The sequence below is a fragment of the Odocoileus virginianus genome, unplaced genomic scaffold (genome assembly GCF_023699985.2).
Source record: "Odocoileus virginianus isolate 20LAN1187 ecotype Illinois unplaced genomic scaffold, Ovbor_1.2 Unplaced_Contig_34, whole genome shotgun sequence".
Classification (NCBI taxonomy): domain Eukaryota; kingdom Metazoa; phylum Chordata; class Mammalia; order Artiodactyla; family Cervidae; genus Odocoileus; species Odocoileus virginianus.
In genome coordinates, this window is record NW_027224351.1 from 3,607 (window position 1) to 147,785 (window position 144,179).

A 144,179-nucleotide genomic window follows, 5' to 3' on the forward strand; every position below is an offset into this window, starting at 1 on the left:
GCTGCCTTGTCACACAAATCGAGATCTACTGTGTGCATAAAGATCAATATTCCCTATCAACAAAAATGACAGAACTATATGAATAGCAGCAAATTGTAGGAAGGACATTTAATATATTTATCTCAGTGTAATAAATAAAGCATTGGTAAATACATATAAAACCTCCTTTGAAATTAGCATGATAATATAAAATAATGCCAAGCAGATTTGAGACAATTACCACTTTTCCTGCTAATCATACATGTTTAGGCAGATAATCAGAAAATCATTAAACAATGTTATTTATGTCATTTTTCTCTTTCTAATCCCTCTTTCAGAGGATTCCTGGACATGGAAAATCAGTGGCATTCCCACATAAAAACTTTCATGGCTGCTTTGAAAATCTATTATAATGGAGTGGATATCATTGATTTGTCCAAGAAACACAAGCCACAGGTCCTCATCATGGTAAGAAAGTCTATACGCAAGTTCAAGAGAAAAGGGAACTGCAGTTTGATTGATTCAGCTTTAAAATATACCTCTTCTGAAGGCAGGGAAGGTACAAATCATGTGTATAGTTATCCCTAGATATCCTTGGGGAATTGGTTCCAGGACCCCTGAGTTGGAGCAATCCAAGGATGCTCAACTCCCTTGTATAAAATGGCACAGTATTTGCATATAACCTAGTCGTATCCTCCCATATACTTTAAATCAACTCTAGATTATATATAGTACCTAACACGATGTAAATGATATGTAAATAGTTGTAAACACAATGCAATTGTCATGTGAGTAGTTGCTGGTGCCGGTCAAGTTCAAGTTTTGCTTTTTGGAAATTTCTGAAATTTTTCTTTCTCAATATTTTCCTGGTTGGTTTGTTGTATATGAGGATGCAGAACCTGGGCATACAGAAAGCCTACTGTACTTTTTTAGTTTATGTGTGGTTTCATTTTTCTATGTTTGTGGAAATAGATGAATAGTTTCACAAAAATGTTAAAGTACAATCGTATTAAGGCATTTTAATGCAGTGGTTTTCTTTTCAATAGGTTTCTTCCTTCTTTCTCCATATTCTCCACATGGCTACAGTCCCTCTGTCAAGCTGGGATGTTACTAAGCTAACATTTGTCCTTCCTTGTTTGGTCCATAGTAATGGAATCTTCTATAGATAGATAAACTCATACTCACACATGTATTTATGAATCCGTATGCTTCCACATTTGACATTGTTTACAAAAAAATCATGTTATAAAAGTTTTTCTCCATCTAGATTTTTTGATTCAACAATACCTTGTAGGAATTCTTTTCTGTTATCAGAAATAGTTCTACATTAGAATGTTTACATCACTATCCATTAGGAAAACGTACCATCGTTTATCTAGTCATTTCCTACTCAGGGCATTTGCTTTATCTAGATTTTTTTTTACCACTATAAGCTGACAGTTGCACATGTATGCTCAGTACAGGGCCTTCCCTTTTCATGAGATAAAATTCCAGAAGTAGAATTTCTTGGTCACAAGTTTTATATAGTTTTACATTTTAACAAATGTTGTTGGATTGCTTTCCAAAAAGCTATAGCATGACATTTTCCACCAGCCATGTATGTTAGAACCTTCCATCACATCTCAGCCAGCCCTCATGTACCCCTGCCAGCTCAAGGAACATGAACTAATATCTCTTTGTTACTTTGTGTTTATGGGACTACTGGTGAATTAAATAATCTTCTCACCTTTTTTTGGTCCATTTGGACTTGTTTTTCTGATCATTGTTCACTCTTATTCTTTTGCCTAATTTTTATTTTATTTATTTAAGTTTTGGTCAATTTACAAGACAGTTTTATATTTGATAGATAACCCTTTGTTATTAATATTATATCATTTATATTATATATTATAATATATATTTTGTATATATTACATGTATTATGTGAATATTATATATTCACATATAACATGTACTCTCAGATCTTTTTGTGAGTCCCTTGTTCCGTCCCACTGCTATGTCTATTCCTACACCAATAACACACTGATTTGCTTACATAACTTCACAGTATGCTTTGCTATCTGGTAAGTTCTGTCTCACTGGTTTTTTATTTGCATTATTATTTTTTGGAGAGGAAGAGTAATGTTTGGGTATGTATTCTGCTATCTGAAATCTATAGAAAAGTTTTTATCTTCAGACAAAATTCTTATAGAGGGTTTAATTGGAATTATATTGAGCCCGTCCTGTCCAAGCACTATGATTAAAAATAGTTTGTTCCTGGAGCAGTATACATATTGTAAGGATTAAAAATATCTTTAAAATCAGAATTATATACAAATAAAAACAGCCTGCTAGACAGATCAGATCTCAGGCTGGGTGATAGCCTTGGGTGATTTGGTTTGTAAGAAGTTCAGAGAAGAGACCAGCCTACCTGTGGCAGGACCAACCTGGCCACATTCTTATCTTCAGACATGCAAAGCACATGCCCTGCCTATAGTCAGATGTAGCTATCGCCTGAGGGACACACTTCCAATCACGTTTACATGGTCAAGACAAGCACAAGAAAGCTCCTGGAGTCAGTGACCCTTGGTGCTAGCCTGCACCTGTCCCTTATGCTGTGTCCCACGCCTGGCATGCCGCCACTGTTCAGTCACTCAGCTGAGCCTCTTCACGACCCCGCGGACTGCAGCACGCCAGGCCTCCCTGTCCTTCACTGTCTCCACAGTCTGCTCAGATTCATGTCCATTGAGTCTATAGTGCCATCCAGCCATCTCCCACCCTCTGTCGCCCACTTCTCCCCCTGCCCTCAGCATCAGGGTCTTTTCCAGTGAGTCGGCTCTTCACATCAGGGGGCCAAAGTATAGGCGTTTCATCATCAGCCCTTTCAATGAATATTCAGGGTTGATTTCCTTTAGGATTGACTGGTGTGATCTCCTTGCTGTCCAAGGGACTTTTTAGTCTTCTCCAGCCCTATTCAAAAGCATCAGTTCTTTGGTGCTCAGCCTTCCTTATGGTCCAGCTCTCACATTGGTACGTGACTACTGGAAAGACCGTAATTTGCACACCCAGCATTAAGTCTGGGAAAATGTGGCTCAGGATTCCTTGGCAAATGCTTGGTAATGGAGATGGACAGTTCCTCAGAAACTCAGAAATAGGTTTGCTCAACTGAACAGCACTTTGTCTTTTCATTTTTATATTTAGTTATTTTTGGCTGCACTGGGTCTTCATTGCCCTTTCATTGCTGTGCATGCACGGGCTTTCTCTAGTTGCAGTGAGTAGGGGCAACTCTCTAATTGCATTGCATGGGCTTCTCATTTTGGTGATGTCTCTTGTTGCAGAGCATGGGCCCTAGGGCCCACAGATTGCAATTGGCTTAGTTGCCCCACGGGATGCGGGATCTTAGTTCCTGGGCCAAGAGTCGAACCCATGTCCCCTGCGTTGACAGGCAGACTCTTAACTACTGGGCTACCAGGGAAGTCCTTTAACAGTGCTTCAAAGGACTTACAACGTAAATCTGGATTTAAGTTTGATGGGGAAGCCTCATATTTAAAAATCCTAGATTGCTGAATTGTTGATAGGAAATTCAGTAAGTCTTGGAAAATCTGTTGTCTGTGAAATGGAAGCATTCCGACTGTGCTTTCCTAAATCCTGTTTCACTGTGTTAACAGGGAAACGTGTCCTTCTCTTGCTCACACACGCAGACTGTCCCCGTGACTTTTCTGAGCTCCAAGAGTCACTTGGTGCTGCCGGGTGCTTCCGGAGAGGACAAAGTGTCTGTGATCTTCCAATTTCGAACATGGAACAGAGCAGGACTGCTGCTGGCCAGTCAGCTTCAGCGTAGGTCAGGAGCTCTCATCCTTTATTCCTAGCTTTTCAGTCCCAAACTGATAACCATAGATCAGACAAGGCAGGCCTTCCACATTAAGCCTTCAAGGAATGACATGCCATGAGTTCTTACTGATGGAAGACTCAAGCTGAGTCTCTCCCAGCTGGGACATCCAGCCAGGGACATCACAGCAGGTAATAAACATCCCCCCTGAGATAATGCATAGGTCTTTGTTGTGTCTGTATCTTCTTGCATGTAAACCTAAGATGGGTAATCTTTAAAATAAACGAATAGCTGGATATGTAAGATATTCGTAACCCTACTAGAGAGAACTAGATTGCTTTTTCTTTTGAAATAGGTAACTCCAGGCTGTTGGTGTGTCAGTCAATGTGACATAGCATAATTATTAAAAAGTTTAAAAATAAATGATCATAAACTTGTGATTACCAAAGGGGAAAGAGGGAGAGGGATACATTAGGAGTTTGGGATTAACAGATATTCACTACTATTAATAAAAATGGATGACCATCAAGGAGCTACTGTTACAGCACAGGGAACTTTACTCAGCATTTTGTAATAACCTATAAGGGAAAAGAATATGAAAATGAATATGTATATTTATACATATATAGATACAGACACGTGTGTGTATATGAATCACTTTGCTGCACACTTGAAGCTAACACATTGTAAACCAACTATACTTTAATAAAAAATTAATAAAAGAAAAAAAAATTTAAGTTTGAGTTAGAACCTAGAAGTAAACTTAGTTACTCGAAGGCATTAGACTATTCTAAGGAGTCTTAACAAAATAGATTTCTTTGAACTGTTTTTTAAACCTATGTACACATTGATTTTCAAAATATTATAAGTTACTTTTCTTTCTTATGTCTGAGCCTTCGCTTCCTTTGTTCCTACTTGTTTTTGGTGAGGCTGCTTCTAAGTGGGTGAATGTTCTATAGTTTTCTGAGAAGAACCTATTTATTTCTAGACTCACTTCTGAGTCTGTTATTTTTGAACTTTGGGGACTGCTTTACATTTAAAACTGATAAAATTTAAACCTAGGTGGACTCATGGCATGTCATTCCTTGAAGGCTTAATGTGGAAGGCCTGCCTTGTCTGATCTATGGTTATCAGTTTGGGACTGAAAAGCTAGGAATAAAGACTAAATTTTCCTTTCTTTTTATAAATTAAACAAAAATTTATATGATGATCAGCATGCAATGAACTGAGTTGACAGTGTCAATTCAGATTCAGTCAATTGCTTAAATCTTGGCTTAGCAGTAAACTATCTGCCTGCAATGCAGGAGCCACAGGTGACGTGAGTTCAATTCCTGGGTCAGGAAGATCCCCTGGTGGAGGAAATGACAATCCACTCCAGTATTCTTGCCTGGAAAATCCTACAAACACAGAAGCCTGGCAGGCTTCAGTCCATAGGGTTGCAGAGAGTCAGACATGACTGAAGCCACTTAGCATGCACACATAATTTACATGTAATATGAACTAAAAGAGATCGTTTTTTAGTGTCGTTCATGTGGGTGCACACTGCCCTACCCCCAACACACATGTATGTGTCAGGTATTGAATTTTTTGTAAGCTGGCACTGACATAGCACATAAATATTTTATTGCACCAATGTTAAAGGTTTTACAGTATAATGTGCCATTTTTCAGAAACAAACTGAAGGTTAACTTCTCGTGATGCTTGCTTCTTGCTTTAGCAGCATTTGAAGGGGAATCTTTAATGCAGTTGAAATAGATGCAAAATTATTTTCACTTTAAATGTTGTATCAAGTACCCAAATGTGCACCAAATTGAAACTTAAATTTCATTAAATGATATTGGAAAGGCATCTTGTATCATATTTTCAGATTGGAGACAATTTTTTCTAATCGTTATCTCATGATAGTTCTGAAGAGCTGGGAAAATGTACCAGAAGTGCAGATTCTGGTGCATGTGTGCTCCTGGGGCAGGGCTAAGGAAGTGGGTCATAGAAACAGAGGAAAAGTGGGAGCAATAAAGGAAAAGGAAAAAATGAACGTCTGCATTCACCCTTTATAAGAAAAGACACAAGTCTACCCTTTGTCAAGTTGTGTGTAGTGCTGTGGTCATTATCTTCTGCTATTAGAATAAATTACTTGGTTTATGAGGTGATGTGTGAGAGGGCTCCTCTCCCGTGCATGTTTCCAGATCTGCCTTTGATAAGCAGCCCACTTGTTCTCATGAAGCCTCAGAGTCTTCATCTTTAAAATGACACGAATAAGTGTTATGGTGAGAATGCAGGGATATAACATATCTAAACCCTTGGCACCATAGTGTCAATCAGTAATAACACAACAACCATTAGTTATCAATATTTCAACACTAGCACTACACCCAAGATTGAGGCCTTTAGAGGGATTGGAAGGGTGTGGTAGAATTAGCATCATATTTATAGTTGCACAAATCAAAAGTCCAAAATCTATTTTCTGGTCTCCATCCATCCTTTGACAAATCATGCTGCCTGGGAAACAGACTGTCCTTTCATCAGAAGTGGGCAACTTGAAATCACACTGAAGAAAAACAAAGGATGAGATTTATAACGGAGAGGAGACAATGAATATAAATGCCTTCATTTTATTTTTAAATTAGAATGGCCAATTTTTACTGAGAACAGTCTTGTATCACATAGACGGATGACATCTACTACAAATTCAAGATATTCTGGAGTGCTTTCTGCAAATTCTCCTGTGAAATATCTCAATATGCTGGATCAGCAGTCCCAGCCTTTTTTGGCACCAGGGACTGGTTTTGTGGAAGACAGTTTTTCCACAGACATGGTGGGGAGGATGGTTTCGAGATGATTCAAGTGTATTACATTTATTGTGCACTTTATTTCTACTGTTATTACATCAACTCCACCTCAGATCATCAAGTATTAGATCCCAGAGGTTGGGTCCCCTGTGCTAGATAGAGAGAAGAGAGAGAGAGACAGAGAGAGAGGGAAGGAAAAGGTGGTTGGGTGAGAGAGAGACAGGAAATATTTCACAAAATCAAACTAGGTTTTAATGACAGATTTTAAGTGAATATAGTTATTATACTGACAGGTATACGATATAACAATTAAGAGAAACTCCAAATGATAAGGCTGAAAAGAACATGTAGAGATTTTTTTTTTTTTCTGGTTCATCCTCTTTAGCTCTAAGAATACAGAACTTCTTCCAAAACTTTATTTCAGGTTCGGTTTCATAATATATGTTTTAAGTGTCTAACTTGAATCCTCCATATTCTAGTTTTCAACTTTTCTCATGAATTTTCATGAACAAGTGTTGAATATTTGAAAATGTTTCTGACTTCACCAATAAAAAACAAAAGGCAAGAGTGTAGCATTTTTACTGTCTGCACATGGTGGTCTTAACTAGTGACTTTAAAGCTATCCCCTTCCTGAAAGTGAAAACGTTTTGGGATGCATTATAACTAATATTTAACAGTATGAGAAAAACAAAATTTTAGCTGCTTCACAGTAGGATCTTTGACCTTTTGGGTCATTCTGGAAACATTTCCGGCTTAAGTGAATCTTACACATGTGCCAAGTCATGCCCGACTCCTTGTGACCCTATGAACTATAGCCCACCAATTCCTCTGGGCTTGGGATTCTCCAGCAAAGATACTGGAGTGAGTTGCCATTTCCTTCTCCAGGAAACAGTGGTTTGGAGTGGATTAGATTGGAGTGGATATTGTAGTGGATTGCCATTACTTCCTCTAGGTGATCTTCCTGACCCAGGGATCAAACCCGTGTCACCTAAGCTCCTACATTCCCAGCAGACTATTGCTGAGCCACAGGGGAAGCCCCCAGCAGATTTTGGTGGTGGTAGTTAAGTTGCTAAGTTGTGTCCAACTCTTGCAACCCCATGGACTGTAGCCTGCCAGGCTCTTCTGTCCATGGGATTCTCCAGGCAAGAATACTGGAGTGGGTTGCCATTTCCTTCTCCAGGGGATCTTCCTGACCCAGGAATTGAACCCAGGTCTCCTGCATTGCAGGCAGATTCTTATCAACTGAGCTATGAGGGATGCCCCAAGTGAATCTTGAGTCCAAGTTGTTAATGAGAGATCCAGCAGGAAAAAAAAAAAAAAAAGCTGATTTGAAGAGCATTTGAAGGACATGGATTTACATGGTCAATGGGCTGTAAATACCAAAATGTGATATGAATTATATAGGACTGGTTAACTTTCTATCAGAAATATGCACTTATTTTGGGGGGTAGACTAAAATCCCCACTATTCTCTAGCATGACTTCTAATTTGTAAGATTAACTTCTAAATTTACAGAGCTGTGAAGAGTCTGTACCTTTAGCATTCGTAAAATGTGTTAGTTAAATATATGGGTACATACCAGAAGATGCTCAGATTGGAGTCATTCAAGCTCACTTGTACTCAGTCAGTCACTCAGATGAGTTGCTCAGCCGTGTCCCACTTTGCGACCCCTTGGAAAAAAGCACGCCAGGCTCTCCTGTCCATCACCAACTCCTGGAGCCTACTCAAACTCATGTCCATCCCACCGGTAATGCCATCCAACCATCTCATCTTGTCTTCCCTTTCACCTCCTGCCTTCAGTCTTTCCCAGCATCAGGGTCTTTTCAAATGAGTCAGTTCTATGCTTCAGGTAGTCAAAGTATTGGAGTTTCAGCTTCAGCATCAGTCTTTCCAATGAATATTCAGGACTGATTTCCTTTAGGATTGACTGGTTGGATCTCCTTGCAGTCCAAGGGACTCTCAAGCATCTTCTCCAACACCACAGTTCAAAAGCATCAATTCTTCGGCTCTCAGCTTTCTTTATAGTCCAACTCTCACATCCGTACATGACTGCTGGAAAAATCATAGCTTTGACTAGAAGGACCTTTGTTGGCAAAGTAATGGCTCTGCTTTTTAATATGCTGTCTAGGTTTGTCACAGCTTTTCTTCCAAGGAGCAAACATCTTTTAATTTCATGGCTGCAGTTATCATCTGCAGTGATTTTGGAGCCCAAGAAAATAAAGTCTCTCACTGTTCCCATTGTTTCCCCATCTATTTGCCATGAAGTGATGGGACCGGATGCCATGATCTTAGTTTTCTGAATGTTGAGTTTTAAGAGAACTTTTTCACTCTTTCTTTCACTTTCATCAAGAGACTCTTTAGTTTCTTCTTCGCTTTCTGCCATAAGGGTGGTGTCATCTGTGTATCTGAGGTTATTGATATTTCTCCCAGCAATCTTGATTCCAGCTTGTGCTTCATCCAGCCCAGCATTTTGCATGATGTACTCTGCATATAAGTTAAATAAGCAGGGTGACAATATACAGCCTTGACGTACTCCTTTCCTGATTTGAACCAGTCTGTTGTTCCATGTCCAGTTCTAACTGTTGCTTCCTGACCTGCATACAGATTTCTCAGGAGGCAGGGCGGGTGGTCTAGTATTCCCATCCCTTTAAGAATTTTCCACAATTGTGATTCACACAGTCAAAAGCTTTGGCATAGTCAATAAAGCAGAAGTAGATGTTTTTCTGGAACTCTCTTGCTTTTTCAATGATCCAGAAGATGTTGGTAATCTGATCTCCAGTTCCTCTGCCTTTTCTAAATCCAGCTTGAACATCTGGAAGTTCATGGTTCACATATTGCTGAAGCCTGGCTTGGAGAATTTTGAGCATTACTTTACTAGCGTGTGAGATGAGTGCAATTGTGCGGTAGTTTGAGCATTCTTTGGCATTGCCTTTCTTTGGGATTGGAATGAAAACTGACCTTTTCCAGTCCTGTGGCCACTGCTGAGTTTTCCAAATTTGCTGCATATTGAGTGCAGCACTTTCACAGCATCATCTTTTAGGATTTGAAATAGTTCAACTGGAATTCCATCACCTCCACAAGCTTTGTTCGTAGTGAAGCTTCCTAGGGCCCACTTGACCTCACATTCCAGGATGTCTGGCTCTGGGTGAGTGATCACACCATCATGGTTATCTGGGTCATGAAGATCTTTTTTGTGTAGTTCTTCTGTGTATTCTTGCCACCTCTTCTTAATATCTTCTGCTTCTGTTAGGTCCATACCATTTCTATCCTTTATTGTGCTCATCTTTGCATGAAATGTTCCCTTGGTATCTCTAATTTTCTTGAAGAGATCTCTAGTCTTTCCCATTCTATTGTTTTCCTCTATTTCTTTGCATTGATTGCACTGAGGAAGGCTTTCTTATCTCTCCTTGCTATTCTTTGGAACTCTGCATTCAGATGGGTATATCTTTCCTTTTCTACTTTGCCTTTAGCTTCTCTTTTCTCTTGCTTTGTAAGGCCTCCTATGATAACCATTTTGCCTTTTTGCATTTCTTTTTCTTGGGCATGGCATCAAAAAAATTAAGCAGTCATCTCACTGTTGCTTTTCAATGAATGAAAGTATTTTTTTTATGACCCCCTTCCCTGTTGACCAAGATAATTTCTAAAGATTCCAGTTATTCCTGCCCCCACCCCCTCAGTTGAAACATTCACGTCTGGGGCCTGCCGTGCAAGCTGCACGACCTCCTGTGAGGGGACAAAGCCCTTGCTCTTGGCCAAATAACTCATTTTGGCCACTGGCACGTGAGCAGAAGGAGCCTGTGCCACATCTGAGTAGAAGCTGCCAACACCATAGCAAGATTCTGCCAAATGCTGTTTTCTTTCTGCAGTGAGGCAGGGGGTAGGGCTGTGTACTAGCCTTGGTGCTGCTTGAATGGATGCCTGGAGCACAAAGAAATGAAAGCCAGATGGCCTGGGGCCAGATCAAGAAACAAACCCTACTTGTTACTCATTGAAACTTGGCCGTTGTTTCTGTCCACATCATAACCCAGCAGACGCTAACACGCACACACTGTGTGGGCGAGTGCGCTGGGACCCCTGAGGCTCGCTGGTGCATTTGCATCGCACACTGTGCGTGTTCATTCGATAGAAGACCCTACAGTCGGTCTGCAGGAGATGTTAGGGTCATGCGCAGTTGGTGGGCACTCAGCGATTCAACTAGTTCATCGTTCCAGCTCCACCACTTGAAGAAAATGTAGATGTTTCATCTCATAGATTCAAGAGACAATGACTGCCTTGAAGGAATTAATAGTAGTTTTAAAAAATGATAGGCTTCCCAGGTGGCTCAGTGGTAAAGAATCCATCTGCCAATGCAGGAGACACGGGTTTGATCCCTGGGTCAGGAAGATCCCCTGAAGTGGGCAGTCGACTCTATATTCTTGCCTGGAGAAATCCCATGGACAGAGGATCCTGGAAGGCTGCAGTTCATTGGGTCACAAACCGTTGAACACAAACATGACTGAACATGCACGCATGTCGTGGGTGATCCTGGAATACATTGTATCTTATTTGGAAAGAAAAACAGAAAATGTAAAAATGATATAAAATGAAAAACACACTTCCCGCAACCAAAAATGAAGGTTAATATTTAAGAATATTTCTTGCCACTCTTGTCCATCTTTAATCCAATGTTTGAATATGAACAAATGTACTTTAATGTAATGCTTCTATAAACTTTTATTCTATGAATTTTCATGTTTTATTAATACTTAAATGGCTATTTTTAAAGACTGTCAGTATATTTTTTGAAATAGTCTGCCAAGAATATTATAGATAATGGCAATATATGAAAGTGAGAATAAGTTTTTATTTTTACAACTTGCATCTTTGGAAAATACCTGTACTTCTCAGCATAACAAACTATTAGTGGGCTAGATAAGGCTAAAATATGTCTGATGCCATGTAATTGGAAATACTTTATGATTTCATGATTGTTCAGGGTCATTCATAGATATTTTATTCTCTTAAGGCCCTAGGACTGAAACAAACCAATGCTGTGTTTTTCAAAGCAAGATGAGTGATCCACTCTTGTTTTCACTTGACCCCTTCATTCTGATTTCTTTCTTTGCTTCCCCCCACTTTTTTTTTTCTATTTGCACCTTTTTGACTAAACTGAGTGATGAGAAAGTGAAGTATATCCCTGGCACTGTGCAAGAGGCTATAGTAATCCTAACTGAACATAATCGTTTTTGTTATTACATAAACAAACACCAGACAGGCCAGTCCACGACTGATGCACCAGACACAAGAATCCTCTGCAACCACAAAATTTACTCAACAAGACGCTCTTCCAGCTGACAGGGGTAGCACCTTCTTATAGGCAGGCATGACCAACACACCACGTAACCTAACTGCCTGCTTAGAAGCCCCCAGACGCGTCCACATCCGTCCTTCACCTCTCCGTCTCTCTGTGTCCCCTGTGGTGCGTTCTGCATTGGTCAACCAACCGAGTGACCTAGGTGGGCTTCAGTGAGCTCTTGGTGGTCTGTGGAAGGTGGCCCAAGGTATGCATCATATTGTTTTCAAGCACTGGCTCTGTTGCGGTGTTAACAAGGTTTGTAGGAATTTGTTTTAACCTATTTTGTTTACCTCCAGGTGCTGGATTAAATGATGGGCAGTGGCATTCTGTGTCCTTATCTGCACGAGGGGGTCACCTGAGTGTGATGGTGGATGGCGAGGCCGCCCCCATGGCTCATTCCTTGCGTGGGCAGATTGAGTCAGGCGACACCTACTATTTGGGGGGTAAGTGAAAGGAACTGGGCTGCACTGGCAATCAAACCGTCTTCATCTTTTCTGCTCCTGCCTTCTAAGGCAACTCATTTTTACATGAAAATTAATAGTGAAGAATGATTTTTCTCTTTTAGTTATAGTCACTGGGAATTTTGAGTGATCAGAGATGATAAATTGTGGTCTAAAAATGAAAGTTGGATAGATGGCTTTGTTTAAAAGTGCACATCATAAAGTTAGTTTTAAATTTGGCATGTGTTTTCAACTACGGTTGCACATTGCAATCACCTGGAAGGATTCAGAATGCTGATGCCTGCCTGCATCCCCAGAAATTCTGATTTAACTGGCTCCATGCTCTGTGCTTATGCTTAGGCTCAGGTGGATTCTTCACCTGCACTGTGGTCTGAGCCACCACGGAAGCCCAAGAACACTGGAGTGGGCAGCCTGTCCCTTCTCCAGGGGAGCTTCTTGACCAAGGAATTGAACCGGGGTCTCCTGCATTGCAGGCGAGTTCTCTACCAGCTGAGCTACTAGGGAAGCCCAAGAACACTGGAGTGGGCAGCCTGTCCCCTCTCCAGGGGAGCTTCTTGACCAAGGAATTGAACCGGGTCTCCTGCATTGCAGGCGAGTTCTCTACCAGCTGAGCTACTAGGGAAGCCTGACCTGGACGATAGGTTTTTGAATACTCTCTGGTGATTCTATATGAAGACAATACTGAGGTTCATTGCTCTCTATTTCTTACCTTTAATACCTTGCCATCGGGAATTTTCCTAATGCCAAATGATGCTTATAATCTTTCCTTCAGCTTTTATGTGCCAGGTTTTTTGCTGCGTGTGGGTGTTCTTCTGTCTATTGGCTTCTTTTCTGCCTGGAGCCTGGCTACCCAAAGTGTGGCCCATGGACCAACAGGATCAGCACCACCGGAAGCTCTTAGAAATGCAGATGTACCATCTAGACTTCCTGAACCAGAATCTGCATTTCACCAAGATCCCCAGGAGATCTGCTGCATTTTAAAATTTAAGAAACTTGAACTTCCCTGGTGGTCCAGTGGTTGGGATTCTGCCAATGCAGGGGACACGGGTTTAATCCCTGGAATGGGAAGATTCCACATGCTAAGGCAGCTAAGCCCATGCACCACAACTGCTGAAACCCAAGGCCCTAGAGCCCATGCGCCCCAACCAGAGAAGCCACCCCAATGAAAAGCCCGCACACCACACCTAGAGGGCAGCCCCTGCTCACTGCAACTAGCAAAACCCCTGCTGCAACGAAGACCCAGCAGAGCCAAAAATAAATAAATAAACAAGTTTTTAAAAAGATGTCTATTCCCACTGCCTAATACAGAAGGGCATCGTTATATACAACAGACGAAGAGATTAATTCAATGGCTGTTACTATGTCACACATGCGTGTTCAGTCGTGTCCTACTCTTTGCGACCTCATGGACCATACCCCCCCAGTCTCCTCTGTCCGTGGGATTTCCCAGGCAAGAGTACTGGAGTGGGTTGCCGTGCCCTCCTCCAGGGGATCTTTCCGACCCAGGTATTGAATCCGTGTTTCCTGCATCTCCTGCACTGCAGATGGAGTCTTTACTGCTGAGCCACAGGAGAAGCCCATTAATGTGTCACTCATTGCTTAGTGATGGATTTTACTGGAACATCACCAGTCCATCTCCTTGGGATGTAGTCAGTGGGTGTTTTACCTGCTTAGTGAACCTTGATTGAGTCCATCCAGGATCTTTTCCAGCAGGGAGGGGGAACCTCTGAGCGTAATAAATCTCCATCCCTGGAGCATTCAAGTGAAAAATCCTCAGCCACTGGAAGCTTAGAACTGTCTATAGTAAGACTTATTTTTAATCTTGGCTTGAAGCCCTCTCTGACATTATTGCTGTTTTGCATTTTATACTTTTTTTTCTAAAATAAGTTTGGAATCATGGTGGAGATAGCTTGATAGCCCAACAAGAAAGTATAAAATTCTCCCTTAAGAATTGACAGTAAGTACATCAACCATGAATTGGGTTGTTTAATCTTTGAAGTCCCCTAAAGCAAACTTCATGGGGAAAGGTGGAATTGTGGCAGCAGCTTTAAAAGTTAGGATTGCTTGCTTTTCTTGTTTGCTAAATGTGATGCATTTCTGACCCAGATACTCTTTTAAACCTTTACACTTAAATGATGGGTTTTATATCTCAGGAGAGGAACAAATTCCTTCAAAATTAAAGAATTTATCCAAGAACTGTAATTTAAAAGATAAAATATTTTGAAGCACTGAAAGATACAGAAAGAACAATCTGTGTCTACTGTTTAATGACACAAAATAAAATACCTTTAACATTTTGTATTAAAAAGTAAAAGAAAAATACTTTTCAGATCATCTTTCATATTGAACATACTGCATACTCAGAATGCACAGCTACTTGAGAGTAGGTGCTTTCAATAAATATTTACATACTGATGCAACATGAGCCAGTTGTTACTGTGAAATAGATCTTATGCACACACTTTAAAAAGACTGTAATAGTTCATAAAAAGAACATATGCGGGTGCATCCTCTTGTCTACAAGATGAACCTCTACAACGCTCGCGGCTTCTATTGCTCCTCTAGACTTTCATTCCCCTAGTTACGCACTGCGCTGCTTTTTAAAGCCAGTCTTTGTATACTGCTTTTTTTTATAATCTATCATCTATGCAGGTAACTGTAAACAATAAATCATTTTGTGTTGCCTTGCTTTTAACTTTTTGAATAAGAGAAACCTGCATTCATTCTTCTGTGACTTGCTTTTTCTATTCTACATTAGTTTTTGAAATCCAGCCATGTGGCTATGAATAGCTGACTTTAATTAATTTTCATGGATGTGTGGCTTTTTGATGCATATTGCACCATATTTTACTTATCCATTTTACCATTTTATGTTGATGGACATTTTGATTGTGCCCATTTTTATTTTAAAAATGCTATAAATATCAGTGCAGCTGCTAAGAGACATCTTGCCAGTGATTTTTAAGTTTTTCCTTATGCATAAACTGTCTGACTCCTAATAAGCACAGTTAATTTAGTGAAACAGCATTCGGTGCTGTGGTTTTAGTGGCATGCTCCAATGGTTAAGATGAGTGAATGCTCAAGAACCCACAGTTGCCACATTGCTGTGCACGCGCACCTGGCCGTTGGCTTCATTACTATCTATTTAAGGATCCGAGAGAGCTGGAGGAAATGTGTTGAAAAAGGTATAATAAGCCTTTCTTATGTATTTTCATAAAATTGTGTTGATATACAGAGAACTGTATTGTTAATATGGTTTCCAAGAAGAAACAGTCTCCCTAAGATGAGTGGAATTGCGAAGGTTAAACATCCCACGAGATGGCATAATGACGTTTCTTCATTACAACTTTCCTATTTTCTAATGTAATTCTGTGGTGGCATTGAGTGGCAAGAATAGGACTTGCAATCACAGCACTTTCTTCCTAACTAGTGTATAAATTTAGAGTAGCTTCTATAAGCATCGCTATAAATATCTAGTTGATTCCTACAGAACAGTTTCAGATACTGATTCAAATGAAGTCAGTCAACTATATATCTTACACCAACATAACAGCATCTTTTTTCCTAGAGAAAGAATATATACTACTTTTAAAATTCAAGTAAAGCCTTTGCCAGATTAAAACAAACAAGTAAAATCAAAATGGACTAATTTACTGATGTTAAATAAAAAGATAGATACTATTTTTACTCAAGGAAAACCAGGAGAGGCAGGTCTAGGACTAATGAGCATGGAGTTCTGATTCTCAGTAGATTTATTATATTCACAGTTTTTATGCACATGTAGAACCTTTGCTCATGGTTTCCATATTTGTCTCCGTGATATCTTGGACTTTCCAGTGCTGTTCTGGGTGAAGTAGGGGAGGTCAGCTGCAGCTTGAGCTCTGCTCCTGAAGACTGTAATGTCCAAAGAGTAGCCTCTGTCAGCATCTGTTCACTTATCTTCTTGCTCAGTGTCTGTCAGTACCAGAACGTGTATGATGTTGACAAAGAAGTGAAGTTCATCCATTCTATGCTCTGTAGCAATATTGGGGCTAATAAAGTCAGTGTTCCTGGGTCATCTAGGTGAAAACCAGTTAATGATATTTGACTTTTCAAGGAAAACAGTACTCCCTGTTCTGAAATACTACCTGACCAGGTCCTTCCCATTACTGTTTTTCCTGATGGATAGTCAACTGCAAGTTTCCAATTATCATTTATGGTCAGTTGGATTTTGTTGTGATGCTTCCCCATGAAAGCAGACTAGTATGGTTTGCTGTTACAGTTTTTATTTTTTCTAACTGAAGGATAATTGCTTTGCAGTACTGTGTCGGTTTCAGCCAAACACCAACATTCTTTGTGTTGTTCGTTCGCTAAGCCATGCCCGACTCTTGGCGACCTCCTGGACTACAACATACTAGGCCTCTCTGTCCTCCATTATCTCCCAGAGCTTGCTCAAACTCACGTCCATTGATTTGGTGATGCCATCCAACCATCCTGTCCTCTATTGTCCCCTTCTTTCCCTGCCCTCAATCTTTTCCAGCATCAGGGTCTTTTCTAATCAGTTGGCTCTTCGTATCAGGTGGCCAGAGTATTGAAACTTCAACATGAGTCTTTCCAATGGATATTCAGGGTTGATTTCCTTTAGGACTGACCAGTTTGGTCTCCTGCTACACAAGGGACTCTCAAGAGTCTTCTTCAGCACTATAATTTAAAGGCATCAATTCTTTGGGGCTCAGACTTCTTTATGGTCCAACTCTCACATCCATATATGACTACTGAAAAAATCATAGCTTTGACTGTGTGGACCTTTGTCAACAAAGTGATGTCTCTGCTTTTTAATACACTATCTAGGTTTGTCATAGCTTTTCTTCCAAGGAGCAAGCATCTTTTAATTTCATGGCTGCAGTCACTGTCCACAGTGATTTTAGAACCCAGGAAAATAAAAAATAAAATCTGTCACTGTTTCCATTTTTCCCCATCTATTTCCCATGAAGTGATGGGACCAGATGCCATGATCTTAGTTTTTGGAATGTTGAGTTTTAGCCAGCTTTTTCACTCTCCTCCATATAGTTAGAGTGACCATATAATTTCAGGACATAGCAATGAAAGAGGTGATTTCAGTGATTATTGCAGGACAGCGGCCTAAACCAAGGCTCTCTGGCCACCTGGAAGTCTCTATTCCATCTTGGCCTGGCAATCTCAGAGCACGCTATCTTACAGTAAAAAGGGTCATCTATATAATGGCAGCATTTCTAAAAGTCCCATCCGAACTCTGTGATCTAGGTATCGCTATTTTAAATTGTACACACCCTCCTGGGTGTCTTTTCGGGGCTGTGCTGGGTCCTTGCTGAGGCATTCAGACTTTCTCTAGCTGTGGCATCCAGGCTTAGTTGCCCCGCCGCATGTGGGATCTTAGTTCTCCGGCCAGAGATTGAACCCACACCCCCTGCACTGGAAGGCTAATTTTTAATCACTGGACCCCCAGGGAAGTCAGAAGGTATCCCTTTTTCCTTTTTGCCTTTTCTTAGTCTGAGCTTTTTTTGTAATTTTCCTCCAACAGCAGTTTCACTAATAGTCCATTGTATATTGGTGCCTGCTTTTAGGGGTAGTGGAAAGTAACGCTTTAATAAATTCCCTTCTGTTGAATCTTTGTACTGCTCAATAGCATACTTGCATTACAGAGTTGGGGAATATTGAGTTATGTTCAAAATCCCCCGACTGTCCTTCTGTGAAACATTAGCAGGCCAGTGAGCCTATGACAAGCCTAATGAAGTCTCATCTGAGGACCCATTCTGGTGTATTGACATAAAGGACAATTTATTTGTCATCCTCAGAGGTACTTAAACTTCTGAGTCCCTCGGTCGTGATGGATATCTTTCATTAATTTAGCAGTAACTACTCACTGTGCACCTCACTGTCCGTCCCAAATCAGGTCAGTGATGAAAGGCCCGCTAGGGCTTCGGGACAAGCATCCTTACGGAAAGGTGTCCCCTGCCCCGAGCTTCTCCGGGGCTGCGGAGCCCTGACTTCCTGACTTTTATATCACACCTGGAGAACAGAGCACTCACTGGTTTGACCTTTCCTTCTTCGAAGTTTCGCTTTCAGAAAGTTTTCCTTCTGACTACTGGATACGGTTTTTCTTTGTCCTAACAGGTATAGTTAGATACTGTGATGTGTTCTGGATGAGTTTGAGGATGGCAATCTGGAGAAAAAGAAGAAAAGAGAAAAGGATTAACTGGATTCCACAAAATTATTTATTGACTTCATGTTTCCTATGTTTTATCCTAACATTCTTAGCCACGAAGTGCAGTGAGGAGAAGCCACCTAGAAGATACAGGGGCTTCCTAGGCGGCTTAGCAGTAAAGAGCCTGTCTGCCAGCGCAGGAGCTGTAAGAGACGTGAGTTCGATTCCTGGATCAGGAGGATCCCCTGGAGGAGGGCGTGGCAGCCCACTCCAGTATCTTGCCTGGAGAACCCCACAGACAGAGGATCCTGGCCGGCCGTGGTCCATGGGGTCGCGGAGCTGGCCGAGACTGAAGCGACTTAGCCCAGCACTGCGCAGAGCACAGAGCACGTAAAGGTACCCCAGGTTTCCCCCAAGTAGACCCAGTCCTTCAGAGATTCTCTGATACGTGAAAGGTGTGTGTTTTCACACAAGACAAGAGCATGGTAAAGGAAAGCTGCAGAGCTAAACAGTTCCCTTAGAATTGAAATGTCAAAGTCCTTTTGAGGTTAATTTCTGAGGTTTCACTGTGCCTTTAATGGTTTCACCCTGATGCAGTCCTTGGTTTGTTTTGAATTCTATTTGTCAGAAATACAAACCATTAAAGCCTCAGTCACTGAAAGAAAAGTATAGAAAAGCTGTATTTTATGAAAAAAAAATGAAAAGTGTGTATTTTATGAAAATTCTCAGGTAGAATGCTAGCATCCATTATGCAGGAACGAAAAGAGGCTCTGTCTTCAGTTCTTGCTCTTTGAAAGTACACCAGCAATTTCAAGACACAAGTCCAAAGAGAGATGAATGAAAAACACAGAAGTACAATGAGCAAAATCTTTACTTTATGAAATTACTTATTCCATCTGATTTAAAAAATAAGAATCTTATAAAATAACCCCAAACTGTAAATATTAACGTAAGAATTTCTGAATATTAAAATTATTGGAAAATACAAAGCAAAATAGTTAAAATAGTTCTATAAGTGATATAAATGAAACATGGTAAGGCAAAGCATAAATAAAATAGGTAAATTTCAAATCATAAAATTTGCTTGACAATTTTTGGGAATTATTACAATGTTAATCATTTAGTATATTGTCCTTGTTTCATATTTGCAAATGAAAATAAAGTGTTCAACACAGTAAACACTTTGAGCGTTTCTCCTATGTAGAGTTGTAGCTTTCATTCCGTAGGAAGCTGCCTCTGCCTGGGAGATTTGCATGTGGGTGGGTTAGTGGGGGTAATTCTTTGAAACAGCACCTGGAAGGCTGGAAGAGTAACTGTGACGGGCAGAGAGACGAGCTGAACTGCAGGGCAGTCGCAGTGACGCCTCTGGAGAGCCCAGGGGGTTCTCTGAAGCGGGCGTGCACTTGAAGGACGTCCCCGTGAAGAAAATGGCGTGCATCCACGGTGCTGCATCATTCCATTGCATCCTTGGGCACTGTTGTTCCTGAGGACAGGCACGGCCTTATGAGAGCTAGCTCCCTGCAGCCCAGCTGCTCCTGGGGAGGGCCTCGGGCTTGGTTAGAGGGGAGTAATGGGACCTGGGCTCTGTTCAGCAGGTTTCTCCAAATTGCTGCCTCTTACAGAAGCATTTCACAGTGACAGCATCCTCTTAGCCTAACTTTCCCCGTCTTCTCCTGCATTGTCAATCTTGCAGTAGGCAAACCTAAGAACCTGTGATTTCTTTAGGAGACAATTCAAGGGAGGGTGAGAGGGCACTCAAAACCTTGCTGGCCTTACAAGTGGAGAAGAAGGTGGCTCTGGACCCCACTTGCTTTGATTTTGATTTTAAAGTCTTGTCCTTGTTCATAATCATTCTAAGAGCATTATCTCTTGGGAGACCCAGGAGGATAAAACAAAACTACTCTGTAGGAATTGTGGTTGGTAACTGTACAGCAAACCAACCAATGGCTGTAACCGAACTTGTAAATTTGACTCTTATTATTGAAACTAATCAAACGTCATTTCTTGATTCCATAGAACATCGTGTTGCTTGTTTTCTCCATTATTCACAATGCTATGTAGTTATGAGATATTGTTAATTTGTTTGTGTATTCATGTTGAAATATATTTGACTAAATGCCTAATTAAAAAAAGTAAGTATAAATTGCTATTAGACCAGTTGTTATCAAAAGTGTTTTTACACTTTTCAAAAGTGTGAATGCACACATGTGGATATTTAACAATATTTAGATGAATTGAGGGTATCCAGGTCAATTCTCAATTTAAGATTATTTTTAAGCATTTTAAATTTATTAAGTCCTCTTATGCCTATAATTTTTTTTCCTGTTTCTGCTCTCACATGCCTTTAGTTCATCTAGTTTAATATCATACTAAAAGGAGAGATATCTTAAATGTGCTTTCAAAAAAAAAATCAGACTGCTTAAATTAAAAGTGCAGTAACTCTATTTGTCAGATTTCACATCTTCCCTTCCTCTCATCTCTCTTTAAGCCTGGCTCTAGTCATTATTTTTACACTTTACCAATACCAACACATTTTATTCTTGTCAGCTCTCTACCGCCCTCTCCATGGGTGATGTGACCTTCTCAAATGGTGGTGTTCAATAACTAAATCGTGTCTGACTCTTTGCGACCCCATGGATTCCAGCATGCCAGGCTTCCCTGTCCTTCACTATCTCCCAGAGTTTGCGCAAACTCATGGACTGAGTCGGCGATACGATCCGACCATCTCATCCTCTGTTGTCCCCCTCTCCTCTTGCCCTCAGTCTTTCCCAGAATCAGGATCTTTTCCAATGAGTCAGTTCTTCAAATCAAGTGGCCTAAGTATTGGCACTTCAGCATCAGCCCTTCCAATGAATATTCAGGTTGATTTCCTCTAGGATTGATGGTTTGGTCTCCTTGCTGTCCCAGGAACTCTCAAGAGTCTTCCCCAGCACCACAATTTGAAAGCACCAGTTCTTCGGTTCTTGGCCTTTTTTATGGTGCAACTCTCACATCTGTACATGACTCCTGGACAAACTATAGCTTTGACTAAACGGACCTTTGCTGGCAAAGTAATGTGTCTGCTTTTTAATATGCTGTCTAGGTTTGCCATAGCTTTTCTGCTTCAGGTGTCTACTAGCAAATGGAGGTAGCAGTTTTTGCTAATGAGAAATACTGGACAATATTCTTTCATAACTGTTTGTTTCCTCCTGTGTCTCCGTGTTCGTTCAGGCTGTCCTGACAACAGCAGCGCTCACCCTGGATGTGCCGCTTCCGCGGGTGGGTTTCAGGGCTGCCTGAGGCTCATTTCCATTGGCGACGAAGCAGTGGATCCCATCTCCGTCCAGCAGGGGGCGCTAGGGAGTTTCCGCGACCTCCAGATAGACACCTGTGGCCTCACCGACAGGTAGGCAGTCTCCCGTCAGCATGCCCGCTTTCAGGGTGTTTTTTGCTTGCTTTTTAATTGGAGGGTGTTTGTTTGGCAATGTTGTGCTGGCCTCTGCCACGCAGCAGTGTGAACCAGCCGTCAGTATACGTGTCCCCCCCTCTTGGACCTCCGTCCTTCGCCACCGCATCCCGCCCTCGAGGTGGTCGCAGGGCGCCAGCTCGGGCTGCCGGCATCATGTGGCAGATCCCCACTGGCTGCCTCTTACTATTTTATATATGGTAATGTCTGTGTTTCAATGCTGCTCTCTCAGTTCGTCCCACCCCCTGCTGTTTTCAATTTTTGATAGTAGATTAGAAACAAATAAAAAAGAGCGTCTTCTTGCCCTTTCTCCATTCGCAGTATTCCATTCCATGGGGGAAAATTATATTTATACAGAAAACAAAAATGACAAACTTTAAGTAATCATTTCTTTCCAATGATACTTTTTTAGAAGACACAGTCATGAATTTTCCTTGTATATGCCTGCAGGCTACTTAATTCATACAGAATACTATTGATGCTGTTATAATTATTGATGACTATATTCTTTAAAAATGTCTAGCACTTCAGAGAGCAGATTAGAATATTCTAAAGAGATCATGGAGGACCCAGAAATCAAAATTTTATGTGGTTAGCTGCATTCACCTTACATTCTCTATTCTACAGGAAGAATGCTACAGGAAAAATGAAAAGTAACTCTTTCTTTGATAAAAGTTGAAGCTTTAGGGATTTCTAGTGATGTTGTAAACACAGCAAAGAGTGGAGGATTCAGTCGCCACATACTGAGCGTAGTACCACTTTACAGGAGAAGATAAGAAAGGCAAAGCTTTCAAACAATAGCATATTAACATTTCTAAGCATTGCAACTTTACCAAAGTTATTTGTTAGCCATACTATCAGACTTTAAAGTAATTTTGGCTAAAAGGGATGGCTTAATCATCACACATGCACCTTTTTTCTGTGCCAATATGTCTGACTTCTCTGCAATAGCAGTGCATTAAGTTTGGTTTAACAAATGTACACACCCCAGACATCCCCACACATCCACACATAGGGCACTTTTCAAACGTTCACACTGCAGAGTCCTTTGTGGAGTAAATCTAATCCAAATTTAACACTACTTGAAATTCCCTGTCATCACCAATTAACTGCAAGTTACAGTGCAATTTAGCAATGTATGAGGAGATCACAAATTCCCAGTATGTAAAATACTGACTCACAAGAACTTGGCACTTTAATGCAAATGCCCATGGTCATATGTTCACATTCTATTCATTTGTAGTGGAAAAATTATTTAAATAATTTAGAAAAAACTCTCAATACTAATTTTCAGATTATAAAAAACAATTGGCATAGAAACTATAGCATCATCTGTAAGTTTTAATTGCAGTCATCTCTGGAATCTTGAGTCTTGGGAGAGGGTTAGAAATGTTCTTTTGGACGTAGAGTGCTGCCCTCACCCATGGGGATGACTTAGTAAGGCAAGAGGGTGAGAGGTCAAGTTCACAGGCAGTGGCAGGGTTGTCTCTTCAGTCAGGAAGCTCAGAGAAAGTTATTTTAGGGCCTGGAGGATTCCATCCCAGCATATGTTGCAATCACAATATTTTTCTCATATAATGGTGGCCCCTTTGTGCATAAAAATTTCTTGTCCAAAAATAAAAAAGCAAACAAACATATCTATGTTGTGTGTGACCAAAATAGAAAATAGAAACATTTTCCACATCACATTTTAAGAAGATTTTCAGATATATATACTAATCTATGGAGACGTCTATAGTGTTAAGCTATCTTGTGTACAATTCAGGTTCATGGAAACTCTGTAAGTGGGTATAAAAATAGCTGTTGGCACTTTGGATGGCCTATATAGTCACTAATTCTAATTTTTTATGGCTTAACATCTAAAGACATGTCCTTATTCTCCATTCTTCTTATTACTAAAAATGTTCATTTTCTTCAGCCCTTTAGTCCATACCTGCTAACTGCATGTCCAATGTACCATGAAATAGATTCACTTAAAAGCACAGCAAAGCAGACACCCCTGCCTGGGCTGTCTTTGGGCGCTATGCACTGTGCCCGGCCATCCGCCTCGCCCACCGCTCTGCCTGCCCCGAGCAAGTCCTAATGTGCTCAAGTGAAGCTGAGCTTTATTATTAAAATGCAGCTAGCTTTATAACTTCTATCCATCAGGCACAGGAATTAATAATTCATAGCAGCATTCCTCCGCACACTGCAAATGCCGCAACGATGTTTGAAATCCAAGGGCTGCTTAGAAAACCTTCCTGAGCCACACAAGAACCTGTGCTCATGACATTCTGCCTTCCTGTGGCTCTGATGTCACTTTACAGGGAAGGGCTCCCTGTCCTTTGGGACGAGGCTGGGGGGCAAGGATAGCAGTGAGGAGAGATCACGCCTTACACTCTTTGGGTTTTGGACATCAGGATTTCATGTTGTGTAATTCAGGCTACATAGCCCTTTTCAGGTTCCTCTTAGGCTCAAGTATTTGCCGTCTCCAGCCATGGACTGTGTTGATGGGGTCACTTTTTCCAGTTCCACTGCTTTTGATCTAACGTTAACCTTCTAGATGCTAAATGCAAAATTGCGAAACATACATCTTGTTTTTTTTTTAAATAAATAATACATTTAAAAGAAAATTAATTACCACAAACTCAAACATTTTGTTTTTGAAAAATCTTATATCCAAACAATTTTAGGTAACCCTATAATATTCTTTATCATAGAAGAGTCATCTTCATCCTGTTAAAAAGTGCGGAATCTATTGAAGCAAGATTTTAGAGAGTTTCAACTTGTCAAAAAGAAAAAAAAGGCAAGAAGCTGCTTTGTTCAAATGGGGGCAGAGGGGATGGGCCGAGCTTGGGTCAGGCCACCTCTTCAGCCCCAGAGGGTCTGCAGAACACGGTCTGAGATACCGCCCCTCCGAGAGGGTCTGCAGAACACGGTCTGAGATACCGCCCCTCCGGGAGGGTCTGCAGAACACGGTCTGAGATACCGCCCCTCCGGATGCTTGGTGACTGTGCTCCTGACTGTCCATTCCTGTAACTCTTATTGTAATTTGCTGACTGTCAAGCTATGGATAAGGGCTTCCCTGGTGGCTCAGTGGTAAAGAATCCACCTGCAATGCAGGAGACCCAGATTGACCCCTGGGTTCGGGAAGATCCCCTGGAGAAGGAAATGGCAACCCATTTCCAGTATTGTTACCTGAAACATTCCATGGACAGAGGAGCCTGGTGGGCTACAGTCCACGGGGTTGCGAAAGAGTCGGACATGACCGAGCGACTAAGCATACACACACTTTTTTTTTTTTGAGTAAATTTCATATACTTGCCTGTATTGATTGAGTCCCTTACAAATGAACATTTTAAATTAATACACACATTTTTTTAGAGCAGTTTTAGGCTTGCAGAAAGTATAGAGAGTTCTCCTCTATCTCTTTTTTCCAGTCTCCCTGCACACAGCTTCTGTATTTTTAACATCTTGCATCAGTGTTGTACACTTATTAGAATTGAAGAACTGATACTGATACATTCTTGTTAACCAAAGTCCCTGCTTTATATGGGCTTCCCAGCTGGTAAGGAATCCACCTGCAATGCGGGAGACCTGGGTTCAGTTCCTGGTTTGGGAAGATCCCCTGGAGAAGGGAAAGGCTACCGTTCCAGTATTCTGGCCTGGAGAATTCCATGGCCTATAGTCCATGGGTCGCAAAGCGTCGGACACGACTGGGTGACTTTCACATACACACTGATTTACATTATAGTTCATTCTTTGTGTTAGACAGTTCTATGAGGTTTTCCAAATGCATACTGTTATGTCTTCACCATTATGGTATCATGTATAGTAGTTTCACTGCCCTAAAAATCTTACATGCATCATCTATTCAATCATCCCTCCCTTTTCCCAACCTCCATCCTGGAAATCACTAATCATTTTACTCTTTTCGTAGTAGTTGTGCCAATTCCAGGATGTCATGTATAGGAATCATGTGCTCCATACATAGCCTTTCATTTAATAACATGAATTTAAGGTTCTTCCAGGTGTTTTGTGACTGGACAGCTCATTTGTTTTTAGTGCTAAACAATATTATATACGACAAGTTTATCCATTCACCTGAAGGACATCTTGGTTCCTTCCAGGTTTTCACAGTTAGCAAAGCTACTATAAAAATTTATGTGCAGGTTTTTGTATGGAAGTAGGTTTTCAGCTCATCTGAGTAAATACGAGGGAGCACAGTTACTGGATCATGTAGTAAGAAGCTGTTGAGTTTTGTGAAATATTGTCAAGCTACCTTAGAGAGTGTCTGTGTCATTTTGCATTCCCACCAGCAACGAATGAGACCTCCCGTTGTCCTCATCCCTGCCGATATTTGGTGCTGCCAGTATTTTGGATTTTTGCTTTCCTAACAAGTCTGTAGTGTTATCTCATTGCTTTAATTTGCATTTCTCTACTGACATATGATGCAGGAGATCTTTCTGTACTTTTATTTGCAGTCTTGGTACCTTCTTTAGTCAGGTGTCTATTAAGATCTTTTGCCCGAGTTTTTAATTGGTTTTGTTCTTATTGTTGAATTTTAAGTGCGTGCGTGTGTGCTCAATTGCTGTCATGTCAGATTCTTGCAAACCCATGGACTGTATAGTCTGCCAGACTCCTCTGTCCATGGGATTTTCAAGCAAGAATATTGTAGTGGGTTGCTGTTTCTTTCTCCAGTTCCTCTTGTATTTTATACCCCAATCTTTGTTAGATATATGTTTTACAAAAGTTACCTATTAGTTTATAGCTAATCTTTTCATTCTCTTCGTATAATTCATAGAAAAGATTTTTTAAATTTTACTGAAGTGCAAATTACCATTTTTTTCTTTTGTGGACTGTATCTGAAAAGTCATTGCCAAACCAAGGTCACCTAGATTTTCTCCTATGTTCTATTCTGAGAGCTTAATGGTTTTGCATTTAAAAATTCTGAGATCTAGTCTGAGTTCATTGCTGCGAAGGATGTAAAACCTGTGTTTATATTATTTTTTTGCATGTGGAGGCCCAGTTGTTTCAGCCGTATTTGTTGGAAAAGTTGTCCTTCCTTCAGTGAATCGCCCTTGCATCTTTGTTAAAGACGAGTGGGTTATGTTTGTGTAAACTGTTTCTGGGACTTCTAGCTGTGCCGTCAGCCTGTTTGCTCTTTGCCAGTGCCACATGGCCTTGATTTCCGTAGCTTTATAACAAGTCTTGAAGTTGGGTAATGCTAGTTCTTTGATCTTTTTCATTTTTAATATTCTCTTGGATCTTTTACTTTTACGTATAAACTTTAGAATCAGTTTGTTGACATCCACAAAATTACATACAGTGATTTTGATTAAGATTCCTCTATAGATCAAATTGGGAATAACTGAAATCTTGACAGTTTTGAACCTTACTCTCCATGAACATGGAATATCCCCACTTATTTATATTATTTTTGTTCATCAGAATCTTATAACTTTTCTCATATAGATCTTGTGTATGTCTTGTTATATTTGTGTCTAAGTATTCTGTTTTTTGATAGTGCTAATGTAAGTGCTGTGCTTTTTATTCTAGATTTCAGTTCATTGTTCCTTTATAAGAAATAATCCTGCAGCTTTGCTCTCATCACTTACTAGTTTCAGAAGTTTTTTTTTTATTATTTCAGAATTTCTCCATAGAGAATAATGTCATCTATGAACAAAGATAGTTTTATTTCTTCCTTCCCAGTCTGCATATCTTTTATTCCTTTTTTTGTCTGATTGCATTAGCTAAGACTTCCAGTGTGATGTTTGAATCAGAGTGGTGAGAGCAAATCTCTGCTTTGCTCCTACACTTAGAAGAAAGCAGCTTGTTTGTCTTCAACAATATGATGTTGTTCTAGGGTTTGGAAAGATTTTTTAAATCAAGTTGATGAAATTGCTCTCCATTACTAGTTTCCCCAGGTGTTTTGTTGTCACTGTTTTCGTTTTGTTTTTTATCGTGAATTGGTGTTAGAGTTTGTCAAACACTTTTTCTGCATCTATTGATATAAACATAGTTTTTCTTTAGCTTATTTGTGTAATAGATTGCATTAATTTTCAAATTATTTTTTTCAGATTTTGGAGCAGCCTTCATACTTGCAATAAATTCCACTTAATTATGTTGTATATATTTTTATACATTTTGAATTCAATTTGCTATTACTTTGAGGATAGAATTTATTTTTGATAATGAAAAATTAAATAACCTTCTTACAATTAAAATTTTAATCTTATAAACAAACATTAAAATCTCACCTTTGATTTTGATAAGTGAGATGTAATAGTGTCCATGAGGCATAAGTGGTTATTTGGTTTACCTGAGTGATTTTGTGGTTTATTCAATTATGTGGGGAAAAATAAAAATAAAGCCCTCAGTCGGAAGTGCCCTCTAATTCCTGAGGGCATCCTCAGTCTGACTAAAGTAGATGACATGCAGAATCCCTGGCACTGTGACACTACATGGATAAAAAAAGTGTCTCCATTTTCCTGCCTTCTTTCCGCCTCTTTAAAATGTTTTCGTATGTACTAAGTCTACATGGCGATATATTACAGTGTGGTATACATAATACATCAGCTAGCTTTGGCTGCACAATAGATTATGTTTAAAACTTACTAGCCCAAAACAGCCGCTGTTTGTTTATCTCGCAATTCTGTATTTGCTGCTGGGCTCTCTCCTGCATCTGTGATTGCCTGAGGGTTCAGCTGACAGCTCCAAGACTTATACTCCTCCCACTCACTTGTCCTGTGGTTTTGAACCCACCGGAGTGACTGGACCATATCAGCCAGCCCAGGTTCCTTCATGTGGCTGTGCTTTCAGGGTTCAAAACTCAGCGAGAGAGAAAACCCACTGTCCAAGCACTTTTCTAGCCTCTGCTGTGTCAGTTTGCTAATGCCTCATCGATCCAAGCAGGTCACATGCCCCACCCAGATTCAAGATGGAGAAGTAAGCTGTACCTTTTGATGGAAGTACCTATAGGTCACACTGCAACGACATGGAAGCAAGGACAGAAAATGTGCTATTGGTGGCCACTGCAGGCAATTTATATCCTTAGTCATGTATGAAATTAATCTTGCCTTATGTGTGAGAAAGCAAACACGTTTTCTGATGTAATGAGATATGTAGAAAATTTGCCTGTCACAAAACTGCCTGTGACAATTGGTAGCATCTAGTGGATTTTTTAGTCTGTAATTGATATTACGTTCGGAAATTTCGATGATAGACCCGTGTTAAGTTTTTCTGGTCAATTCACTGTTGTTATCTGTCTTTCATTACATTTTAAGATATAATTTATCGTGACCACATGTGAGAACCAGTGCTGTGTCTGCTCTCCCCTAGGTGTCTGCCCAGCTACTGTGAACACGGGGGAGAATGTTCCCAGTCCTGGAGCACCTTCTCCTGCGACTGCGCGCACACTGGTTACACGGGCGCCACTTGCCACTCCTGTAAGCCTCGCCCTCGTGTCCAGGTTCCCACGTGGCTCTGTTTCTCTTTCCATTATTTTGTGTATATGTGCATGTCTGTGCAACTCTGTGCTAGAAAGTAACAACAAAAATAATTACTTTAGACCTTAATTTTTGTCTGATTTATTTAATTTACTTTTTTAGCTTTTATACTTTTTATTTTGCATTATTTCATATGAGTGGTAAGGCAGCTTACAGAAATATGTGGATCCCAGGGCAGAAAATATAGTAGGTGAAAGAAAATAAGGATAAGAAAATGAAATATAGTCAAAGGTAAAAATAAAATCTAGAATTCATGTTTTATAAACAATGTTCATAAAATTAAGCAGGAAGAATCTCAGAAGTACAGAGTGGAAGCTAACCTGGTTGGGTTTCTCAATATCAGTAAGAAGCCACGTGAACACTCGGGTCCCTTTGCGATCTTGATGCTCCTTGGTGATGATGGTGGTGGTGTTGGTGGTGGAGATGATGATGGTTAATATACTGGAACTTACCATGTACTTGCGTAATTCTAGCTCTCTGCTTATTTCAACTCCTTTAATCCTTGAAACAACTCTAGGAGATAAATGTCCAATTATCTATATTTTGCACTTGAGAAGCTAAGTTTTTTACCCAATGTCACACTCTCAATCACCTCTCATTGGTGTTTCTTTTGTTTAGAAAATCAGGCTCTTTTCTGAAGAATTATTCTTTCATCTTTAAAGCTAACAAATCTTTATGGACGACTAATCCATTATCTACAGGCAACTTATGACAGAAAGCCCTGAAATGTCCTTGGTTTTCTAATTATTGGCTGTTGTCTAAGCTTTGTTTTATTGTTTTCCTTATTTCCTTTTCATTACTGACCCTTCTGAAACCCTTCTCTCATAGCACCCCTCCCTCTTGGTCTTCAGAGAGAGACAGCATGATATGAAAATTCACTCATCTCACCACATCAGTCCCTCCTACTGGAAGAATATATTGCACTGTTAAGAACTCTTCCCTGTGAATTATTTAATTTTATTTCCACATATGGGAGAAAGGCAGAAACTGGATTGATATAAATTTGTCTTTTTGGGAAGTGAAGCCCAGGGAGGCAGGCATTGGGGTGAGAACCCTGAGTCCCTACCACCGAAGGTTCTGCAGAGAAACTTGAAGTCTCTTGGAAGACAAAAGGAGATGATTCATGCCCTAAATATCCCCTAAACAAGTTCAGCCAGGGCAATCCTACCTGCGACTCAATTTGCTATACTAGTGCCAAGTAAGAATTTGCTAGGGTAACTCTTAATTTGAAAGGACCTAGACATCTGGGAAACCTGAAGCTGAGTGATTTGGCTGAGTCACAGGTTGGAATAAGGTACTCTCTTTCTTAGAGTGTTCTCCATCATACTTATACGAAGCAGATACCAACTGAATATTAACGATTAAGGAGTGATGGCTAAATGCTATCATTAATTGTGATCTAAACATCATTCCAAACAACTCTATAGCATAAAGATTTAAAATGAGCAGATATATATTATGTATTTTATATATATTATACATTCTCTTACACATATGTAAGGTTTTCTGTTTGTGACCCATGATTTGGTCTAATAATTGAATTGACTTTCTTGGAATTCTGCAATTGATCAGTCACAAGAAGATGAGATATTACCAAATCAATGTAAGTGAACACAAGACCATTATTTTGGAGTCTAAGTACACAATTAGTACAAGTGTATATGTTCTTGTTTAAAGCAAGTTTTCTCCTAAGTCATTCCTCCACTACTCTTGTTTTCCTAGGCAATTCCAGCCCCGACACAACACAGACACTGTTATCAATCTATGTGTATCCCTCTGGACACTTTTCTAGGTGGTTATAACCATGTGTATATATGATAGAAATGTCAACGTGAGTGGCTGAAAGCAAGCATGGTGGAAAAGCAGCCCATATTGCTTTTCCATCAGTGTCTCTGTGTCCATCAGTGTAAATGATGGTAACCATGCCATTGATTTGGGGGCAATCTAACTTGATACATTTGATACTTGGCCATATTTAATAAAAGGATTTTTTCCTTTATAGAATCTCTGGACAAAAAGCATTCCCTTCTTGGTCTTGTTCTTTGAGATGAGAGAACAAGAACCCCTAAACTTCTCCCAGGATTTTTCTTGATTATTTGAAATAGGCAAAGTTAGAAATGTAGATAATCCAGTCACTATAACATGGCATAAAGCCATATCCTCCTAGGATCACTCTAGTTTATGGATCTTGTCTAACTACCACCTGAGTCTTTCTGTGTGGATGCCAGATTTGATCCTTAGAACTGACTTAAAGATCCAGTCCAACTCTGTGCCAGAATTAGTGCCACACTTCCCTCCCAGCAGCCATTAGCAGCTTTTCAGGTTTTCAAAGGGTTTTTCCTGTCAAGGCAAAGGGTGATGTGCAAGAGAGCTGTTACTTGATTCATCATTCATTTAAATGCATGCTGAATATTAATTGAGTTCATCATATGCAGATGCTAATCACTTGCCTTGTAAAACATTCATTGTATACATAGAAAATTCATTTATGAATTAGGATAAATTGAAACTACAAAGAGACTTTTCATATATATTTCTTTGAATTTTGATTTTCTTGAATAATCATTTCCAAAGCATTTTAGGAAGCTTCTTTTCAAAATGAACTTTAAAAATGGAGTGTAGAGCTGCTGATTTGTGAAATCCATTTCATTGAAAAAAATGCATTTCATGTGGAAATTGTCTTAAGTAAACAAAGAATATAATTACTGAGTAATTTTTAAAAAGTAGCATGATTATTATATAATAACAGATCATTTAGGGATATTAAGCCAATGCATTTCAGATTCTTAGATGATCTGAAACAGCAAAGAATTAGACTAGAGTCAATCCAGTTACCCTGATTTTGACAGGAATTCTGTTTCCAGAGCACAAGCATTCAGATCCACGTGTCCCATAGTGATACTTCCTAAAGCCTTTCACTCTGTGCCTGAGAATCTTTACGCCGCCCGAGTGAAACAGGGAAACACTCCTCTAGAGAAAACATCCCTGAGAGCAAGGCGGAGTGAGTGTCGCTGGGGAAAGCGTCACTTAATTCGCACCGTGGAGGGATTCGTCCCACTGTCACTCCTGTCTGAGACCTCTGTCCCCCGCAGCTCTCTACGAGCAGTCATGCGAAGCCCACTGGCACAGAGGCGACTCTTCAGGGCTCTATTATATCGACTCAGATGGAAGTGGCCCTCTGGAACCATCCCTGGTATACTGCAACATGACAGGTATGCTAATAAGCTTTTTTAATGACAAACTCATGTGGAAACTTGCTGTGCAGGAAAACCAGGTGCAGTGAGCAGTTTACCGAGTGGCAGCTTTACTTAATGTGCATTTTGATTGTAATTGTAATATGATTGCTAAGAAGTATTAAACGTAATGTTCTAAAATAGTTAAGAGGTGGTGATTAAAAGTTATGTCATTTTCCTGGAAATGTTCTTTCTTTATGCAAAAATTAGCAATAAATTGCTGCTTATTAATCTACAACATAAAAGGGAAAACTTTATTTCTTAGTTCATGATAATAAGTGCGAAAGTCTTAGGAGAATGTTCACTTCTTAAATTTATGAAAACATCCATTTATATTCCTTTGAATCAGGTGAGTTCATCTGCGTGCATGCATGCTAAGTCGCTTCAGTCCTGTCTGACGCCTTTGTGACTCTGTGGACTGTAGCCCGCCAGGCTCCTCTGTCCATGGGATTCTGTAGCAAGAATACTGGAATGAGTTGTCATCTCCTCCGGAGGAGGGTCTTCTGGACCCAGGGGTTGAACCCGCATCTCTTATGTCTCCTGGGTTGGCAGGCAGATTCTTTACCACTAGCACCATCTGGGAAGCCCTGAGTTTATCTAGGGAATAATAAATGTTTCTAAAGTGTATATGGACTTCCCAGGCGGCACGGTGGTGAAGAATCCACCTGCCAATGCAGGAAGATCCCCTGGATTAGGAAATGGCAACCTACTCCAGTATTCTTGCCTGGAAAATTCCCTGGGCAGAGGAGCCTGGTGGGCTACAGTCCGTGGGGTCACAAAAGGTCAGACGTGGCTGAGGACTAACACACACACCAAGTGTATATACTTCGTCTAATAATACTATTCACGTGCAACTATATAAATACTATTTCATCTTCCTTAAAAACCTGATTGTTAATATGTGTTAAGGGACTTGTGTATTACATAGTGTTTATGACGCCTTTAATTCTTTAAAACTTTTTAATTTAAGCTCTCTGCCAAATATATAGGAGCGCAAAGGACCAAAACTTCCACTGCAATGATTGACAACTGCCCTGATGAAACTGATACAAATTTTTTATATCTCTTCTCTACCTGTATCTGTATGTGTCTGTACCCATAAATTTTTCTCCATGCTCATGTAAGATTTGCCCAATAAAGAGGACAAACCTCCTTTAGAAAACTTTGTTACTCTAGCAGTGTAGCCCTAACAGATACTTCAACAACCACAGAATTTGGGTGCAAATTCTGAGATAATGATCAGAAAAAAACAACTATAGATGGTTCTTAGGTAACTATAAATTAGTTATAGTTTGGTTTCTCTGTTGTTATGGCTCCACATCACTCGGGAAGGGTTGCAGATCTCACAAGGAAGAAATTATTTATGGGTAAACTTATAATGATCGTTTGTGAATAGCTTGCAATCCTAATGTGGTTTTTATACGAATACCTATTGTCATTTCATACATGAAAAAGATCTAAGCATTTTTGGCGGTGGTTAATATGTGATCTGATCTAAATTCAGTCAAACATGTATTCCAGTCCCAAAACCACCCCCAAAATTATTACAGAAGATGCAGGAACTCCCAGGGCGTTGCACTGGTGTGAGTATGGCTGTTTGGGGCTTTTGGGCAAATAGTTTATCATAAATACTGACCAGAATATTTCAGTGTGATGATAGAGTTAAATACGTCAACTTACTTTGACTGAAAGATGTGTGATCAGTGAGATAGGTGAGGAAACGGCCCAGGGGGCCTTTCTAGGTATACTGGACCCCAGTGGTTTATAACCTTCAAGTGGTTCAATTTCTGCTTTGATTTGCTTTCATTACCATGACTCAAGTGAATGCCAAGAACAAAGAAAGCTAAATAAAGAAGATAGCATCCCAGTAATACATTTCCTTTATGTCAATTAGGTTCTTAATTATCACAAAAGTCTAGGGCATGTTAAAGATTTTCATATATATTATGTTGGGTTAATCCTATGAGCAGAGTTCCATATACACTGAAAAATTCCAAGAATCATAGAAAGGTAGAAATAATTCCAAATAACATGTTCCCAGATGAGTAAAGTTTCAAAGGTATTTGTTGATAATTAACTGTTGGCAGGCTTGGTAAGGCTGAGGTCGAGTTTATAAGTCTGCTGAGAGCTGATTGCCTGATCTTCTCCAGTTTATGGTTGTAATAGAAGAAAAACATTTTAATCATCATAGTGAACACATGATCTAAGCTTCGCCATGAAGCTTCTTTGTGCGTATTTCTAAAGCCCATTTGGAATGTGTAACTGTCTCGAAGGTGTTCTGTTTTGATACTGATTTGCTGCAATAGTTGATACATTTTGATTCCCTGCAATTGCTGCTGCCTCTTCAGAGTGAACCTGGGTCCCTAACACCGTAGACAAGAATAGTTATCAAAACGCAAAGGGGCAGTAAGAGCAGACGCTCAGCTTTTGATTTCAATTAACTTAGGATAATACTTGGTGATATATAAGCATGTTTTTCTTACCCTAGAGATAAGAAAGAACCTCTGAATAAGGAAGGGAAAAGGTAAAATCTACTGATTACCCATCTTGATTAATTTATATACATGATGGCCTTGAAAACTGTCTGCCAAGGGCATGAATCATTCCCTTTCCCAGGGTGATGTGAAGAAATGTCCAGGTTAAGGCACAAAACTTAAAAGTTGCAAGAAAACTTCTGACAACATTGAACACGTGTACTCAGCGCCTGCCCTGAGCCAACACAGCTGGGGCCATAACAGACTGTGAATCTGAACACCTCCCTCCCATGGGCGGGGGTGCTTTTTCGGGTGGGGAACCAAACCCTTGACAGAAGTGAATCAAATACGTGGCATGTTGTAAGGCGGTGGGTGCTGTGAAGCAGAACAAAGCGGGGAATGGGGCACAGACCGCAGAAGGACGGGTTACAGTTTTAAATAGAGAGATCAGGAAAGGACTCAGTTGGAAAGTTGACATTTGCACTTATCACATCAAAGCAGCAGCACTGAGACAGGAGGTGGAGCCTTCGGGGGGCGGGGGAGACCTCCAGCCACAGGGAGCCTGGCCTGTTGGACCGGCCCAGGCCGAAGAACCAGGATGTGGCCTTCCCTCAGGTCATGTGTCTGGAAAGGGGCTGGTTCAGATATCACACAGTTAGGACCTTTAACCATCATGGTGCACCAAGAGGGGGCAAGGAGACCAGTTAGGACTTTGCTCTAGTAATTTAGCCAAGATGGTGGTGATGGTGGGGAGCAGGGTGGAGAGAGGAGGAGAAGAGAAAGGTTGCTTTAGAACCATTGGACCAGATATGGACGGAGAGAAAGAGAGGCATCAAGCAGGGCTCCTGTGTTTGGATCTGACCCCTGGAAGGAAAGTGCAGTTATTGTTTATGGAGATGGAGAATTCTTGGGAAGGACCAGGTTTTAATGGAAGACCAGGATTCCAGTTGTGAGCATGTGAAGTTCGGTTTGCCTGTTGGTCATTTAATTAGATAGTAGGGATCTCTTGTTTATTAAAACAAGTGTATTTTTGCTTTTATTTCCAATATTCTTGGAGGTGGGTCATAGAGGATCCTGCTGTCATTTATGTCAGAGAGTGTTTTGCCTATGTTCTCCTCTAGGAGTTTTATTACTTTACAATATTGTAGTGGGACAAAAACCACTACATTATTGTAAAGTAATTAGCCTCCAACTAATAAAAATAAATGAAAAAAAAAATAAAACAAGTGTAATATATCTTCTTAAAGCCTACTGGGTGGTTATAATATCCTTGGCAATACAAACCTTTAAAAATATAGCTTGGACTGTGACTTTACAAATCAACCTGCCCGGCCGGCTGTCCTTTGCTTCACTGTCCAGCAGGATGAGGCTTTTCCAGGTCCCTACACGTTTGTCCCCCTAGGGAAGCTCTGCTTTCTGCAGAAGGATCCTTTGGCAGCATCCAGGAAAGGCTGTATTATTATTATTAAGCTTCTCTACAGATGCTTAGGGCTTTCCAGGTGGCACTAGGCTAAAGAACTGGCCTGACAAGGCAGGGGACATAAGAGATGTGGGTTTGATCCCTGGGTTGGGAAGACCCCTTAGAGGAGGGCATGGCAGTTCACTCCAGTATTCTTGGCAGGAGAATCCCATGGACAGAGGAGCCTGGGAGGCTACAGTCCACGGGGTCACAAAGAGTCAGACACGACTGAACACAGCCCAGCCCAGAGATGCTTATTTGCACACGGGTTTAGGAACCACTGTCGTAAAGCTGAGGAGCTTTGATTTCAGTAAGCACAGCCTCCTCTATCTTCAAAAAATTAAAATGGTAAGGGAGTAAAGGGCACCACACAATGGAGAAATAAAACTAATGGAGATGTAAAACTTTGGTGCCACTATTCATTTCACAGTCCAAGCAATTATTCTGTTGTTCCTATTAATGTAGGTTGCTATGGGTGAGGTTGCCTGATCCATCACTGAATCCTTGTGACTATGATTTGTCCACAATGCAACAAGAATTGTTCACATGTATTAAGATAAAGTCTAAGACATTAGTTCTCTAAAGTAAATATTTTCTAAATACTCTAACTTAATCTTGGAAAGTTTCAAGAGCTCTGAGGTGTGTGTGTGTGTGTGTGTTCATGAAGATCATTGATAATAATTTAATGATTTACACTGATATGTAAATGTCTATTATTAAAGCATACTTAGTAACTGTGCCTTTATCTTACATTACAAATAAACATTAAGTCCAAATTATTGTTTCACCAAGACTTTTGCATAACTAAGTTTTTTAGAGAAGTTTGTGGTTTCCTAACTCTTATTTAAAACTCCTGAAATTAGTGTAGTCTTGTTTTATGTGAAAAGATTAATGTTCTATGAGTTCTATAATTGCAATTAAGGTGGAGCATCAAATGGATCATGGAGATGGAGTGCAGGAGTTAAATGTTTCAGTGAAGATTTCCAAATAATATTAAATGCCAAGGATTTTTATAAAATCAAAGCCATAAAGAAAGCAGTGTGCTAAAGACATACAGGCCAAATGACCAATGACTACCTCCAACAGCTAGGCAACAAAATATTTAACTGAAAAATTTAAAAATCCAGATGGTTCCTGGAGAAAACCCAAGGAATGAGCCAGGTTTATAGCTCAGTGGTAAAGAATCTGCCTGCCAATACAGGAGACTTGGGTTAGATTCCTGGGTCTGGAAAATCCCTTGGAGTAGAAAATGGCAACCCACTCCAGTATTCTTGCCTGGAGAATCCCTTGGACAGAGGAGCCTGGTGGGCTACAGTCCATGGGGTCACAGAGAGTTGGATACTACTGACCACACACACACATATAGCTAAGTAGTTCTTACTGATCCAGGGGTCACGTGAGTTTCCCTCAAAGTCTTTGTATTGATAGAGGAATGATCTTAGGGTCCTGATTCTGTTCTTCCAACCTGGAAATATTTACACTATAATAATTTCTCCTTCTCCATAAGGCTGCAGTGCCTGTGGACAATTAAACATTCTTTAATTATTCAAAAAAACAAGTACTAACACTTTGAAAAATATAACCAAAACAAAATTCTAAACCAATGATTAAAGTTAAATCCTTGGTAATAGCCTTCAGAAATACAGTCCTAGGACCTACAAAAAGTCCTACAAAAAGACACTCTGCAAGTCTTCTTTAGTACCTTTAGTACGGAGACATCCAAAACAAGACAAAAAATGAAACTGTTTTGAATGGACTGCTTGTGAAATTTGTTGATGGGTCTACTCCCTTTCTAAACAGAAGGAACAGAACATAACTTCTTGGATGACAAGATGAGGAAGGTCAGGATCTCTCCCCACTGAGATGGAGATGTTTGTGTCCATGCTGTACGCAGGATGTTAGCGTTAGTCGCTCAGTCGGTCTAACTTGCTTTGACCCCATGACTGTAGCCCTCCCGGCTCCTCTGTCCGTGGGGTTCTGCAGACAGGCACACTGGAGTGGACAGCCATTGCTTCTCCAGGGGCTCTTCCCGGTGCAGGGATCGAGCCTTTATCTCCCACATGGCAGGCAGATTCTTTACAAACCGAGCCAGCAGAGAAGCCCCAGGGTAGCTGTTTGCTATCATAACATCATAGTCATGAGGTGCAGAAACTGGGTCTCAGACCCTGCACTGTGGGAATGATTGCTGCTGGAAGAAAATGGGTTACAGGCAGAGCAGTGACTCAACTTCCGGTCCACAAAAGTCCCTGGAGGCTTAATGAACAAGCTGAGGACTGGGTCTATTGCCTCCCTGACGACTCCCCCTTCAGATCTTAATCTATTGACTAACCAGTTAATAATGGAGCACTTTTTGCTGATTATTATCACCTTCATGCAAACCAAGCAGTTGTGTTTCTTTTCTTATTGAGACACAGTTGATTACAAGTTGTGTTAATTTCAGCTGTACAGCAAAATGATTTAGTAGTACCGACATATGTATCTATTTTTTCAGATTTTTTCCGCTTATAGGTTATTACAAAATATTGTATATAGTTCCCTGTGCTGTACAGTAGGTCCTTGTTTTGTATATAGTAGTAGTGTGTATTTTGTTGTTGGTTCAGTTGCCTAGTTGTGTCCAATTTTCTGCAACCCCATGGACTACAGTACGCCAGGCTTCCCTGTCCTTCACTATCTCCTGGAGTTTGCTCAAACTCATGTCCATTGAGTTGATGATGCCATCCAACCATCTCATCCTCTGTCTCCCCCTTCTCCTCCTGCCCTCAATCTTTCCCAGCATCAGGGTCTTTTCCAATGAGTCGGTTCTTGCATCAGGTGGCCAAAGTATTGGAGCTTCAGCATCAGTCTTTCCAGTGAATATTCAGAGTTGATTTCCTTTAGGATTGACTGGTTTGATCTTGCAGTCCAAGGAACTCTCAAGAGTCTTCTCCAGCACCACAGTTCAAAAGCATCAATTCTTCAGTGCTCAGCCTTCTTTATGGTCCAGCTCTCACATCTGTACATGACTACTGAAAAACCATAGCTTTGACTGTACAGACCTTTGTTGGAAAAGAAATGTCTCTGCTTTTTAATACACTGTCTAGGTTTGTAGTATGTATATTTTGAATCTAAAAAATGATACAAATGAACTTATGTACAAAATATAAATAGACTCACAGACATGGGAAAGAAAATTGTGGTTACCAAAGGTGAAAGGAGGGTATAAATTAGGAGTTTGAGATTAAAATATCTGCAGTTGTGTTTCTTCAACAGCCATTTTCCTGTGTCAGAAATTGTGTCAGCTCCCCAGCATGGTGGTTTAGCAAAGGGCAGTCAGTCCAGTTGTCTTACACAGAACACAAGCTGCTTTTGGGGGGAGAGAAATAGATTTATTAATATAAGAATGCTTATAAGAGATGTAAGCAGTAAAGAGAGGGGATTCTGCCAAGCTATTTTTTTAAGTCCTGTATAGACTGGGTGTAGTCCCGTACCGCTATGTGTTTAACGTTTATTTGTTAGTATAGATTTTCTTCCTTTCTTCTCTCTTTTTCCAGGATTCCTGTCTCGGCATATCCAAACAGCTCCCTTTTCAGTTATCCATTCAGTTCGTGCATTCATTCAATCATACACACTTTATACTATGAACTTGCAGGCACTAAGCTATATGTGAGAAATGAAAGGGAAATTAACTGTTCTCATAGACCTTCAGATGAGTGAGATAGACAGATGTTAATTCAACTCACTAACAACGTTATGGACATCATAAGTTCTACATTTGCTATTTTAAGTAGATGTCAGTGCTTGTTGGAAATTTCTCAAAAAGAGGTGGTAAGTATAGGCTGGAGAGTTCTTTCATGAGTAAATGTACAGTTGCTGCAACATACATTTTCTTTGCTTGTAAAGAGTTGGGAGTTCATTGTTCTCTGTTTTGCTCTTGAAAATTGAGGTTGGCAGGAAGCATAGCATTATTGTGCATTCATTACATGAGGCAAGTTTTGTTTGGAACTAGTGTTTCTTACAAAAAGTTCTTTAAAGTTTAAATGTTGGCATTTTTAAGGAAAATGAAAGAAGAGCGCACTTTGATGATTATCATACATGGTGAACCTGCGTTTCTTTTTTACTGGCTTTTGCCTGGAAAGAGCTCTTTTCTACCTCCACTGGGGAGACGTTATTCTGACCTGCCTCCTGACACTTCTAAAGGTAGCTCGTAAAACATGCAGCACGGTGTGGTTGGCGACGCAGAATTTCTGGGGCAGGTCCAGTCATTGTGCCCAAGGGTAAAAAAACAAATGCTTCAGGGAAGCTTATTTTCCTGCTTTTCTGACAGCCATGCAGTCTGCCCCAACCTTGTGGGTGGACATAGTGAATGGTCTGGATGAACAATAAAAATATAGATGCTCAGAGAGCAGCTAGGCCAGAAACATGCCTGGTTCACGGCCTTAGCATTCAAAGGTGGCTATAACGATAGCATCTGGTCTTCAGCATTCACTAAATATGGAATTGGAGGCGCAGAGATTTCTTTCACTTTTCTAAGACCATTGCTCCCCTGTGGCCCAGCAGTGAGGAATCCTCCTGCAATGCAAGAGATAAAGCAGGAGCTGCAAGTTCAATCCCTGGGTCAAGAAGATTCCCTGGAAAAGAAAATAGCAACCCACTCCAGTATTCTTGCTTGGAAAGCCCCCTGGACAGAGGAGGCTGGTGGGCTACAGTCCACGGGGTTGCAAAGAGGCAGACATGCCATAGTGACTAAACAAGACCATAGATTATAACCCATATCTCTTACTGGCCATGACCCTGTACTCTGTCTGTATCTAATTTTATGGATGAGTTATATAATGTGCTCTCTGAGAAAATTATTTTGCTCTGGAGCTGTATGATGGGCTGACACACAAAGGGAGGCACTAATATCTTCCAATAGCTGAGCTCCTAGGAGGTTCCGGGTACGGGGCCAGGCGTGTGTATGTATTGCCTGAAGACAAGCTACGTCATGTTGAGTAAACGTCCATTCTTGTTAAATAGCAGATGTCTGCCCACATTCAGCGTGACCTCGTAAGTGAAAGCATCATCTCTGAAATCCCAAGAAAGAAGGCTGTGAAGTAGCTACATTCCGTTGAAGCTATCAAGGTGTACCCTATAGCATTTTCTTGTGTTCAAAATATTAAAGTAAGTCAGAAAAGCCTCAAGGCCCCAAAATTATGGCAAGAAGGGCAACCCTTATGAGTATGCTCCTATAAATATTTATCAGGAGGGACCTGAGATGTGGGGCCAGGATGAATGCCATCTCTGGGCCCCCCAGGGCCTGGCAGCTGTCTCCTTAGAAGACATCTAAGGAGATGTCATCACTTCCCTTCAGTAAAATGCACACACCAGTTATCCTCAGCTTTGACAAACAGATGACATGGCAGGACCAGGGCCTCTGCAATCTAGGGCAGGGCCAAGTGAAAGCTGACCATCATCTTCCTCAGGACACCCTCCGAACATCTGGGACAGTGGACTTGGCCTTTATTGGCCCTATGAGCACATAAATGACCAGGATCCAGTTCTATTTTCATTGGAAATATAGGAGAGGGCTCAGGTGAGTAAGACTGTCTGGGAAAATTACAGATCTTAGCACTCTTTAAGAAGTTTACTCAGAAAGCTCAGTGACTTACACCATATTACTTAGAAATGTGTGGCTAAATTCCATAGTTTATGAATTTAGTTTTGCAAGTGAGTTTTTCTAGACCTCCATTTCCTTATCTGTGTGGCAAGAGGGTTGAGGTGAATAAAAAGTGACAGCTAGTTGTAATGATATTTCTCTCTGTATAGTAACACAGTTTCTGAGAAGGCTGTCTTGGGTCTTTATTGTTGTTCTTGTTCAGTTGCAACCCCATGGACTGCAGCATGCCAGGCTTCCCTGTCCTTCACAATCTCCCTGAGTTTGCTCAAATTCATGTCTATTGAGTTGGTAATGCCATGCAACCATCTCATCCTCCATCATCCCCTTCTCCCCCTGCCTTCAGTCTTTCCCAGCATCAGGGTCTTTCCCAGTGAGTCGGCTCTTCACATCAGGTGGCCAAAGTATTGGAGCTTCAGCTTCAGCATCAGTCCTTCTAATGAATGTTCAGGGTGGATTTCCTTTAGGAGTGATTGGTTTGATCTCTTGCTGTCCTTGCTGTTCATCAAGAGACTCTAGTTCTTCCTCGCTTTCTGCCATTGGGTGGTATCATCTGCATATCTAAGGTTATTGATATTTCTCTACTGTAATACTCAGATTATCTTTGTGGGTTCAGGAATGGCTGCTAGTGTTTACATCTGTCTGTCCTTATTTATCATCCTGTTTGCATCTTCTTGACTAGCTCTACCTGGAGATAGATGTGACAAACTAAGTCATCTGGCATTTTGCCTTCTCGGTCTTCTCAGAACATTTACTCTCTTCTCATCAGAAGAAACAAAGGCAGCTGGCTTAATTTCCAAAAATGTTCTGCTTGGACACAAATGCGAAATGCTGGACTGGATGACGCACAAGCTGGAATCAAGATTGCCAGGAGAAATATCAATAACCTCAGATATGCAAATGATACCCCTTTATGGCAGAAAGTGAAGAGGAACTTAAGAGCCTCTTGATGAAAGTGAAAGAGGAGAATGAAAAGGCTGGCTTAAAACTCAGTATTCAAAAAACTAAGATCATGGCATCCAGTCCCATCATTTCATGGCAAACAGATGGAGAAACAATGGAAACAGTGACAGACTTTATATTCTTGGGCTCCAAAATCACTGCAGATCATGATTGCAGCCATGAAAGTGAAAAGGAGCTTGCTCATTGGAAAGAAAGCTATGACAAACCTTGACAGCATATTAAAAAGCAGAGATATTACTTTGCCAACAAAGGTCCATCTAGTCAAAGCTATGGTTTTTCCAGTAGTCATGTATGGATGTGAGAGTTGGACTATAAAGAAAGCTGAGCACCAAAGAATTGATGCTTTTGAACTGTGGTGTTGAAGAAGACTCTTGAGAGTCCCTTGGACTGCAAGGAGATCCAACCAGTCCATTGTAAAGGAAATCAGTCCTGAATATTCATTGGAAGGACTGATGCTGAAGCTGAAACTCCAGTACTTTGGCCACCTGATGCAAAGAACTGACTCACTGGAAAAGACCCTGATGCTGGGAAAGATTGAAGGCAGGAGAAGGGAATGACAGAGGATGAGATGTTTGGATAGCATCACCAACTCGATGGACATGAGTTTGAGCAAGCTCCAGGAGTTGGTGATGAACAAGGAAGCCTGGCATGCTGCAGTCCATGGGTGTCCCAAAGAGTCAGACATGACTGAGCAACTGAACTGACTGGACACAAATTGAACTTCATTTCAGGCATCTGTGGGAGGAGGAATTTTTACCTTCATTTTCTTTGAGGTCAATTTCCAGATCATGAGCGATGAACCCACCAACTATAAAGGCATCAGATTTTTCATAATGAAGCCTTATTTTCTGTCTACATCTCAGAGAAATGGAAATGAGTATAGCAGATATACTTTCAATGTATATTTACCTGAATGTGTAAAATAAAGAGCTGGGTCTTTTTCCACAACTGATTGTTTTGCTATAAAAGACTCCTTGTATAGTCCAGAGGTCTATTATAAAGTGTAAGAAGTCTTGCCGATTGCAAAGTGAATATAACTTGGCAAAAAGAAAGAATAAATCAAACTGAAGGATAACGTATGCTATGGTAAGTCAGTGTGATTATTATGAAATATCAAACCAAACCAGCAAATTAACTTGGCTAGGTTCATTTGTCCCAGCGAAATGGTTGACATGGTGCCACCACTGGTCTCCCTGCTCCTGCAGAGGAAGACCCCACTGAGTTCGATTAGCATGTTCTGAAAGGGTCAAAGTTCGTGTTTAAATTTGCCCATGATTAAAAAGTAGCTCAGTCAGTAAAGCGTCTGCCTGCAATGTGGGAGACCAGGGTTCGATCCCTGGGTCAGGAAGATCCGCTGGAGAAGGAAATGGCAACCCACTCCAGTATTCTTGCCTGGAGAATCCCACGGACAGAGGAGCCTGGCGAGCTACAGTCCCTGGGGTCGCAAGAGTCGGACACGACTTAGCGAATAAACCACCACCACCACCAAAATTAATTACTTCAGATCCAAAATTGTGCTTCAGACTACCTTGTATAACAGCTAAGTTGAGCAAACTCCAGGAGATAGTGGTGGACAGAGGAACCTAGCATGCTGCGGTCCTTGGGGTCAAAAAGAGTTGCACACAACTTAGTGACTGAACAACAGTTTTTCCATCATGCTGGTCACTCCATTCATTAGTCTGTCTCCTTGTGCTTGAAAATTAAGGTTATGTGGCGTGTCAAAGGTTCATGGTTTTGAAATCTATGAAAATAATATGTTGTGGAATATTAGAGAAATATAATGTGTCATTGTTGGGGTCTTTTAAGTAATATTTCTAGAAAGAGCAGTCATTTAAAGTATTTTTCAGAAGAGCAGTTTTCAGGTTCTTTTCAACTGTTCCCTTCTCTCCATTTGAAAGATTTCTTTATTATACCTTAGCCATGCAAGACCGTAAATCTATCATACTGACCACTAGCCTATATGAACCATTCAGGCACATCATTTTTCTTTGTGCCCTAAGCCATGAAAGTAAATGACGCAGTGGCACTGGGACTGATGCACTCCCAAGCCTGACACAGTCTTCTGCATGACTCCCCGAACCTTTATCTCATTTGATGGAAGAAACCCTGGGGGTGAATGGGAGTAGGTAATTACCAAAAATAATACCAGACCCACTTAAGTAATTTTCCAGGAAAATGTTGAAATGTAAAATGTCTAGTGAAAACATGATTAAAGACGAAACAAAATCTGTGGATTTCAAGTTGCCATGGGAACACTCACAGCCCCCTCTAGTGAGCAGATAGGTGGGTGATCCATTAAGTCTTTTTTAAATTGAATGTAAAACGGCATTGGTCATGCTGACTCACAGTTTGTTCCTGTTCTTGCTAAGTTTTGCATATTAATAATGCTTTTTCCCATAAGCTTTGAACCAGAGTTTTCCCATGGCCCTTGGGGTTCTCTTCCCTGAGTCTCTCGATGTATTTCATGCGTTAAGGGTTTGTGAGCACCAGCACAGCTCTTAGGTTTTTCCCAGACCCACATCCCCAGGGTAGGAAAGGAACAGGGACCTGTGGGGACCCCTAGGTGAACTCCTTGTATTATTGTTTTGATTTTTTGCTCTTATACTCATGTATTAATTATTAAGAAATAATATAAACTCAATAAGACTGCTTCCTGCTCTGTAATGTAGAAAGTTTGTGTGCAGACTGATCATTTATCAAATACATGTTGCAGAGAAAGTTAAATGACATTATAGAGATAGTTGAATTAAGGTAGCTTGAACTCAGCCTTTCAGCCACTGAGCCATGGCCTTCTCTACTGTGGGAGCTTCTGTGCGGTTATGGCGGGAGGCATATTGGGGGGGGAGATAAAAGGAGTCAAGTTGTTTTTCTTCTGTTAAAAACGTTATGGAGTATGCATTGTTTTTTAAATCTCTTTGAAAATGTAGGTAATCAGTGTAACAGAAATATGTGAGAATTTTCCAACAGGCATTCATGTAACTGTGGTCACTGCTGGGAATAGTCGATTCCTAGGCACTGTGTTTTTTAGTGCTGGCCATTGAACAGGTTGCTGACACACTGCTCATTAATTTTTGTCAAAAATACTTAGCTTCTGTTATTCTGCATGATCGTGCTTGCAGCTTATTCCTCAAATGTGTCTTTGACACATTCCTCTGATTATCAGAGGAAAAGATGCTCAGATGAGAAATATACTTGTAAAAAGATAAGTATATACATAGTAACTTTTGGCTTTCTCCTTATAGTAATGGAAACAAAAATATTAAGGCCAAAAAGTTCTATTTATAACTTTGAGTATTATAATGTAGAATTTTAAAATTTGGCCACCTGACAATGTTGCCTATAATAATGGTAGTGAAAATTTCAATAAAGAGAATCCCTCCTATTAAACATTTTGAGAATTCCACTCATTGATTCTAATTGCAAAGAGAGCTGATGACTACAAAAAAATAAAAGAAAACTTAGTTCAGATAAAAGATGCTCTGCTTTCCGTATTTACATTTAGTGAGTCCATCCTTATTACGGCTCCTTGCTTTCTCCCAACCCCTCTTCTGCCCACCAGACACAGATAAAAGATGCTCTGCTTTCCGTATTTACATTTAGTGAGTCCGTCCTTATTGCGGTCTCCTTGCTTTCTCCCAACCCCTCTTCTGCCCACCAGACACTGCGTGGACCTCAGTGCAACATAACGGCTCCCACTTGGTCAGGGTCAAAAGCTTGAATGAAGAAAGCCCCCATCCAGTATTTTTCAAGTACATGGCCAGCATGGACCAACTCCAGACCATCATTGACTATGCGGACAACTGCCAACAGGAGCTGACTTTCCACTGCAAGAAGTCAAGGCTTTCAACTCCCCAAGGTGAGTAACCAGAGTAATTAGACATCATGAGCTATTGTCCCCACAGGTCACAATGACTTGCCACAGATGCATGGGAATCTGTGCCCATAGCACCCAGGTCACAGTCTGAGATGCTTTTTCTTGGAGCAAAGACCAAAATCTTTGCCCAAAGCTGTAAATGATCTGAAGTTCCCTCCCATCCCCAGACTCAACTGGGCAACTGAGCAGTAAAAACCTCTTAAAGAGGCCCCCGGAGGGCTCAGTACTCATCTGCCATGAAAAGCAGGGGCGTCTCAATCCTTTGGTATCTTGGGAAGCATTGCTAACAAAAACATGGTTTACTTACATGGAGGTGATTATATGGTGAGAGCCTTTTTCCTACGCTGAATGTGATTAGTGTCTTGGCTAATTATAAAGTAGGGGAAAATGTTGGTATCACCAGTTCTTTCACACGTTAAGTTCTAGCAGTTTATTTTCCATATCTTTTCTTCTTTTGAAAAATTTTATTTCTGATTTTCTATTTTCTTCCTTTGAAATAGCTCATTTTGTTGGAATGTGCAGCCTGCCTGCATGAAGCATGCAATTACTTGATTTTCTGGAGGCTGGCCTGCCGGTCCTCTGATCAGGCATCTGGGGATTGGAATGAGCAGAGAGTGCTAGGCAGGTCCTCAGAGTTCAGGCTTGCCACTCAGCAGCTATGAGACTTAGGAAGTCATTTTTTCTGAGTCTTCAGGGCTAAGGCGCTAACTCTGCTAGAACCTAATTGCACCACACCTATAAATGGCATGAAGTAAATGCTACTTATTTGCATCTCTCTGGTTTATTGAATTTATAGTTAGTGCTAGCGGGTTTAGTGCTTACTGTTAGTTGATTGCTAACTAGATTGCTAATTAGATCTATTGCCAAATAGATCACTGAACTAAAATTCTATGGTCCCAGAAGAATGAGAAAGCTGCCTCCAGGAGAGTATTGTTCATGGGTTCTCTAACCAAGGAAAACAGGCAAAGACACAGTAGTGCTGAAAGCAACCACTAACAAAGCCATAAAACCAAGCCACCCTGTGAGCCAGGGAGCAAACTCATACACAGAAGCAGATGGTCTAGTCCAGAACCTGGACATTAGCCCTTCAATATAAATATGTAAAATAGCACCACCACCACCACCAACAGGTATTTAAATGCATATTTAATTGAGGCTAGGGGAAAAGATGGAAAGAGAAAAGACCTATAAACTTGATAAACACCTACTAAAGAAGCAAAATAAAGGACTTCATTAAATATACATGCTCAAGTTATTTGCATTTCTTATATGCTGCTGCTGGAGAATTTTTAGTACAAACTTAATTTAGACAAATTCACTGCAGACCTACATATTTCCAGATGTGCTTAATTAAGGTTGAGATGAGGAAGGTAAATAGTGTAGCCTGATACACCTTAAAAGTTCGCACTACTTTGCTCGGTATTATCACTAGACACAATGAGCATGCAGAGCTCTGATGTCACACTTGTGTGGAAGGAGTGAAACAACAAAGCCTGGGTCCTTGGTTGCTGCTGATTTAGTTGCTAAGTCGTGTCTGACTCTTCGCAGCCCCACAGACTGTAGCTCCCCAGGCTCCTCTGTCCATGGGATTTCCCAGGCAGGAAGACTGGAGTGGGTTACCATTTCCTTCTCCAGGAGATCTTCCCAACCCAGGGGTCAAACCCGCATCTCCTGCATTGCAAGCGGATTCTTTACGCTGAACCTGGGTCCCTCACTAGATGGCTGCAGTGTGAAAACAGCGCAAGGGGACTGCAGTTTGGGAAGAAAGTAGCTCAGGAATTTTATAGGACAGGCTGGGGACCGTCAGTCAGAATTCAGCCTTAGCTCAAGAATTTTCCACTCTCGTATTCTCAGAAGTTGTCAGGAGACCGAGTGGCGGTGGTAATCGAGAGGAGCTGTAATAAGCCTGGTGCCCAGAGCAGCAGCCCTCATATTGGTTTTGATTTCCAAGAGGGCTGGGGAGGAGCAGAGGGCCTAGGATCTCGCTCAGATCCTGGAACATTTTTCCTTCAGCATCTTTAAAGTCTCTGTGTTACGGATAGTTTCAGGGATATGATTACAGGTGGCTAAAGAGGAAGTTGTGTGACTGTGTTGACTTTAGGAAACCATTCCATCACCATACTGAGTGCTTAAGGTCGTTGAGGATGGTCGCAGTGGCCGGTGAGGGCAGTGACCCATGGGCTAGAATAATTGAGAAAGTGGAGCCGTGAACCCTGGTCATTGCTATCTTTCCTGTTCCTTTTCATTTCAGCCTCTAATACTTCTTCGTGTTATTCCTAATGCTTTCTTATGCAAATTCTCTAGGTTACTCAAAGGAATTTTGAATAGAGCCACATACATTTTGTTCCTTTAAGAACCCTTACGGTTCTCATTTTAGAGAGAAAAATGTAAACACAGTTGTGCATTTGCATATAATGATTTCTTTGCTCTTCAATCAATGAAAGAAGATGTTGAATGATTACATTTTTAAGGTGGAATTTTGAAAAATACCTATTAAATATTTATTAAATATGAAGCTGAAAAGATCTTCCACCTCCTAGAGATGTTTTCAACACATTTTAAAAACTGATGGCTGACATTGACTTCTTGGCGCACATCGCACCCGCTGGGCCCGCAGCGCATGGTAATGAATGTGTTTACAAGCTGCGAGGTTGTCAGCAGAAGCCAAAGTCTCATCGAATAGGGAGCCATAATGAGCAGTGGCGATTGTAAGTTAGGAAGAAGCTGCTACAGATCCTTGGTGGGGGCCTGATGGGGACAACTTAAGAGTGAAAAACACAGACACCTGTAGAGATTTAACGTCACTTCCGTTCCCTGCTCCCCACGCCCTGAGTCTGTGTTTACCAGGACGTCTCCTCTCCGCCTCCCTGTGTGCGCCACCTTCACCGAACGTCCTCCTCCAGGCGCTCTGTGATCCCACACTGGGGCTCCCGCAGCGTCTGCAGCATAAATAAGCAGTCTTGCAGAGCCGAGGCAGCCTCTGCTCCTGTCACTTACGCATTGCACTGAGGAGTGGGTTTTGCTGAAGATCCACTCTGTAGCTGTCTCAGATTTGTCCAAACCGAAGACTCACTCCAGGCATGAAGAAGGCTGACTAGTGCCATTTCTTTAGTTTCCAAACAGAGTAACCCATTTAGTATAAGTACGTATCCCTAAGAAACTTTAAAGATATGCTAGGAAGTGCCAGTGTTTTTAGCTAATACATAAAGTGAAAGAATTTTATATTTTGCATAACATGGAACATTTTAATGGCATTTTATTAATAGGATCTCAAACGGATTTTAGATTCAATGTATAAATTACTCTGGTTTCTATTTTGATGACAAATCTTTCTTGAACATTATTTCTGCAGAAATGATGTAATTGGAATCCTCAAGAGAAATATGTAAACATCATGCTTGAATGAGTTAGGGACAATTTGCTCATTTTCTGATAAAAGAAAAAAAATGGTTAATGATATGACTTGACATTAAAGTATGTATTTTTAAATAGTTGGGAGTCCTCCTAAAAATGATCCTATTGCAGAGTTAAAATGTAAAATATGCTTCTAAAGTCTCTCTACGCTTTAAATAAAGAGGAGCAAAGGAGCTATTTTGGGGAGGCAGGTGGTGGGGGGCAAAGTAGGTGTCACCTTTCTCATACTTGTCTTTCAGATGGAACCCCAGTGAGCTGGTGGGCTGGAAGAACCGATGAAACACACACTTACTGGGGAGGTTCTCAGCCTGATGCTCACAAATGTACTTGTGGATTAGAGGGGAACTGCATTGATTCTCAATATTACTGCAACTGTGATGCTGACCGGAATGAATGGTGATTTCCATATAATTTCCCTGTGCAAACTGTGATTTTTTTGTTGCTTAAACTATGTACCTTAGGCAGACATTGGAAATGACAGTACAATAAAGAGAATAAATTAAAGTATGCCCTAGCAACTTAAAAGTATAAGCTGTGATGTGTATGTAGTGTCATTAATCAAAAGCCTAAAATAGTAGGTAGCTACTTTTGTTTACTGGTGAATAACTAAGCATGTCTGTTTTATTTTTCTACTAAGACAAAATAGGAATGAATGTTTCCCATTCGCTGAAAGTGAAATATAAGACTTCTTAAAGTTATTTCGGTTAATAAGATGACCACCCCATGACTCACCTGGGATTATTTACTGACCTTCCTAAACTTCCAGCTGATTTCTTGAATGGCCACATAGGGGAAACCAGACAAGGCCTTGAGTCCATGAAAGAGAATACAGAGAACACAAAATTCTCCATGCAGCTGAAGGTCTCAGAAGGCTACAAACCCCCAAAAAGTCAATGAGGACAGATCTTCTAGTTAGCACTCTGAGTAGAAAAAAAATTCTCCCTGAAAACTCATGTCTACAGACCTGCTTTCACACATTTGGCGCCCAAATTGACATAACTTGGATGGTCCTTAAATTGGTTAACATGGCCACAGGTTGGCAGCACCAGTGGCTCATCCTGAGATTACACGATATTCTCCCTGGAGACCTGCCCTCCCCCTTCACACAGGTCTCACAGGATTCCCATGATAAAACGCTGCCAAACGTGGACTCACAATCCAGGGTTATACAACGCCAGAGGACACGACTGAGAGGCAGAAGAAACCCCAAAGAGTAGAGCCAACACCTAAACATCTCAGATCAAGGATACATTAAAAACATCAGATAAAATAAACATGCGAGCTGCTCAAAAAACCAAAACTAGAATTGAAACGTGAGAATCTTCCTGTTAACAAAGAAGACTGTGACTCACAAAAGAACCAAATGAATGCTTAGAAATGAATATATTAGCAGATATATCAATATATATTAGAAATGAATATATTGTCATTAATAATGACAGTATTACTCAGTTTAAAACTTTGGATCAGATGTTAGTGGAAAAGGTGTGTAAATTAAATGACACAAAAAATGAATGGAGAAAAACAAAATGGGACCTAGGAAAGTGGTGACATTGAAGAGTCATGTGAAGAAGATTGAGCATGTGTGTGATTAAAGTTTCAGAAGAAAATATTTGAGATGTAATAACTAAAAAGAGGCAGTACTCAAACAGCTGAGAAATTTCCATATTGAGGAAATATTAAAACCCCAAGCGAAAAGCAAATAGATAAAAGTAAATCCATATCTAGACATCGATGGTGAAATCAAAGAACACTAAAGAGAATGTTTAAAGGAGGAGATAGGAAAGGAAGACTTTGGAAGGAAAGACAGTCAGAGAGTTGACCTTCCCTGACCAGCCCAGAGCCCAGCCCACAGAGGGTGGAGCATGCCCCTTAGAGGGCAGAAGTGGAATGCCTGTCAAACGCCCAGTGTTTACCAAGCTGATATTTTAAGAAGTGCTATAAAATTCAGATCTAGACAAACAACACTGGAGAAATTTACCAGCAGCAGACTCCATAAAGGGATTTTTTTTTTTTAAAGCAAGCCATATTTTTTTAATCACAGGCCACTAAAAAGGTCTGTCGCATCTGTGAGATTTATTTAAACAGTTGCTAGGAAGAATTTGTTTTCTCAGTAAACACAGCAAACCTTAGACAAAGTTGTTTTGGTCGAGTCTTTGACAGTGTTAACATTAACACATGAGGCCATTTGCTTCATTGTGATGGTCTCTAAGTTGACTGATTATACCAGCAACTCGTCAACCCATTACGTATTGCAGTGTTACCACACCTAAGCATTTTAAAACTTTATGATCCTGTTTCTGCTATTTTTTGAAATTAAGACTTAAAAAAAAAAAAAAAAACCCTCATGTAACCAGGACTATTTTTGACAAAACAACATAGTGTAGAACTCTAAATGTTCTCCCCCTACAGCCTTTAAGATGAAATTACACAAAAGGGATTTTTAAAAATGATTTTCAGAATGAAACAAAGTGATATTACAAGGAAGGTTTCAGAAGCAGGAAGAAATATTGAGGAAAAAAATTATAAACATAGAGGTGGAAAGCAGGTACTGATAACATATGACCATATGTATGAAGCTGAAACATAAGAAAGCAGTCAGATCCTATTAACAAAGATGATTGTGGTTTATAAAGGAACTAAAAGACTGCTAGAAACAAAAATATTGTTGAAGTTTAAACTTGTTTTGTAAATATTTATTAGAATTAAATTGCTTAAAGTGTATATATTGAAATTTATGTATCCCTTAAAGAATTATTTCAATTCAGCAGAGGGAAGAAAGAAAAAATGGGATTTTAAAAACTTAGTTAATGCAAAAGAAGATAGAACGTGAGATTGAAAAAGAAGAGAAAGCAACAAGTCTGAGACAAAAATGTGTGAACAATCCTGCACAACAAATGTGACAAAAATAACCATTTAGATCCAGATCTCATATTACATCTTGTTTGTACAAGTGGAAATATTGAAAGCAAAGAATTACCAGCTAAATATCACAAAGTCAGTAAATTTTAAAGGTTTTTTAGGTGGATTGAGATCACTGTTACTATGTAATGATACTTCTTAATTTCACCAGAGAAAATTAACAATCCTAAACATGTATGCTTCCAATAAAAATGACTAGAAATATATATAGAAATAACTTTGACAGAACTGAAAGAAGAAATTCACAAATCAACCATGATAAGAATATGTGTTTGTAATTGGTAATCAAATGAACAAAAATTAGCAAGAACTTTTTTCCAAATTAAGTTAATTTGAATATTTTCAAATTAAGTTAACAGCTTGATTTGTTGGGAACATAAAATTATAGAACACATAATTTTCTCAAGCACATATGGTGCATTTCTGCAAACTGATTTTCCCAATGTTCCATAAAGCAAAACTCAAAAACTTTCCATGGCTGATTCATGTCAGTGTATGACAAAACCCACTGAAATGTTGTGAAGTAATTAGCCTCCAACTAATAAAAATAAAAATAAAATAAAATAAACTTTTAGTGTAGTTGTTATCCTATGGACAGTTTCTCTGATAGCAATGCAATTAGGTTAGAAATGAATAATGGAAAGCTAAAAAAATATGTGAGTTAATTCAAAATCGCAATTGGAAAGACTGGAAACAAGGAAATAAAGATTATATTACTCATAGAAAATGCAGTTGTCAACAAAGAAAGCCTAAGAGAACAAACAGAAATATTATTGAAATTAATGAGAGCTTAGTAAGACTACTTACTGAATCGAAGAATAACTGAATTCTTATCAAGAATGTGTTATTATGAGAAAGTCCTATAAAAACCAGTTGCAAAAGCAACAAAATAGTAGTGTATCTTGAAATAAAGTTAGCAAAAATATGCAAGACTTTGATAAAAAAGACTTTATAAAACTTTATTATGAAAATCAAGAAGACCTAAATAAATGGAGACATCATACCACTGCCATGAATAGGAAATCTAAGCATCTCTCCTCCAAATAAATTTCTTGATTCCATTTAATTCCAAACAAGTGCTAGACATTTGTTCATGATTTTTAAGTAGTGACAAAATGGTTCTAAAACTTATTTGGGGAAAGAATGGTACATAAATAGCTAAGATGACTATGAAGATGAAAACAAGGTGGGGAGACCAGCCCTACCAGACACGAAGAAGTCTTAATGATACCTCAGTAATTAATACAGCATGACTTTGCCAAAGGGGTGAGCCAGTAGAACAGCAAACCCGATAAAGAGCTTGGAACTTTCCAAGTATGTAATTCTGGATGATGAAAACTATACTGTCACCAGTCCCTCTTTCTCCCCAGTGATCATAACACTTAAAGTTGACACAGTATTTCTCCCCTGCAACTTTCCCAGCAACTCAACCTTCTTAAAGCTCTATTATACCTCAAAAATATCTAATGACAAACAACAAACAGTAAGAATTTCTAAAGCATTAGACTCTGAAAAAAGTGAATTTGGAGATTTTCTTACTGAATGTTTAAAACTGTTGTGAAAAATTATTATGCCTAGAAATGCAATCTTTACAAATTTGGGGAAAAACTGAAAAGCAAGAAAAGTGAGATACAATCGTAAATTAGGCAGCTTTGAGTAAGTCTGGTGACCATAGTGTTGCCAAGTCGAGCACAGTGTGCGGCTGAGCGTGAGCACGAGCTGCCGACCACGGGTTACAATATTTTGCATGAAGCATGGGCAATGGGAGTGATCTATACTAATAAAGAATTTTGAAGTAAGAATTGTTTAAAATTTTCTCAGATTCAGGAAGGTACTTAATGATATTATCTACCTTAATGCACACTATTTGCATATGATTTTTTAAAGTTTTAAGTTTCTCAATAAGAACTAATACACTTATATTTTTCCTCTAAGATATCTGCCAAAATAGCAGTCATAGGAATTAAAATACTTATTTGTAATGCTTACTGATATTTAATACCAGGAATTAATTTGGTGTGCTATTCCTGTGTTTATAACAAAATAACTTTCCCTACTGATTGCCCTGTAGTTCAGTGGCACCTTCTAGCTTGTGATCCCAACAAAGCCGGATGTTTTGTGTTTAGGATGAAGCCTGTGTGCTTCTATCGGTAGCAGTCACAGGGGCTTCCCCAGATAAAACCATGGGGCTTAATTCAGCCTGATTTTTTGAAGCAATTTGATTTTTAATATTTGTTTCTTCAATTTTAGGGTGTTTAGTCCCTATTTTTCAGATCTTACCACATGCACTGCCAGTCGCTGTGCTCAAATTTTTAAATAAAATAAAAATCTTAATAATTTAAAATTTTCCAACTTAAAAGAATATTTTGATGCCTAACAGCACTGGAATGATTAACTATTAAGTTAGGAAGATTTTTTTTTTTTTTTTTTGCAGCAAAGCTGTAAGGTGACCTGCACTATTTTTGATAATTCTTCAACTTATATAAATACATATATAATTTGGAACAATTACTATATATATGAGTGACTGGTAATTTTGTAATTGTTAAAAATGAAAACTTGCTAGGTTCTACACAGAACAATAGACAAACCAGTATTTGTCCATAAATTAGAAGTACATATGTAATTGAAATATACAATGAAAAATACGAACAGCTTACAGAAATCTTTCTACTTTGTTCAGAGAGGCCGTTGGCAGTACAAACAGCTTACTAACCATGTCCTCTGGCTTTTGTTCCAGTCATTAAATTGTATTGAACCATAGATTTTAATATGTCCCTAAATAGTCACTTACATGATGAATTTTAATATGTCCCCGAATAGTCACTTACATGATGATATTATTGTTATTTCTATTATTTATAACATCCACTAGGTTTCTGGGGGACATTGACAATGGGTTTTCTGTTCACTTCCCCAACACACAGGGCGTGACTAATAGAGGATGTGTAATAAGTGTTTGTTGAATGAATGGATGGTGAAAATCATTGGCGAAACACTTTCTCGTGCATTAGCCCATTTATTAATTTTAAGAATACATTGTATCATATCTTCCTCATGGTTTTGAATCAGTATTTTGTTTTGATTTTGTTTTTAAATTTAAGGCTTCAACAAATAGGGAAATGCTGCATAACCACAGTAGGAATTTCTGAAACTTTTAGTAAAAAAATACAAAGTCCAAAAATTGAAAACCTAATCCTGTCAGTCAGATGGTTTTGGTTTTTGTCTTTTGCTTTTTCTTCTTTTTTGAATCAAGGCAGACTGCTCTTGCCTCTGTACATGTTACGTTCCAGTGTGACACAGTGGCTGCATTGCAAACAGCAGTAAGCTGCTTCATTGCATTGAAATGCAATTTCATGTCTGTTCCTGTGACCACAGTTTTGGACCTGCCTGCTTTCTTCTCTATGGCCCTGTAGATGAACGAAGGTCTCTGGTCCGCAGAAGACCTCATTCAGCACACTAGTATGTTTGTAAGTGTTCGGAGGAGCTGTCTGATTTCCCTCCTGTCACATGTTTCCCAGTTTGGCTTAATGCCCCTTGAACCGCAGTGAGCCGCTTTTGCCCCCTGCGCATCACTAGAAACCATGTTCCGGTGGTTGTGCTTGCTTTGCAGGACCAGCACCACAGTCGTCCTGTCCCGTAAGAAGTGCCTGCCGGTCACTCAGGTGGTGACGCGAGGCGGAGGGCGGCCACACTCTGGGGCGGCTTACGCACTGGGCCCTCTGCGCTGCTCCGGGGACAGTAAGTAGTGGCGAGAGGAGCCGCCTTGACCCTCGCTGGTGTGTTTCAGTGATTCATGAGCGCTCTGACTGCCTGGGTTCATAGAGTCGCTGTCTATGCTGAGCACCTGCGCTTCGTCAGGAATGGATTAACCTATAAAATAAGCGTATGTGGCTAACATAACAGAAAAAGTACTACCTCTGGATTATGTGTTTTTATATAGCATCTAGGGCTTCCCAGGTGGCGCTAGTGGTAAAGAACCCACCGGCCAATGCAGGAGACATAAGAGACGCGGGCTTGATCCTTGAGTGGGAAAGGCCCCCAGGAAAAGGGCATGGCGATCCACTCCAGTACTCTCCCCTGGAGGGTTTAATCCCACGGGCAGAGGAGCCTGGCGGCCTCCGGCCATAGGGTCGCAAAGAGTCAGACGTGATTGAAGTGACCTGGTCCACAGGCACGCATATAGAATCTACACCAGACTCTGCTGAAACACTCATGGAATCATTTGAAATAGCATGTATCTTGTTCAGCAAACATCCAATATGTACCTACTAAGTATAAGACATTTTGCTGAGGGCTGAAATGCCTGAAATTGGTGAAATAATGAGAAAATGAGAGGACAGAATCCATCAAGTGCATCTATGCATTAATGCCTTCTAGTAGTTCTTAATATTTACACTGGAAGCCTTGATGCTCTTAACTCCACTTACCCCTCCAACTGCACCTTAATTTCTTTCATATCCTTCACTGCCCCCAAATAACTGAAATAAAATGAGTCCTATTTTTAATTTTCCTGCTTCTAGTCTCTCTTGAATGTAAGACAGATACTCTCCTTCATTACTCCTCAGAAGCTGGGTTTTCTAGGTCACGAATGAGAACGCGACATTGCTAAGTCCAACTCTTATTCTCTGATAAATATCTGAATTGACCTGTCAGCAGCTTTGGAATTCTCCCATGATTCCCTGATCTTTGAGTCACTTTCTTTACTTGGTAGCCAGCATACCACAAAATTCTGTCTTTTCCCTTCTTTCCCTAACCTTCTTCGTCTTGCCAGTGGGACAGTGTTGGGTTCCCCAAGGCGCTATTGTCTGCCCTCTTTCCTGTCTGTTCTTCACTGGTGCTCTTTGCCTATTATCTCATGGCTTTAAATATCGCGCAGCAGTTATCTCAGGACGCCGGGAAGCAAACAGTAGCGGGGAACAGAAAGCAGAATTCACCATGCGCTTCCCTCCATCTCTTAGCCATGGGGTCACAGAGGGAGAGAGTTCCGGGGGAAGTCCTCTAGTCCTGCCTGGAGGAGGCGACAGGGAGCTCCTGTCAGTAAGCACAGGCATCTCATCCCTCTCACCCTTATCTCTGTTTTCTGAGGTTCCAGTTCCCGGGCAACCCCATGGCAACAGTGGCAGAAATCGCCTCAGGAGCATGCATGAGACGGGGCTCTGACGGGACAGCCCTGACTCCCAAACAGTGGCAGACTCATGTTACTTTTGTTTTCCTTCTCTGCTCCCCATCACTTGGCAATGGATGTAGCTACAGGAACAGAAGTAAATAGGAAAGCACAATAAAGCAGGTAAATAGAGCCCTGGTTTTCTGGCTGTGTGAATGAAGAGAGCCCCAGGGAACTGGAAAGTATTCCAAGTGCACAGAGAGGAAAGTGATGCTATAAGTTGTTCATGAAGTCCTGGGTTCACCTGCGAGCTTCACCTGCCTCAAACTGGTCCTAATTATAGACCAAGAAGTTGAGAATGAGTGAAGAAGCTACCATCCAGGACTCAGACTGGCCACCGTGTGGCGCAAAGGTGAGGCAGATCTGAAAAGCACTGCAAAAACTTTGAAAACTGGACTGCCGTAGGAGCCATGGACCACAGAGGGAAGGTTGAAATGTGTGGGCAGATCATAACCAGGCCAACAGGACTGGAAAATAAAAATATCAACATACTCCTTGAATTTAAACAAAGCTCCCAGTTTGTTAACATAGTATTGTAAATATTTAAGAAATGATCCAAAATTATTAACATACAAAGAACCAGAAAAATCAGTTTGCATAAGAAAATGTAATCAATAGATAACCAATAACACAGAGGTTAAAATTAACTGATAAAGACTTTAAAACAACTATTACACAAAATTGTAATGAACAATAAGAAATGCTTTTGAAACAAATAGAAAAAGAGAATGTTTCAATAAAGAAATAGGCTATATAAAGGAAGCTAAAAGGACACTTTAAAACTGAGAAGTATGGCAATGGAACTAAAAGATGCACTGGATGGGCTTAAGTAGAAGATTTGAGATGGAACAGCCAAGGGCCTTGAAGATAGATGAATAGAAATTATCCAATCTAAGCAAGAGAAAGAAAAAAAGATTGAAAAAAATGAATAGGGTCTCAGGGGCCTGTGGGTTAATAATAAAAAATATAATATTCATGTAATTGAATTTCCATAAGAAGAGAGGAAAAGTGTTGGTCCTGAAAAAATATTTGAAAAGATAATGGCTGAAAACTTTCCAAGTTTGATAAAAGAGACACTGGGAAGTTGAATGAATCTGAAACAGGATAAACTCAAAGAAATTCACATCTAGACATATTGTAAGCAAACTGATGAAAACTGAAGACAATGAGAAGAATTTTTTGAAAGCAGCCAGACAGAATGATTATTCATTGCCTATAGGAAAACACCCATTCAGATGACAGTAAGTTTCTCATCAGAAACAGTAAGTTTCTCATCAGAAATATGGAGGCCAGAAGGAAATGGCAAGATATTTCTACTTTGAAAGTATTGTCAATTGATAATTCTGTGTTCAGCAAAAAGATCCTTCAGGAATGAAGGTAAAACTTTTAAATATCTCCAATGAAAGAAAACCAAAAGCATTCATCGCCAGAAAGCATCCTTTAAAAGAATTTCTAAAGGAAGTTATTAGAAAGGAAATGGTATCGGAAGTAAATTTGGAACTTCAGGGATAAAACAATCAGCATTAGAAATGGTAAATGCCTGGGTAATTTAATAGATTATTTTCATATTGAGTTATTTTAAATGTATCTGAGGACTGAAAGCACAGCACTATTTCACGGGGCTTTTATTTTATATAGATGTAATACAAGTAGCAACGACATCAACAGGAGCAGGTGAGGGTCAGACTGTTTCCAAGGTTTTTACAAATCACCTAACATGATTAAAATACAGATTTCAAGCAGACTGAGAAAGTCAAGTATATATACTGTAATACCTAAAAGACCAATTGAAAATCTGCTACAGACAAATACAAATAGAATACGGGAAAGTATTTAAATAATCCAGAAGAAAGCAGAAAGTGGGAAGCAGAAGAACGAAACTAGGACAAACAGGAAAAAACAATGAAATGAAGAACTGACATATCAACATTCGTATTTAATGTACGTGGTCTAAATAACTCATAAAAGACATTGTTATGACTCAACAGTATACTGTCTGTAAGAAGTTCAGTTCAAATATAATGACATAATAAAATAAAATGATGAAGAAAGAGTTTCTATATTACAATTTTTACTTGAAAGCAAAGTAAATTAATAGATATAAAAAAGAACTAGAAGACCTAAGAATCTTAAATATGTATGCAAATAACTGAGCTTCAAAATACATAAAGCAAAATTTGACAGGATGGAAAGGAGAAATAGAGAAATGCATAATTATAATTAGAGTCTAATTCTCCTATCTCATTAATATATGGAACTAATACAGGGAAAATTAGCAAGGATATAGAAGACCTGAATGACACCAGAAACCAACTGACATTTATAGATATACGAACAATAAAATACACATTCTTTTCATTTTTTTTTCCATTTATTTTTATTAGTTGGAGGCTAATTACTTTACAACATTGCAGTGGTTTTTGTCATACACTGAAATGAATTAGCCATGGATTTACATGTGTTCCCCATCCCGGTCCCCCCTCCCACCTCCCTCTCCACCAGATCCCTCTGGGTCTTCCCAGTGCACCAGGCCCGAGCACTTGTCTCATGCATCACATGAATCTTTAACCCAGAAACAGCATATTCTGTGTCATAAAACAAACCTTAGCAAATATTAAATAATTTAAATCATACAAAATGCATTCACCGACACAATCAAATTAAATTAGAAATAAATAAGAAAGATAGAAAGAAAATCTCCAAACACTTAGAAATTAAACCTGAGATCCTTAAATAATACCCAAGTCAAGGACAAGGCCTCAATAGATTGGGTAATACATTTTTGAACTGAATGAAAATTGAAATACAAAATATCAAAATTTGTAGTATTAAATTTTGTTATAGCAGTGCTCAGAGGGATGTTTGTAGCAATAAATACTTACATTATTTAAGAAGTACTTATATTATTAAAAAATATCTCAGTTCAATAATGTAAGCTTTCACCAAAAGAAACTAGAAATAGAAGGGAAAAATAAACATAAAACAAGCAGAAAAAAGGAACTAATAAAGACAAGAATAGAAATCAATTAAATTAAAAGCAGAATACATACTGATCTATAATAGTTAAAAGTGATTCTTCTTATACTCTTTTAAAATACTGATAAAATAGTTAAGCCTCTAACTACTCAAAAAAAGATAAAAATTATCAATATGGGAACTGAGTGTTGGGATAACACTGCAGACACCCCCAACATCAAGAGTATAAAAAAGTACACTACAAACAGCTGTGCAAGTATTACATCTATTATATAGATGAAGTGGACCAGTTCCTTGAGAACCACTAACAACCAAAACTCACTCAAGATGAATGAGACAACTGGAATAGACCTAATAGTATTAATGGAATTGAATTTGTAATTAAAAACCCTCAAAAAAATCCAGACCAAGCTTGATTCACTGATGAGTTCTACTCAAGAAATAATACCGTATCTATAAAATCTCTTTGAGAAAATAGAAGAGGAAATTCTTTCCAACATTTAAAGTAGAATGTTGTTCTGATATTGAAACTAGACAAAGGCAGTAAAAAGAATGATAACTATTAACAATGTTATTACTAACACAGACACAAAAAATATCAACAAAACAGTAACAAATAACCCAGGATTCTACATTTTTTTAAAGGCACCACCACCATCTGCAGTTTATCCAGGATGCAAGGCTGGTTCAGTGCTTGGAAGCTGATCAATGATTTTTTTAAATGCACCACCACCATCTGCAGTTTATCCAGGATGCAAGGCTGGTTCAGTGCTTAGAAGCTGATCAATGATTTTTTTAAAGGCATCACCACCGTCTGCAGTTTATCCAGGATGCAAGGCTGGTTCAGTGCTTGGAAGATGATCAATGATTTTTTTAAATGCACCACCACCATCTGCAGTTTATCCAGGATGCAAGGCTGATTCAGTGCTTGGAAGCTGATCAATGATTTTTTTTAAAGGCATCACCACCGTCTGCAGTTTATCCAGGATGCAAGGCTGGTTCAGTGCTTGGAAGTTGATCAATGTAATCTACCATGTTAACAGTCTAAGGAAGAAAAATCATGCCAGATGCTTTTTCTGTATCAATTAATATGAACATTATAATTTAAATTGATAAAATACCAAATTAAAAATTATAATTTATATCATAATAGCATTTATAATGATGTTCTTAGCAAACTAGGTGTAAAAGAAAGTTCTTTAGCCTAATAAGACAGTATCTATACAGAAGTATCATAATTATTAGTAAAAAACTGGATGCTTTTCCCCTCAGGATGGGAACAAGATGAGAATAGCCAATCTCACTGCTTCTATTCAACAATATTTATCATTGTCTTAGCCAGGGCAATAATGTAAGAAAGAAAATAAGTGCATAAAGACTGAAAAGCCAGAAAGAAAAGTCTATTTGACATGCACACTTGATTGGTTGGTCAGTTGTTTAGTCACTAAGTTGTATCCAACTCTTCCGTGACTCTGTGAACCGAAGCCTGCCAGCTTCCTCTGTCTATGGGATGTTCCAAGCAAGCATACTGGAGTGGATTGCCATTTCCTTCTCTAAGGGATCTCCCCATCTCAGGGATTGAACCTACATCTGCATTGCAGGCAGATTCTTTACCACTGAGCCACCAGGGAAGCCTGCATATACGATTGCCTACATAGAAAATCTCAAGGAATGTACTACCCAAAACAAACAAAAACCTTATTAGGTCTTATAAGTGAACTCAACAAGATCTCAAGATGCAATGTCAACAACAGACAAATCAGTTATATATGCTAGTGATGTAAACTAGAAACCAAAATCTATAAGAGAATATCATTTTCAGTATCTCCAAAGAACATATAATACTCAGGTATATGTTTAACAAAAACATGTATAAAATCTGTAAACCAAATAAATGACTAAATACTGAAGAATCAAAAAATCTGAATAAAGGAAGAGATACACTGTGTTCATGGATTGGAAGACTCAAAGTAAGAAAGATGTCAGTTGCCCCCAAGCTGAACACACTCTTCACCAAAGAGGGCATAAGGTGGCAAATAAGCACATGAGAAGACGCCCAACATCGTTATCTATTAGAGAAGGAAAATTAAAACCACAATGAAATACTACTTTACATCAATTTGAATTGCTAAGATAAAAAAGTATGTATACTAACAATGTAAAATGCTGGTAAAGATATAAAACAGCTATATCTGTTACACATTGATCATGGGAATTAAAAATGGTATGATCACTCTGGAAAACTGTTTGGCAGTATCTTATGAAGTTAAACGTATACTCACCATATGACCCAGGCATCATGCTCCTGGGAATTCACCCTAGGGAAATGAAAACATGTGCTCACACAAAAGCTGTCCACAAAGCGTGTGTTCCTGTGGCTGCGCTCAGCGGCCCAGTCGTGTCTGCCTCTTTGCAACTCCATGGGCTACGTAGCCCACCACCAGGCTCCTCTGTCCATGGAATTTTCCAGGCAAGAATACTGGAGTGGGCTGCCATTTCCTACTCCAGGGGATCTTCCTGACCCAGGGATCAAACCTATGTCTCCTGCATTGTCAGGCAGATTCTTTACCACTGTGCCACAGAAATTTTTAGAGCAGTTCTATTTGTAATTGACCAAATTTGGAAACAACTTTAGTGTTCTTAAATATGGATAAATAAACTATGGCACATTCATGTGATGGAATACTACAGAGCAGTGAAAAAATAATAGATATTGACATGCAGCATCTCAAACGAATCTCAGAGGCTTTATGTTGTTGCATTCTGCTTGACTCCATTTATATTTTATTTGGGAAAGGTAAAACTGTAATACAGAGACTAGTTCATGACTGCTAGGCTGAGGGGTGGGTAGAGGGTGTGACTATAAAGAAATAGCAAGAGAGAGTTTTTTGGGGTGATGGAACTGTTCTTTATTCTGATTTTGATGATGGTTACAAAAATCCATGCCTGTGTTAAAATTCATATAACTGTAAAAGTCTGTAAACTTTACATAACTGTAAAATCCTAAAAAGTCAATTTTACTCTGTGATAATTTAGTTTAAAAAAAGAACAACAACAAAAAAAACCAGGCCTTTACTAAAGTGATTATCCATCCACTCACTTGCAGCCATGTCCAGATTCTTAAGCCTCAAAAGAATCACTATTTAGACATTCATCTCATGGCCACATGTTCAGAAGACTCCCATAAGAAGGCTTGTATGGATAAATAATGCGTTGAATGGATAAATAATGCATTGAACAGTAAAAATGCTAGAAATATAAAAAGCAATTGTTACTTGTATTTTACTGCTATTGTCATTGTCTTTTATTTTCTTTTTGTAAACAGATTCATTCTGGAATTCAGCTTCTTTCAATACTGAGAGTTCATACCTTCATTTCCCCACGTTCCGAGGAGAGCTTAGTGCTGACGTATCTTTCTTTTTTAAGACCACAGCCTCTTCAGGGGTGTTTTTAGAGAACCTTGGAATCACAGACTTCATCAGGCTAGAGCTGCGAGGTGAGTTGTCCAGTCAGCACAAATCCACTGGGGTACTCAGCGATTAACAATAACCTTGCCGGTAACCTAGCTCCTAACACACTGACATGCTTCCTTTGTCAGTTATATTTTTTCTTAAATACTAAGTGGAAAGTGAAATAGTGATTCCTGCGACACACAACAGTCTGTACAGTTCCTTGTCTTAATTCTATGTGCAAAAAGGGTATTAAACCAAACTGGTCAAATAACTTCTTACTAAATCACAACATTATGTGATTTAATTGACTAAACACATTGTTTACATATATGTAGACAAAACTTAATGTCTTGCTATCTGAAATTCACCTAGTGCTTTAAAAACTACATAAAGGTTTAAGCCACCTTTAAATAAAATCACTTCTTTGTATAAAGTTAGATAAAATAGTAGTTTTGTTTCCGTAGGTAAATATCTCTATTGCTTAGGGCTTAGCAGGATGAACAGTAAACTCTGGGGAGAAATACTTTAAAATCAGCTTCACTTTTCTTTCTCCAGGATACAGGTTCCCAACCCCTCCCCAGCCAGCTCCGACTGGCATCTGTCTGCATCCCTGGCATGTCTTCTTTCATGAGAAGCATGTCATAGTACTTTTTTCAGACCTACTCAAGACTAAATTTTCTCTCCTGTGGGTGAACGCGGGCATGTCTCCTATTTTTATTTGCAGCCCCAACAGAAGTGGCCTTTTCCTTTGACGTGGGGAACGGGCCTCGTGAGGTCACGGTGCAGTCCCCCACTGCCTTTAATGACAACCGGTGGCACCTCGTGAGGGCCGACCGCAACGTGAAAGAAGCGTCCCTCCAGGTGGGCCAGCAGCCGCGCAAGACGCAGCCCGCGCCCGCGGCCGGGCACGCCCGCCTGCAGCTCAACAGCCAGCTCTTCGTGGGTGAGTGCTGCCGGCGTCCGCCCGGCTCTGAGCGCTAGGACCCCGCACGGGCAGACCGCCGCTGCGGCTGCTCCGACTGCTGCGGGCGCCGGTGGGAGAAGGGGGTGCTGAATAAAACCCTCCTTAACTCTCCCCTTCTCCCGCTGTGCCGTACGCGCCTTCTCTGTTTCTGCGTCTCCGTTCTTCCCCTCAGAGAGGCTCATCAGCACTTTTTCTAGATTCCGTACGTATGCATTAACACACGAGACTCGTCTGAGCCCAGCCTGGTGCTCGGAGATTCTGCGATTACCTGGAGGGGTGGGATAGGGCTGGGAGGGAGTCTCAGGGCGAGGGGAGATATACATATGTCTATACAATTATGACTGATTGACACTGCTGTGCAGCAGAGATCAACACAACACTATAAAGAAATTACGCTCCAATTAAAAGGTAAAATGAAAAGAAAAACTTCTGAACTGAAAAGGAGCTTTGAGACTGAAACTCCATGCAGGCAGCTCCATAAAGCAGAGCTCGGACCGTGCCGTGGGTAACTTACATCCAGGGGATGACGAACCAGAGGCATTCACAGGGGCACCTCCTGCCCTGGAAAGGGGTCCTGGGGAATCTGAAGTGGCAAAGCTAAAAACAGAATCTCACTACCAAGTGAGAAGAACGCACGGCCCAGTCCCAGGATTTTTCTGCCCCCATGGAGGCACCCGCATGCCGACCTGCGTCAGCAGAAGACACTCTTCCAGTTTTCATATCAGGTGAAGGCAAGGGTGAAGGTTGATGCGGAAGTATCTGGCTGGGATGCAGTCCCTGTGAGTAGGCTGAAGATCAGTCATCCGAAAAGAGGGGGTTGGGCTGGGGTCGCAGGGCTAAGATGGAGCTGGTGAAAAAGAGTCAGTGTGGTTTGGCCGCACAGACACCGTGTGCGAAGAACTCATTTAACTTATCTCTGCCGTAGATGATGTGACTCAACGGCTCGGTCACGTCCGATTCTTTGCGACCCCATGGACTGTAAGCCAGCAGGCTCCTCTGTCCGTGGGGTTCTCCAGGCCAGAATGCTGGGCTGGTTGCCATTTCCTACTCCAAGGGGTCTTCCTGACCCAGAAACTGAACTCACATCTCCTGCATCTCCTGCAGTGGCAAGTGGGTTCTTTACCACCGGGCCACGGATTATTACACCCAATCTACAGACGAGATCATGGAGGTTCAGAGACATCAAGGGACTTGACCACAGAAACCCAACAGGAAGGGAAAGCCAAACCCTTGTTGGACTGATCCCCAGGCTTGCACTCAGTATCATAGGCAACTTATGTTTGTTTCAGTTACCTCTTATCTCTACTATTTATTTTTTAAAAAATAGCATTTTTTAATCCATTTCTCTCATTTCACTTCTCAGTGAAGTCAGAGAATCAGACTTGTAATTGGGACAAAATCCTCCAATGTCCCCCCAAAATCAGACAGTAGGAGGCCAGGCCGAGAGAAGCAGCCTCATGTGACTCTGCACAGCAGTATTTAATCCAGCCCGGCGCCAGGCTCCTCTCCGCCCTGCTCCCTCTCTGCTGCTCTCATTGCAAACATCTTGTTTAGAACCAGAGTGGACTCATTATTCTGCTGTCCCTTCTTTAAAGATAAATGTGTAGTGGAAGTCTTCCCTCTAATTTACTTGCTTAGTCTTTATTATTGTTTGTTTTTCCCAAAGGGAGAAATAAGTTTTGCTACATTGCTTTTTAGACAACTCTATTCTAATTTGGAAACGAAGCAGATTAAGGAAGTAGCTCTCACTTGGTCTGTTCTCACGTATTTTAAAGTAAATAAGGACACAGTCCAATTAAAAATGGATGTAAATCACAAATTAGCACAGAGTCTGCTTTGCCAGAAGTTACCTACTCCAATGCTCAGGACCTGATGCTGTTGAATGAATTTGTGCGTGCGTGTGCGTACGCGTGTGTGTGCGCGCGTGCGTGTGTGCATGTGTGCACGCGTGTGTGTGCGTGCGTGTGTGTGCATGTGCGCGCGCGTGTGCGCGTGCGTGTGTGCGCGCGTGCGCGTGTGTGTGCGTGTCTGTGCGCGCGCGCGTGTGTGTGCGTGTGTGCACGCGTGTGTGTGCGTGCGTGTGTGTGTGCATGTGTGTGCGCGTGTGTGTGTGTGCGTGCGTGTGTGCGCGTGCGTGTGTGCGTGCGTGCGTGTGTGTGCGTGCGTGCGTGTGTGTGCATGTGTGTGCGTGCGTGCGCGCGTGCGTGTGTGCGTGCGTGTGTGCGTGTGCGTGCGTGCGTGTGTGTGCACGTGCATGTGTGCACGCGTGTGCGCGCGCGTGCGTGTGTGCGTGTGTGTGCGTGTGTGCATGTGTGTGTGTGCGCGTGTGTGTGTGTGCGTGTGTGTCTGTGGTACAGCCCATGGCACCATTAGACTCAGCTTCAAGCTCAGTTAGTTCTCACTGAGTCGAGGAGGCTTCCCTGAAAGTTGTCAGATTGTGAATGAAACTGAACAGTTCTCTTTTCTGATTTAAATTCTGAGGATTAATTAACAGAATTTCTAGGAACAAAGTTTGAATGGAAACCTGCCTAGAGCCAGTGTTTTCGTTATGGCGATGTTTATAAAGCTTGAGGTGTTAGTTGAAAATTCAATGAATCAGGATCTTTGGGAATAAATCCAAAATCTGTTTTTAGCAGGTACTTCAGGTGACTCCTGTGCTCCCATCTTTATTATTTTCACATGATAAATGATTAAAAATAGGGAGATGTATATTGTTTGGTTAATGTTATACCACCTAACCTCGCAGCTGCCAGGATGGAGTGTGAGAGGCCTGAGGTCCTCAATTTCAGTTTTACCTCTTCTGCCGCCTCTTTCTTTGGTCTCTTCTCAGCTCCTCTTCACAGCTGTATTATTCAGAGCTCATTTAAGTAAGGATTAGCATTATATAACACACACACAATATAGGGTTGGCCAAAAAGTTCATTTAGCTTCTTCTATAAGGTGTTACAATAAATCTTAAATAAACTTTTTGGTCAATTGAATACATACATTTGTAATACATCTATTATACAAAAATATATATGCACAAAAATTGTAATATATATAAAATACATGTACAAATTTATATACCACACATTTATAATATATATTACATTGCAAAGATTTTTAACTATATAACCTTTATTATACATGTCATTGTTTATAAATTTAAACTTTAAAAAGAATCAGTGGTCTTCATTTTGTCCTTTAAGAGAGGAACAAATGTAAAAATGTGTTTCTAAATATTTTAGAATAAATATTACCAAGTTCACCTTAAAAAAATATTTTCATTAATGCTTTTAACTCAGTGCCATTTGATGATTCTTAACATTCGATCACAGACTATGTTTTCAGAATTGTATTTGTTCATGAAACTTTAAGCAGTGACTTTTTTGTCATTATCTATATGGGGCTTCCCTGGTGGCTCACAGTAAAGAATCCACCTGCAATTCCTGGGGCGCAGGAGATAGAAGTTTGACCCCTGGGTGGGGAAGACCCCCTGAAGCAGAGCATGGCAACCCAGTGCAGTATTCTTGCCTGGAGAGTCCCATGGACGTGGATAGAAAAGCCTGGTGGGCGACAGTCCACAGGGTCGCAGAGTCGGACATGATGACTGAGCAGAGAGCAGAGATACGGCCTCAGCTCAGCATGAAGGTGAAATCCTAGATAAGACACCGAGGAACGCGTTTGCATTTGCAGTGTTTCCCTTGTAGGTGGAACCGCAAGCCGACAGAGAGGCTTCCTGGGGTGCATTCGGTCTCTGCGACTGAACGGGCTGGCCCTGGACCTGGAAGAGAGAGCCACGATGACCCCAGGAGTGGAGCCAGGGTGCCCAGGACACTGCAGCACCTACGGCCACCTGTGTCACAACGGGGGGAGGTGCAGAGAAAAGCGCAGAGGGATCTCGTGTGACTGCACCTTCTCTGCCTACGACGGGCCGTTCTGCGAGAGCGGTGAGTGTGCCCGGGGAACAGCCTGCAGGCAGCGCAGGGAGCCCGAGAAGTTCCTGAGGATGCTCTGGCATGTGACTGCAATGAAAAGATGAGGCAGTTCTCTGTGCTAAGTTGAAATAGAATTGTTTCTATCCCGAATGCCTCCATTTCCCTTGGGAGGAGGTAAGCGTGTATTCTTAACAAGGCTATGACTGCTTCTAGTGGATCAGAGGGGCATCAGTGAGGTCTCCTTGAGGAGTTTAGTTACAGTTTACTGCTGTAGTAAACTTTAACTATACGTTAACTAACTATACACTGGACATTTAATTTTGCATTTTTGAGGCAATAATAAAATATTGTTACTCAATTCTGGGTTATGGGACTATGGAGGGATTATCTCTTTACTTAAGCTTTATTATTTTCCATCTTAATATCTTTTTAAAATTAAAAAACAGCAAAGGCGGAGTTCCCTGGTGGCCTAGTGGTTAGGATTTGGTGCTTTCACTGCTATGGCCTGGGTCTAATCTCTGATCAGGGAACTGAAATACTGCAAGCTGTGTGTCACAGCCAAAATAAAAACAAATAATACTAAACCAAAAAATACTCGGCAGAGTATGACATTATTATTTTTCTCTTTTGAGATATTTGAGGATTAGAGATATTCTTTGCACATACAGAAATATACATAATAAGACACATGCACTTACATATTGCTAATACAACCCAAATCGCTTGCCATTCCAGACATTTCTGCCTATTTTGGAGCTGGCTCCTCAGTGATCTACAATTTTCAAGAACATTACAATGACACCTTTAGCAAGAACTCCAGCTCCTTCACGGCCTTATTTCATGAGGATCTGACGTTGACAGGAGAAATGGCCACACTGAGCTTCCGGACCACAGGGACACCCAGCTCACTGCTCTATGTGAGCTCATTCGACGAGGAATACCTTTCAGTCATCCTTGCCCCAAACGGTGAGTGTCTACTTTAAGAACCAGAGACTGACTTGGGTGGTGTCCAAGTCCTGGCTGTTGTCGATAGTGCTGCTGTGAGCACTGGGAGACACGTATCTTTTTCAATTATGGTCCATCAACAGAGGAATGGATAAAGAAGATTCAGAGCAGATATGTGAAAAAATATTACTCAGCCATAAAAAGAAACAAAATTGGGTCATTTGTAGAGATGTGGATGGACCTAGAGAGTGTCATACAGAGTGAAATAAGTCAGAAAGAGAAAAACAGATACTGTACATTGATGCATACCTGTGGAATCTAGAAAAGCATGTAGATGATCTTATTTGCGAACAGAGACACAAACATAGAGAACAATTGCCTGGATCCCAAGGGGGAAAGGGTCGGGGTGTGAAAAATTGGGAGGTTGAAATTGACTTATATACACAGCTGATACTATGTATAAAATAGTTAACTAATGAGAACCTACTGTATAGCACGGCAGTGGGGGTGAGGGAGTCTTGCCTTCTGCAATGAAATAATTAGTGTCACTGCACGGATATGCAGCACCACAAGAGGTGACCCTACACATGGACATCACCACAGTCAACACCAAAACCAGACTGACGATATTCTTTGCAGCCGAAGATGGAGAGGCTCTATACAGTCAGAAAAAATAAGACCAGGAGCTGACTGTGGCTCAGATCATGAACTCCTCATTGCCAAATTCAGACTTAAATTGAAGAATGTAGGGAAAACCACTAGGCCATTCAGGTATGACCTAAATCAAATCCCTTATGATTATACAGTGGAAGTGACAAATAGATTCAAGGGATTAGATCTGATAGACAGAGTGCCTGAAGAACTATGGATGGAGGTTCATAACATTGTACAGGAGGTGGTGATCAAAACCATCCCCAAGAAAAAGAAATGCAAAAAGGCAAAATGGTTGTCTGAGGAGGCCTTACAAATAGCTGAGAAAAGAAGAGAAGTGAAAGGCAAAGGAGAAAAGGAAAGATATACTCACCTGAATACTCATCTGAATGCAGAGTTCCAAAGAATAGCAAGGAGAGATAAGAAAGCCTTCTAAGTGAACAGTGCAAAGAAATAGAGGAAAACAATAGAATAGGAAAGACTAGAGATCTCTTCAAGAAAATTAGAGATACCAAGGGAACATTTCATGCAAAGATGGGCACAATAAAAGACAGAAATGGTAGGGACCTAACAGAAGCAGAAGAGATTAAGAAGAGTGGCAAGAATACACGGAAGAACTGTACAAAAAAGATCTTAATGACCCAGAAAACCATGATGTGATCACTTAGCTAGAGCCAGAAATCCAGGAGTGTGAAGTCAAGTGGGCCTTAGAAAGCATCACTATGAACAGTTAGTGGAGGTGAAGAAATTCCAACTGAGTTATTTCAAGTCCTAAAAGATGATGCTGTTAAAATGCTGCACTTAGTATGCCAGCAAATTTGGAAAAATCAGCAGTGGCCACAGGACTGGAAAAGGTCAGTTTTCATTCCAATCCCAAAGAAAGGCAATGCCAAAGAATGCTCAAACTACCACACAATTGCACTTATTTCATGTTATAGCAAAGTAATGCTCAAAATTCTTCAAGTGAGGCTTTAGCAGCACATAAATCATGAACTTCCAGATGTTCAAGCTGGATTTAGAAAAGGCAGAGCAACCAGAGATCAAATTGCCAACATCCGTTGGATCATAGAAAAAGCAAGAAAGTTCCAGAAAAACATCTACTTTTGCTTCATTGACTACACTAAAGCCTTTGTGTGGATCACAACAAACTGTGGAAAATTCTTAAAGAGATGGGAATACCAGATCACTTTAGCTGCCTCCTGAGGAATCTGTGTGCATGTCAAGAAACACCAGTTAGAACCAGACTTGGAACAATGGACTGGTTCAGAATTGGGCAAAGGAGTATGTCAAGGCTATATATTATCACCCCGCTTGTTTCACTTATATGCAGAGTACATCATGTGAAGTGCTGGGCTGGATGAAGCAAAAGCTGGAATCAAGATTGCTGGAAGAAATATCAATAACCTCAGATATGCAGATGACACCATCCTTATGGCAGAAAGCAAAGAGGAACTAAAGAGCTTCTTGATGAAAGTGAAAGAGGAGAGTGAAAAATTTGGCTTAAAACTCAACATTCAAAAAAAGGAAGATCATGGCATCTAGTCCCATCATGTTATGGCAAATAGATGGGGAAACAATGGAAACAGTGACAGACTTTATTTTCTTGGGCTCCAAAATCACTGCAGATGGTGATTGCAGCCATGAAATTAAAAGACGCTTGCTCCTTGGAAGAAAAGTTATGACAAACCTAGACAGAATATTAAAAAGCAGAGACATTGCTTTGTTGACAAAGGTCAGTATTGTCAAAGCTCTGGTTTTTCAGTAGTCATGTGTGGGTGTGAGAGTTGGACCGTGAAGAAGGCTGAGTGCCAAAGAGTTGATGCTTTTGAGCTGTGGTGCTCAAGAAGACTCTTGGGAATCCTGTTGGCAGCAAGGAGATCAAACCAGTCCATCCTAAAGGAAATCAACCCTGAATATTCATTGGAAGGACTGATGCTGAAGCTGAAGTTCCAATACTTTGACCACCTGATGTGAAGAGCTGATTCATTGGAAAAGACCCTGATGCTGGGAAAGATTGAGGGCAAGAGGAGAAGGGGATGACAGAAATGAAATGATTAGATAGCAAGACCAACTCAATGGACATGAGTTTAAGCAAACTCCAGATATAGTGAAGGACAGGGAAGCCTGGCATGCTGCTGTCCATGGGGGTCGCAAAGAATGCCTGAACAACAACAACATACGTAAGAATTGTATCATAAAGAAGGCTGCCAGCCAAAGAATTTCATACTGTGGTGCTGGAGAAGACTCTTGAGAGTCCTTGGACAGCAAGGAGATCAAACCAGTCCATCCTAAAGGAAATCAACCCTGAATATTCATTGGAAGGACTGATGCTGAAACTGAAGCTCCAATACTTTGGCTTCACCTGATGCAAAGAGCTGACTCATTGGAAAAGACCCTGATGCTGGGAAAGATTGAGGGCAGGAGGAGAAGGGGATGACAGAGTACGAGACAGCTGGATGGCATCACCTATTCAGTGGACCTGAGTCTGAGCAAACTCTGAGAGATGGTGATGGATAGGGAAGCCTGGCGTGCTGCAGTCCGTGGTGTCACAAAGAGGCAGACACAGTTGAGAGACCGAACAACAGCAACACTGTTCATTTCGAAAGACGGCATCTCATTTTCTATGTGGAAGCTATTTCCTCCTCCTTGGAAGTGAAATCATGAAGTGTGTTAAATCACATCAAACCCAGTTTCCTTGAGCATCGGGTAAATGTGATTGTTCTCTACCCATCAGAGGTTGGGAAGTCAGTCATGCCCTGTTGCCTGTGTGCGGGCTGTTACTTCAGTCGTGTCTGACTCTGTGACCCTGTGGATTCCAGCCTCCAGGCTCCTCTGTCCATGGGATTCTCCAGACAAGAATACTGGAGTGGGTTGCCATGCCCTCCTCCAGGGATTTTCCCAACCCAGGCATCAGACAAGAGTCTCTCGTTTCTCCTGCGTTGGCTGGTGGGGTCTTTACCACTTGCGCCACCTGGGAAGCCCCCTTGCCCCATCTACGTATAAAGAAAAGTAGAATGAGTGTTCCCTAACCCACGGTCACCAGGAAAAGAGCAGAACTAACACTCTCCCATTAGAGAATAAAGCTAAGCTTCAGCCCTTTCTCATGGAGAATAAAGGGAGAAACTTCTGGAAAAGATTCCTACAATCACTGACCAATAGGATCTATTACAGATGACACCACAGTGCCGGGTGGAGAGTGCATCTGTGAAGAAGAGCAGTGTGTGGATTGGGAGATTTGGATATTGTAGCAAATCACTCACTTTTCTGTTTTTGCTATTTCTTGATTATGGTAGAAACATTAGAAAATATTTCTGGTTGTGCAAAAAAATAATGTGAATGTCAGTGATACATTAAAATGCATTAAAGTAAGTCACATTAAAAGAAGTTATGCTTGTAGAAACTGAAAGTTAATACAAAATTGCTTGAGGTTTTACCATTTAATAATACGAATACCACATGAATAATTAACTTCAAGCCTCACTTGGTGTTTTCATATGCTTAACTTGGACTTTTCCCTCTGGTTCAGGAAAATGGAAGAACTTGGAAAAAGACTGTTTGGTCTTGACTTTTAAGACTGTGTACTTGGATTCTGAATTTGACCCCAGAACAGCATATAAATAATTGCTAGTCTGGGAAAAGTGACTGTATGCACTCAAGTAAAGGCTCCATAGATTCAAATTGTATTAATTTTTTTAATGTGCATTAGGACCTGCATTGCTAGTTTTTATAAAATTCCATTTTAGCTAAAATGTCATTTTTCTCTTCTTTAGGAAGTTTGCAGATCAGGTATAAACTAGACAGACACCGAGAACCTGATGTTTTTAATTTTGGTTTTAAAAACCTGGCTGATGGGCAGCTTCACCACGTGAGGATTAACCGAGAAGCAGCAGTGATGTTTGTAGAGGTAAGGTCGTCAGTTCAACAGCAGCAGCAGTAATCAAAGTCAAGATGCTCAGAAAGGATGACTTAAAGCCAAAATTTGATAACAAATCCTAATGAACGAAATGCACATTCGGCACTGTCCTTCCGTTAAGTCTAGGGAAGGAAACGTAGGCACGGTGTTTTATTTCATTTAGCAATGTTAGTCTATCAAGAGATCGTCAAAGTTTTTTTATTAACATTTGACCTTTTAAAATACCATGCTCTCCTCACTGGTTTCACCTTATTTGATTGGGAAATATTGCCTAGTTTTTCATAGGGACTACTGGAGATATTCCAATGGGAACCTATTCCCACTGGATTACAAAAGAACAAATGCTACTGAAATTTAAACACACAAGAAAAAGCACGATCTTGCTTAAAGTGAAAATACATTTTGAAAAACATCAGAGTCTTTAAATTATGCATTGTCACTGGGTTTTGAAGAGTGATCTTTTATATTGAATCTGTATGAATACTACATTTTTTTCTGTTTATGTTATTAATTTCCTCTAAATAAGTAAAAACTTTGAGGTTCAAAGTAGCTCTTGCATCTCTTTGTGGACTGTACCAATTATGATACTTAAATCATGAAGACAAATGTAGGGGAAAAGGATGGGGTGGAGTGAAATTTGAGGTGCTAAAGAAGTTGTTTATAAAATACTTTTCTCTTTTAACCTTTGTGATAGCTTGAACGTATGGATTATTTTTATCATTTTTCTTGGTGTTCCTTTGATTCCCATCCTCTTATCAAAATTGCTTGCCATTTTGATGTTTACATCTTGTGGAACATTTAATAGGTTAACCAGAATGCAAGGAGACAAGTCATCCTGTCTTCAGGGACAGAATTCAACGCTGTCAAGTCCATTATGTTGGGGACAGTTTTAGGTAAGTGGAAGAAAGAGGGCCCCTCTCCCCTTACCACCCTATGATTGAGATCAGAAGTGTTAAGTTGCAAATATGGAAAGCATTCACCATGCTGAAAGGAGCTCCTTGACATATTCATGATTTCCCAGTGAGTGACAATCAAGGGAGAAGCGTGCACTCTTGTCTGAGTGCACACATAATCACGACGAAGTGCTGCTTGCGAGCTGAACAGGGGCGTTCCTTGAAAACTGCCTCCACACTTACCCTCTCACTTAGCAATCAAGCATGATGAAACTTTGCATTTTTCTAACAATTCAGGGAAGACAAAATCAAAGCAGATAGCAAGTTCAAACTCTTTAGTAATCAGGGGTCAAATGCAGAAATCATTTTAATGATAAATCTAGACGTAGGCTTAAGAAAAAGCTGCTCTTAGCAAACAAATAAGCTTTGAGCTGTGGCCTGGTCCCTGCCTTGCCTGTGGGCTGAGGTGAAATGTTTTCATTACTCCCAGCTACTCTTGGAAAATCACACTCTAAATATCCCACAGACGTCCTGTCCTTTATGGCTGTTAGTTATTCTCCATAAAAATGCCAAAGTAAAAGCATACTTTACTATTTAAATGTCAAAACCTTGATGCCTTTCCCCCCCTTTTCACTGAGAATTACATTGAAATAAAAACAAATATTGAAAGGTATTTATTTTCTTTTTGATTATTTATAAACTATATGTTTTATTGATATTTAAATGTTATCTAGGGGAAATTCTCCATGGCATATTTATTATTCCTTCTCTAGTACTTGTTATTCATATAATCTTGTTTTGTCCTAAATAATCAATGGAAACTTACTAGGTGTTCAGCCATCTATGCGTTGATTCTTTTGGTCACTTCTTCTACCTTACGTATATAATAGTACATCACCAACTTGAGAGTGTTAGAGAAGGCACATGAATGAACGTTCCAAATATGTCGAGAAGCATAGTAACTATTAAAACTATCACATCTTTCAAACAGATGGACAATAAAACGATGGCTTGGAAATATGAATCCTAGTGCTATTTCCAAGGGTGCTCTTATAAATGATAATAACAAAAGTGTAAGTTTTAGATGCTACAGCCTAACTGTTAAAAAGCTCGGCTATTAAAACGGCTGATTAGGCCAATGAAGAAGGGTAACACTATAGTTTCAGCTTGGTACGGTGAATAACAGCTTTACGCTGAAGCGGTGATGGTCCTGCACTGTAATCATGCCTTAAAGGTGGATATAGAATCTGTCTGGCTTCGATAATGTATTGGGTAGACAGGCAGCTTGTGCTGAATGTCTTTTCCCGTGGTTCGTTGTTCTTCACACTCCCCACATGTGGGATAGTGGTGATATAATTAACACAGAAATAAAAATGAAAATACTTGTTTCCCGTTGAATGCTGGGAGATGTCTATACCTATCATAGCTTATTGTAGAGGTGAGTATTCCAGTCTCTAACATGTCATTTGGATGTTTACCAGGCACTTCTGACATCTCTGTTTTCATGATATTAATAGATTTTTTATTCTGTTTAAATAGTGGCATATCCTGGCTATTATAAACAGTGCTGCGATGAACATTGGGGTGCACGTGTCTCTTTCAGATCTGGTTTCCTTGGTGTGTATGCCCAGAAGTGGGACTGCTGGGTCATATGGCAGTTCTATTTCCAGCTTTTTAAGAAATCTCCACACTGTTTTCCATAGTGGCTGTACTAATTTGCATTCCCACCAACAGTGTAAGAGGGTTCCCTTTTCTCCACACCCTCTCCAGCATTTATTGCTTGTAAACTTTTGGATAGCAGCCATCCTGACTGACGTATAATGGTACCTCATTGTGGTTTTGATTTGCATTTCTCTGATAATGAGTGATGTTGAGCATCTTTTCATGTGTTTGTTAGCCATCTGTATGTCTTCCTTGGAGAAATGTCTGTTGAGTTCTTTGGCCCATTTTTTGATTGGGTCATTTATTTTTCTGGAGTTGAGCTGGAGGAGTTGCTTGTATATTTTTGAGATTAATCCTTTGTCTGTTGCTTCGTTTGCTATTATTTTCTCCCAATCTGAGGGCTGTCTTTCCACCTTGCTTATAGTTTCCTTTGTTGTGCAAAAGCTTTTAAGTTTCATTAGGTCCCATTTGTTTATTTTTGCTTTTATTTCTGAAATTCTGGGATGTGGGTCATAGAGGATCCTGCTGTGATTTATGTCGGAGAGTGTTTTGCCTATGCCCATCAGCAGACGAATGGATGAGGAAGCTGTGGTACATATACACCATGGAATATTACTCAGCCATTAAAAAGAATTCATTTGAATCAGTTCTAATGAGATGGATGAAACTGGAGCCCATTATACAGAGTGAAGTAAGCCAGAAAGATAAAGACCATTATAGTATACTAACACATATATATGGACTTTAGAAAGATGGTAACGATAACCCTATATGCAAAACAGAAAAAGAGACTCAGATGTATAGAACAGACTTGTGGACTCTGGGAGAAGGCGAGGGTGGGATGTTTCGAGAGAACAGCATTGAAACATGTATCTTATCTAGGGTGAAACAGATAACCAGCCCAGGTTGGATGCATGAGACAAGTGCTCGGGCCTGGTGCACTGGGAAGACCCAGAGGGATCGGGTGGAGAGGGAGGTGGGAGGGGGGACTGGGATGGGGAATACATGTAAATCCATGGCTAATTCATTTCAGTGTATAACAAAAACCACTGTAATGATGTAAAGTAATTAGCCTCCAACTAATAAAAAAAAAAATTAAAAAAAAATAGTGGCATAATTTTAAAAGAAAGGGAAAGCAAACAAAAACAGACCAAAAAAAAGAAAAAAAGAGTTTGAAAAACAATTCAAAAGAATAACTGCTCTCTCAACTTTCGCCCATGAGAATAACAGTATATGTTTAAATAGAGATTATGAAATTCCTAAAAGCTCAAAGATCACCTTCAGTTTTAGAGAACAGGGAGATAAAACCCTATCTTTGGTTGTCAGCCTAACATATAATTGTTTTTAATATCCAAATGGAGAACAATTTGCTCCCTTTTTATCTGATTTTGAGCTCTACTCTCTGGCCCTGCTGATCCTTGGTTTGAGAAAAGTAAGTAATCGACCACCTAAAATGTATGCAAGGGGCTTCACTGGCAGCTCCGCTGGTAGAGAATCTGCCTGCAATGTGGGAAACCTCGGGTCGATCCCTGGGTCGGGAAAATCCCCTGGAGAAAGGAATGCTTACCCACTCCAGTATTCTTGCCTGGAGAGTTCCATGGCTATAGTCCTGGAGTCACAGAGTCAGACACGACTGAGCAACTGACACTTTCACTTCAGTGTCAAAGGGAGTGCAAGCCTCATAGCTGCCTTTCTGTCAAGTGGGTGCAAGCTGTGGGTGGAATGACTGTCCTATCTGCACCCAGATCTGACCCCTCCTCCACTGTGGAGAAGTCTGTGTGCACTCTTTTCCCAGCCCAAAGGACAGATATGCTCAAAACAAGCACATCACACACAACGCCATGCCCTCAGTGCCTCCAGCACCAACAGGAGAAATGAGGCATGTTCAGAGATGCCCATGTCCCCATGTAGAAAGCTGCCATCAGTAAGTATGAAATTGACAAAGGAGTATTTTAAAGGCAAATTAGGTTCAAATGTATGATCTATAAAGAAATAGGCAATAGATTATGGAAATTGACTTAATTACTAAACTGTATTATATGAAAAGGATCATTTTAATTAAAAAGTAGGATAATAGGTTTTGTTATATGAATTTTTATTTTTCTGTTATTTAATATATAGAGAACAGTAGCATGGAATTGAAGGTGTTAATGTTTTTATTCAAGGATGATATATTCAAATGCATCTCTCTCAGGCCATAAAAATTAAAGTTGAAACTCAGCAATGAAGTTTATAGCCTGAAGCAATTGAATCTAATAAAATTATAAATATTCATTTCATCTGTACCTAGAGGTATGTATCTTGATCAAAGGCTAATAAAACTTTTCATGTTTTGGATAACTTTATTTTTGGATGGCTTCTGTTCTGCCACCACTGTCAAAACCAGTTACTGAGTATGAGACTACAGTTTTATGTTCAGAGTTGGCAAATAGACAGAACTTCACTTCACTGACATAGTAAAATAGACCAACAGATTGGTTAATAAAGAGCTATTAATTTCTCTGAGAAAGTTGTCCCAATCTATGATAAGCTATCCAGTACTAAATTCTGTGTGTGTGTGTGGAGGTATTTTTATAATCTTATAGAGGAGAAAGTCTTTCCAAACATGTTAAAAAAATCAGGAATTATTAAATTAAAGAGTTTAAAATTACAGCTTAAGATTTAATAACATCTATAAAGAAATATATAAATAAGATAAGGGGCCAAAAATAATAAAGTGGTCAAAATTTTGTAATACAAGATAATAATTAAAATTTTGTAACACAAGATAATAAAATGTCCTTAACATACATAATTCTCAAAATCATTAAGATTCTGTTTAATGCAGGAGTATATTGCTATTAAAAACAATAGAAAACTATATTAATTATCTTGTACAACATTGACATTAAGTAAAAGAAGCAACTACTTCTTTTAGTAGAAAGCCCTACACAGTGTGACCTCAGTATTTCTTGTTCGCTATTTTGACTCATGGAGTTATCCATTCTGGAATGTTTAGTGGTTCCTAGTATGTGCTTATATTTCACTGGACATTTTGAATGCCTCATAGCAAAATACATACTGTACCTGCCCTCAAAGCACTTGTGATATAACACAAAATATAAACAATAAAAGAGTGTTCTAATGATTAACTAATCTAGTTATTATTATTGTTTTCCCTAATGAGTTTTGGAAGATGCTTTGAAATAGACCTCTGATTAACAACCCCTTTGTTCTTTCCATTCTTCAATGATCATATTAGTGATGACCAATCAGGTTAAGTTTTCCCAGTTACTATAAAATAATTTCAGTATAATCCACTTTAAATGTAAATCTTTAGATTTCTAGTGTTCTGTGTAGTTTTGATTCTGATTGGATGCAATCTCAAAAACAACAGAATGATCTCTGTTTGTTTCCAAGGCAAACCATTCAATATCACGGTAATCCAAGTCTATGCCCCAACCAGTAATGCTGAAGAAGCTGAAGCTGACCTGAATGGTTCTATGAAGACCTACAAGACTTTCTAGAACTAACACCCAAAAAGATGTCCTTTTCATTATAGGGGACTTGAATGCAAAAGTAGGAAGTCAAGAAACACCTGGAGTAACAGGCAAATTTGGCCTTGGAGTACAGAATGAAGCAGGGCAAAGGCTAATAGAGTTCTGCCAAGAGAACGCACTGGTCATAGCAAACACCCTCTTCCAACAACACAAGAGAAGACTCTACACATGGACATCACCAGATGGTCGACACCGAAATCAGATTGATTATATCCTTTGCAGCCAAAGATGGAGAAGCTCTATACAGTCAGCAAAAACAAGACCGGGAGCTGACTGTGGCTCAGATCATGAACTCCTTATTGCCAAATTCAGACTTAAACTGAAGAAAGTAGGGAAAAGCACTAGACCATTCAGGTATGACCTAAATGAAACTGCTTATGACTATACAGGGGATGTGAGAAATAGATTTAAGAGACTAGATCTGATAGACAGAGAGCCTGATGAACTATGGACGGAGGTTTGTGACATTGTACAAGAGACAGGGAGCAAGACCATCCCCAAGAAAAAGAAATGCAAAACAGCAAAACGGCTGTCTGAGGGGGCCTGACAAACAGCTGTGGAAAGAAGGGAGGCAAAAGCAAAGGGAAAAGGAAAGATAAGGAGCCGTCCTCAGCGGTCAGTGCAAAGAAATGGAGGAAAACAGTAGAATGGGAAAGACTGGAGATCTCTTCAAGAAAGTTAGAGGTACCAAGGGAACATTTCATGCAAAGATGGCTCAATAAAGGACAGAAATGGTATGGACCTAACAGAAGCAGAAGATATTAAGAAGAGGTGGCAAGAATACACAGAAGAACTGTACAAAAAAGATCTTCACGACCCAGATAATCATGAAGGTGTGATCACTCACACTCACCTAGAGCTGGACATCCTGGAATGTGAAGTCAGGTGGGCCTTAGGAAGCATCACTATGAACAAAGCTAGTGGAAGTGATGGAATTCCAGTTGAGCTATTTCAAATCAGAAAGATGATGCTGTGAAAGTGCTGCACTCAATATGCCAGCAAATTTGGAAAACTCAGCAGTGGCCACTGCTGGACTGGAAAAGGTCAGTTTTCATTCCAATCCCAAAGAAAGGCAATCCCAAAGAATGCTCAAACTACCACACAATTGCACTCATCTCACATGCTAGTAAAGTAATGCTCAAAATTCTCCAAGCCAGGCTTCAGCAATACATGAACTATGAACTTCCAGATGTTCAAGCTGGTTTTAGAAAAGGCAGAGGAACCAGAGATCAAATTGCCAACATCCACTGGATCATTGAAAAAGCAAGAGAGTTTAAAAAAAAAAGTCTATTTCTGCGTTATTGACTATGCCAAAGCCTTTGACTGTGTGGATCACAATAAACTGTGTAAAATTCTGAAAGAGATGGACATACCAGGCCACCTGACCTACCTCTTGAGAAACTTGTATGCAGGTCAGGAAGCAACAGTTAAAACTAGAAGTGGAACAACAGACTGCTTCCAAATAGGAAAAGGAGTACATCAAGGCTGTATATTGTCACCCTGCTTATTTAACTTATATACAGAGTACATCATGAGAAACGCTGGGCTGGAGGAAGCACAAGCTGGAGTCAAGATTGCCGGGAGAAATATCAATAACCTCAGATATGCAGATGACACCACCCTTATGGCAGAAAGCAAAAAAAGAACTAAAGAGCCTCTTAATGAAAGTAAAAGAGGAGAGTGAAAAAGTTGGCTTAAAGCTCAACATTCAGAAAACTAAGATCATGGCATCCAGTCCCATCACCTCATGGCAAATAGATGGGGAAACAGTGGAAACAGTGGCTTGCTTTTTTTGGGGGGGCTCAAAAATCACTGCAGATGATGATTGCAGCCATGAAATTAAAAGATGCTTGCTCCTTGGAAGGAAAGTTATGACCAACATAGACAGCATATTAAAAAGCAGAGACATTGCTTTGTTGACAAAGGCTGGTATTGTCAAAGCTATGGTTTTTCAGTAGTCATGTATGGATGTGAGAGTTGGACTCTAAAAGATGCTGAGTGCTAAAGAATTGATGCTTTGAACTGTGGTGTTGTAGAAGACTCTTGGGAGTCCCTTGGAGTGCGAGGAGATCCAACCAGTCCATCCTAAAGGGGATCAGTCCTGGTTGTTCATTGGAAGGACTGATGCTGAAGCTGAAACTCCAATACTTTGGCCACCTGATGCAGAGAGCTGACTCATTTGAAAAGACTCTGATGCTGGGAAAGATTGAGGGCAGAGGAGAAGGGGACGACAGAGGATGAGATGGTTGGATGGCATCACCGACACAATGGACATGGGTTTGGGTGGACTCTGGGAGTTGGTGATGGACAGGGAGGCCTGGCATGCTGCAGTTCATGGGGTCGCAAAGAGTTGGACACAACTGAGCAACTGAACTGAACTGAAGGTACCGTAGCATTTTTGCTACATTTTATTTCTCTAAAGACTTTTGTATAATTGGCAATCTGTTTATTTTGGGTTCTGAGCATTAAAAAAAAAAAAAAAATCAAAATAACAAACCTCAAATATCAAAACAAAACAAAAATCTGTTCTTGAAGTGTGCAAACTAAAGATACATCTTCCTGTCTTTTCCTAGGGGAGAATACAGTTCAAATCAATATAGTCATGTGAATAAACTTTAGTAAGCCAATTATCTGAGTGGGAAAAGAAATCAACTGAAAGACTGTATGTGGAAATGGAACTCATATATGATAATTGGGTAATAAATAATTCATGGAAAGTACCTACTGAGATCTGCATGGAGAGACTAGAGCTTAGATAGTAAAACACCCTTGAATTATGTGACATGTGTTAGTCTTTCCTATACTCTCCCTAAGAATTTATCTCATTTAGAAGAAATTTACATAGAAAGACACAAAGTTTATAAAATTTCAGGAATATGAATGTATATGCAAAAATGCTCAGCAAATTATTAACAAGTCTAATGCAATAATATATAAAAATTATTATATGCCATGACCAAGTAAGATTTCTTCCAGGAATTTAAGGTTGGCTCAACAGATAAAAATCAATGTAATGCACTGTGTTTATAGAGTTAAGGACAAAAGGCACACGATTGACTCAATAGACAGAGAAAAAGTATTTGAAAAAAATCCAGCATGCTTTCATAGTAAAAACACTGAACAAATTAGAAATGAAAGGGACTTCCTCATGTGTAAAAAAGGCATCTGCAAAAACCACACAGCTATGGTGAAATAATGGAAGTCTCCCCCTAAGATCAATAATGAGATAAGGGTGTCCACTCTTACCATTTTTGTTCAAGACAGTAGTGCAGATTTGAATGAGGGCTGCTAGGCAAGGAAAAGAGCAAAAAATATCCAATAAAAAAGGAAGTAAAATTATCTGTATTTGTAAAGGACATGATCTCATAGGGGAAAAGCTATGATCTTTTTCTATAAAATTATCTGTATTTGTAAAGGACATGATCTCCATGGAAAAAGCTATTAGAACTAATACATAGTTTTGGCAAAGATGCAAGATCAACACACAATAATTTATTGTATTTCTATATATTAGCAATGAATAATACAAGGCTAACATGAAGAATGAAATATGAATTCTATTCACAATAGCATTAAAAAGAAGCAAATACTTTGAAATAACTTTAACAGAAGAAGTACAAGATATGTACACTGAAAACCATAAAATATTGTTGGAAGGAATTATGCAAGAGTTACATAAATAGAAATATATGTGTTCATGGATTAAAAGACTCAGTGTTGCTAAGATGGCAGTGCTCCCCAAGTTTATCTACAGGCTCATATCCAAATCCAAATGGTCTTTTCTACAGAAATTGAAGAGTTGATTCCAGAATTCATGTAGAAATGCAAGGGTTCCAAATAGCCAAAACAATCTTGAGAGGAAGAATAAAGATGGAGGTCTCATTCTTCATGATTTCAAAACTTAGAACAAGGCCACAGTAATCAAAACTATGTGGTATTGGCATAAGAGATATATATTGATTAGTGGAGTAGATCAACAGTCAAGAAGTAAAGCTATGTATTTATGGTCCACTGACTTTTAACATTGATGCCAAGGCCATTCAGTAGAGGGAAAAAAAAAAAAAAGTCTCTTCAACAAATGGTGCTGGCCCAGCTGGATATCCACAAGTTTAAAAAGTGAGGTAGGACCCCTACTTAACACCAGACACAAAAATTAACTCAAAATGGATGATAGACCTAACTTTGTACCTAAAATTATAAAATTCTTAGAGTGAAACATAACTATAAGTCTTTGTAACCTTGGACTAGGCAATGATTTCTTAGAGAAGCTTTTTCAAAAACCTTGGGTTAGATCAAAGTTTCTCAAAAGCATAAGCAGCAAAGAAAAATATATAAATTGGACCTCATTAAAATTAACACTTCTGTAGTTCGAAGGACACTATCAAGAAAGTAAAAAGACAACCCATAAAATGAAGAAAAATATTTGCCAGTCATGAATCAGATAAGAGGCTTTTATAGAGAATATATAAAGCACTCCTACAACTAAACAATAAAAAGATAGGTAAACTAACTTAAAAATGACCAAAGGGTCTGGGTAGACATTTTTTAAAAGAAGATACACAAAAGATGAACAAAAAAATGATGTTCAGAATAACTAGTCATCAACAAAATGCAAGTCAAAACCACAAGATACCATTTTCACGGCCTTCCCTGGTGGCCCAGCAGTGAAGAATCCACCTGCAACGCAGCAGACACGGGAGACACGGGTTCTGTCCCTGGGCTGGGAAGACCCCCTGGAGGAGGGCTGGTAACCCACTCCAGTACTCTTGCCTGGAGGATCCCAAGGACAGAGGAGCCTGGTGGGCTGCAGTCCACGGGTCAGCAAGACTCGGACACGGCCGAAACAACTAAGCACGCACACACTGTTTCACACCCAGTGAGACGGCTGTGGTCATAAGGACAGACAGTAACAAGTGTCATAGAGGATATGGGGAAATCGGAACTCCTGTGCCTTGCTGATGAGAATGTAAAATTGTGCAGCTGCTGGGGAAAAACAGTTTGGCAGTTCCCGAAAACGTTAAACACAGTTACCAAGTGACCCAGAAATTCCACTACAGGTAAATACCCAAAGAAACTGAAAGCATATATCCACATAAAAAAGTGTGCCTGAGTCTTCAGAGAAGTGTTATCCGTAAGAACCAAAAATTGGGAGCAGCTCCTGCGTCTGTCAACTAAGGAACAGACAAAAGTTGTGTACAGTGGAATGCTGGCCCATAAAAAGTAATGACGTACTCATACATGGGATCATATGGATGAACCTTGAAAACTTTGTGCTAAATGAAAGAAGATAAACACAAAATATTACATACTGTATGACTTCTTCTATATGAAATGCCCAGAATAGTTAAATCCATAGAAACAGAAAGCAGTTTAGATTTATCAGGGACTGGGGGCAGGTAGGAGTGAGGAGTGACCACTAATATGTACAGGATTTCTTTGAGGATGATAGATTCTGCAGTTACATACTGGGAATAGTTTTACAACTGTAAAAACCCACTGAATTGTACATTTTAAAAGGGTGAATTTTATGAGATGTGAATTATATCTGAATAATAAAAATTCAATTAGAGATTTATTTCTTTTGCTAATAATGCATTTTCTGCACATGTCCCTGGGAGAGTTGAAACACTGAGTCATAACTGGACATTTCTTCTATTGTATGAGTGAGTTTATTCAAGAATAGGATTTGATGGAAAATAGAGAGGGAAGAACTTGGACATCTGAGTTGGAGTGAGGGTATATCAAGGAGAAGATACATGAGCCTAATCACAATTTAGAGAAGGTGATGAGCTGAAAGCAGCAAACATGTAGAATTCTGACGTTTCTTTGTTATGTGAAAGTCTACTCAAATGTTATTATAGGAAGAATCTTTTTAGTTTACTAAAGACTATTTTTGCCAATTGGGCTTCCCAGGTGGCTCCGTGGTAAAGAATCCACCTGCCAAACAGGAGATGAGGGTTCTAACCTTGCATTGGGAAGATCCCCTGGAGGAGGAAATGATAACCCACTCCAGTATTCTTGCTGGGAAAATTCCATGGACAGAGGATCCTGGTGGGCTGCAGTCCATGGTATCTCAAAGAGTGAGACACGAGTTAGTGACTAAACAACAAGTATTCCAGGAAATACCTTCTGAGAGTGCTTGTTAAAGTGCTCGGAGTTCCAGATTACCCGTGATTGCTTCCCAGGTATTGGGAAGTGCCAGCGATAGTTTGGTGTGGTGGAAGTGGAGTGCAGGGAAGGGAGAATAAGTCACTTCTTGCTGACTCTGAAAATCAGGTCCCTCCAATGATGAACTGTTCAAAAGACAGGCTGAAAATTCTACTTAGCATCATTTTCTAATCATGTCATTTATTTAGATTAAAGGATGTTCACTGTTGTTTCATCAAGTCCAAAATAAATAGCAGGCTGATATTTATATTCATTTAGCCAATTCTGTTTGCCAAAATGTTTTTTAACATTTGTTGCATGTAGTCACGGTTCACTAGCTTTCTTTGCTTGATAGTCGTTTATTGCATGAATATACCAGTTTGTTTATTCTCATGTTAACTTGCAGCTGAATCGCTTCTCATCTGAGACTATTAATCTTTGGGATCAGCTTTATAGCTGTGCCTCTTTATTTTTTTAGCTGTTACTCAAAAGATTACTCATACTTGATTTATTACATTCTACCTTGAATGTACACTTCCCAAACTACATAGAAACCTTATTTTGATTCCCATTTTACTTCCTCTTCCACCCTTTTTGCCATGTTGTCATGTACTTCACTTATGGGTACTATTTTTTCCACGAGACATTATTACTGCTCTTGTTTCAACAGTCAGTATTCACTTAGCTACGTATTTTCACTTTCTGATGCTCTTCATTGCTTTCTGCAATTCCATGGACAGCTAACTTCTCCTGATACTTGCTTGTAGATGACAGCCTTAGGGAATCTTGGAAACACTCTTTTTGCTTCCGCTGTTTACCGCCAGTGCCTTGCAGAAGCACTGCTCGTTGTGGGCAGCAGAAAGCTCTTCACTTTGCTCCTTCCCTTTCCTTGTGGACCTTTCATTAACATGCTTGTCCTCACAAAACCAGAAGTCATCTCTTGTGTTAGAATGCATGGCCTTGGCAATGTATTTTAAAGGCAACACTACCGACACCTGAGACAGCTGAGAATGTTTATGCCCTGAATTGTTGGAAGTCTGATACTGCTCTCAAGATTTTGTAACACAGACAATTTTTAAGAGAAAAAATAGATTAAATCTGTTTTCATCCAAAGTGATTTAAGAGGGTTTACTCAGAATTACAGTGGAAATGAACTTTGTTCTCAGCCCTCAGCACACTCTTTCCTGGAGGTGACTTTGCTTCACATTCACACTCAAACCACTTTCCTGCCCCCTCCTTACCCTGTCTTGAAAGTGCCCCCGATTTTCCCGCCCTTCTTGTTGATGCCCGTGTTCTCAAGCTAAGGGTTGATCAAACATTTTCATCCTAATATGTAAGTTTCTAATATGCATTAAGTTTTGCCTGAGGTTTCCCCCACCTTTTTTTTTCTTTGCACTTTAAAGGGAAGATTTTTGAACCAAAAGGAAGGATCCTTAAGGATGGGATTTCAGGAGTCAGCTAATAGGGAAGACAGATTCACACTGTGTTTCTAAGCACAGTTCTGTTAATTTGAATGCTGACTTGTGTGGACCTAGGTCTGGGAAATGGCAGCTTGGACCATAAGACTTGTTTCTACTCCCAATTCAACTTACTAGTACCCCTAAACCCAGGAACTGTAGGGCCAGCCCAGTAGGCAGAAGAAGGCAGGGAAGTGTGAATAAGAGAGCAGAGGTGAGGATTTGCCCCCTGGACTGGAGGAGGACACTGGAGAAGGAAATGGCAGCCCCACTCCAGTGCTCTTGCCTGGAGAACCCCAGGGACGGGGGAGCCTGGTGGGCTGCTGTCCATGGGGTTGCACAGAGTCAGACATGACTAAAGTGACTTAGCAGCAGCTGAAGGAGGACATAGCAGAGTCTTGGGTGGTGTGTGAAGCCTGTAGATCCTAGGGAAAGCTTGCCTTTCAGAGAACTCAAGCCTTCCATAGGGAAGGTCAACATTGCTCCACATGATGATCCCCATTCTCTCTGCTCCTTCTGAAGCTGATAGAGGGATGGATCTTTGGGTCATATCCTTCCTACTATGGTGAAGGCAAGGCTGAGAGACCTCTTCCTATGCTTCATAGGAAGCCAGACAGTCTGCCTGCAGGTCTGCTGCTGACTACAGGGGCAGAGAAGCGGCACTGTCCAGGGTGTCAGGACTTGTGTGTTGTATAACATCTCCAACCATGGAGTTCCAACAAGCTGTCCCAATAAATATATAAGTAAATAATGCTGCTGCTAAGTCGCTTCAGTCGTGTCCGACTCTGTGCGACCCCATAGACGGCAGCCCACCAGGCTCCCCCATCCCTGGGATTCTCCAGGTAAGAACACTGAAGTGGGTTGCCATTTCCTTCTCCAATGCATGAAAATAAAAAGTGAAAGTGAAGTCGTTCAGTCTTGTCTGACTCTTAGCAACCCCGAGGACTGCAGCCCACCCGGCTGCTCCCTCCATGGGATTTTCCAGGCAAGAGCACTGGAGTGGTGTGCCACTGCCTTCTCTGAGTAAATAATGATACCACCACTAAGAGAATCTAAAAGTAATAGTGGGGATGGGGCAAGAAGAAAAAACAACAAATAAAATTTCCACATCAATTTAGAGCTATTGAAGAAGACAGAAAACTAGGATAAAACTTGGCACTCAAGATTTTAATAAAATCACACATACAGATACAAACATAAACTCTGGGAGTTAATATGACTTTTAAAAATGTCACTGGATGATCTAAAGAGGAGACACATCACTGATTTTCCTTAAAAGTGACATGGAGTTATCATGCCATAAGCAAAAAGATTAAGAAGCAGAAATTAGGAGGGAAAATAAAAGGGACTTGGAAGTTAGATCTAGAACATTTAGTGTGAATAATTGGAGATCCAAAAAAGAGAATTAAAAGCGAAGACAAAAATTATGTATTAAAAAATTTCTCTTAACTAAAGGAAAACCTGAGTTGCAGATTGAAAGGACTTATTGATCTTAATGAGAATAGACACAGATCTGCAGAAATTCTGGGAAAATCCCTGAATTATAAAACCATAGAGAAAAGTCTTCCAAACTTTTCAGGCAGAAGTTGCTACAATAAAAATAATAGTATTGGTACCAGCATCCAATTTTTCATTTGCAACAACAGAATAAAAATGATATAATGATATAGCTATACTGCTAAGAAGAATGATTGAAACTCAAGCATCTAATATATAATTTATCTGACAAGGTTATAAAAGATATTTTGGATAACAAGGAAAGACTAAGATTAATTATTATTCAAGCATCCCATCTGAAGAATATACTAGAGAATTACTCCAATCAAAAAAAAAAAAGAATAAAAACCATGACCTCAGGTTGGGAAAATGACAGAAAGTTATGATCACCAAACCTTTCAATATATATTTATACCCATACATACATGCATAGCATAGTTAAAGCTACGTGATTAAGGATAGGCTATCCAGATACATATAAATCCTCCCATACACATTCACATTCTCAAATCCACACACACACACACACACATATATATATAAATAAAGTACCTTGAAATATGGGAAAGTATAATGTAATATAATATACTACTGATGTTTCTTTCTTTAGTAATAACACTATCTACAGATATGAAGCCAGGTTATCTTTAAAAAAATAAATTCCACAAAATTGATCTAACTCGTTATGATATGTCTGTCCTGGGTTCCTTCTGTTACCCTTGCCTGGTGGTGCTCAGGTCAAAACTTTGACAAGAAAAACTAGTAGTGTCTAGTTGCTCTTTTTGTCCAACAGCTAAAACTTTTATTTTACCTGTAATTTTTTCTCCAGTATTTTAGCCTTGCAAAAGTCCTGGGTTACACAAGCAAGGGTATCTTCCTTTATGAGACAAGTGCTCGGGCCTGGTGCACTGGGAAGACCCAGAGGGATCGGGTGGAGAGGGAGGTGGGAGGGGGGACCAGGATGGGGAATACATGTAAATCCATGGCTAATTCATTTCAATGTATGACAAAAACTACTGTAATGATGTAAAGTAATTAGCCTCCAACTAATAAAAATAAATGGAAAAAAAATAAAAATTAAAAAAAAAAAAACCTAAAAAAAAATAAACAAATAAATAAAAAAAAGAAAGAAACAGATACTGTCTGAATGCAAAATTTAAAAAATAAAGTCATCTTTCAAGTAACCTTTTAATTGATAATCCTTTAGTGGGGTTGTGCCAAGCTTATTTTACTTCAGTGTACTTAGGAATCTACCTAAAATTCCACATGCATAAAGCTATTTGATATTTCATATAATCAACTTGGCCAATATAGCTATGTGTGTCAGAGAGATGTTTATGATGATTATAATAATGCAAATGCATGTCCCTTGAGTTTAGATCTTTTTAGAGGTCTTTTCCATAGCAAACCTTATTTTTGCAATTTTAAACTCATGAAAAAAATTTTGTAAGCTCAAATAGCTCCCAGTGCATTTGCTGAAAATCTCAAAGTTAGACCATTTTTCTTGAAGGTACAGCTTTTTGTCAAGCCAGAAGAAATAAAGATACAAAATTTATCTCATTATGAAATGAAGTTTAATAGGGGAAAAAGTAACAACCTGTAATAAGATTCAAGAATTCCACCCCATGAGTTTATAGGGGAGACAATGCTTGACCTGTTTTCTCTTAAGATCTATGACTGGGCCTGGGAATTAAATTTACTTAAGACATATTAACAGGAGAAAAACATAAAGATTTGTAAATGTATATGTGGCCCCCATAGGAAACTGAAGACCCAAAACGCAGGTAGGCCCAAGTATTTATATACGAATTTGAACAAAGAGTGGCGATTGTGAAAAAGTAATAAAATGTATGAGGAGAGTGTCTGTTAACAATGTTTGTAGGTACAGATTTCTCTGGGCTGGACTGCTTATCTCTGGTCATAAGTAAATAATCCTTATGCCAAAGTGGCATATTTGGGAGTGGCATATTTTTTCACCCTTCAAAAGAAGCTTCAGAGTATGTTGGTTACCTTTAATGACAATAAGGACGTGTTTAGTTACCATGACATTCGGTAAAACTCAGTGGCGTAAGATGTCAGCCAGCTATGGACATGCATCCTTAGCTGAAGCCAGTTCAAGTCATCTTTTATCACAAGGTGATGGTGTTGTTCAGTTGCTCAGTTATGTCTGACTCTTTGTGACCCTGTGGACCGCAGCGCACCAGGATTCTCTGTCCTTCAGCATCTCCCGGAGTTTGCTCAAACTCAGGTCCATTGAGTCGGCGATGCCATCCAACCATCTCATCCTCTGTTGTCCCCTTCTCCTGCCTTCAGTCTTCCCCAGAATCACAAGGAGGGACCTCTGAATTTCTCAGAACACACCTTGAGAGGGCCATATTTTATAAATGTCAACAGCCAGACTGTCCACAGAAGGGTGGCGGTAGGACTAAGTGTATTCTTAGATTATAAAGTATATATTGCGTGTTATATATAACACGTGTCCTGTGTTACAGACTCTAAGCTAAGTGCAGGGGAAGACGAGAATAAAGCACACTGTCCACCAGGAGCTTCCCCGTGCTGCATGAGGGAGATGGATGAGCTAAAGACAGTGACCTTCTGTAACTGATGCTCCGGATAAAGCCAGCTGGCAAAGCTCACTGCCAGCGAGGTTACACTCCTGGCTTCAGAGTTCAAACGCTCCTATTCAAAAGTTCTCGCCAACGGCTTACTAGTGGCATAGCATGAGGCACATCACTAAATCCTGCTCTAAATGCTCACTTTATTTTTATGATAACAATAGCCCTTTATTTTTCAGTGTCTAGTCCACTCCAGTACTCTTGCCTGGAGAATCCCATGGATGGAGGAGCCTGGTGGGCTGCAGTCCATGGGGTCGCTAAGAGTCAGACACGACTGAGCAACTTCACTTTCACTTTTCACTTTCATGCATTGGAGAAGGAAATGGCAACCCACTCCAGTGTTCTTGCCTGGAGAATCCCAGGGACGGGGGAGCCTGGTGGGCTGCCGTCTATGGGGTCGCACAGAGTCGGACACGACTGAGCGACTTAGCAGCAGCAGCATGTATGAACTGGATGACACATGTCCCATAAAAGCTATTTATTATTATTTATTTTCATCAGGAAATGGAGACAAAAGAGCAGTGCTCCTCAAAAACTCAAACTCAAGGGAAATAAAGGCTGTCCTCTGAGAGTTTATCCACAGCATCATGATCGATTCAGAGCTCAGATTTTCAGGGTAAACTTAAAGGCTGACTATTATGCCAGCCTCGTGGAGGAGGGCACAACATCCAGCTCCAGTGTTCTTGCCTGGAGAATCCCATGGACAGAGGAGCCTGGTGAGCTACAGTCCAGGGGTCACAAAGAGTGGGACCTAAGTCACGACAGAAGTGACTTAGCATGCATGCATTATGCCAGCCAAAACACTTCCAGAATATATACACATATTCTATGGCAGGTACATGCATTCATTAAAGAAGAAAGAATAATATAATGACCCCCACTTACTTGTCCCTTAATTTAACTTCAAATAGGAACAAAAGTACTCAGGGTGGTTTGAACATTAAAAAATAACCTCTATAAATCGCTTAACACAATGCCCAGACTATGGGAGTCATTTGGTAAATTCTTGGTAACTGTTTATGATTGCTTGAAAAAGAAGAGACTATGAACCTTTCTACACGTGATGAAGCAGGAAGGAGTCTGACAGCAGATGCCAAAGTTGCCTCACACAGAGGGGGATGCAGATTCTTCCTTCCCTGACTGACACATTTAAACTTGAAGTCTTGGGTCAGATTTCATGCCCACTGAGCACGTGCACTGCGGGATGCAGGCATCACCAAAGGGACGGAATTGATGCTCTGCTCGCCTGTGTCAACCGCGGCTCTTCTTTAGGCCTTAATAACCAACCTCTGTCAGTTTGGGGCGAGAATGGGGATCAGGATGGGGCTGGTGAGGGCAAGCCTTTATTTATAGAATAGGGACAGAGATCACCCTTATGGAGAGGGGAAAGAAAGTGGGGTGTGGAGTTCCCGGGACAGCAGCTGTGGGTAAGGATATGCCCTCACTGTGAGGCTCAGAACAGTCAGCAAGACTAAAATATTAATTAGGAGGTAACTTCAGGAGGAGTTCCCAGAACTCTGCCGTCCCCCAACTCATGAGACCTAGGTCACCAACCATCTACAATACTGGTCACAAATCCCGTTCAAAATATTCTGAGAACTGCATTGGTGGAGGAGGATTTCATTCGCCCGTAAAAGTGACTGCATCCAAGGAAGCTTTAATGTTCCCCCCGGGGAGTATCAACCAAGGCAGGGCATCAGCCCAGGCCTCTCTGGCACGCCTGGACCTTCTCCTAAGGAGGAGGAGGAGGGGCTTGCCGGGGCCTCGGTTCCTCGCGGGTGCGCAGGGGCAGGCTGGTCCGGCGTGCGCGCCAGACGCCCAGGAGCCCTAACGGTGTGTCCCGCTTCTCCCCGCAGAGCCCCTCGGCGCGGACCCGGACACGCTGCGGGCGGGCGCGCGCGGCTTCACCGGCTGCCTCTCCGCCGTGCGCTTCGGGCCCGCAGTGCCTCTGAAGGCGGCGCTGCGCGCGGGCGGCCGCGCCCAGGTCACCGTCCGCGGACACGTGGCCCCCGCGCCCCGCTGCGCGGATGCGGCGGGGCCCGGAGCCCCGGCGCGGGAGGCCACCCGCCCTCTCGCCGGCGATGCAGGTGTGTGGCTCGCTCCATCTCCATCCCCTGCGCCTGCACTCGCTTCGCGCGCCGGCAGGACTATGCTCAGAGCCTCCATGCCAGGTTTCCGAGTCCTCAACTCATCTTCTCACTCCTCTGGTCTTTCCATTTCTTGGTTCTTCGCTTCAAATTCGTGTCTGTCGCTGCATTATCTGCTCCTCTTTCAGGCGTTTGTGGGTTTCTCAGAGCTCCTTTCCACTCTGTCACTCTCCCGTTTTCTGCTGTAGGGCGTTCTGGACCAGCCGATGCGGGGCAGCCCCTAGTTAACGCGGACGGAGGGGACTCCGCGGTCATCGGAGGTAACGGCCGCGAACGACCTCTTCCTGGTTCTGTTGTCGCCGGTAGCAAAGTCAGGAAAATGTCTGAGGATCCGTGAGGATTGTCGGGCCATGGCAGACCACGCACATTTGCTGATGTTCTTGCTGTAACTGAACCGAACTCAGCCCCCTTGAAGAAGCTTTGTAGAAGGAACTGATGGCTCCTCCTTTTAAAGGATGGTTGCCAACTATAATAATAAGAGGTGTTTCACTTGAAAATAGTCATTAGTTTCTCTCAGAATGGATGCATATTTAAGACACATTTACTTTTACTTCTTTGATGTAAAATAGCCATTGGTCAGCCCCTTACCCCAGAACACTTAAAAATAAGATTAAAAATAAAACATAAAGTAGCATTGACATATATACACTACTGTGTGTAAAATAGCTAGTGGAAAGCTGCTGATTCACCTTGTCATATAATAGAAACTAACACAACATTGCAAAACAATTATTCTCTAAATTTGAAAAGAAAATAAATTTTATTTTAAATAAAATTTAATTTTATTTGAACTAAAAAATGCAACATTTTACAGGAGAAGCACCTAAATTATACAAATTGTCATTTACCTAAACATAAAGATATAAAACTGTATCTAGCATCAAGCTTATCTTTCGGCAGAGAAATAGGTAGCTATCTTATCTATCTAGACTGATAGATATAGATATCCATTAAGTAAATCCATTCATATATGTGTGTGTGTGTAAATATATATATATATATATATATATATATATATATATATGAAGAAGTAAAAGTAATTGCACTTTAAATATCTTCTATTATATACCCTGAAACAAAATTTATCCAGGTAGGACTCAAAAATTAATATTCAATTCTCCCTCCTTACCAAATTCAAAGAACATTTTAATTTGCTTAACTAGATTATGGAAATGTGAGTCAGGTGCCAACTCTGCCTGGTGAGTAGAAGTAAACTACTGTCCATTCTCTGCCACCTCAGTGAGGTGATTGCTCCCAGAGGTGGGTGATTGGACTGGGGTCCACTGTTTAGGCCAGCTACACACCTGCTCAGATTGGATCTGCCTGCATTTATTAAGACACCAGGTTTCTCCAGACAACTAGTGAAGTATTCAGACATTTTAAAGTGCTGATCAAATCTATGTAAGAATGTCATTATTTCCATTTTTGTATCAATTACTTTTATTTTTGTAAAGAGTGGGGAATATGACCTCCATCTTATAACTCCAAAAACAAATAAAAACCATAAATATTATTTATAATGCATATCCAAAAGGAACAACTTTCTTGTAAACATTTAAATTCTTAATCCTAAATCATTCTGATTTCTTTTTAATGAGAAAACTTCACTATAATGTCAAAGTTAAGTGAAAATAAATCAACTTAAATGTGATTAATATTTACAAAGTAGGAACCAAAGTTCAAAATTTTGCAAATTATCATAGTTGGTGCCCTTTTATTAGAGAGAACAAAGGTAAAAGTCAAATTGATGAAAGAACAAAGACGTGGTCCTTAGTTTTATTGCCTGCATGTGTGTGTACTCAGTTGTTCAGTCGTGTCCGACTTGTTGGGACCCCATGAACTGTAGCTGGCCAGGCTCTTCAGTCCATGGGATTTTCCTGGCAGGAGTACTGGAGTGGGTTGCCATTCCCAGGAATTGAACCCATGTCTCCTGCATCTCCAGCATTGGCAGGCAGATTCTTTACCACTAACAGAGTTGTATTGCTTTTGCTAAAGATCACTGGCAAGATGTACAAAGTAAGTTACGCTAGTGTCACTCCCCTGGGAATTCCCGTTTGGCCCCTGATACACGGGAGCCAAGCACAGAGGGTCTTAGGGGCAGAGGGTGCAGTTTCCTGGACCCTACGATGTACCTGGACCTGCCTCCATCTGTGTGGTTTGTCAGTTACTGAGCACCTAAACCTCCCGTGTTTTGTTCCTGAAAGAACTATCAGGGTTTTTAAAAACTGATCCCAGACTTCACTTTTGTGTGAAATATTTGATCTGTTTACAGGATTATCCCAATAGGTGAATTTCTCCATATTCTGCATTTTGCATTTCTATTTTCTCCCCTGTAAACAAAGGAAGCACTAGGAAAGGAGTATTAACCTAATCAATATTCAAACCTGATAAACCAGAGATCACAGAGTATTTCTTGCCAAGCAGTCTATCCTGTGGATGGGCAGATGGATGGATAGAGAAAGATACAGACATGTAGATAGAGACACGGACAGGCGTGAGCACTTGTCAAAAACACGTTTACACTGGAGTTGCTGATAGGAAGGTTATGGAAGCCATCAGATGTGTTCTTCAGGTTATCTCAGCTTCTTCAGATCGAGGGTGGAGATGGAGGTTATTCTAGGATCCCACCAAACCTCAAAGCAGAAACAAGGTAAGTTAGAGGTGATCTATCACACACAGAAAATCCTGGATGTATAGGTGGGTCAGTGTAGTGGTGACAGTGGTCATATAATCACTGGTTTGATCACTGTTACTGAGTTAGTGGTCCCTGATACTAAAATTGGATATGATATAGCTCTTAAAACAAAGATCTATGACTAAACATAAAAATAATTAACTCTGTCATTGACTCTCACATGAGATGGAAAATATATTGAAAGTAATGAATATTCTACTTGTGAATGAATATTTAAGAATATTCATAGAGTAATAAATATGCTACCTCTTCTCAGCTAAGGAGTCTGGTTCCTGATAGCATGTGCTCAGGAATCTTTGTGACCAATTGCACTCAACCAAGCTTCAAGTTTGTTGGGCTCCATCACACTTGCTTAAATCTGTCCCAGAGTATAATAAAGAAACTTCATTTTGCAACACAAATTTTGATTTACATAACTAAACACTAACGTGTGTTTGCTTACATTTGTTAATTGGAAATGCTAATTAATGCCTGTGCCAATCATCTTAAAACTATATTGACTAGTGAATGTTCCTTTTTGCCTGTTTCAGAATGGATTGGATATTTATTCTTCTGTAATGTGATATAGCTTGACTTAACATCCTGATGGCTTAGCTTGATGGTGCATTAAAATAATCTGTGAAACTTTTGAAATAATACTGATACCACAGCTTCCCACCAAAAATTCTGTTATCATCTACTACGTAGCCAAGGTTGAGAACCACTGGCAAAGTTAACGTCTTCAATACTTAAAACATTCCCAACATGAGAAATGCTTTACTTTCCATATAACTGAATGTTACTAATATTTCTACAAATTTTTATAATATAGTATATTAGTTATCAATTGCTGCATGACAGATTATCACCTATTTAGCAATGTAACACAATCCACGTGTGTTATTCCTCAGTTTATATGGGTCAGGAGTTTGGACACATCTCAATCAGGTCCTCTGCTTAGGGTCTCACAATGCTGAAATGAATGTGTGTCATTTGGGATCTTGGGCTGGGGTCACATTTGAAGTTCCCACTGGGGATGGAGCCTGTTTCGCTTGCATAGATCATTGGCTGCACTCATTGCCTTGCAACTGTAGTGCTGAGCGCTTCTGGATTTTCGCTGGTTCACAGACAGAGCTCCTTGGCACGTGGTGGCTTCCCAGCATGGCTCTTGCCACCTCAGAGCCAGCAGGAAGAAGGACACTCCAACAGGACAGGTGCTGCAGTCTTATGTAACATCATCATGTAATCATGTACAAATAGTCAGGTACAGACCACCAGCTTTGGTCAGAAGCAAGTCACAGGGGGGTCACACAAGAGTGTAGACCTCCAGAGGCAGTAATCACTTAAGACTCTCTTGGGCTCGTAGACACAGATGAAATATACACCACATTATTGTAGTTCAACTGTATATCAGCATAACAGTTTAATCAAATTTTCATTAAAACAGGTAAAAATTTGGCCACTTGGTGCAAAAAGCTGACTCATTGGAAGAGACTCTGATGCTAGGAAAGATTGAGGTGAAAGGAAAGATGGGTCAGCAGAGGATGACACTGTTAGATAGCATCGTCAACTCAGTGGACATGAATCTGAGCTCTGTGGTGCCTCAGGTGGTAAAGAAGCTGCCTGCGATGCAGGAGACCTGGGCTAGATCCCTGGGTCAGGAAGATCCCCTGGAGGAGGGCATGGCAACCCACTCCAGTACTCTTGCCTGGGGAATCTCCACGAACAGAGGAGTCTGGCGGCCTACAGTCCATGGGTTGCAGAGAGTCAGACACGATTGAGTACCTGAGCGCTCTGGGAGACAGACCAGCACACGGGGAGGGTGGAGGAGCTGTCGCGAAGAACCGGTCACAACTTAGCAACTGCACAACAGCGGCAGAGCATTTAATCACTCTGTGGTGGAGCCGCACAGTCTATGCCTTTTAAAAATAGAAACCCGCCTACTCGGTTAGCCGTGCATGTTGGACCTAAGAGGCCCATGTGTGCTTCTGCACTTTAGTGTGAAGGCATTAGCTGGAATCCAATCAGACATGTCTTTGGAGTTAAGGCATAAAACCTCTGTGTCTGCATGGACTTAGGAGTAGCCTTAATGTTATAATATTACTTGGTTTCAAATTTTCTGATGATAAATGGTGCTAAGGTAGATTCTAGTTAGGCTGACACTTGCAGTTTGTAATCCAACTTTGTATTTTCCCTTCTCTCTAGGTGTGATAGCGGTTGTGATATTTATTTTGCTCTGCATCACTGCCATTGCTATACGCATTTATCAACAGAGATGGCTATACCAAAAAAATGAAACAAATATTCCAAAAACTGGAGACAATGCTGAAACTGCTCTGAAAAGTGAGCTCAACATGCAAAGTACAGTCAATGAAAGCCAGAAAGAGTATTTCTTCTGATCTGCGGTTGTGATTTACTGGTCACTAACTATGACGATGTGACTTTCTTGCTAAGCTAGGGGCTCCCAGTGGATGAAACCCACCTGTTGTCCTTCTGGGACAGGCGGTGGGGGTCCTGCGCCATCAGCTTGCTCACAAACAGTCCCTGGAGGCTCTGCTCAGGCTCCTTCCTGATCCATCAATGTAACAGTGATTCGGCGTGCTCATTCATCACTGATTGGCAGTTTCTGACTGTTCTGACTTGATCTTCTAACTCTCTTAAAAATACAACATGGGGGTTTATCAGCATTGGACTATGATGTTTTATGTTACATGGAAACGTACAGGAAGCTTCCTTTATCAATCACTTGCTGACATTTGTAAACTAGGAAGTGCTTCTCAGATGGCCTTCAGCTGCATTTCTGTATTCCTGTGAACCAGAGCCCATTGGCCAAACACTGGAGAAAGCATGTTTTTGGCTGATTGTTTTTCCTTTTGTGTCTTTTAAATCAGTTTTGATACACTTTAATAATGAAATGAGTGTTGAACGTCAGCTAAGAAATTCTACTATTAAGTTCAGATGTGGAACAGAGAATTCATGGGTAGAAAAATGTGTAAAGGATTTTAGTCTGTGATAATTTGCTTATTTTTCTTTGTGATTTGTCATTATATTCTTTGTAAATAGTAATAAGGATCACATAGTAATCTCACAGAAATGTTTATTTTCTAACTAAATTTGTGCCCATGTATAAATTCCATATTTAACACTGGAAATGTATCCATCCACATCTGAATGAAATATAATCCTAAATTTGTTTCCTTTATACATGGGATGGTTAGATCACTTTTCTTTGCAGTCCTGTGATTTTTTTTTTTTTTCTGGAGGTTGTAACAACTCTTTGCTTTCCTGTGACTGTATGTTCATGTGTTAGGGAATAAGTCACATTTTAAACTAAATCTCTCCATTTCCCTTTCTAAATTGTGAGCTTATCTAGGCAAAACATTCCTTGAGTTACCTTCTCACCTAGCTATTATTTGGAATATTAGTGGAAGAATGCTTATGCTAAGGGAAAATGCAAGCTATATGATCTGAACTAAATCTGTCATTTCAGGCAAATTCTAGGATCTTGAGATCTATTTCCAATAGAGCACCCCAAATCGGCTAGTTCATTTTAAGTAGGGTATATTTGAATATTAGGAGAGCAGAAAATCATATTAACTGTGAGAACTTACCCAGCCCCCACTTTTGTAGCAGTGGTCATTAGACACTCACATGACGTCACCGTTCACGCTGAAAAGCCGGTCATAATAAAAACGCACTGCCCTCGCCACCTCCCACTGCGTGTGCCTGCCAGGTACTGACTTTGACCACAAAAAGACCTCTTGGAATTAGGTGTATTTTGCTGTGCTATTACCTTTTGTGTGTATACCTACTTTTCTGTGTTCTTTTTAATGAATGGGAAAAGATATCCTCTATATTGTTTTTTCTCAAACATTTTTTCTTATATTTTCTTATATTAATTTTCTATAAGGTATAAAAAGCTACCACAAATTTAACACAATACACATTTATTTTCTCACAGTTTCTGTGTCAGGAGCTAGGCATGGGTTTACTGAAACTTTTGCAAGGTTGCAGTCAAGTGTCTGCCAGGGCTGTGTTCTCATATGGAGGGTCAGTCAGGAAGGTATCTGCCTCCTTACTCCCTTGATTATTGACAGCATTTCATTCTTTACTGCTGGAGGACTTAAGAAATCTTGCTTCTTCAAGGCTAGTAGAGGAGAGACTCCAGAGCAAGTATGCAACAGAGAGTCTTATTCAAGGTGAATGTGATCATAGGAATGACATCCCCCAACTTGCCATGTTCTGTTGGTTAGAAGGGCTTCCCTGGTGACTTAGATGGTAAAGAATCCGCCTGCAGTGCAGGAGACCCAGGTTCGATTCCCGGGTCGGGAAGGTAACCTAGAGGAGGGATAGGCTGCCCACTCCAGTATTCATGGGCTTCCCTGGTGACTTAGATGGTAAAGAATCCGCCTGCAATGCAGGATACCCAGGTTTGATTCCTGGGTCGGGAAGATAACCTGGAGAAGGGATAGGCTGCCCACTCCAGTATTCATGGGCTTCCCTGGTGACTTAGATGGTAAAGAATCCGCCTGCAATGCAGAGACCTGGGTTCAATACCTGAGTTGGGAGACCTCCTGGAGGAGGGCATGCAACCCCCTCCAGTGTTCTTGCCTGGAAGATGGCCAAGGACAGAGGAGCTACAGTGCAAGAGGCCACAAAGAGTCAGACACCGAGCAACTAAGCACGCACATTGATTGGGACGAGTCCCAGGTCCCACGCATACTAAGGGGAGGGATTATATCAAGACAACAGCTGAGATCATGGAGACAACTTTAAAGTCTATCTGCCACAACACTGTATCCATACTGATGTTTATTTAAATGGTGAAAGAAGTTTAGGATCTCGATATAGCAATATATAAAGGACTACTTTGGTAAATGGTATGTGTAGGCTTTTCCCAAAGGTCTGTGTAGTTTGGGGAAGGATTCAACATAAAAATTATAGGCTCCATTAAACACATAGCTGAGTGTAAACATCATTAAGTTATAGCAACTTTACAAGTGATCGCTTCATGTTCCAAAAGAATGCATCACTTTGGTACCTAAATTTTACAGATTTCTAGATAGTGAAATCCACTGCACTCTGATCTCTTTTCTAAAGGGGAAACTTTAAAATATTTTTACTGAATTTCAGTGATGCACCATCCATATTCCCTGACTGATTTGTAAACTTTTCCTGCTTATTTGTGTAAAAAAAAAATTGAATTAAATTAGAAAAATATTTTTAAGAGTTGAATGAAGTTTGAATTATGAAATTATATTGTTTCTCCCCTAAGATATTAAAAAATGTGTGAATGTATGCATTCTGTACTGGTGTGTATATTCCTTTATCTCTACTTATTGTCTATATAGGGAATCCTGTGATCTGTGAATATTATTTATGATGGTATTTAGCTTGTCATATGAAAAGTGAGACACAACATAGTTGATACTTACTGACTGCCACAAATGGGGGCTTCCCACGTGGCAGTGGTGGTGAAGGGCCCACCGACAATGCAGGAGACCTAAGAGGTGCAGGCTCGATTTCCGGGCAGGCAAGATGCCCTGGGTGCGGGCAGAGCAGTCCGTTCTAGTGTTCTTGCCCGGGGCCAGGGACAGAGGAGCCTGGTGGGCTACAGTCCCTAATGTTACAAAGAGTCGGACATGAGTGAGTCGACTTAGTACTCACGCACAAATTAAAATACCTATAAATGTAGATATTCAAAACTTTGCCAGAGAATCACAATTTAACAGTCAGTAAGTTATTTGTTGAATGTTTGTACTCAAAACTGGTTAAATGTGATTTACCCTAGACAGTTGGTTTCTAGAGCACTAATTATATATACAGATGTCAGTTGCAAACAGTTCAAAGATAATAAGTCCTCAAGTTTTATTTTCAAATAGAAAAGGAAAATAGCATATAACTAGCACTCATTATTAGGACTAGAACTTAGGAATTCTTGTTTACCTCATTATGACGTGAACCCCTCCCTCCCGCTATTACCTCCCCAGTATTATTTAGTAACTTAGACAAACATATTGGGGCATTTATATTCTATTTGTCTAAGTAAACACTAGACAATTTTTTCACTTGCTTTCGTATAAAACATTTGATAGATGATAACTTTCAATGGATTTTTGAAAAGTAAAAAATGGTAATCACGGTCCTTACCTTGAAAGCAGACAAATATAATAGAAGCACTTTCCATCTAATATATGTTAAATCCAACTATGCAGTTGGATTGTCAAACCATGCTTTAAACAGAGAGGATGAAATGGACATACGTTAAATAAAAACATATTTAGTGGGTGTTTTGCAATCCAGTACAACAATGTTTGAGTCCCTCCATGCCTTGAATAGATCCTGGCTGTCTTTTTCCTTTTTTAAGTGTGGCTTATGGTAAATGGCAACGTGGAGGAAAGAATGAAAAAGAAAGTGATAGACGTGAAATGCCTGCACACAAAGTGGAGGGGACAGGGATTGGTGTTTCTGTGTACCAACAGCCAGACTGGAACCCATGGGTGTGTTAACAGGCTGAGGGAGATGATAGATTTTATGCACATTGAAAATAACTTACTACTTCAGTTGAACAAAAATATTATTAATGGGATAGATCTATGGACTACCTAAACATACATGCAACTACTACCACTTTTCGAGAGCGTGAAAGTATTCATAAACACTGGTTTAGCAAATTTAAATTCAGAGAAAGAATTGAGCTTTTATAAGAAAAAAAATTTCTTATTCTCAGAATCATAGAGATTGTCTATCGACAGGAGAATCATCAAATATCCTTCCATCTGATCCTTACCTCTCCCTTTGCAGGCTTTCTATGCGAGTCTAAGTTGCTTCTTCCACAGTACCATCATTAATTTGTAACTCGGTCTGGTTGCCCGAGCCTTGCTTTGCTATACAAGTGTTCATGGGTGTAGCTTCTGCTAGTCTCCGCTGCAGATTTCATCAGGGCGTCAGCCTTCACTGTGTGCTGTGACTCAAGTAGAAGTGTGGATTTTGTTTTAGAAGCTGGGTTCGTGTGACTGAGGTGCACGGCAGGGTTTATCGCACGTAGATCACATTGCTGGGAAAGTGAGCTGAATTGCTACTTACTATGAAACTTGTGTTTCAAAACTACTAGGAATGTAATGCATTCGCCAGCCTTTGAGTATGACTGAAAACTGATGCATGTCCCATTTATTTGTCATTGTTTGTGCTGTGTGCCGTGTGTGCTTAGGCGCTCAGTCGTGCCTGACTCTGGGACCCCATGGACTCTAGCCCGCCAGGCTCCTGTCCGTGAGATTCTCCAGCAAGAACACTGGAGCGGGTCGCTGCTCCCTCTTCCAGGGGTCTTTCCCGACCCAGCACAAATAGAGGTTGGTGAGTCCAATGCCCAGTAAGGCCAAACAAACCAAGGTTCTGGAGCAGAGTGAGGTTTACTGCACGGTCATGCAAGGAGATGGGTGGTTCATTCCCACACCCCACCACCCCCCATCCCCCCAAAACACCCAGGTCCCTGAAGGGTTTTAGGAAAGCATTTTTAAAAGCAAGTTGAAGGAGGGGCATGGTTAGTTTTTGCAAACTTCTTGGTGTCAGAATCCTTTGTTCTTGAAACTCCCCATATAGGTCAGGTCATGATGTTCCTCTAAACCTCTAGCAATACAAATGTTATTCTCTATTCTGCGACTTTTTATCTCCATATAAATGGATAAGTGTTTTTTTCTTTAAGGTCAGAGCCATGAGAATATGTGCTATCCTGTGTGTTTCAGGCTATAGGTACCATCTTTTTACAAAAGATGCAGAGCCAGAGTGACTACGCACGGCCAACAGAGCACAAAGGAACAGATCTAATACAGAGTGGATTTGTTTTCCTCTATTGCAAGAGGATGAGATGCTGGCTTCAGAGGTTATCATTGACTTTGTAAACATAAATGCTCAGATCTAAACCCGCCTTTAGATTTGAAAAATGAAATCTTGTAATCTACTAAGACTTAAGAAACTTCTTAACATGGAACATCTATAACTGAGTGTAGCACTTTGTATCACTACTCTTTGACTTTAATCCCTAACACCAATCAATGGCGTACAATATTTATAATTGTCTTCTTCTTTACAGATCAAAAAACCTGCAGCACAGGGCTTTCATTGCTTAGATAAGTGTCACACAGATAATAAATTACTGACGGACAGTAGAATGCAGGTTTTGACACTTCCAACAGTTGACTTGCTCTCATTTTCTGCAGCAAGTAAATATAATCCATGGCTAGATTTCTCTTTTGTTTGAAGATATGATTTATATGTCTAAAAATGTGAAATTCAAACTATTCTGCCTAAAAACACACTTGCATAGTCACACCACACACACACACATATGACTTACTGGTGTCAGATTTGTGCTTTTAATGTTTCCTAGAATGTTTTATGTGTATAGAGAAATACTGGTGTTTTCTTTAACTCTCAATATTTTAACCACATATGAACCCATCAAGTAGAATTTTTCTGAATATCATATACACAAATACACAATACACAAATTAGTTTGTAAATATTAGCTTTATAAATAAAATTACTTTAAAAATTGCTTTATAAATAAAATCAGGCTGACTAAAGCCATCGTCAAATTACCTTAAGTATTTTCTTAGAATGTTTAATCTGTCAGTTTCTCCTAAATTTTTAAATTAACCTTAAAACCAGAAAAAAAAAGAATACTCAAATTAAGAAGTGATTTGAAAATTTTGGTAACATTTACGCCCAATCCATTACAAACCCATTGATAATGGGGTTTATACTCATTTGTATTGTTTTCAATGTATCTGCTTTGCTAAAGTTTACAGCAATATGTATGCTCATACCTTCTAGAGGATTTAACAATTTGCTTCATTTAAAATAAAAATACATTCTCTCAAACAAGCCAGGGTGGAAGCTTTCAGCTGCCAGCCAAGGATTCTTGGCCAGGATGTGCACTGGCTGCATCTTTCAGGATCTGTGAAGAGACTGTGAATTAATTATCTTGTCATGCTGTTTGACCTGATATCTATTTAGTTAATCTATGTGAATTTCAGAACCTCTGTTTTGGGGCCAGAAATTACTTTCTAAGAAAACTTATCATAATTCCATTTATTCAGCCTTTCCTACTGTTACACATAAGCCTATAAAAATATCTTAAATACAGAGATCAACTAAATTAAGGAGAAAAATTATTTATTTTCATTCTAATTAGAATTATTTGTACAATAATTTTAGAAAAACAGCTGTATTTTATCTCCATAATATCAAACTTTCATTTAATGAATCTTACAGTCTCAACTTGTTTCAAAGACCTGTAATTACTATGACAATTGGTATTCTCTCTTGGCTGATCCAATTGTATGAAGTCCCCTGACTCCATCGTTCTTTCAGAATTATTCCAGACATTTTTTTAAAAACAGTCCTTGCTTTCTGTCAGTAACATGATGTTCCATCATGTCTTGCTTTTCTCTAAGACATGAAATTAGCTACCCTCAAGGAGTTCTCTTTCCATTTAGTAAATTATTGGAAACCCAAATAAAAACAATAAGGTACATATGAAAATGTTTCTCATGTATACTGTGGGAAAGTAGGACTGTCGGAGCACTTTGGAGAAAAGACTGGAAAGAATATTTTAAGGTAATCAATTTAAAGTCATTATCCCAGTTTTATTAGTGGATTTGGGGAGAGGGAAGTTTTAAGGTTCCTCCCTTGTGGGCCTTGGTAAGGATATAAAGAAGAATCTGAGGTCTTACTTGTGGCTAAAGCAAGTTTATTGAGGCAGGGACAGAAGGAACACCTCCAGGGAGAGGTGGGCCAAGCCAAGCAAGGCACCGGCACTGGAGCGGTGAGGCAGGAGGCCTTTCGAGGCCGGGTTTTCACAGGTTCATCTTGCCGGGTGTGGACTGACAGTTCTGACTGACAGTTGTCAGGTACATAACAAGATTCTGCTGTGCATGTCTTTTCCATAATCCAGTCTATTACAATAATCAGATGTATGTGTGCATAGAATATTTATGAACCCTTAATGGGCTCTGGGCTCCCTAAATTCTCTTGAGGACACAGTTTTGCATCAAGAATGCATGTGCCTGAGTTGGAGAATCCCCCGTGGTTACTTAGTATCCACTGCGGGCCTAGGGTGCTTGCTCTGGAGTTGTAAAAGTCTCTGTGGTTATTTTGTAGCATGTCTATGAACTCTCCGGGGCTCCACTGGGGTGTATCTGGGTTGAGATTTTAGAGATCAGCTTGCATGCTTTTCAGGTAGGCCACCACTAGTTGCTCATGCCTAACTTCCTACCTAACAGTTTCAGGCTAATCATGGGCTAACAAAAAGCTAACTAACCCATGTGAAAGGCTCAGCGTAGCCCATTACACACAGTAGGCACTCTTCCAATTTATTGCTTTGGCTGATTTGGTTGTTAGTTTGAGTATATATATATATATATATATATATATATATATATCAAGGAGGCTGAAATGGAAATTTAAATCATTATTTGGCTATTTTTTCAATATGAGCTGTTGATTCAAAGATTTTAGACCCTGTGGGAAAACTGCATCAACTGAAAGTAACTAGTTACTTGCCATTTTCCGTGCTGGAACCATTTGGGTCATTATACCTACTAAGTCTGAGCTTCCAGATGGCACCAGTGGTAAAGAACCCGCCTGCCAATGCAGAAGATGTAAGAGACCCAGGGTTTGATCCCTGGGCCAGGAAAGTCTCCTGGAGGAGGGCACGGCGGCCCACTCTGGTATTCTTGTCTGGAAAATCCCATGGACAGAGGAGCCTGGTGAGCTACAGTCCGTAGTGTCGCAGAGTCAGACACGACTGAAGTAACATCGCATGCACACGCACAACTGGAGAAGCAGCAGAAGTACACAGCACAGCCTCCACATCAGGAGAAACGCACAGCCACAGGAGCAAGGACCCATGAGGACAGGGCCCTCATCCGCCCCTCTCCACCCCCGCCACTGGGGGGCCGACATGAGGATCAGATCGCTAAGCTGCAAGGTTACTCAAGCACCAGCCATGCTCTTGCACGCAAATGTAGGCATCCAACCTAGACTCCTATACTCAGAAGATTTTGAAAAAGGAGGGGCAAAGTAAAGATATTTTGGATAAACAAAAAGGTGAGCAAGTCTGTCTCATTTAGAGTCTCATTAATGACATTTTAATTGATTGCACTGACCAGTAGAAATTTCTATGAGAATAGAAAAGTAGTTACCAGCCACGTGTGGCTATTGAACATATTGAACATGGTTACTCTTGAAAGCAGCTCTTCCCAGGAAACCACCCTCAGCAGGAAGCTCTTTTCCTTGCCTCTTTAGCAAAGCTATATAGTAACTAACTTTTAACTAGGCACCTCTATGCCCTACATATCTCTGGCCTGAGCACATCTTTCAAATCTTTTAATCACACAATACCTTACCTTGTTCTTTCTGTAGATCAGAAGAACTAGGAATGAAGAATGAGTAATTTACAGATGACTGGGTTTCTTCCTTAGCTTCCCCTTCAGTAATCTTCAAAACAAGCTGTGTGACCAAACTCTGTGACCAAGACATTTAGAGGAAGATCATAAGAGTTCTACAAGCCTGCTCACAGTGGAGGATGGTGATGACTCTGGACCCCTATCCCAGTGATTAACTGAGACTACGTCCCACCTTTGTTGATGGCTAAGCAGACTCTTCAGAGGTAGATTACTGAGTACATGGAATCTATCATCTCCCCCAGATTGCTGGCATTCTGATTAAAGACAACTTTTCTTTCTACCAAAAACATTTATGAGTTTGACTTTGTAAGAGGTAAGCAGCAGGACCTGATTCACCTAAAAACACTCTGACTTAGGAACTAAATTTTAATTTTGTTTAATGCTAAGTGCTGTTAATTTAAATAACCACATGGGGCTGTTGTCTGGTGGCCTGAGCCCCCAGTGGCTTGAAGCATGGCTTTGGTTCTCAAGCAGAGGTTGAGGCCGGGCCATGGAGGTGAGAGCTCCAAATCCTAGCCACTAGACTAGTGGTTGGTGACAAGGCCCTGGCCCTTGGACTTTGCAGAAAAAGAATTCCTACAAAGAAAGCAGTGAAACAAGTGAAGTGTTTGTTAGGAGGGAAAAAAGAGAGTAGTACAGGTGGATAAACATACTGGCAGACTCAGAGAGAGAGAGAGAGAGAGTTGAGCCCTCAGAGCAGTTTAAGTCACTTTCATTTCTTCTGAGTTTCCTTTAGCCAATCACTTTGATTTGTCTGTTCTTGAGGCCATATTTGGTTTATCACAGGAACCTCTTGTCTGTGCTCATCTCTTAGCCAAGATGGATTCTAGGGCGGAGGCTTATGAGTAGTTGACATCATTTACTAAGAGGTGATGCCCCTTCCCTTTTTGACCTCCAAGCAGCCTTTCTGTACATGCATAGTCAGGGAGATGCCCTTGAGTTTGAAAATAAGGAATATATGGTCTTCTGTGTGTGGAGGACTCAGCCTCCTCCATCATTCTGCTTTTGTGGAGTTCCTGCTATCACGGGGTGTTTGTCCAAGGGGAGAAACTGTTTAGCCTGGGGCCCGTCCGTCTCCTGCCTCCTGGCCACTGGCCAGCATACCGAATGGCAATAGAGAGTATAAAACAAGCCTGAAGAAGGCATTCCAAGGAACTGTAAGGTGTGAGATTCAAGAAGGAAGGAAGCGCATAAAGAGTTAAGTGTGTGACTAAACCAGGGTAAGAGTTGAATATATGAAGTAACCATGATGATGAAGTTCTTACAGGACTTTTAAAAAGAATGAATAACATATGTCAATGAGATGGTGAGTCTGTTAATATTCAGATGAACTGTTAGTATTATTAACCTGATAATTACATACAGTTCAACTTGATTCATTCTAGGTTCTTGCATTGTTAGGGAAGAGGATAAGGGTATGATTGAAAAGAGAGACTGCTTTAAAAGACTGGTAGTGAACCACAAAGGCACAGCCGGGAGAGAACTATCTCAGTATTCTGGGCTCAGCCCTTTGTATTTAGGTGCGCACAGCTGGACATGGGCAACTCTATTCAGTAGCACTTTTTTAAGGGATTAGAGGGTTCAGGGAACAGAGTCACATGAGGCATTTATATGAAAATTATTCTTTGTATTTGATTCTTTCTTCCCACCTGAGCTGTGTGGTGTTACAAAGTATGTGGGCTGTGTGTCCCTGTCCTCTTAATGTGTCCCAGGCGTGAAGAGAATCCCAGACATCAGCAGTCAAAATCCTTTCACAAAAATTCTAAGTCCTAGTGGACTCAGGTTCTACACTTATTCAAAGAACAAGTACTTGTAGTTCTAATGTACCTTTGAAAGAATATTTCAGATTAAAGAAGCACATTTGTGATGGTATAGCCAGACAGAGATAATATAAATGACACCTTTAAAAGGTGGTTTATTGAAGGCTGTATCCAAGGAAAGGATGTTGAATCTGGTCAATGCTTTCTCTGTAACAACTGACCTGATTATGTGGTTTTTGTCCTTCATTTTGACAGTGTTGTGTATTATACTGATTGATTTTCATATGTTAAATCATTCTTATATTCCAAGAATAAACCTTCCTTGGTCAAGGTGTGTGATGCTTTGAACTTGCTGTTGAATTCAGGTGACTAGCAGTTTGTTAAGGGTTTTTGCATTGACATTCACCAGGGTTATTGGTTTATAGTTTTCTTCTCTTCTAGTTTTCTTTATCTGGCTTTGGTATCATGGTAATTCTGCCCTCATGGATTGAGCTTGGAAGTGCTCCCTCCTGCTCAATTTTTTTGAAAGAATTTCAGAAGATTAGTGGTAATTCTTCTTTAATTGTTTGGTGGAATTCTCCAGTGAAGCCATCTGGTCTTGAGCTTTTCACTGTTGAGTGGTTTTTGATTAATGATATAATCCTTACTAGTTATTGATCTGTGTAAAATTTCTAGTTTTTCATGACTCAGTCTTGGTAAATTGTGAGCTCCTAGAAATTTTTCCATTTTTTCTAGGTTATCCAATTTATTAGCATACAACTTTTCATAGTATTCCATAGTATTTCATAGTATTCATCCCTTTTTATTTCTTCAGCATTGGTTGTAATGTTCCCTTTTTCATTTCCAATTATATTTGTTTAAGTATTCTCTGTTCTTTCCTACATAGTCTAGTTAAAACTTGATCTTTTCAAAAATTTAGTGTCATTGAAAAATGTTGTCATATATTACAAGATAGATAAATCTCGAGGACATGATGCTAAGTCACATAAGCCGGTCACAAAAAAATAGCTGCTGTGTGTTTCATGTATATGAGATAACAAAAGTATTTAAATTGATAGAAACAGAAATTATAATGGTGGTTATTATGGACTGAGGGAGAGGGGAATAGGGAATTGTTTCATGAGTATAGAGTTCCAGTTTTAAAAGATATAAATGTTCTGAGATCTGTTTTGTAAGGTGGATATACTTAAAACTGCTGAATCTGAATCACAGGATGCTTTATATTGTGCTTTTTATACCACAATTAAAACATACCCACACCCAAAAGTCCTCTCTCTGGCCACAGGACACAGGAAGGGGCAGCCTGCAAGACAGAAAAAGTTAGACAGGGGCTCCGCTACTTCAGGCAACACCACTGAAAAACCTGTAGTCTCATTTTCAGAATACTAGAAGTCAAGCGGAGATCCTAGACTTCTACCCTCGCAAAGCCATGATGAACTACCCCAGTTCATGCTCCCCACCAGCTTAGCATCAGGAAAGTCTGACTACACAGTCAGCACTTCCTCTCCCAAGCAGACGGCATCAGGAACGCAAAGGAGACTGAGTCCTCACCTCCACCCTGCGGTCGTAAAAAGGAGACTGAGTCCTCACCTCCACCCTGCGGTCGTAAAAAGGAGACTGAGTCCTCACCTCCACCCTGCGGTCGTAAAAAGGAGACTGAGTTCTCACCTCCACCCTGCAGGGGTGCGGCACAAGAGGCCTGGTGGGTAGTCAGCACCTTCCCTACCTGCCTTTGTCAACACGGATGCTGTCTGCTCCCAGCAGTGCCGTTGAGGCCACAGAGAGAGAAGTCACAAGATACTTCTACCTGTCCAAGCAAGGCAGGTTCTTAGAGACCCAGCTGGAGAGTCTAAGCCCTTACCCCAGCCCGGGAGCAACGAGGATCCCCCCTGGGGGCCAAGCAGGCAGAGAGGAAGGACTCCTACTCGACCTGGCAGAATTAAGCTGCATTCCCCACTGCCTCTACAGGACCAGTGTCAAAATAAGCGAGCTAAAACAGGAGGTTTAAAGATGCAGGTTCTTATACATAATACCCCAAATGTTCCATTTCAGTAGAAGGTCATTCATCATATCAAGAATGAGGGAAGATCCCAAACTGAATGAGAAAAAGCAATCAGTAAATCCCAAGACCAAGGTGGCAGAGATGTTAGAATTATCTGACAAAGACATTGTCAGCTATCATTAAAAAGCTTCAATAAGCAATTATGGACAAATAAATTTGACTAGTCTAGATCAATGTGTAAAACTTTTCGAACTTATTCTGTTTGGAGCTTGTTTAGTTTCCTGCATGTGTAGATATTTTAGATCATATTTGATGTGTTTTTAGTCATTATTTCTTCAATAATTTTTTTTCTATAGCTTTTTCTTTCTTTTCTCTTGCTGGAATTCTTACTATGCATGTGTTGGTATACTTGAGTTATGCCCACATCTCTCTGAGGTTCGTTTCATTTTTATTCATTCTTGCTTCTTCTCAGCTCCTTAGATTGAATAATCTCACTTAATCTATCTTCATGTTTAATTATTCTTTCTTCTTCCAGTTCAAATTGATTATCAATGTTTTCTGGTGAATTTGTAACTGTACAGAGAATTTCTGTTAGTTCTTATTTATAATTTCTGTGTCCTTACTGATTTCTCAATTTGGTGAGATATTATTGTTGTACTTTAAATTATTTAGATGCAGTTTTCTTGGTTTACAGTTTTGGATGTATTTGTAATAGCCAATTGTATATTTTTGCCTGCTAACTCCAACAACTAGGTCATATCAGAAGATTTTTCTCTTGTACTTTTCCACTTTCTTTGCACGTCTTGTAATTTTTTGTTGAAACTGAGCCTTACAGATAATATATTGTAACAAGTCTGGAATCAAATCCTTTATTCTTCCATGAATATCTTACTGTCAAAAGATTTCTGTTGTTGTTTCTCTCATTGTTGCTTATTTATCTAGGTACTTTTCTGAACTAATTATACTGATTCTATATTCCCAGGAGTATGTGGCCACTGAGTTCTCTTCTCACTTTTTTTAAAAGAAGTTTTGTTTTTATATGAAGGCTGAATTCCTAGGGGCCACTGATGGTTAGTGTAATTTATTGGTTAGCCAAAGATCTATAAGACTTCCTTAAATTCTGTATTTGTACATCTTCCATTCTTTGCCAAGGGTATCTACATGAGAAGGATTACCTTCAAACTTCAAGTGGTTTACAAGGCAGCCTTAGCTTTCACTTCCTGCTTGTACAGAGTCTCAAGGTTGAGTGATTGATTTCCTCTCCTTTCCCAGGTCTCTGCTGGGCATGAAAACAGTATTGTACATGTACTCAGCTTTTTAGATACTCAGAAATATGTGAAGATTTTAATAGTCCTCATGATTATCTTCTTTTCCAAATCTCCCTTTAAAAATCCCAGCTAGGTTTTTGTTTGTCTCAACTGAAATAATAGACTTAGGCAGCTGCAGAAATGTCCCTAAAAAACGGCTATGCTTTTGGAAATACACTAGTGATAGGACACACCTCTGCTTCCCTCTCCCTTTTGATCCGAGCTCTGTGTTTAAGAAAATAGCTGAAAAAGCCTGGAAAAAGAAATGTTCTATAAAGCTGGACATTTAGAGAAAATTTTGACAGTGTAGTTGAAGATGAAGTGTAGTTTTAAATGAAGCTCCAAAATAAGTCTGTCCTCACCACTGGCTGCGTGACTGTCAACGACTATCATGTCACTGAGCTGGGGCTGGGTGGGCGAGGAGGGGAGTTGTTCTTGTTTTAATCTCTGAGTCATGTTTGACTCTTCTGCAACCCCGTGGGCTATAGTCCACCAGGCTCCTCTGTCCATGGGATTTCCCAAGCAAGCATGCTGGAGTGGGCTCCTTCTCCAGGGGATCTTCCCGACCCAGGGACTGAATCTGTATCTCCTGCATTGACAGGCAGATTCTTTACCACTGAACCACCAAACACTCCAAATACAGGCATGGTGCAAAGGTTTAGTAGTTTCTGTTGCATAGGTGATTGTTCTGTGGCTTGATTAATTTTCAGAGCTCAAAAATAGTTCAATTCAAATGTCTGGTTGGTATTTTGCTTTTTTTCCCCCAAGAAGAGCAGTTCATCAGAGTCCTCACACTACCATTTAGGAAGCATGCATTCTAGTGTATTTTGGCTGGACCAGGTCAGTGGTCCTCCTGCAAACAAGCTGCTCTTCTTCCCCTGGTTTCTGACAGTTTGTGAGATTGACAAAAGTGCTCTGCTGCTAACATTGAAGAATGGTATTTTCCTATGAATTAGGAAAACACATTTCCTCTGTTAGGTTTAATTTTGTTATATTTATGTTTTTTTTTTAATATTTATGGTTTTTAACATCACCTGTTATTTAATATCAGCTGGCATCTGATCTAGCACAAATTGTGTATTAGAGTTATTCCTGGTTTATTCTATTAATTCATGTGCTCTTTGAAGAATATGTTTAAAGGTGGATGAGGAGGGCATATTCAACAGAATTCATTATTTTATACCCTCAAGCACATATCTTAATAATTCGTATTTAGTGGAAGTTTAGTTTGTAAAGAACAGTACATAGACACAGAAAGAGGCAATTATAATTCATTGTAGTAGGTAGAATCAATAGATGCTTTCCAACTGAGCTAAGTATGCAGACAAAATACAGTGAGACATAGTTTGAATTCAAGGCATCACAGCAGGATAGTTTTAAAATTATTAATAATTCTATGCATTCATAACTGTATGGCCTGACTGTAAAGACTCCAGGAAGCTGAGTGAGTCCTGAAATGTCCAATGTAGGGATGCCAGGGCATGATTTGGAAGGATCCTTCTCTCAAGTTCTCAAGCTACTGAGAATCCACATGATAATAACATGACTAAAGAGACATGGAAACCACCTGAAATGATGGTAAATGTAGCACAGCAGGATGGACAGAAATGTGGGGGAAGAAGCAGAAGGCAGCCCAAACAGGCTGAGAAACTCTGATAATTATTTCCATTTTTTTTCATCTATTTCTTTCAAAATACCTGGCATCGTTTTCTCACAGTTATCTGTTCTGCAAAGTCTTCAGAACGTTGTGTTGCTGTTGATTTTGAAGGTTCATGTCTCCTCTGAAAGAGAGAACGTTACCTCCCTTCTGGACTACCTGCATCTTTTTTGATAGATCAGTGATTGTGTAAGCCAGAGAATTAGAGGCAGCGCACAGCAGGTGCTTGGAAATGCTAAGCTGCCCATTCTCAAAATACTGTAAAGTACTTCCTGCCCTTTGTTTCCTGACTTATGCCAATTCGTTCTTTTTTTTCTCTCATAAACAGGTGAAAGCTGCTTTGTTTCCTTTCCCTCTGACTCAGTCTCACAATGACCGGTAGGGAATTTACATTTTAAATTTGGTCTGTAAAATAGGGTTCATAATAACCATTTTCTCTCGCAAATAGAATTGTGTCCATGTGGCTGTGACTCTGACCACCATCAAGGGAATGGTCACGTTACATTTCTAGACCTCATAGTATTGACTTAGGCTTATTTACATAATTGAGTTGAAAATCATTTAAACATAGGTTTGTGTAATCAATTTCCTCATCACAGGCACTGCTTATTTAGAACAAAGCCTTTCTGTTGGAATGCTTTCTGATATTTTCCTAGCCATCAGCAAAACATATAATTTTATTTTTTTCCAGAAAAACTATAGGTATCCAGATAAAGGCATTCTCTTGTGAATCCCCTTTATTTCTTGGTTTTATCATTATTAATGGAATGATTAGCAACTCAGTACTGAAGAGGGTAAGGAAAGCACAATTTTAACACTGATGCCCTTGTCACCCCGAGAACATATGTGTTAATAATTCTGATTTTTAAAAAAATCCTATAATATGTCTTCTGAACACATGACCTAGATAGACATTGGTGATAAAACCATGGGGAATGAAGGACTCCTCGTTCTGAGGCCATTTGTGTGATATGCGTGCATATGAATATTTTATACATCATCATTTGCAGTTTATAGCTGTATCATGCATTTGCATTGGTATATTGCTGCTAATATTCTCTGCACACTGAAGTCCAATCTGTAGTTTTCTTTATTCAGCATGAGGATGTTATGTGGGAGAAATTGCATGGTGCCTTCTTTTGAGAGATTTATATCTGAAAGAATTAGAATTTTCTTTCATAGCAATGACCAGACCTACAAGCAGAAACTTCTGATGTGCCATCTGGAATTGTTCAAACATCTGTCATGTGAAGGAACCCCAGGAGCTTCTCACAGATTTTGGAGGGTCTCTGTGGAAGGATTCCTACCCCGCAGGCTGCAGCCTGTCCTCTTTAAAGCATGGTGGGCAGGTAGACAAGCCCTACTCAACATCACACCTGCTCACTGCGGCACTGGCCACCTGCTGGCACCTCAGCCGAGGGATACGGGAGGAGAGGCAGGGCAGCAGATGCCACATGGCATCCTAACTCGGTTCCCTCCCGAGCGTTTCAGAGGTGCGGGCTGTGCAGGGAAAATGTGTGCCTCAGTGAAAGTGTGCATCGTCTGCACAGGACAACTTTCTGGGTAATCTAAAGCTGACTCTATGGGACTGCTTTTACAGCTCTGCAGGTTGTAGGTGAATGTCACCAATGCAGAATAATTCTTGCCTCTAGACGTGCAAATGGCGTGTGTGAAGGGACAGCCCCCTTATTTAAGAAACAAAACTGTTCTGTCTCTATTTGTGTATGCTACTTAATTCCTTCATTTAATTAATGAGTTAAACAGCCTTTAAGCATTTATTTCAGATGTTTATGAGAGCCATGGTTTTCTCTTTTTCGGAAAATTATCTTTAATAACTCCCAGGAATGACATCACCAAGATGGAGATATAGGTTGCTCCTGACTGCTCTCGCCTTGCAAGAAGAGCAATTAACAACTATTTATGAACAAGATGAGACTGAGAGAACCCTAGAACATGAGAAACGGGCTGAAGCGCCCCCTGCACCAGAGACCAAGACAGGTAGCGTTAGAAAGTTGAGAGGAACACTGGCTGCATTGCTTCTCACAGAACCGGGCAGCGCCACACACGGAGCTGCCCTGAACCAGCGGCTCCTCTAGCGGGAAGAGAGAGCCGGGCGACGGCCGGCACCCACTGTGCTGTGGGCTGCCTTGTGGGAGATCCCGCCCTGAGCTTCCCTGCTGGCTCACCTGGTAAAGAGCCTGCCTGCCATGCAGGACATGCAACAGATGCAGGTTCAGCCCCGGGTGGGGAAGATCCCCTGGGTAAGGGGACGACGACCCGCTCCAGTGCTCTTGCCTGGAGAATCCCGTGGACAGAGGAGCCTGGTGGGCTAGAGCCCCTGGCGTCACGAAGGGTCAGACACAACTCAGCGACTACTGTGGTTGTCTTTCATTTTCTTTCTACTCTGGTCTTGCTTCATACGCAGGGGTCTACAGAGCTCAACCACTGGGAATCCGACTGTGACAGAAAAGAGAAGTAGGGGCTTGCAACAACCAGCACATGGATCTTGGCAGACTGAGTCTGTACCTGTGGTGCCCGAACAGTAATCCCAACAAGTGGGTTTGCTCATGTGCAGAACCAACTTGGCGGTAGGCTCTGAGCAGAGAGCTCATTAGGATGCAGACCTGCTGCTTCGAATCCTCAAAGGAGGAACTTTGCCAAGCTTGGAACCTCGTTTGCCCATCCACTGGCATGGGGCTGAGTCATAGCCCCACCTGCTGAGGAGACTGTCTCTGGCCACGTCTGGCCAGAAGGACTGGTAAAAGCTTTGGAAGCTGGTAACCAGCAATGCAAAAGCCAGGAAATGAGTGTGCAGTGTTGATCAGCCCCAGAGCAAAGCGAGCACTAGGCACGCAGGGTTCTGTGGCTCTAAGGGAGATTAATTCGCAGCCGAGGCTGAGAGGAGCGCTTGGCCCTTCCCAAATAGTAGAGGTGTGGGTGGCCCTTCTCCATCTGGCCCAGGGAAGGGAACTGAAATACAACCCCGCTTGCTGTGAAGAGTGTCTTCTGGACCCTTCTGATCAGAAAGGCAGGTGAGAACACCTGAAAGTTGCATAAGCCAGTAACACTTAAGCCCAGAGACATGCAGGCAGAGTTGATAATGGGCAGACCAAAGCCACTGTCCCTGTTCCATCAGGGAACTTGGGGGATACGGACTGGCTTGCAGAGTTTTTGCTTAAGAGTCAGTTGATAATTTAATGGGAGTTCCTTTGTATGTAGTTCGTGACTTCCCTTACTGCCTTTTTTTTAACTAAAGAAATTTTTATTGATGATAATTGATTTATAACATCATGTTCCCTTATTACTTTTAATATTTTGTCTTTATCTTTAATTTTTGCCATTTTAATTAAAATGTATCTTGGCATAACCCTCTTTGGGTTGATCATGTTCCCAGCTTTCTGTGTTTCCTGGATTCAGGTGTCAGCTTACTTAACATTTTTAGCTAGAATGTCTTCAAAAATATTCCTTGTTTCTTTCTCTCTGCTTTCTCCTTCTGGGATCCCTAATATGAATAGTAGTAGACTCAGTATTGTCTCAGAGTTCTCTTAACCAGTCATAATTTTTTAAAAATTCTTTTTTCACTTCACTTGAAGAGTGATTTCTCCTCTTACCTGTTTCATTGTAGCTTTTCTTTACATCATTTATTTCTGCTAGTCTTCAGGCTGTTCTCAGTGAGAGGTTCTCTGTAAATAGTTGTCATTTTGGTGTGTTCCTGGGAGGAGATAAGCTCATGACCTTCCTGCTATGTCATCTTGGCCTCTCCTTTCCTTCTGCAATACTTCGTTTGATGGCAGAAATAAAATGTATTTTTTGCAGTCGATACACTCATTCTTTATGTAAATATAACAAAATTTAACGTATTTCCATTTTAGTCAGGCTTCAGAAATTTTGGGAATTTATCAATTAAAATAAGCAGATTACAGTATTTATTTAGTGCTATTCTCTACTCACAAGGCACTATAAAATTTGCATTATCGGTCAGGTAGAGCAGTATCTAAACAATAAACTAAGATTTAAAAGTAAAGATTATATATACATTTCTAAATAGCATAACTGCCCTGGTTAGCTATTGGATTAGGTCATTAGTTATGGAATGTATTCAATTGGCTGTTTTAATTACAACTTGGCCTACTTTATTTCTTAATGAATGAATTGTATTCCAACATCTTAAATTCTTTCTCTGCTCCTGGAGTGTGTATGGTAAAGGACTATAATTTCTAATTAAGCTCTCAAATATTAGCCATTCTTATAAATTATTTATAGTATGCCTGTTGGATGCAATCTGGATGAATGAGATTTTAGGAAAAATCTTGAAACACTTGAATAATATTATTACCTGTCATCTGAAATCTGGATTAGGCCCACAGAGATGCTAAACTCTAAGTGATAATTCTCAAATCATCTGGACTCAGCAAGTCCAGAACAACTTGCTCACCAGATTCTGGTTTTTATCTTAGATTCTTGCTGCTCCTTCTAAGTTTTCTTAGCTGAGTCCCCTTCATGTAACTGTGAAATGTCAGAGGCCCTCAATGCCTTTCATGTAGCTATACTCTCTCTGCATGTAATTCCAGTACCTCTCAATAAATTCAGTTTGAACTTCTCCAGACAAATGTGTTCATTTGTATGTCAAATAGATAACTTAAAATACAAAAGCACCCAAATTGAACTCTTAGCTTTCCCCTCCGCCGTCCTGACTTCCTCAATATTTTCTACATCAGTGAATACCAGTGCTGTCTATAGAGTTACTGCAATACAAGACTTACATCATTCTTCTTTTGCCTCAAGTGTCTGGTTCACTGTTTCTCTCAGGTCCTGAAAGTTCATGGCACATGGGAGATGCTCAACGCTCTGTCACAGAGCACTGAATAAGACACACTCCCTGAAAAGTCAGGAGAGATGAGCGGCATGCACGCGATGGTGGAATTTAATAGGACTGCACTTTGACTTGAGGTTAATTTTTTAAATATCAATAAAAGCTGGAAAAAGAGAGAGGAAGGTAATGATCTTTGTAGTTGAGAAGTCCTGAAAAGAGATCTTACTTAGCTCCCTGTCCAGGGATTAAACTTGGGTAACCTGGATGAAAACTAGGAATCCCTGGTGACCAGACCACCAGGGGCTAGAAGCCAAGTGGCCCTGGCTCTTGCCCCTGTCTGAAAGCAAGAGTGATTCAAGGAGGCAAAAACCGTAAAAATAAGTACGAAGTTGCTTGTTAGGGACACAGCACAAAGCGCGGGAGTGCACACAGGAGGAGAGCTTCTCTAACTCAGAAGTGGGGCCGAGACACACACCCAGAGAGGAAGGGGACGGGCACCTTCTCTAACGAGGGGCGCTGCAGTCAGCCAGAAGCTAGGCAGAGACACAGCCCTGCAGACGCGTGCCGGCCACCTGAGTGAGGACACAGTAAGGGCTGATTTCAGTCGCACGACTCCCCTGGCGTCTGCCTACAACGCGGGGGACCCGGGTTCAACCCCTGGGTCAGGCAGATCTCCTGGAAAGGAAACGGCAACCCATTCCAGTATTCTTGCCTGGAAAACCCCAAGGATGGAGGAGCCTGGTGGGCTGCAGTCCACGGGGTCACGAAGAGTCAGACACGACTGAGCGACCTCACTTCACTTTTAAGTCACTTGTATAGGACAGTCCTTCAGGTCGTGTTTGCCTTCGGCCTTTATCTTGTTTCTTTCTTCACGCCTGATTGGTCCATGGACCCTTCCCAAGACGTGCCAATAACGTTTGCTAAGATGGGTCCCACCCCAGAGGCCTGTGGGTGCAAGTCCACAATCATTATGGGGGCCCCTCCCTTTCTGACTCCCAAGAAGCCTTCCTGCACATGTGCGGACTGGGAGTCTTCCTTTGCCTCAGGGTGTGCACATTATCTCTTCGCTTTCGCAGAGCTTAGCTTTTGACACTAGTTTGTTCTTGCAGTGTTTGGGTGAGAACAACGCTTATGAATTGGATGCCACTTAACAAAGTGGCTCAGATGGTAAAGAGTCTGTTTGTAGTGCAGGAGAGCGTGGGTTTCATCCTAGCTCAGGGAGGTCCCCTGGAGAAGGGAATGGCTAGCCACTCCAGTGTTCTTGCCTGGAAAATCCCATGGAGAGAGGAGCCTGGCAGGCTACAGGCTGCCAGGGGTGGCAGCTTGGGACTGCAATTAGACACAACTGAGTGACTAACAGTTTCACTTTGACAAACACCATGTATCCAGCCCAGAGTCACACTATTTCCTACCTCAGCAAGAGCACACGTTGATGGAAAGATGACAAAGTTTCTAATGTCTTTTCTCATAAAGTATGGACCAAGGACAGCTCATGTAGGTAAAAGTGACGTTGGGCCGGCATAGCTGAAAACTCAGACTCTGTATCAAAGTGTCTTCTCTACTAATAGGAGATAGAGTTTACCAGAGCAACATGCAGGACTGCTAGGCACTTGTGAGTGCTCATTTGAGGTGGTTCTGAATGAGTTACAGTGATGCCACTCAGCTCTTCTAATTTTGCCGCTAAAACTCAGCTACCTAGAGCTGGCATGAGGTAGCTGGTTAAGTTCATTACAACAGAAACTTGGAGAATGAGCTTGAAGGAAGAATAAAGAGTGAGGAGCAAACCTGCTCTTTGTGGATTTTACTGTTGACCAGTCAGTCTTACTGAAACTGAGTAGAAGTCTATATTTTCATTAATTTCAATCATACTTCCCAAGTTTTTACTTTCCTCTGCAGAGTGCTGTGTCTTCCATAAATGCCAATTGTAGACTATCATATTAACATATAGGTCTTAGAATTATTAATAATAATTGATAAGGGATCATATTAGGTACTTGTGGATCACCAGGATCTTAGCAATGAACCCTTTAAGCACAGGCCTTTACTTGTCTAGATGCTCGCATTTCTGCTTTTGAAGTTATTAGAGTAAGACAATATGGCATATTAATGAGTACTAATCAGCACTGCCGTGGCAATAAACCACTCACAAACCTCAGGTACTATAAGAATAGGCATGTATTTCTCGCTGCCTATCTGGCAGTGGCTGCGGGTCTGCTCTTCACATGTGTTTTTCCTCTGACTCACTCACTTTCTTGCCTCTAGGTCTCACTGGTACTCAAAACCACCATCCATGGCATGGGAAGATTTCAAAGTGACCCTACTTGTCGTCTGTTCACCTGGGCATAGACTCGGAAAATCCTTTTCCAAGGCCTGTTTCCCACACATGAAACAGGAGGCAGCCCTAGACCAGACCTTCCCCATTCACAACAACTCTACCGTATGCAGGGTTAAGGGAGGGGATTTTGAGATAGTGCATAAAAATCTTGCAAGTCTTCGGGAACTGTGCCAAGTCAATATTCAACAAGGCAGTATCATATCCAATGGACATTTCTTTGATCTTGCCTGGTCTTTCTGCTGCATTTAGTAATTAGGCATCTATTTCATTCTCAAAATTTTCATTTATGGCATTATTTTCTACGACATCACTCTCCAAATTTCCTCTTCTTTTCTGGTCTCTACTTTTCAGGAGCCCCACAGCCTTCTTTGTCCTCCGTTTTCTGTCTTCAGCTTGCACAGATACTCTGAGTCACCAGATTTATAGCTGAACTTTCAATTACCATTCCTTTGCTGATAACAATAAATCTATCTATCTATCATCTATCTGTCTATCTAAGATCTCATTCCTAAGCTCCAAAGTCACATCCATTATTATTTTATTGAACAGGTACTTTTGAGCCAATATGAACTGTAGAATTATAGATAGAACCAGGAACAAAAGAAAACCTCTCATCTTATGAGGCTTACATTTCAGTAAGGGGAATAATAAAATTGAAATAAACACACATATAATATGTCATATAGCTATAAATTCTTAGAGGAAAAATTAAGCAGTATATGGTGAGGGCTGACAGAGTATCCTGGGATGGAAAATGAGGCTTGTGGTTCAATTTGGGGTGGTCAGCAGAGACCTGATCCCTGTAGAATATCGTAGGATGGTAAGGAGCACCTTGAGAATTCTAATTGCTCTTGCCTTTGTTAGACAGTTCAGAATCCCAGATCCTGAGTATGGAAATTTTATGACAGTGAGGTGAATAAAATCACAAAATGGCAACCATTCATTCTGTGATTCAGCAGACATAGTACAAGTGATAAGACCTTTGTTTCAATATTAAGATAATTAGGGAATTATTATTTTATCATGTAATAACAAATGCATTAGTCTAGCATTGATATGTACATCAAAGTTGAATAAATATAAAAATATGGTATTATTTACTGATGTGTAGAGGAAAAACATCATAATTATTTAACAGATAAATTATAAACATCACACAGCTAGTCCCTGTGGATAAATAGTATTTTTTATTTCAGACTAAGCTCCTGTATTAGTCAGATAAGCAACAGGAAACAGATGACACACACCATGGAAGATTTTTCAAAGAGTGTTTACCTGAAATTATCACAGCATTGTTAATCAGTTACACGCCCAACACAAAATAAAAGGTTTAAAAAAATAGTTTAACAAGGAAAAAAAAACCCACAAGAAGAACCTAATCTAATTGTAGAGTGTAGGCAGGCTTCAGGGAAGCCACAAAGGCTAGCGCAAGGGCCCAAGACTGGTGGCAGTAAGACTGCCTGGACCCCTAGTGAGCGGGCACGTGGGGAGAGATCGCCAGAACCGGAGACGAGGAAGACTCCATGCAGCAGGTGACCCCGAGAACAACAGTGACCTTCGTCCTGAGACCAAGCTCCAGACACCCACAGAGAGAACCAGGAAAATGACACGGAGACCTCTCTCCTGCTCGCTCTGCTCTCCGGACAGCTCCTCACCGGCCAGAAGGCACGGGCCTCATTTGCTGTCATCCTCTCTGGTTCCTCTCAAGCAGACGGCAGGGTGCACAGTAGAGAAGACACACAGGTCCAAGAGACTCCAGGATGAGCCCGTGAGATGGAGCTGCATAGAACTTATAGGATCACGTTTTAACATATAGGCTCTGGAAATTGCAAACTTGGAAATTTATGCGTAGATAAAGGGCATCTTTAAACAGAAGTTTATGTTTTTAAAGTACAAGTAAAATTTAGCTTATAGCAATTTCATGAATTCTGGAGCCATTACTTATAGTGTGATGGAAAATGGCAGAATGAACACCTATGTGTGAGTTCTCATTCTGCCATGAACATATGTCCATGTTAGCGACATATTCTTCTCAAAGAAGATTCTACCTTTTACAGTGGTGATCGTGTAATTGGGGCTCAGCAGTTGAGTTTCTGTAACATAAACATCAACATGATGAGGGATGCAATCTAGTGGGATACCTCCATCCAGAATTTGCAGGATGACTGTAATGAATCAGTGGGTCATTCACAGCAAATTTTATCATTCTGATCAAAGGTTTCTCTGAACTATGTTGATGAAGACCCTGGAAGAGTGAAGTTACATTAATGTGGACACTAAGATAGGCTAGGTAAATAGTCTTGGTTTTCAGAAGCAGTATTTCCAAAGAGGTGATACCTCAACCAGAGAAATTAAGGCAAGCCTTATTATTGTTATGTCCAGCCTCTATCAACAGGGTTTCCAAGCAGACTTATAACTTTGAGAAAGGATTCTGGAGGAAATCCTCCCTTTAGCCCAGCAAAGGGAACCCAGGCCACAGCACTTACAGTGACTCCGTGGCAAGTCTGGTAGGGGCTTGGGGACCATATCTCCCCATTATCTGCATCAGCCCTCTTCTGCATTTCAATCATGTGAGGAGCTGGGCGAGTATAACTCCAGTCCCTCTCTTCTCAATTTGATTTCCAATCTTTGACCAAAAATAAGTAAATGTACAACCAGAGATTAGATATAGGCAGAAAAGATGAAGAGAAATACAAAGGTATGGAAAATAAGAAAACCAATCCCCTAAGGAAAGATCAATTATTCAGGCAACAGAAAGAACTGTGCTGTTAAAAATTCTAATTGGTATCCTCGAAGTGATTCAAGGAAATATTTCACATCTAAAAATACTTTCCCAAACAAGATATTAAGAAAATGAAAATGATTAGAAATTAAAATTGCACTGGAAAAATATATTTAAACATGACTTTACTAGTTGAGCTGGAAGATAAAGTTGAGTCACTTGCCCAGTTTCTCTCTTTGTGAACAAAAACAATAGGAGGCCAAACCTGGAGAATACGAGATTGATTTAAGAGGTGCCAGCTAAAGAGTGATGCTTGCCACCAAGCTCGACGAGGACTGAGTCATTAGCTACTGCAGTTGCTGACTTTCGCACCTTGAAAGGAGTTCAAGGTGAAGATCAGGAAAAAGGCACTGTGTGCTCTGGGAAAGCAGGCAGAACAGGTCTTCAGACAGATACTTTCAGGGTAAAGTTTTATGAATCCAGTTTCTTTCACCTTCCTATACTTAGGCTTCCCTCGTGGCTCAGATGGTAAAGAATCTGCCTGCAATGTGGGAGACCTGAGTTCAATCCCTGGGTGAGGAAGATTCCCTGGAGAAGGGAATGGCTACCCACTTCAGAATTCTTGCCTGGAGAATTCTGTGGACAGAGGAGCCTGGTGGGCTACAGTCCACGGGGTCGCACAGAGTTGGACAAGACTGAGTGACTAACACTTTCACTTTCACATCTTAGAAAACACTAAAATCATTAACTAAGGTACCTGTGCCTTGTACCTAGCAGCAACCTGCGACAGAGATTTGTGTGTGATTGCACACACACCTTCTCAAAAATCAAATGTATGCTGACCTCTCCCCCGGCCTTTTGGAGCAGCTCCTCAGAGCTATCTGGGAGGCTGTGCCCGTGCTATAACACCCAGTAAGTGCCTAAGCAACGCTGAAAGTCACAGCTCTCACGTGTGCTTCTATTTCAGTCAACAGAAGTGACAGTGTGGAACCTATCTAAGCCAGGGAAGCCTGGCGTGCTGCAGCCTATGGGCTCACAAAGAGCTGAACATGATTTAGTTACTGAAAAACAACAGCAAGTCTTGTGCTCTAGATACCAGTTATAGTTACAGAATTCCCACTCTGTGTACTGAGGAAAGACCAGCACGTCACAAATAATATCCGGGCCTTCTCTATCTTCTCCAAGAATGAATGAAAAAACTCGGATATTACCGTTGTTTCAAAATCTCAACATTCTCATAAAATTTTGAGACAACAGAGTTACATGAGGATAAGATGGGCCCTCCCTGGAAAGACCATCTTTAGAAATCAAGTGGTTACTATATAACAAAAACAGATTGAGAGGCAAAGTGATTTTGTGATGTGTTGAAATCATAGTAATTTCTGTCAATAAGAGAAAAGGAGTAACAATTGGAAACTCCAGAAGGAAAAATACCTGAGAAAGAAAACAGTACTTCAAATGTGATGCAAATTAAAATGAAGCATAATTTTGAGTAAGTAGTGGAAAATGAGAAAATCTAATTTACCTTGGTGCTAGAAGCATTTATCTCTGAGTAGCCCAGGAATCATGACCTTGGATTGACACAGGAATATTTGATGAGACTACATAGCAAAGAATGTTCACATGTAGTTGTGATACTAATAAGTTGGTTTGAATGAGAAAAAAATAATTACCACATGCTTATAAAATATATTTTAAAGACTTTGACTAAGTAAAACCTAAGCTATAGCTGAAAGAAATTGGAATGCGTGGAGAGAGAAAAAAAGGTTAAAGGAATAATAAGGGCACTTGTGTTCTTTCTCATCTCACCTTCTGGGATTCCAGGGGATTAAAGATGAGAAAAACAGATATGTTTATTACTTAAAGTTATAAAAATAAACAGCATAAATGTGTGGTAAGGAATTTGACTTTTCTTAAAGAGAGGTATGGCCTTTATGCCCTTCTAAAAATAACTTATAATAATTTACTGAGTGATGAGAGCAAGTTTTTCATTCATGGTGGCCTCCCGGAGCCATATTTGATGGTTTTTACTAACAAGGTGATTTAGGGTGGGTTCTTTGGGCCCTGTGATAAGCATGACCTCCAGAGAAGGGAAGGGGAATGAAGATTTAACTCAGTCACATGGGAAATGAGTAAATCAGTTACGCCAGCATAATGAAGCCTCAATAGAAACTCTGAACTCAAAGCTTAGGAGGGCTTCCCTGGTTGGCAATAGTTTGCGTCTGTTGTTACCACTGTGAATGCGAGGGAGTACCGTCATCCACAACTCATGGGAATTATGGAGTCAGGACGTTCTGGGAAGCTCTGCACTTCACACCTCTAACACCTAACAGAAAATCCAGAGGTTCTCCAAATAGACCAAGTCCAGTGACCTCAACGAGCACGCCTGGGGACTTATCAAAATCCTGGCAGAGGTATTGTGATATCCAGAACACCACTTTCCTGCTTCCCCAGAATAATCCCTCAGTGTAGGATGTCCAGAGTGGTCCAAGCAGGAGAAAGAGAGGAATGTCCTCAAGACAAAGACAGCCTTGGCAACTGTTAGGGCAGTCTGTCTTCTGCAGTCTACTCCACCTCAGAGTTCCAGCCGCTGGAATGGTGGGCAGATTATAACTGGGCTCAGCCTTTCCAGCAAGGATCCCAGGTGATCTGATCTTAAAGGAATTCTCTAGTCCTTTGCTCTCTCAAAAGAGGCTGTACTGGAGAAGTCGTCAGAGGATCTAAACAAGACGTGGGACACCCCTCCGGCGTCCTTCCCTGTGTTGGGCCCATGTTGGGGGCCAAAACCGATGCCGAAACCTCAACTTCTCTGTACACCAGTGACAAATTAAATCTCAGAGACAGAGCTTTGGGTGAAGTAGAAAAGACCAGCTTTATTACTTTTCCAGGCAAAGGGGGAGACAGTGGACTCCTGCCTTGAAAAACTATGTGTCCCAACTTGGAGAAGATAGTGAGAAGCGTTATAGTAATGGTTCAAAGAGAGTGTGATCAGCTCATTCTTCTGATTGGTGATGAGGCAAGTCGGAGTCAGCATGATCAACCTTCAGGCTTCAACTTCTCAGGATCTACATGCTCGTGGGCAGAACACCCTCACTAATCATTAACTTCTTCCACTTGGAGGAGGTTTCAGTGTCTGCATGACTGTGTGCGTGTGTGCTCACTTATGTCTCTTTTCAACCCCATGTGATCCTCCGTGCTTCTCTGTCCATGGGCTTTTCCACGCAAGAATACTGGAGTGAGTTGCCATTCCCTTCTCCAGGGGATCCTCCTGACCTAGAGATCAAACCCATGTCTCCCGCATCGGCAGGTCGTTACTTTGTCATTTCACCACCAGGGAAACCCTTCAGAATCTGCAAAACAGCTCAAAGATAGAGTGTGTGTATCCCTTCAAGGGGTGAAAAGGACCTTGCCTCAAGGTTTTACTACTGTTTCTCTTGACTGTTTGTTTCTCCCTGGTCTTGCATCTTCTCCATTCCCTAATTACCAATTGCTTACATGTGCTCATTAGAATTCACAGAAGGTCATGGAGGCTGAATGAAGGCTATTTCTGATAATCAAAGAAATGGGGGACACAGAATTTGTGCTAAGAACCCCACAGGGCCACACTTAGTATCAACATCTGGCTGGAGGAATTCAGAGATGAAATTTATGAGCTTGGGGAATTTCTCTTCATTATAAGCATAGCTGTTCTAATTTATTATTTTTTTTACATGTCATTGTGAAAAAAAATTGGCATGAAAAGACTAAATGCAAAATATATGAAATAAAGGAAACATCTCAGACTTTGCAGCTAATATTCAGTGCAGAATCAGGTGAACTTAATTTCTACGAGCCCCCTAGACTGTATTTTTCACAACTGTTCCTTGAGCAATTATGAGTAGAGGTAAAATCCTAAACAAAACAATGCATTTAAAAATGTCTCTTTCTTGCGTGCCCTTGCCTCATGTACATCTCTTTATCATACCAAAAATTTGTGTTTGTGAGATTTACTTAAGTAATTAGACAACTCAGTTGATACAAAGAAGAAAACAAATCTCCCCCTAAGCAGTGGCAACCTTGCAGCTGAGCTCTGAAACTGTCACAGTGAAGAAGCAATGAAAAGAATGGTTAGAAAAATTACAAGTTAGGAATTGGGATTTACAGGAGCTTAATTCAATTTCCCAATGCATTTTTCTATTCTAATGCTCCTCTTTAGACCACAGATGAATATTCTGTATTTGAGATAACACAAGGACAGTTTTGAATATTGCCTGGCAAGACATTTTGTAAAGTATAATGAGCAGTTTACAGATGACAAAAAATAAAAATGAAAAATACAAAGAGCTCTGGGACCTTAACTCTAAATATAGCACTGGAATTGGAGTCCAGTGAGCTCAACAGATTATTTATTGCTGTCTGCTCAGGGTACGGCTGTTCCTTTTGTCCCCTAAGAGATTTTTTAGCAGGATCCGAGGTTGCAACTCAGTGTTTGGTTAAAAACACAACAGACTCAAAATGGTGTTGCTGCGCTAAGCCCCATCTCATTAAGCCAAGACTTAATTACAGTTTCAACACTCCCAGAAGTGGAAAGTTAAGCTGGTCAGTCAGGAACTGCCTAGTCAGCACTAGGAGTGATCTGCCTGATAACCCTCTGCCACACCCCATCACCTTGCAATAACCAATCTGCCTTTGTTTTTTCTTTCTATGACTTCCTTGTTTCTACCTCCTTCTGCCTAAAAAAGTCTTTCATTTTGTATAGCTCCTAGGAGCTCCTTTCTATCTGCTAGACTAAACACTGCCCAAGTCAAATTGATTTTTACTCAAAGTCTTAATAATTTTAATATGCTTCCAGTAAGCTAAAGCTTAACTCAAGTTAAAAGTTTTAGCAGTTCCTAACACCGAAGGTGTCAGCTGTGAAGGCCATGCCACAGTTTACAACTCACCTTTGCCATCAACAGATCCAAAGACAGATTCACCTGGATGCTAAGGAAGCTTAAGCTTGAGACAGTCCCATGTGCCAGCCTGTTCCAAGGCAAGTACCTAGATCTCTATTTTGCCTCACAGAGGACCCTAAACCACTTTATCAAACCTGTACCTGCAATATACATAATAGAAAAGTCACATTAATTTTCCACTCCTATCTATTATGATTCCAAGCAGAGCGCTGTGGGCTCCTGGGTACAAAGATTTCCTGTGTCCCTCATCTCTTTGATTACAGGGAATAGGCTTTGTTCAGCTTCCATGACCCCCCCTGAGGTGTAACTAGCAGATTCAAGCAGTTGCTAATTAGAGAAGGGAGGGGATGCTGAGAAAAGGGAGGAGCAGTCAAGAGAAACCATAGCACAGCGTTGGGCAGGGTCTTGATTTCCCACCAAGGGATATAAATCCAGTACCTTCGGGCTGTTTTGATGATACTGAAACCCCCACGAAGTAGGAGAAGTTAACATTAATGATGATGTGCTGCCCACAAGCACACAGACCCCAGACCAGTTGGAACCAGAAGGTTGATGATGCTGACTCCCATTTACCTCACCACCAACCAATCAGAAGAATGTCCATGAGATGATTTCACTTTTTGAACCATTGCTATGAAACTTCTCTCACTGCTCCCTCCAGGTTTTGAGGGCATTAGCCCTCTGCCCCCTTTGCCTGGCTGCTCCTGCCAAGTCGCTCAGTCAGGTCTGACTCTCAATGACCCCACAGACTGCAGCCCACCAGGCTCCTCCGTCCATGGGATTTTCCAGGCAAGAGGACTGGAGTGGGGTGCCATTGCCGTCTCCATTTGTCTGGCAAACAAAACTATTCTTTTCTACTTTACCCAAAACTCTGTCTCCAAGAATTAACTTCGTGTCATGGCAGAGAGGCCAAATTCATCTCCAGAAAAAATGTTTTACTTCTTTTTAATCATTCTTTTATCTCATTTAGGTAAAACAGGCCAATGAAAATTGTTTCCTTACTCTTAGTTCAGGAACCAAACGATTTAAGAATGTGGAGTTCTCTATTCTCAGTTGTGTGTGTGTATTCAATCACTCAACAAGATTTACTTAGCAGTGCCTTGGCAGGTACTTTAGTCACCTGATGCAAAGAGCTGACTCATTGGAAAAGACCCTGATGCTGGGAAAGGTTGAAGGCAGGAGGAGAAGGGGACGACAGAGGATGAGATGGTTGGATGACATCACCAACTCAATGGACATGAGTTTGAGCGAGCTCCAGGAGTTGGTGATGGACAGGGAAGCCTGGCGTGCTACAGTTCATGGGGTCGCAAAAAGTCAGACATGACTGAGCAACTGAACTGAACTGGCATGTGCTAAGCCTTAACAATACCCAGGTAAGTTAGACACGGCCCTAGAGAGCAAAGGATCAAGCCCTCTGATCAAGAGAAACAGACACACAAACACATCTCCTAAACTCCTCTAAGATTCATCAACCCAATGAGAACAAGGAAAGGCTATTTACTCAGCGCTTGCTAGAGCAAGGAGGTCGGCCACCACTACTTGAGTTTGGCAAAGACTCAAAATTGGAGATCAAAAGGGAGAGTTCTCACACTCTGCAAGGATAGCAGAGCCCACCAGTAAGAAATACTTCTTCTTGCCCCCGAAGAGCTCAGCCAATGAGAGACGGTCACACCTCAGCCCATGAAAGCCACTGCACTCCAACTCAGCTCCTCAAGGCGCTCTATCGGCTATAGCCCTCTGTCCTGCTGTATCCTCCAAGTATCCTGCATCCTGCTGTATCCTACAAGAATCCTGCATCCTGCTGTATCCTCCAAGTATCCTGTATCCTGCTGTATCCTCCAAGTATCCTGCATCCTGCTGTATCCTACAAGAATCCTGCATCCTGCTGTATCCTCCAAGTATCCTGTATCCTGCTGTATCCTACAAGTATCCTGCATCCTGCTGTATCCTACAAGAATCCTGTATCCTGCTGTATCCTACAAGAATCCTGTATCCTGCTGTATCCTACAAGTATCCTGTATCCTGCTGTATCCTACAAGAATCCTGTATCCTGCTGTATCCTACAAATATCCTGTATCCTGCTGTATCCTACAAGTATCCTGTATCCTGCTGTATCCTACAAGTATCCTGTATCCTGCTGTATCCTACAAGTATCCTGTATCCTGCTGTATCCTACAAGTATCCTGTATCCTGCTGTATCCTACAAGTATCCTGCATCCTGCTGTATCCTACAAGTATCCTGTATCCTGCTGTATCCTACAAGAATCCTGTATCCTGCTGTATCCTACAAGTATCCTGTATCCTGCTGTATCCTACAAGTATCCTGCATCCTGCTGTATCCTACAAGAATCCTGTATCCTGCTGTATCCTACAAGTATCCTGTATCCTGCTGTATCCTACAAGTATCCTGCATCCTGCTGTATCCTACAAGAATCCTGTATCCTGCTGTATCCTCCAAGTATCCTGTATCCTGCTGTATCCTCCAAGTATCCTGCATCCTGCTGTATCCTCCAAGTATCCTGTATCCTGCTGTATCCTCCAAGAATCCTGCATCCTGCTGTATCCTACAAGTATCCTGTGTCCTGCTGTATCCTACAAGTATCCTGTATCCTGCTGTATCCTCCAAGAATCCTGTATCCTGCTGTATCCTCCAAGTATCCTGCGTCCTGCTGTATCCTACAAGTATCCTGCATCCTGCTGTATCCTCCAAGTATCCTGTGTCCTGCTGTATCCTACAAGTATACTGCATCCTGCTGTATCCTCCAAGTATCCTGCATCCTGCTGTATCCTCCAAGTATCCTGTATCCTGCTGTATCCTCCAAGAATCCTGCATCCTGCTGTATCCTACAAGTATCCTGTGTCCTGCTGTATCCTACAAGTATCCTGTATCCTGCTGTATCCTCCAAGAATCCTGTATCCTGCTGTATCCTCCAAGTATCCTGTGTCCTGCTGTATCCTACAAGTATCCTGCATCCTGCTGTATCCTCCAAGTATCCTGTGTCCTGCTGTATCCTACAAGTATACTGCATCCTGCTGTATCCTCCAAGTATCCTGCATCCTGCTGTATCCTACAAGTATCCTGTATCCTGCTGTATCCTACAAGTATCCTGCATCCTGCTGTATCCTCCAAGTATCCTGCGTCCTGCTGTATCCTCCAAGTATCCTGTGTCCTGCTGTATCCTACAAGTATACTGCATCCTGCTGTATCCTCCAAGTATCCTGCGTCCTGCTGTATCCTACAAGTATCCTGTGTCCTGCTGTATCCTACAAGTATACTGCATCCTGCTGTATCCTACAAGTATCCTGCATCCTGCTGTATCCTACAAGTATCCTGCATCCTGCTGTATCCTACAAGTATCCTGTATCCTGCTGTATCCTACAAGTATCCTGTATCCCGCTGTATCCTACAAGTATCCTGTATCCCGCTGTATCCTACAAGTATCCTGCATCCCGCTGTATCCTACAAGAATCCTGTATCCCGCTGTATCCTACAAGTATACTGCATCCTGCTGTATCCTACAAGTATCCTGTATCCTGCTGTATCCTACAAGAATCCTGTATCCTGCTGTATCCTACAAGTATCCTGTATCCTGCTGTATCCTACAAGAATCCTGTATCCTGCTGTATCCTACAAGTATCCTGCATCCTGCTGTATCCTACAAGTATCCTGTATCCTGCTGTATCCTACAAGAATCCTGTATCCTGCTGTATCCTACAAGTATCCTGTATCCTGCTGTATCCTACAAGAATCCTGTATCCTGCTGTATCCTACAAGTATCCTGTATCCTGCTGTATCCTACAAGTATCCTGTATCCTGCTGTATCCTACAAGAATCCTGTATCCTGCTGTATCCTACAAGAATCCTGTATCCCGCTGTATCCTACAAGTATACTGCATCCTGCTGTATCCTACAAGTATCCTGTGTCCTGCTGTATCCTACAAGTATCCTGTATCCTGCTGTATCCTACAAGTATCCTGCATCCTGCTGTATCCTACAAGTATCCTGCATCCTGCTGTATCCTACAAGTATCCTGCATCCTGCTGTATCCTACAAGAATCCTGTATCCTGCTGTATCCTACAAGTATCCTGTATCCTGCTGTATCCTACAAGTATCCTGTATCCTGCTGTATCCTACAAGTATCCTGTATCCTGCTGTATCCTACAAGTATCCTGTATCCTGCTGTATCCTACAAGTTGTCTTACTGTATCTAATTGCTCACTGAACCCAGGGTAGGCAAGGTGAGAAGATGCGGGGAGCCTTAGGAAATGCAGACATTGTTCACTGTGGCAAGGCAGACATGCTTGACTCTCTAAACGGCTGATACAGCAGCACCAATGACTAGGCAACTCAACACGACTGGACCTGATGCTCCTAGGGCTTTTTGGGTGATGCTTATATAGGACCATACCACAATGTGCATGCACAGTGCCACAAACGATCCCAGCTGTGGGACTAGAGTGGCGTGGGGCAAGAGAGCCTAACCACCTCCACCTCACCAACTGCTCTCTCCCTATAGCCTCCCAACTTCCTTTTCCCCTCGATATGAGTTTCCTCCCATTTTTTCTGGGGGACTTGCCCATGGTTTGTTGTGGTTGTAATCCTAAATTGCAGTTCTTAGTGATCCCAAATAAACTTTCTTTGTTTTTTCCTGGAAAAATAACTTGCAGTCTTGTAGTTCAACATTCTGATGGCCCATACTAGAATCCAGAGAAGCCTCCCAAACACTTCAAGGCTGGTGAGCAAACAGGTACGGTATTCACATTGAGCACATTGTTGCTCATTGCTTTTCTTGTCAACCCTGGGGTTTGAGGATAAATCTTTTTCCTAGATCCAAGCTTCTGCCCTCATTGCATTTTGAAGCATTTCAGGTTTTATTTGAGATCTATTTTAAGGTTTTTGCCTCTCTGATCTTGCTCTGTATGTGAGTACTCATTTGGCACTTTGACCTGATTTTGAAATCAGATTGCTCCAACTGGACCTGGCTAATCTTTGGCTGATTCCTTTGGGAACAGGGGCAATTTCACTGAACTGTGCCAGTTTGGCCTTAGGCCAAGTTCCTTTTGGAATAGGGGCTGTTTTATTGGAACTGTGCTCAGCAGTTTCAGCCTGGTTCCTCTGAAATCAGACTGTTCCTTGAACAATGGTATCAGGCCTGGAGGCTATTTTTGAGCTATTTGAGTTGTTTAGGCAGTTTGAAAATTATTCTTTTACTCTAGAGAAAAACTTATGAGAAGTTGGATTCTAGTTATATACATATTTGAGAGTGACCCCCCTTCCCCCAGGGACCATGACCAATTTTTATGTTTGAAAGCTATAGTCCTTCCTCATGTTCATTTCAAACTAAGTGGACTGACCTCACCAAAGAGAATTTAGAATATCAATGGCCATTATGAGGAACTTTTGAAGTCCTTAAGTTTGTTTTTTAAAATAAATTGAATAACCATAGCTTTAAAAACCAGCTTATAAATACTACTAAGCCTAAAATTGTCTCTCTGCAAAATAAGATTTAAGATTAACTGAGGCAAACAAACAATTAAAGAAAGATGAAATGGCTTCTAAAGGCCCATACTCCCTTTCCTTGGCTTCTTTGTCTAAAGTTCACCAACATCGTTTTCCTCCTTCTCTTCTGTGCTGCCCCACCTCATCTATACCCTCCGTTCCTGCATACTAATTCTCTCATCAAACTTTCCTTTTGCTCTGAAACTCTGTCCACTCCCTTTTCTTCTGAACGTATCATAACATGTCTCTTTAACATTAAACCTTCTGAGGACCAAGAGGCTAAGCCCTTAATTTCTTTTATTTCCTAAACTAAAGCCGAACTGTGAGCCATAGTCAAAGATTTTCTCAGAGTAACTGAAGATCCTCACAGATTTGCTGGGGATTTAATACAGTCATTCACACTTACTAGCCTAGTTTCCTGACTTATATCAGCTGGTTCATCAGTTTGTCAGTGGAGCTCAGGTCCAGCGTTCAGTGAAAATTGATCATTGGAAAATTTTGAAAGGTCTCTAGAGTTACAACTTGGAGACAAGCATGATTATATGATTAGGCTTGGGCAGTGCCAGCCAACTTCATCAGGCAAATCCCAGGGTTTTTCCAGAGCCTGATAACTGGAACAAAGTTCAGTCTTCAACACAAAAATCTGGTGAACCTGTTCATGACTATTATACAGACTTGAGTTTGTTTTTTTTTTTTTCCTGTTGTAGACTTCCCAATTGTTTCTAAAGAAAATTATGTTCTTCCTTCAGACATTGATTCCAGTCAGGTAGCTTTTAACTCTATTAATGGGAACTTTCCCTTCTAGTAAAAAGGACCGGGACACAATGGGAAACCATGTCCAGTCCAGACTTAGTTAATTTGGCAAATTAGTTCTCAACCCTAGATGAGTCACCTAAAAAAAGACGGCTAAGATTCTTAATCTTCTACTCTAGTGAATGAAAGTTCCTAAACAAACCCCCCTAGGTTCTGCTATTGCTGGAAGCAGTCACGACATTGGTGCTTGAGCTGCCTTCAGCCCTCTAATGGGGCTTCCTAGGGGGCTCAGTGGTAAAGACCCCTGGGTTGGAGAGATCCCCTGGAGGAGGAAACGGCAGCCCACTTCAATATCCTCGCCTGGGAAACTCTGTGACAGAGGAGCCTGGTGGGCTACAGTCCGTGGGGTCAGAAAGGCTTGGACATGACTGAATCAGCTGGCACAGCACAGCATACGGATAGTTTAGTGTATATGTTTTTGGAGTACCTCAAGAATTTACAATGTTCTGGAAGCAACGTGGCTCCCTTACTTACAGTAGAAATTAAATTTAAAATGGCCCTTATGTTCAGAAATTATTGGATGCAATACTTTTACGCTGTCATTTTATCTACTATTAAGATTCTGGAGCATATTGTGTTTGACTCTCTGGAAGCTAAGGAAAATCACTTTGCTGATATTTCTGCAAGGAATTCTGCCCTTAAAGGAACTGACAGCAGTCAAACCTCGTCCATGATCTGGAGGGGTATTTACACAAACGATAACTGTAAAAATTGACTCTGAAAGCCCAGTTGGTCTCAGAAAAAGAAGAGCAAGATTGGAGATTCAACAATTGTTTAATTAAAAAAAAAAAAAAATGTCTGGTTCTGACCTAGTAATAGCATAGTCCTACCAGGGAACCTAATCTTTCTACTCCTCACCACTGTACATGCATTAAACCATTGGTTTGCTGACAAAATAAAAGCACTCATGAATCAATATTGACAAGGAAACATTAAAAAGCGCCTATTTAACTATTATCATTTTTTAATTTTTAAGTTCTTTATTACTCCTTTAATTTTCATTTTTATAACCTACTATTACCTTGCAAAAAAAGACCCTATTTTTAAAGCAAATTTCATATATATATTTTTATAATTTTTGTGATTGATTTTGTTTTGTATTTTTAATATTGTATTTTTGAGAGTCTAACCTCTACTCTAGATTTTTAATCTTTGCTTTTTGGTATTTGTTATCAATTTTGTACCTTTAAGAATATTCAATACCCGTTTTTGCTTAGGGGTGTGATTGCTGGCTTGATTGCTCTATCCCCTTTTGACTCTACCTTTTCTCCCCCAATTTACCTCTATCTCCTCTTCTCCACTTAACTCTGTGAATCTCTCTGGGTGTTCCAGGCTGTGGGAGAACACTTGGCGAACTGATTACTGGCTAGCCTGCTCTCTCCCCTTCTGACTCCGCCTCTTCTTGTCCTGCTCACCTCTATCTACCTCCTCCCTCTTCTCTTCTCTGTGTAGCTCCATAAACCTCTCTGGGTGTTCCAGACTGTGGAGAGCACACAGGGAACTGATTACTGGCTAGCCTGCTCTCTCCCCTTCTGACTCCCCCTCTTCTCCTCTGGGTCACCTCTGCCTCCCTGCCCCCTCTTCTCTTCTCCATGTAACTCTGTGAACCTCTCTGGGTGTCCCTCACTGTGGAGAATCTTTCGCCATTAACCTAGATGTTTTATCATTGGTGCTGTATGAATGGGGAAGTCTTGAGGCTACTGTAAGAATAAGACTGAAAGCCAGAGGCAGGAGGCTTAAATCCAAAACTTGAGAACACCAGAAAACTCCTGACTCCAGGGAACATTAATCGACAAGAGCTCATCCAAAAGCCTCCATACCTACACTGAAACCAAGCTCCACCCAAGAGCCAACAAGTTCCAGAGCAAGACATACCATGCTAATTCTCCAGCAACACAGGAACATAGCCCTGAGCATTAAAATACAGGCTGCCCAAAGTCACACCAAACCCATAGACACCTCAAAACTCACTACTGGACACTTCATTGCACTCCAGAGAGAAGAGATCCAGCTCCACCCACCAGAACACTGATGCAAGCTTCCCTAACCAGGAAACCTTGACAAGCCACTAGTCCAACCCCAACCAGAGGCAGCAACATCTACAATAAAGAGAAACCACAAACTTCCAGCATACAGAAAGGACACCCCAAACACAGCAATCTAAACAAAATGAAAAGGCAGAGAAATATTCAGCAGGTAAAGGAACATGATAAATGCCCACCAAACCAAACAAAAGAGGAGGAGATAGGGAGTCTACCTGAAAAAGAATTCAGAATAATGATAGTAAAGATGATCCAAAATCTTGAAAACAAAATGGAGTTACAGATAAATAGACTAGAGACAAGGATTGAGAAGATGCAAGAAATGTTTAACAAGGACCTAGAAGAAATAAAAAAGAGTCAATCAATAATGAATAATGCAATAACTGAGATCAAAAACACTCTGGAGGGAACCAACAGTAGAATAACTGAGGCAGAAGATAGGATAAGTGAGGTGTGGAAGATAGAATGGTGGAAATAAATGAAGCAGAGAGGAAAAAAGAAAAAAGAATTAAAAGAAATGAGGACAACCTCAGAGACCTCTGGGACAATGTCAAACGCCCCAACATTCAATCATAGGAGTTGCAGAAGAAGACAAAAAGAAAGGCCATGTGAAAATACTTGAGGAGGTAATAGTTGACAACTTCCCTAAAATGGGGAAGAAAATAGCCACCTAAGTCCAAGAAACCCAGAGAGTCCCGAGCAGGATAAACCCAAGGCAAAACACCCCAAGACACATATTAATCAAATTAATGAAGATCAAACACAAAGAGAAAATATTAAAAGCAGTAAGGTAAAAGAATCAAATGACACACAAGGGGATTCCCATAAGGATAACAGCTGATCTTTCAGTAGAAACTCTTCAGGTCAGAACAGAATAGCAAGACATACTTAAAGTGATGAAAAGAAAAACCTACAACCCAGATTACTATACCCAGCAAGGATCTCATTCAAATATGAAGGAGAAATCAAAAGCTTTACAGACAAGCAAAAGCTGAGAGAATTCAGCACCACCAAACCAGCTCTCCAACAAATGCTAAAGGATCTTCTCTAGACAGGAAATGCAGAAAGGGTGTATAAACTCGAACCCAAAACAACACAGTAAATGGCAATGGGATCATACTTATCAATAATTACCTTAAATGGAAATGGGTTGAATGCCCCAACCAAAAGACAAGGACTAACTGAATGGATACAAAAACAAGACCCCTATATATAATATCTACAAGAGACCCACCTCAAAACAAGGGACACATACAGACTGGAAGTGAAGGGCTGGAAAAAGATACTTAATGCAAATGGAGACCAAAAGAAAGCAGGAGTAGCAACACTCATATCAGATAAAATAGACTTTGAAATAAAGGCCATGAAAAGAGACAAAGAGACAAAGACACTACATAATGATCAAATGATCAATCCAAGAAGAAGATGTAGCACTTATAAATATATGCACCCAACATAGGAGCACTGCAATATGTAAGTCAAATGCTAACAAGTATGAAAGGGGAAATTAACAGTAACACAATAATAGTGGGAGACTTTAATACCCCACTCACACCTATGGATAGATCAACCAAACAGAAAATTAGCAAGGAAACACAAACTTTAAATGATACAATGGACCAGTTAGACCTAATTGATATCTATAGGACATTTCACCCCAAAACAATGATTTCACCTTTTTCTCAAGTGCACAGGGAACATTCTCCAGGATAGGCCACATCCTGGGCCATAAATCTAGCCTTGGTAAATTCAACAAAATTGAAATCACTTCAATCATCTTTTCTGATCATAATGCAATAAGATTAGAGATCAATTACAGGAAAAACACTATTAAAAATACAAACGTATGGAGGCTAAACAACACGCTTCTGCAGAACCAACAAATCACAGAAAAAATAAAAAAAGAAATCAAAATATGCATAGAAATGAATGAAAATGAAAACATAACAACCCCAAACCTATGGGATTCAGTAAAAGCAGTGCTAAGGAGAAGGTTCATAGCAATACAAGCTTACCTCAAGAAACAAGAGAAAAATCAAATAAATAACCTAACTTTACACCTAAAGCAACTAGAAAAAAGAAGAAATGAAGAATCCCAGGGTTAGTAGAAGGAAAGAAATAAAAATTAGGGCAGAAATAAATGAAAAAGAAACAATGGAGACTATAGCAAAAAACAAAAAACTGTAAGCTGGTTCTTTGAGAAGATAAATAGACAAACCATTAGCCAGACACATCAAGAAAAAAAAGGGAGAAGAATGAAATCAGCAAAATTAGAAATGAAAATGGAGAGATCACAACAGACAACACATAAATACAAAGGATCATAAGAGACTACTATAAGCAACTATATGCCAATAAAATGGACAACTTGGAAGAAATGGACAAATTCTTAGAAAAGTATAACCTTCCAAAACTGAACCAGGAAGAAATAGAAAATCTTAACAGACCCATCACAAGTATGGAAATCAAAACTGTAATAAAAAATCTTCCAACAAACAAAAGCCCAGGACCAGATGGCTTCACAGGTGAATTCTACCAAAATTTTAGAGAAGAGCTAACACCTATCCTACTCAAACTCTTCCAGAAAATTGCAGAGGAAGGTAAACTTCCAAATTCATTCTATGAGGCCACCATCACCCTAATACCAAAAACTGGACAAAGGTGTCACAAAACAAGAAAACTACAGGCCAGTATCACTGATAAACAGATGCAAAAATCTTCAACAAAATTCTAGCAAACAGAATCCAACAACATATTAAAAAGATCATACATCATGACCAAGTGGGCTTTATCCCAGGGATGCAAGGATTCTTTAATATTTGCAAATCAATCAATGTGATACACCACATTAATAAATTGAAAGATAAAACCATATGATTATTTCAACAGATGCAGAGAAAGCCTTTGACAAAATTCAACATTCATTTATGATAAAAACCCTCCAGAAAGCAGGCATAGAAGAAACATACCTCAACATAATAAAAGCCATATATGATAAACCCACAGCAAACATTATCCTCAATGGTGAAAAATTGAAAGCATTTCCCCTAAAGTAAGGAACAAGGCAAGGGTGTCCACTCACCACTACTATTCAACATAGTTTTGGAAGTTTTAACCACAGCAATCAGAGAAGAAAAAAGAATAAAAGGAATCCAGGTTGGAAAAGAAGTAAAACTCTCACTGTTTGCAGATGACATGATCCTCTACATAAAAAACCCTAAAGACTCTACTAGAAAATTACTAGAGCTAATCAATGAATATAGTAAAATTGCAGGATATAAAATTAGCACACAGAAATCCCTTGCATTCCTATACACTAACAATGAGAAAACAGAAAGAGAAATTAAGGAAACAATCCCATTCACCATTGCAACGAAAAGGATAAAATACTTAGGAATTAGTTCAGTTCAGTTCAGCTCAGTCACTCAGTCGTGTCTGACTCTTTGCGACCCCATGAATTGCAGCATGCCAGGCCTCCCTATCCATCACCAGCTCCTCTACCTAAGGAAACAAAAGACCTATATATAGAAAGCTATAAAACACTGATGAAAGAAATCAAAGAGGACACAAATAGATGGAGATATATACCATGTTCATGGATCAGAAAAATCAATATACTGAAAATGACTATACTACCCAAAGTAATCTAGATTCATTGTAATCCCTATCAAGTTACCAATGATATTTTTCAGAGAACTAGAACAAATAATTTCACAATTTGTATGGAAATACAAAACAAACAAACAAACAAAAAAACCCAAAACCAAATAGCCAAAGCAATCTTGAGAAAGAAGAATGAACTGGAAGAATCAACTTGCCTGACTTCAGACTATACTACAAAGCTACAGTCATCAAGACAGTATGGTACTGGCACAAAGACAGAAATATAGATCAGTGAAACAAAATAGAAAGCCTAGAGATAAACCCACACACCTACAGACACCTTATCTTTGACAAAGGAGACAAGAATACACAATGGAGAAAAGACAATCTCTTTAACAAGTGGTGCTGGGAAAACTGGTCAACCACTTGTAAAAGAATGAAATGAGAACATTTTCTAACACCACACACAAAAACAAACTCAAAATGGATTAAAGATCTAAATGTAAGAAAAGAAATTATAAAACTCCTAGAGGAAAACATATGCAAAACACTCTCCGACATAAATCAGAGCAGGATCCTCTATGACCCACTTCTCAGAGTAATGAAAATAAAAGCAAAAGCAAACAAATGGGACCTAACTAGACTTAAAAGCTTTTGCACAATGAAGGAAACTATAAGCAAGGTGAAAAGATAGACTTCAGAATAGGAGAAAATAATAGCAAATAAAGTAACTGGCAAAGAATTAATCTCAATAATATACAAGCAGCTCATGTGGCTCAATTCCAGAAAAATAAACGACCCAGTGAAAAAATGAGCCAAAGAACTAAACAGACATTTCTCCAAAGAAGAAATACAGATGGCTAACAAATACATGAAAAGATGCTCAACATCACTCATTATCAGAGAAATGTGAATCAAAACCACAATGAGGTATCATCTCACTCCAGTCAGAATGGCTGTCATCAAAAAGTCTACAAACAATAAATGCTGGAGAAGGTGTGGAGAAAAGGGAACCCTCTTACACTGTTGATGGGAATGCAAACTAGTACAGCCGCTATGGAGAACAGTGTGGAGATTTCTTAAAAAACTGGAAATAGAACTGCCATACGACCCAGCAATCCCACTGCTGGGCATACACACCAAGGAAACCAGAATTGAAAGAGAC

General features: G+C 40.5%; 1 protein-coding gene and 1 pseudogene across 4 annotated transcripts; both read left to right on the forward strand.

The window, feature by feature from the left end:
- LOC110123412 (contactin-associated protein-like 3) overlaps nt 1-3,827 on the forward strand; it is a 5,879-nt pseudogene extending 2,052 nt beyond the window's left edge.
- Nucleotides 3,828-12,210: 8,383 nt separating this feature from the next.
- On the forward strand, nt 12,211-101,911 carry LOC110121671 (contactin-associated protein-like 3). Of its 4 annotated transcripts, none has more exons than XM_070464614.1 (16): nt 12,211-12,354; nt 21,746-21,920; nt 29,301-29,407; nt 32,560-32,679; nt 46,887-47,084; nt 50,756-50,912; nt 57,052-57,179; nt 64,907-65,077; nt 65,758-65,976; nt 69,690-69,929; nt 70,653-70,883; nt 75,284-75,417; nt 76,232-76,319; nt 95,093-95,407; nt 95,572-95,643; nt 100,263-101,911. In XM_070464614.1, the coding sequence occupies exons 1-16, from the start codon at nt 12,276-12,278 to the stop codon at nt 100,454-100,456; spliced, it is 2,628 nt and encodes an 875-aa protein (XP_070320715.1). In that variant the 5' UTR covers nt 12,211-12,275; the 3' UTR covers nt 100,457-101,911. The 4 variants fall into 4 exon arrangements, with proteins under 4 accessions (XP_070320715.1, XP_070320716.1, XP_070320718.1 ...); XM_070464615.1 differs by having other exon boundaries at nt 95,093-95,323; XM_070464617.1 differs by lacking the exon at nt 95,572-95,643 and having other exon boundaries at nt 95,093-95,323.
- The last annotated feature ends 42,268 nt before the right edge of the window (nt 101,912-144,179 follow it).

Excerpts from the sequence above, each read along its gene's own strand:
- LOC110121671 (XM_070464614.1), top strand. The coding sequence starts at position 12,276 with ATGGTGGATGGCGAGGCCGCCCCCATGGCTCATTCCTTGCGTGGGCAG. Across the intron at positions 32,680-46,886 it reads GGTATACTGCAACATGACAG|ACACTGCGTGGACCTCAGTG; the intron begins GTATGCTAATAA and ends TCTGCCCACCAG. Across the intron at positions 47,085-50,755 it reads AAGGCTTTCAACTCCCCAAG|ATGGAACCCCAGTGAGCTGG; the intron begins GTGAGTAACCAG and ends CTTGTCTTTCAG.